The sequence below is a fragment of the Colias croceus genome, chromosome 28 (genome assembly GCF_905220415.1).
Source record: "Colias croceus chromosome 28, ilColCroc2.1".
In the NCBI taxonomy this organism is placed as follows: domain Eukaryota; kingdom Metazoa; phylum Arthropoda; class Insecta; order Lepidoptera; family Pieridae; genus Colias; species Colias croceus.
The window spans coordinates 5,220,526-5,337,105 of record NC_059564.1 but is presented as its reverse complement, the minus strand read 5'-3'; the positions used below and the strand labels follow the sequence as shown (position 1 = coordinate 5,337,105).

Sequence of the window (116,580 nt, the reverse complement as noted above, 5' to 3'; positions counted from 1 at the left end):
GTTTTGTGTGTATCGATATGTTCTAAAATTACTAAACCGATTTTAAATACTTTTTTACACAGCAGCTTTCTTTAAAGTTACATTCTGAGGAAGATTCACAAGTAATGCACTTTCATTTACGTTTTTTAATATTATTACTAAATAACTTTATACTTATATTATGTTTATTGTATGTCAACTGTATGTGATGAGTACCATATTATAATTAGGTACACTAAAATCGGTGAGTATTGAATTGAGAAAGAATTAAGGAAGTCAAGCTAAAGGGCGTCTTTGTCTCTAATCTGTAAACATAGTTTCAAAAAAAAATAAAAAGCACCTACGTATGTAAATTTGCATAATAAGGGAAAAAATAAAACCATTATCATTATTACAACATTTATTTCACAAATAACACAAACATAAACCAAAACTAGAACTCATTATTAAAATACAAAGGACTGGGGTGTGGACAATGCCTACCAAAACACTTGGAACACATTTTGAAGTCGTCTCCATGACGATAATTTGGTCTGGAAGCTCTACACTTTGTCATTACTCTGCCACCACATTTACAACACTTTTGTCCTAGATTTCTCATTTCATACCTATCATGTCTTCTATACATTCTACCAGGTACTTCCTGTTCTTCAATAAACGGCTCCCTATAGCCTCTGACATGTTCAAATTTATCTCCAAACTGACGCGTTCTTTCTAGTTGTTTCGCTTGTTCACTTGGAGTTAAGTATCCTGATAAAACTGGACGCTGGTTGCGACTAAAATTCTCGTAATTTGGCGTATTTATGAAGTAGCCTCTTTGCTGTTGTCTTTCTATATGAGTTTGAGATATTTTTTCATGTATTACAGGCGGTCGTTCACGTCTGTTAAATTCAGGATTATACGTGTATGTTCGTTTAGTAATATGCATAGATGGTCCTTGTTCTTGATGTTGACCAGAATTGTTTTGCGTGGAGACGTTTGTAGACTGAGCCATAACATTTCTTTGCCTATTGACAGGAGGAATTAAGGGTTGAAACGAAGGAGGTGGAGGATATTGGTTATGTGTGACTACATTTACTGGTGCACCTGTGTTAATCGGCGGTGCTGGTGGTGAAGAAATATTTATAGTATTATTACGTGGTGGGTAAATAGTAGAACCTTGTCGCGAATCAGTTGAATTCCACAAATACTCCTTGACTATAACATGTGGAGAAACATCTACATTGAAATTGGCTTCTCTAGTAGTCACATTTGGTTCATGTACCGTTTGTGTCACAGCACTATCGCGTGTTTGTTTTTCATTAACTGCTACATCTGTTTGTGTGCTTATGTTGATTGGCTGAGGATCATTTGACGCATCTTTGTGTATATGATAATGTGTTTCTCTTCTCACTGATGTAGGACTGCGCGCTCTTATCATATCTAAATGAGCCCTGTCTTCTGCACTTAACATACTGGGCGGTGGTATGTATGGAGTGTACTGTGTACCATTATTAACCCTTTTCATGGTAGAACTAGTAATTGGAGCGTTGTGTGCTGTAACATTTATATTAACTGAATCGTTTTCTTTATTTTGACCCGAGCTATAAAATATATTTTCTTGTGGCTGCTTTATATTTGGAGTCTTAGTAATGTTATTGTACAATATCTTTACACCATTCTTTATATCGACTTTGTGTCCGGATGTCATAGGAAACTGTTCTAACCAATCTAAAATAGCTTTTAACATTTCTTCTTTCATATTTACGTTTGGTTGAGATTTATGTTTCTCTTGTATGCTGTATAGATGATTAGCTAGAAGTGATATACTTCTTCTTGTGCTTTCTGTTTTTAGTGGTGATTTATCAGTTGAAATTTCTGTGAGCCAATTCCTTATTTCGTTTTGAATTTTTGTGATGTGAACGGACGGTTCTAATAATTCTTTTTGTGGCGCTGGCACTTTTATTAAAGCACTATAAAGGTCTCTATTTAGCTTCTGTGGGTCCAATTTGGATGCAGGGTATCGTTTCAAATATTCGTGACAATATTTATTGATTTCTTCATAAATTACTCTCTTGTATTTACTTCTCTCTCCTTCATCTTCCGAAACGTAGTGTAAACTTACAAATGCATCTGCCAAATTGTTTTTTAATTCTTCAAATGAATCATCATTTACAGTGGCTGGAACTGATTGAGATATAATTAGTTGTAACTGTTGTTTATATAATAGTGATTCTACAGTTTCGTAGTTTGAATCTTCACTTGGTTGTATAGCATTTAACCGTGTTTTTAAATGTCTAATTTTGGCCATACATTTTGATAAATCTTTATCACTCACAACTTTGTTCAATCGTTTGAAAATTTGGAACTTTAGATGTTCCAATTCAATGATACTTGATGTTTTAGTATTGGATAGCTTTAAGTATCTTTGCCTGTCTATAATATCTTCAGTCAGATCTTCTATTATTTTACTTTTCATATCTTCATCCAAATCTAAATCGTGAAGCCAATCCCTGAGAACATCTTTTATCTTTTCTTGCTGTGAAATACTTTCATCGACATCATCTTTATTTTTATATGTTTCATCTCGAATGGGAGGGACAGAAAGTGTTGAATCTAACGATGTATTTATTTCCCTTTCTGGGGTAGAAGTAACGAAACGCTTACGATCTCCTCTTAGTCCATAGGTCAATGGCCTGTCAGATTTTTCACTGATATTGTCATAGCCATCTTCTTCCAATTCTTCTTCTATAACTTCATCACTGATGGACCCACTTTTATAATATTCTTGGTCGCTCAATTTGGGGGATAATGCAGATCTTTTCTTTTGAAACCCTGCTTTTGGTATTTGTTTGACTTTATGCATTATATCATTAGCTATATTATCAATATCACTGGAAGGAAGCTTTGTATTTTTTTCTAAATATTTAACTATGTGCGCTTTAGTTTTCTTGGGATCCATTTTATCTGATTTAACATGCTTATGCAGTAAATCTGATATACCATTAGTGATAGTGTCTTTATTAAGAAGAGTTGACGGAAAACGGTCAAGTGTATTAGCGACAGCATCTTGTATTCCTTTCTTCAATGTTTTTGTTTTATGCCATTTCTTTCTACCTCTTGGCGTGGATTCCAATTTATTTAAAATTATTTTTATTAAATTCTGTTTATCATTTTCATATATTTCTAAACCTGTCTCGCTCAAAATATTGAGAGTTTTATTCACTTCATTGTTTACTATTTGCTCAAGTGACTGCGCATCGTATTTAGTGGTTTCGATATTTTCTAAATTGCTTGCGAGCTTAGCTACGTATTTTTTATATTTATCCACGTTTTGCAAATCAACATACGGTAATTGAGTGAGCCATGTCCAAATTTCTGTATAAAATTTGCTTTTACGTAATCGAGATTTAAACCGTTTAGGCTGTTCACTTTCTTGTAAGTTGTCAACTAATTTATTAACTAAATTGTCCACTGTTTCGGGGTGTAAATATGTATTATTCTTTTTCATCATCTCTTTCAACCAATTGCCTATTTCTTTTCGCGATTCTATTTGAACGTCATCTGCATTTGAATATCGTTGTTGAATATCTTTTAATTTACTAGCCAAATCCTCAACAGCTCTTTTGTTTTCTGGTGTATTTTTAAACGCTAATTCAGGGATATCTTGAAACCAAGACATAACGGTATCCACTGTATCTTTTGCTTGTGGAATCTTGTCATCATAACTATCGTGAGGGGATATTTCGATTTTATCACCTTCAGAAGGTAATAGTTTTGCCATAAGTTTTTTACTCAATTTGTTCATCGACTTTGCACTGAGCCGTTTATCGCCTTTATTCACAACGTCGTTTAACCAGTCTTTAATCACCGTTTTCATTTTCTCTGGTCTTTCTTCTTTAGCAAGAGAGGCCACTAGAGGCGCGATGAGCTTTTTCTTTTCAGCAAGAGGTAAATCTTCTAATTCTGGAAGTGATTTCATCCAATCGAGAATCATTTCTTCCTTATTTTTTAAATTTGGGGACAACTCTTGCTTCTGTTGAATACTATTTAGTTTTTCTCGAAACTCTTCACTAATTTCTGAAGGATCGAGAGGTAATTTTTGAACAACATCCAAAATCTCTTCCGTTAGAAACCCCTCTAAGTCTTTTTCAGGTAACGCTCGATTCATCAGCATAGGTTTTAATTTATGAACAACAGCCTTCTTGATCATATCTTTATTATGATCAGAAATATTAGATTTAGATAGCATTTTATCCACTAATTTGTCAACGTTATCTTGAACTTTATGTTCGTCTACCGCGAACCTTAGTTTCTTTAAAAGGTTATCACTCAGTTCATTAATAAGTGTATCTCGATGTTCATAATCTCGTAACGCGGGTAAACCGTTAAGACAATTCTTAATTCTATTAATCGCTTCTACAGAATCAGTTCTATCTATGTTATGTAAACCTCGGACCAAATTATCAATAAGTTGATTCTTTTCATTATCACTCATGAGTGTAACATTATAAAATGGTAGAATATTATTGACCCAACTTGTAACTTCATCTTCCACAACTGTTTCTAGATCTTTCTTTTTATTAAAAGGTACATGTGACGTGTGAACTAAGTCTGGAAACATTTTGAGTATTTCATCGTCTATTTGCTTGTGTGTTTCTAATTTATCTGTGTTTGTTTCACACACGCATTGCCGTGGACTGTGACAAAAACAGGCTTTGCTGTGTTTTTTTATGGCCTGGAAAAAAAACAAATTGCACATTTTAGATTATCAATAGGTTCACGTCTAAACGTAATAGGTTTACGTCTAAACGTAAACCTATTGATAAACTAAAATGTTTCAAAAATAAGATTTAGAAAAAGTATTTAGAAAAAACTATAACAAAAGTAACATGATAATAAAATCAAAAAATACAGGTTATCAATAGGTTTATAAGATTTTGTGAAACTAAACACATGCGATATTTTAGGGAATGTATTTAATTTATAATAACATACAGATGATGTTCTTCCTCCTAAATTAGTTTCTTTAGTCTCCGTTGGACGCGAACCTGCAAGGAAATAATAATGGAATTTAAAACACAAATACACAACTTTACAAATTGAAATAACTTTTAGACTGACGAATATTCGAACATATAATCCATACTAATATTATAAATGCGAAAGTAACTCTGTCTGTCTGTCTGTTACTCAATCACGCCCGAACGACTGAACCAATTTGCATGGAATTTGGTATAGAGATATTTTGATACCCGAGAAAGGACATAGGATAGATTTTATCCCGGAAATCCCACGGGAACGGGAACTATGCGGGTTTGTCTTTGACTGCGCGGGCGATGCCGCGGGTGGAAAGCTAGTAACATAAATTATTTAAATTTATTATACCTACCTTGTACTTCTGTATCACGCTTGACGCCTGATGACTGAAAAAAGATTATTAGTTTTCTTTTACAGTTTGAATTCTTATAGAATACGCAACTTAAAGTTCTAAAAAAATATTTAAGATTTAAGTACTTATATTATGATTTTTTTATGCACAATAAAACCGTTTCACACTAAAACTGAAACTAAGTATACAAAATATTATGTTTTAGTTACAACATTATTTTGTAAAATTTAATTTATAAGAATTTCACTTTTACCGGCGCAAATGCTACACCTTGGTTGCAGTGCTTTTTATGGTGATTGTATCGAGCTTGCATTCGTGGACATATCTGAAATAGAAAGAAAACACGTCACCAAGAGTGCAGAAACATAACTAAAAGTTATACAAAGGCAGAAACATAACTAAAAGTTATACAAAGAAAAGATTTAACAATAAGCTATCTCCACCAGGCAAAATGAATGCGTTCCAACTTAGAATGGGAAAGTATTTGTCATTTATTTTAAAAAATACCTTTATTTGGAAAACTATTAATTGTTTTGGAATAACAGTGTATGACGTCACAAGATGGCCCTAAATCGATCCTATTCTTATTTGGATCGTCTTATATTTTAATAACCTTTGGTGTATCATCGCATATGTCCCGTAGTTTCTCACAGAGGGCCCTCTTCACTCCCGTTAGGTACCTCACTTCAATTCCCGGTTTAGACATTGTTGCGTTTAGATAGTTGTACCTCAGATCGCAGTCGTCCTGTCTAAAATATATTTATTTAGATAATAGGCTGCTACGGTACCTATACTTATTCACTACTAAATACTATGTTGATCCAATACAATAACGATAACCATAGTTATCGGAAAAAAATTATAATAGATAATTACAGATTTTTCTTTTTTTCTTTAAAATAAGTACAGTAAATAATATACAGCTATTAAAAATATTTTGTCGCAAGCAAATTGTATCATTTCACACAAAACTGGTAGCGTTTGCAAATAGACGACGCCGTTTGAAAACGACTATTTATAGTCTATACTAATATTATAAAGCTGAAGAGTTTGTTTGTTTGTTTGAACGCTCTCATCTCGGGAACTACTGGTCCGATTTGAAAAATTCTTTCGCTGTTAGATAGCCCATTTATCGAGGAAGGTTATATGCCATGTGTCATCACGCTACGACCAACAGGAGTGGAGCCACGGGGGTGAAACCGCGCGGAACAGCAAGTAATACAATATGCCTATGACAAATAAATGCAATAGAGCACAGAACTTACAAAAATTCGTATTCAATAATTATATATCATTTGTTAGTTTATCAAATACCTATCATCCACATCCTGTCTACTCCCTGGCCACAGGTTACAAGATGAAATGTTGCCATATTTCCTTTTCCCCACATGACGGTGCGTTGAACAACGTCGTAAGAGCGAACGCATGCTTTTCGACTTTGATTTTTTACCGACTGTTTTAAAGTGAGAAAAAAATACATATTTATTAAAAGATTGATAATTTTTATTTTTGCATTTGCCTGGGAAGGAAACTAATAACATAAATAAAAGATATAGGTACAATAAAGATAATTTCTTAATCTCACATTAATTTAGATGAAAAAGACTTTTATTATGTACTTACTAAAGGCATTTATTCTATGCTACAAGCTACAATAAAATAAGGAAATAGCTGTAAGCTGTTACGCTAAAAATAGCGCCATCTATCATAATTAATAAAATTTTTATTCACAAAAGGAATACAAAAATTTTAACTAAGAATCATTCCATTGCGGCGTGAAAGACAAACAAACACACTTTCATATTTATAATATTACTTATAGAAAAATACTAACAATTTCGTCCTTGTGCATACGTTAGTATTCTCTGAACAATTTCAGCTGATTGCGATTTTTCCAAATTACTAGTTATCGGATATTTCCTGAGGGAACCAGCAAATGCATCTACACTGTGGAACACGCCTGAAAATTATGAAATATGCTAGCTATTTTTATTCTTTAAAATATTATGCAAGTAAATGCTGTATGTGTGTGTATAAGTTAGAAATTTGTGTGTGTGTGTGTGTGTTGGTGATGGATGGTGTACGTGTGTGTGTGTGTGTGTGTGGGCGTATTTGCATCCGCGTACGTGTGTGCCTCTGCGTGCGTCATGCGTGTGTTCGCGCATGTGCGTGTGAACCATAGAAATGTGTGAACGGTATAGACTATAATAGGCTTGTGTTCAGTATGTGAATGAATGAATTTTCTTACGGTGTGTGTGTGTGTGTGATTTAATGAGTATAACATAATAAATAACCAACGTGATAGAACGGGGGATCTTTGTGGATGCTCATTGCGAAATGTTCGCGACATGTAGTAGCCATCCTGAAAATGAAAATAATATTATTTAAACATTAGATTTAATAGATTGTCCTTTTATGTTTAAAATGTATTAAAACAATATTTTTAGGATATTTGTATTTTTTGGGAGCTTTAAAGCGTCTGGCGGATGTTATTGTCAACAGAAAGAGTCTGACAATATTCAATAATATTTTATAGTGACATTTTTATGCATTTTATAGAACGTATGTACCAATTAACCATTCTGTTCTTTAGAAAATAAGAAAGGTTTAGCGGCACTGCGGTCTATATATAATTTTTTTTATCTTTTAAATAAAAATATATTTAGCAACCTGATCAACAATCCTACAGCCATCAATCTGCACAGCACTGTCGTGATAAAATTGATCCGTGTTCGTTTCCACATTGGATACTATTCTTGTTGGAGATCTTGCAGGACCTATAATATTTAAATAACACAAAATTATTCAATTAAATGTTTATTGAGTAAGAGAGTACAAAGTAACTAACATACAACAAAATAACACACATACAGGTAGTGAATCCGGGTAATTGTGAACATGGATGATTGGAAACAACTCACAACAATTTTATGACTAAAACTAGCATCCGCCCGCGACTCCGTCCGCGCGGAAAAATTAAGATTTATTTTTTTTCTACGTATTTTTCCGGGATAAAAAGTATCCTATTTTATGCCCAGGATAATAAGATATAATTATACCAAGTTTCATCGAAATCGAACCGTTAGTTTTTACGTGATGCCTTCACATACAGACAGACAGACAGACAGAAAGACAAACAGACAGACAGACAGACAAAAATTGATTTAATCACATATTTGGGTTTGGTATCGATCCAGTAACACCCCCTGGTATTTATTTTTTCAATATTTTCAATGTACAGAATTGACCCTTCTACAGATTTATTATATGTACTAGCTTACCGCCAGCGGCTTCGCCCGCTTTCTCTAACGATTTGAGATTTAAACTATCCTATCTCTCAAGTTGGATCGAACTGCACATGGTGTGCGAATTTTATTATAATCGGTTGAGTGGTTTAGGATTCCATTGAGGACAAACATTGTGACACGAGATTTATATATATTAAAAGATAGATCAGGTATGTATTTCAAAACGTTTGAGCAACCGGATCTATCAAAATTATATGTTAAGTATTTTTAGAATAGGTTTTAGAATCGTTGGGTTTTTTTTTATAATCACCCCTGTTTAGAATTACCCAGATTGATCTTAATATTATTACATTAAAAGGAATCATTTGCATTCGAAAATAATCTTATATATAACAAACTTTTATTATAAAACAATCTAAAGCTATAAAATATACAAATTCAAATAACAAAAAAATTATAGAAAATTAAATAAATTATCATACCTAACATGCATATTGCATAATACTATAGCGAATATTTTCTTAGTTTAATCACATATTTACCGCCGAAACCACACCTCTCCTTGAACGGCACATCATTTATCAGTGTGATAGCAACCCCTGCATCACGCAGACCGCGCACCACTACCACCCTCTCTCCACCGCCCTCCATTTTTAATCTCCGAGTGGTACAAACTGTATTAAATATAATTTAAACTAGAATGTTGCTACAAGTTCCATAATTCAAGCGATAAATCGATGAATCGGTCCATAAATAATATAAGTTGATCGATGAATCAATCCATAAAGATTGAATCAACCGATAAATCGATCAATAAATACACTTTATATAAAATGCCTCAGCCTTGTGTTCTGCCAAAAAGCTCCTTTTTGTTAGTGACCATCGGGAATCGAACCCAGGATCTACGAAGCACATGCTATATCAACGAGGCGGTCTGTTACTGTGTAGGAGTAAAACCACAGATAATAATTATAATATAGTTAGTCTACTGTAACTTACAAGCATTTTTCCCTTCAGAAGTCGAAAAACGGTCTGACAGAAATCAGACCTATGACATTGGCGCCAGGTTTCACTTGGCCTGTAAACTCATATATATTTGTTTTATTTTGAATTCATAATTAAGATGAAGTCGTGGTAACTAAACATTTGTTTATTTTTAAATAGTTTTGATTCGAACAATTGTTCTATTAAGAATGTTCATAAACAATCTATTTTATTTATATTTAATTAATGAGCTGTAAAATTAAACAAATTATGTAAAATGTGACTGTTAGTTATAGATAATGGTGTTTATTTATAAACAAAAGTTCAACAATTTGCGATAATTCTAAGAATATTTTCAAATAAGTCACAGTATCAGCAGCTTTGAAGATTAGTGAGCGAATAGGTACCTATGTATATCATTAGATTTTTTTTCTAAACATTAAAAATATATTTAAATATTCTAAGTTAACGTTTATTTAAATATCTGTGTTAAAGTGTTATATACAACGTTATATATATTATACTTACCTTCAATGGGTTTTTATAATAGAGCATTTTCTAACATAATTATTGATACAAAGATAACTATAAAAAATTGTTAACACAAGGCATAAAAGTTCAACTTACATGGTAATACAACGAAACAATTTTGAATCAATTTATTATTTACCTATAACTTAAAATACTGTTAACAATTTAGCAATTTGGTTGAAATCTGTCATATTTCTGACATATTATTCGTGCTAGAATTCTTCTTTTAATTACTCTTTAAAAAGTATTTATTCCAATATTTTTATTAACCCATTGAGCCCCGAGCGGCCCGATCTGACCACGACACCATGAATTTTCTATTGTGGCTGTGATTCCGGGGGCTGAGTTATTAAGCTAGTCCCTTAGGCTAGTCCATGGTAGGTACATAGGTTAGGTTTGTGCTTAAGTAACTTTAAGCGCAGTCAGCTGTATGATGGGTAAAAGCTTAGTCATATTATGAATATCTCATAAATGCGATAATATAGTATACATTGATATTATTAAATATTACCTATGTTTTGAAATAGCAAGTATGTAGAAATTATAGTTTCTTGCTCGCTTACTTCTATAAAAACTGCTTTCCGGACCTGTGACAAATATTATTTTCTATTTTCCATCAAAAAGCGGTTTTAATAAATATACTTACTTAGTTAAAAGTTAAAGATTATTATTTTTGTTTTACAAGACTTAAATTACATTTTTTATTGAGCTGTTTGGGACTTGCTGCTGGCGGCCTGGAACGATCGACTTCTTATCTGGTTCTTGCATAGGAAAATATATTCAGTTTTTATTTGTATACAAAAGTTAAAGGCTACGTGCCTAAGCCTAGAAATTATACAAAAAAATCAACTTGAATGGTTTAAAAAAATAATTGGCGCGAAATCTGACATTTCGCAACATGGCCGCCAAAATTTTTCGCGCGTTTCTTAAGTTAACCATAAAATTGTTATTCATTCAATTGATTTATCGTAGCGATTAGGTAAAGCGTAAAATGTATTACGCCTTTTTGTAATAATTTATTAAATGATTAAATAGCTTGTTGAATAATAATGAAGTCATCATTCGAAATTAGGCTTTTGCTTCCGTTTCAGTTGAAGAAGAAAGATTGAAGAAGAAAGAAGTTCAGATTTTGTTTTCTTTGTCAATCATAGTACGTACTTGGTACGTACCTAGCATATTATTTTGAAAGTGCGCGCACGTAGCGACGCATCTCCCCATAGAGTTGATGGGAGAGACAAAATATTATGTAAGTAGTTGCGGAGACAAAAGTTAGGTACTCTTGCGCGCTAGCTCTAATCTATATAAGTATATAAAACTCAAAGGTGACTGATATAGTGATCTATCAACGCACAGCCCAAACCACGGGACGTATCGGGCTGAAATTTGGCATGCAGGTAGATGTTAGGACGTAGGCATCCGCTAAGAAAGGATTTCCCGAAATTCTTGCGGGAACGGGGAAAAACGGGGATGCACGGACAAAGTCGTGGGCGGAAGCTAGTTATATTATATTTGCTAGATATAATAAAAACTGAAACCCTGAAAAGCGCATGGAAAAAAATGATATAATTTTTTTAAAGACCGTTAATTTCATTTCTCAAATACAATAATATACCTAATATCATACAACATAAAGCTAAAGAGTGCGTTTGTTTGTTTGTTTGAACACGCTAATCTCAGGAATTACTAGTCTACTAGACCGATTTGAAAAATTATTTCAGTGTTAGATAGCCCAATTATCGAGGACTATATATCATCACGCTAAGATCAAAAGGAGCGCAGCAATGCGGGTGAAACCGCGGAGCACAGCTAGTGTTTTACCATACCATTTGCATACTACGCGGCCGGAGCCGCGGGCGGAAAGATAGTTTCGAAATAAATACTAAAAGCAGTATTATGACGTCATATTTCATTACATTCAATGCAACAAATTGCAACAAACAAACATATTATAAAACATATGTAAGTAAATTACATAAATGATATTATAATATAAAGTTTAAACAAGGTTATTCGACCACACGAGTTCTATCAAGGCAATCTTCTTTACAGTTTTATGTGAATACACTTACACGAATACTTAAATCAAATTGTATTGTATGTATTGTTATAATAAAGATTTAGACTGAATACCTGTGATTTAGGCAGTAATTATAAGTTTTTGTTTGTATGTTTGATACGTTAATCTATATTCTATACTAATCTATACTTATAATATTATAAAATTGAAGAGTTTGTTTGTTTGTTTTGACTCGCTAATCTCGGGAACTACTGGTCCGATTTGAAAAATTATTTCGGTGTTAGATAGCCCATTAATCGAGGAAGGCTATAGGTTATTATATATCATCTCGCTAAGAACAACAGCAGCGGAGCACTGCGAGTAAAACCGCGGAGCACAGCTAGTAATTTATTATAATTACACAAGTTGCTCAAGGATCTCTATAAAAATTGTCATATGAAGTCTAATTTATTTTCATTTGTTGTATATTCTATTTGGACCGAATTTGTGAATTTGATATAAAAAGTTTATAGGAGAGTCATTGGTTTTTTTTATTCCCTAAGTACCTATATACATAGTTATAATCTCATAAGATTGTATGCATTGCGTGTTGAAAAGATGTAGCAAAAACTACTGCAAAATTTTTTTTAGCTGATGTAGGTACCTACTGCCGACTGCAGATGCATTATGTTTATGTCATGAAAATACATAGTCCACGTAGGTATTTTACAGAAATAACAAAATTACAAAAATAAACATTAATAAGTAAGTAAGTACTTAGGTTCAGTATGAATGATTGCTCTAAAATATTTTTTATTGTTTAAATTTTATTAGGTAAGTGCATTACATTAGTAATTAGGTAAATACGCAACCACGGAAACTAACGTCATACCTTCAAAATAACACACAAACCTACTTACCTTCCTCCTAAATAATAAGCAAATAATAATTAAATTGTCACGACCGTTTCATACATTCGCCTATCAATTGAGATAAAGGAAACCGTTATATTGCTGAGGTCAAGCTTAAATCAACAATAAACGATCGGTTATTTTTAACGGTTTTTTTAAATGACACTTCCTTTTTCAAATAAAAAGAGCGTGGGCACATGCTTCAGAAGTGAAACTTGTTTGGCATTTGAAGATACCAAAATCGTCCCTGACGTGACGGTATGGTCATGACGCGACCTTGTAATTTTACTCTAAACGCGCCAAGAAGTTTCACTTCAATAATGTCAACAATTACATACCAAGATTTTAGTCTATTCGCGTAAAATTAAAAAAAAAACTGGGAAAATAAATAACAAATAACAATGCATATATGTAAACAACATTCACTACAAAGCATTTAATTTATGTTATATTTATTTTATGATTATGTAGGTATGCCATTTATAATTATTGCATCTAGCATCTATTAATTATTATGTGCATTTTTAAGTGTCCTTCAACTGATTTCAAAGTTCAAAGACTCAGAGCAAACATCTTGTGTTTTAAAAAGAAATGCATAAAATAATACTGTTTCCATTTGTGCAAAGAATAATAGATATTATGTACTGATGTACCTAGGTCAACTGAAAAATTACTATGTGTCTATGTAATTGTTTGTTTGAACGCGCTAATCTCAGGAACTACTGGTCCGATTTGAAAAATTCTTTCGATGTTAGATGGTCCATTGATCGAGGAAGGCTATAGGCTATAGGCTATACATATATACAGGCTATGTATATCATCACGCTAAGAAGTAAGACCAACAGGAGCGGAGCAATGCGGGTAAAGCGGCGGGGCACAGGTAGTTTTTTAAAGGAAAAATATACTAGTTACTTAAATCTAAAAAAAAATTTAAGATTTCATTTACTCAGATTTAACTACATTTTTTTTTTATAACTACATACTAATTAATATATATTACCTTTGTTTTCCTTATTTGAAAGCACTACATGGTTCTCAAACCTATAATTTCTTTGTAATTATCGCTATTTATAAAGTCTCCTATAGCCATGTAAGATTTCATTCATAAAACCTTATATGTTACTTTATTGCATACAAATATTCATAAATTAACACTTTTATAGATATACAAGAACAGATAATAAAAATGTTATTTAAAAAAAGCTTAACTAGCTTATGAAGAATATACCTAATTTCAATGCAAGTTCCAAGGTATAAGTAAGCATAGTTATAAGGTTAAATAATCTAAAAACATTATCGTACTTACTATGTACTAACTTTGGAAACAATATTCCATTCATTGCAAATGCTCAAACAAGACAACTAACAATTTTATTAACATTTGAAAACTTCACTTTAGTCAGTCTGTGGCATTCGTGCGCGCGAGTCGTGCCTGTGTTCGTAATTTTTTCATCGAATTCCGTTAAAAACTGTCAAACCACTTAACAGTGCGGATGTTTACATAACAAAATTCAACCTAACGGTTCCTGTTATAAACGATATGTGCGAGAGTTGAAAAAACGTGTAGTGTCGATTGTTTTGTGCATGTCGTAATTACAACATGGAGGACGTTTATACGATAAAAGTGAAAACAAAGCCAGATACAAGGAACTTGTATCCGTCCGAGAGGCGCTATTCGGCGTCCACTGTGTCCGGCCTGGCTTGGGTACACATTGCCTTAGCTGCTACTTCGTTTTTATTAGCCTGTCTAGCGCTGGTCAACCCAAACATTCAAGAAGATAACTCGCTTGACAAAAATGCCACAGAAACGCATAATTCAACGGATACATCGACAAACACGCACGAATATTCATATCTATTAGTTTTAGCACCAAGTTTGTTGACTATTTTCGCGCTAGCAGCAGGCTTGGCTGCGATATTAGCCTCTGTACGATGGTACATAGACAGGAATATAACTTGGTTATTCATAATGTCCGTACTCTCCACGATTGTATCTTTGACTTCGTTTATCATCATTGCGGTGTGGACGCTGTCTTCGGACGATACGTTAAAGGAATATAAAGATAAAATACTGTTGAGGGACGTGTTTATAATAGAACACACGCAGATTCTAGATAAAAACGAATCCCACTTCGTGATCGCGCGGAACGCGACGGAATTCAAGGAAGATAATTCAAACTTGTTTACGAAACGTGTGCTGTCGATTAATATAATGATTGCTGCGTTTCTAGAGCTACTCTGGTCGATTCTAAGTGTAAAAATATCGTATAAAGGCATGAGAAATAATTATAAAGACGGCGATGAGAGACGCGGCAATTGTATTCAGGTAGTAACAACTATCAAAGGAGACATGAAAAGGCTACCAAGAAATGGTAAGTTGGTACCGTTAAAATCCAATTTGATAGACCATTATCCGAGTAGGAAAATAAAGAGGATCTTTTTGGCGCAAAACGATAATGGATTCTATTTGAAAAATCAAAATAACAAAGCAAAGAATACAGAAACTAGTTCGGAATTTTATAAAGAGAGAATGATGAATTTTTTGAATCGATGCGCGTCGTTGGACGGTGTGTCGAACCCTGAACAAACGCCTAGTATACAATCTGAGGTTGTGTTAAATCCTATACCTGAAGTAGCACCTGAAAATGTAGAAAATCAACCAAAAGATACTAGAGTCACGCCAGTTAGTTGGGGCGACTCGTCTGATCACACGGTTTATAATCAAAACACGCTAAATTTGGAGAAGATATTTAATTTTCGTAAAAAAGAGGACAATGAAACTACGGATACAAAGGATTAGATGGACCGTGTATTTTTAGTTTTTTTTGTGATATTACGTAATACTTACTTAGAATTTATGAACTTAATTGTAATTAAGAAGTATTTATATTTTGTACCTAGGTATGTGTAGTTAATATGTTTAGATAAGCTAAAAACATCCTATAATTGAGTCGATACATATCAAACTCCGGTAAGTCCACTCCCCGCCAAAATTGAGATAACAATGGCGCCAATTTTGAATTGTAAAACTAAACCAGTCTGTACTTTTCAAAGTTAGGTAAGTCAATCGTATCTATATTAAAATAAGGTCTAAAGTAAATGTTTTTTTTCAAACGCCGGTATGTCCGTCGACAGTGGTTTATCAAACTCAGGTAAGTCCATTTCGACCAATCACAGCGCAGTATGGCACTAAAATGGCTGCCATTTCTCTCAATTTTGTTGAAGCTAACACGTGTGACCAATGCTTATAAATCGTTTTAATTGATAAATGATGGAAGAAAACAGTTTTACTATAGAGGTGGTGGTTCTAGACAAAGCAAGGAAAAAAACAATATCAAAAGCTAAAACAGACAAGGCTCCGAAAACAGCTAAAAGATAAATGAAACTAGACGCACAGCACACGCACAGTAGTTATTCCCAGCCATAAAGCCCAGGGCCGTACTGAGATTTTTCAACCGTTTTGATTTATTGAGCCTTCTCTTTGACCAGCAGTGGGATGATAAAGGTTAATAATAATAATAATTTGTATCTTTTAATTTACATATTTTATTTTAATGTCCAATACTTACAACGCGCCGAACTATCTACCTATTTCCACCACCTCAGTACGTCCCAAAACTAAGTTCTATCAAAGTCCTGTAAGTCCATTCGAGATTTTTCAAATTCCTGTAAGTCCAAGACGATGTTTTTCAAAACCCGGTAAGTCTTGCTGGTACATATCAAACGCCTGTATGTCCAGATTTAAATCTAATTTTGTGGCATAATCATCAAGTAATACGTTTCTTTTTCTTCGTAAAAATAATTCTAATGTATTATATTATATCCGTCATAAATTATAAAGGTCCAAACATATTGTTTTTTTAAGTTATTAAAAATACCTCGATTCCCACATTTCTGTTAGAATGGACTTACCGGAGTTTGATATGTATCGACTCAATTTTAATTCAAACTCATTCATATATTATAAAAGGTATATAATTGAAATACGCATTATATGATCATTTATAGATTAACTAGATTTCCGCCCGCGGCTTCGTCCGCGTTTTCAAAGGAAAACCCGCATAGTTCCCGTTCCCGTGGGATTTCCGGGATAAAACCTATCCTATGTGTTAATCCAAGTTACCCTCTATATGTGTTCTAAATTTCATTGTAATCGGATGAGTAGTATTTGCGTGAAAGAGTAACAAACACACACACATCCTCACTATAATTACTTCGCATTTATAATATTAGTAGGAAGTAGGATTCGGTTGTTTTATATATGTACATACATATGAACATTCCAAGGTGTGCCCTGCGGTTTTAACCGTAAAACCATAAGCAAAAACTAACTTCTACTCTAACAAAAAAACATTGCCTATTATTGACCCTGGGTCATCAAAGTATTTTCATTCAAAATTTCATCCAAATCGATGCAGTTGTTTAGCTATGAAAGCGTGACAAACCGACATGCAGACTTTCGTATTCATGATATCAGATATTGATATAAGTACGGTTATTCATTCGGTTTCTATGAACGAACATGAAAGCGGATAAATACATTTCCTGGTATTATAATTGACTTTGTCGCCATTTTACATTGTATTTATAAGGAAACTAGCTTACCACCCGCGGCTTCGCCCGCTTTGTCTAACTGTCTTGTAACCTAATAAATTTAATATACTAAAACCTTCCTCTTGAATCACTCTATCTATTAAAAAAAACCGCATCAAAATCCGTTGCGTAGTTTTAAAGATTTAAGCATACAAAGGGACATAGGGACAGAGAAAGCCACTTTGTTATAGTTATACTATGTAGTGATATTGATAAAAACACGCAATATTCCAGTAATATTATAAATGCGAAGTAATTAGTCAGTCTACGCTCGCAGACTTAAACCACTGAACCAATTTTGAAGAAATTTACAAAAAATATAGACAAGATCTTGGAAATGATAAAAAACAGAGACTAGATGTTAAATAGGGGATTGAAAATGTACTGCCCCTAATGATATTAAAAATAAAAATTGTAGATAGGTTATTAACGCTCCGGAAGTGGCACGTCGCAATGTGGCCAATTAGCCACATTATTTTAGTTGCATCTATTTCGTTCACGTTAGTTGAATCATGCCATCTCACTTTGACGTCTAATCGTGTGTGTGGTGTGCCATTTTTGAAGATCGAAAGTTGTGTTGGTAACCTATCTACATCTTTTATATATATAAAATCACTAGCTTTCCACCCGCAGCTTCGCCCGCGCAGACAAAGAAAAACCCGCATAGTTCCCGTTCCCATGCGATTTCCGGGATAAAACCTATCCTATTTCCCGGGGTAAAAAGTAGCCTATGTCCTTTCTCGGGTATCAAAATATCTCTATACCAAATTTCATGCAAATTGGTTCAGTAGTTAAGGCGTGATTGAGTAACATACAGACAGAGTTACTTTCGCATTTATAATATTAGTATGGACTATGGATTAGTATATTAGTATACATAGTATGGATTGGCTGTCACGCGATTATATAAACTGCACGAATACGCGGGCTGACATCAAGTAAATAAATACATATTCTTTCAAAAGACGTAGGTTTTTCCTTCCAAAATAATCATACACCGAACATATTTACCAAGAAAACCTCCATCGGCCATATTTATCAAGAAAATACGCAATTCGTTAATACCTTTTTGAGTTGCGGTCAATTATGCAGACAGAAATTATGGAAGAGACCATTTAAAATTAGTGGAGACCATTTAACATTAATGTAGTTAGCCCAAATGTTCCTTTGTTTGCACTGCCATAAAAAATAAAGCGGGAAATTTAAAACAGTTTTTTTTTCTTTTATTATAAACAAGCAAATGCTCATTCTAACCCTTTTCTAACCCCACTATGTCAAATCATTTTAGTGTAAACAGGCGTAGAGCATTTTTTCGTTGTTCTTAGTGCGTTCGAAAAGATTCTATGCAATGTTCTTATACTGAACAACACTGAATACGAGTTCTCGTTTAAAAACACTAAAAGATCACGAACGAATGCTCTAACTCACAGCTCTAGCTCTACGTTCTTTTGATGTAAAATGAACCGTAATTAACAGACAATCACAATAATAATATAATTATTAGTGTACGACATTTAATATTATAACTATGAAATACTGGTGCAAGTCACACAAAAATATGAAAAAAGAAATTTAAAATGACACAATTAACTATGTAAATAATACAAGATCCCAAATAAGGTTAATCTTCACTCCTATCCAACGAAGTAAATTCTGTTTGTATGTTTTGTAGGAAGATCATCGAAGTCGGCATTACATATTTTTAGATTTGATTAATAATTTATCGATATTTTTTTGGCAATTCTAACGACATTTGTTCCGAAAAATACCTAGTTAAAAACTTTAATTTGTGAAAGATGAGTCGAGTGTAGATTCGCATTATTTAGGATCTTAGATCACAAGATTTTTCATAGAAATCATCAATATAATAGTTTTCTGTATATATGGATCTCACTTTGAAAAATACTCAATGTGTTTGTATATTATGCACTTTAAAATATTTATAATCTACTATGATTTTGTATTTTTATAATTTTATAATAAACCATTTACAATATTTATGTTTTTTATTCCTTCACCTTATTTTAAGTATTTATAGTATTAGCGTTTAAACGTGTACGGACAAAACCGCGGGCAAAAGCAATCATTTCTATAAATTAAGAGTTATTCTAGTTCATAACCTGCCAAGTATCATCAAAATCGTTTCAATAGTTTTCGCGTGAAAGAGTAACAAACATCCATACATTTTTACAATAGATTTATCAATACTTTTATAAAAAGTTTTGTTTGAAACTCGATAACACCGAAACTACTGAACCATTTTGTAAAAAAATTGGAGACTAGGTTAAGTATACTATGTTATATATTACCAGAATATGAACTTTTTCCCATTGTTTTTCCGCTAATTTTCTTAAAAAATAATAATTTATTAAACTTAACATTTACTGTTTTAACGCCTTTAAATGAGTTAAATAAAACAATAACAAAATTATGTAAAAATAACTTTATTTGGCGAGGAACGACAGCTTATAAAAACATCGACGAACGACGTATTACGAAAACTTAACTAAATTATTTCTTAATTTTTAACATTATTTATATATAGATGTTAATGTAATACCGAGAAAAAATATAAGCCAATTTATAAATATTCCGGCTTACTATGACCTATTATACTAGTAGACGCGGCATACGCCAACATCATTGCACTAAAAAACAGCGTAATTAATACATACCTACTTACTAACGCATTATCACCAATACAGTTGTTCTCTCTTTCACTCTCACGCACGAGACATAATACATGTCTCACTCATGTACTTCGTAATAACAACTGCCGATTAAAATATAAAAAGAACGTCCAGCCACGACGCTGAATGGTGCGTGACTAAGTGAAACTCGGGCACTTACCTGAGTTTTTTCTTGCCAAAATAGAGAGCGGGTAACGTATCTAGCTTTTTTATATATCATAGCCGGCTTATTACAAAACTGGGTCTAAATTAAAACCATGGTTCAAGTAAAAGTCTAATTTATTTTACATGTGATCCCTCTTTCTTTCTTTCTTTATTAAATTATGATGAAAACATACGTGATAGTGTTGAATAGGCTATCAGTAACTTTATCAGCAAGTTTAGCACTTTCTCAAAATAATATTATAAAAAATACTATAGTTGTCTACACTAATATTATAAAGAGGAAAACTTTGTTTGTTTGTTTGTTTGTTTGTATGATTGTAACGAATAGGCTCATAAACTACTGGACCGATTTTGATGAAATTTGGCACAGACAATCTTTAGACCCTGAGAAAGAACATAGGCTACTTTTTATTGCGAAATATGTACCACGGGCGAAGCCGGGGCGTACCGCTAGTAATTTATATGTGTAAAGGCTTTCAAAAAATATTAATTATGATAGATTTTTTTTATTTAAAAAATTTGAAAAAAATATATTTTTACTTATTCACTTTTAAATCAATAAAAATATATGAATTGTACTTGAATAGTTTTTCAAGCCTATATTTGTTATTCCAGGCTATCTTTGTAACAAAATTTTACTCCATTCTGTTGAGCAGTTTTACCGTGAGATTTTGACAATCACAATTTTATTTTTATACTACGAGAAGTACAATAAGACCAAATAACATTACAATTATTAAAAAAAACGTTTAAAAGGAATCAATTTTCTTACGATTATAATCATTAATTAAATCTAAGATCTAGAACATAATCTAAATTATAAAAACTAGATTGTTAATACTAAAATGCGGAACAAAAAATGGTGGGTTTTGTTATTTTAGACTTAACACTTAACCACAACGAATATTTAATGGTATCGAGAAAGTAACTTAACAAAAAAATATACAAAAAATTTATAATTTTTCTTTAGGGACAAGTAGATGACCAGCCTTCTGTGTCCTACCAGACCGAGACATTTTTTTTTCTTCCTCTCCACCGGGAATCGAACCCGGGACCCCCCGGTTCTAAGCTCACACGTCAACCACTGTACCAAGGCGGCGGCCAATTTTTTCAATTTTCATGTAAAGTGCACAAATATTGTGGAAAAATCTCTCGTCTCATTTGTTTACCTTTTTTAATCAAGCAAAAGCTTTTCAATTTTCAAATAATTATCTTATACAAATGGTACTAACATCCTCTTAGGTTATTATTTCTAAAACAATAATTTTATTATAATGTGTAAATGTGTTTTAAAAAATATCATTTTGTAAACTCACCATGTTCTTTTAAACAATAAATCTTTTAAAAAATCTTGTAGTTTTTTTCAATACATTCCTTTCAAAAAGTCAAATTACTTACTTTAGTCTTTTTTCACGATAACACTAAAAAAATACACTTTTCAGTACATTTGCCACTAAATTACTTTCTCCATACCATTATTATTTCACATATTATTATGATAAAGGTTCATCCGTAAAATATGGGTGTTCGAGACAATCCAATGCTGTGAGTCGCTTCGCTGGGTCGAATACTAGCATACCCTGAAAATAAATAAAAATATATAGTACTAGCTTACCGCCCGCGGCTTCGCCCGCTTTCTCTAAAACGATTTGAGATTTAAACTATCCTATCTCTCAAGTTGGATCGAACTGCACATGGTGTGCGAATTTTATCATAATCGGTTAAGTGGTTTAGGAGTCCATTGAGGGCAAACATTGTGACACGAGATTTATATAGATTAAAGATATTTTATTGATCAGTTTAAAAATATCTTGTTGGAGAAAATACGAATAATATCTACACTAATATTATAAAGCTGAAGAATTTGTTTGCTTGAACGCGCTAATCTCAGGAACTACTGGTCCGATTTGAAAAATTATTTTGGTGTTAGATAGCCCATTTATCGAGGAAGGCTATAGGCCATATCATCACGCTAAGACCAACAGGAGCGGAGCAATGCGGGTGAAACCGCGGAGAACAACTAATTAATAAATCTATACTAATATTATAAAGAGGAAAGGTTTGTATGTATGTATGTATGGTTTTCACGCATAAACTACTGGACCGATTTTGATGAAATTTGGCACAGACAATATTTAGACCCTGAGAAAGAACATAGGCCATACCTTTTATTGCGAAATATGTACCACGGGCGAAGCCGGGGCGGACCGCTAATAAATAATAAATATTCTTACCTTAATAAGATCTAAAGCTTGCGGGTGTATCCTGGGCAATACATCGGCTAGATCTTGGGGAGGATAGTCCGGGAAGCTGTCCGCTACTATGGACACGTTGTCTGGCCACTCGTGTCGTGGCGGTCTGCCTATTAGTCTGAAAAAAATAAAAAAAATAAGGATATACTATAAAAAAACGAACACACAAACAATCAGTCAATCAATTCTTTGGCATATTATGATATATATGATATATACGTACAGTTCGTTACATATTTTGTAAAATTAAATTGTAATACTGAAATGATTTAAAAGAGCAACTATGGAGTTTCTTGCCGATTCTTCTCCATAGATACTGCTTTCCGAATCGGTGGTAAATGTTAAAAATATGTGTTGACGTTTCAAAAGTGCTTCTCGAAGAAGTCTAATTCAATAAATAAATGTTTAAGTTTGAGTTTGAAACGAGGAATTAGTCAATCAAATGATAGCAAATAAAAAAGGAGTAATGTTAACAGTTATGTATATTTGTGCTTATATGTACATAATATATTTATTTAATAAATGTTTATTTTCTTTCTTTTCTTTTCTAATAATTTAACAAAGTTTATTACTTGAAAGTTCAATAATTTACAGTCTACACTGATACACTACACAATCTCAAGACCCTAGTGAAACAAAACTTACATAAAAATATATAATAACATAAAAAGAAGTCAAACAAACACACAAATTAAAAATTAACATCAAAACAAACAAGTAAAAGTATGTATGTACACATGGCAGTCGCAATCTCTGGAACTACAATTTATTATATGAAAAAAATCCGAGCACACGTGTCAGAAGTGTAACTACTTTGGCAAAATTCGAAGATACCAAAATCGTGGCCTTACTCCATAACGTGACTATGAAATTTTACTCTCAACGCGCCCAAAGAAGTTTCACTTCAATACATATTTTAAAAGAGGAGTGTCAGCAATGAAACTCACCTAAATATACAATGCAGTTGTTCAGAATCACAGGAGCCGGGTAACAAAGGAGTCCTTGTATGCAACTGAGCGAGCACACAGCCACAGGACCATACATCCACTGCGGTGTTGTATGTGACACCGAGCAGGACCTCGGGGGGACGGTACCAGAGGGTCACCACCTTGAAGGGTTTTATAATGGAATAGTGTGATTTATTACTCAATACTTCAATAATTATGTATCTATACTTATATTTATTTCCGTCTTAATAACTCAGCCCCCGGAATCACAGACACAATAGAAAATCTATTGTGTGTAAATCTATGTGATAATATAATGTACCTAATTGAAACATAATATGACCCATTTTATTGCAAGAACTGCATAAGGTTGCTAATATGTATGTAAAAAAGTATTGGTATGCAATAATGGATTTGAATTTATAATATTACTAGCTTTCCGCCCGCGGCTTCGCCCGCGTTTTCAAAGAAAAACCCGCATAGTTCCCGTTCCCGAGGGATTTCTGGGATAAAACCTATCCTATCTCTCAAGTTGAATCGAATTGCACATGATGTGCGAATTTTATTATAATCGGTTAAGTGGTTTAGGAGTTCATTGAGGACAAACATTGTGACACGAGATTTATATATATTAAGATAAAGCTGAAGAGTTTGTCTGTTCGTTTGAACGCGCTAATCTTAGGAACTACTGGTCCGATCTGAAAAATTCTTTCCATGTTAGATAGCCCATTAAGCGAAGGCCATATGCTGTATATCATCTCGCTAAGTCCAACAGGAGCGTAGTAATGCGGGTAAAACCGCAGGGCACAGTTAGTATTACATAAATCTCTAAAAATTTACCACACTAGTCAACTTCATCTCTGTATCATATGTTTTAGCGAGCCCAAAGTCAGCCAACTTCACTCGTCCCGCAGAAGTCACCAATAGGTTATGTGGCTTCAGATCTCGGTGTACTATCCTGTGCGAGTGAAGGAAATCCACGCCGGAGAGGATGTCGTAGGACATGCTCTGGAAATTGGAAAGAATAACATAAATAGTTAAATACAATAACCTTTTTTTTTTATTGTGAGTTAAAATCATGAGTTTCGATACTGCGTGTTTCACCGTACTGTAGATTTTTATCAATATTTAAAAGTATTTGAAATTGAAAGCTAAGAATAAAAATTTAAAACCAGAAAAAAAATTGTAGTTTTAGTTCAGATAATTTATTTACATCTATACTTAATATTATAAAGCTGAAGAGTTTGTGTGTTTGTTTGTTTGAAAGTGCTAATCTCAGGAACTTAGTTACTGGTCTGATTTGAAAAATTATTTCGGTGTTAGATAGCCCATTAATCGAGGAAGGCTTTAGGTTATATAGTATATACCATCACGCTAAGACCAACAGGATCGAAGCCAAGCAGGTGAAACCGCGGGGCACAGCTAGTTTTTGTATATTTTTAAAATTTGTGTCTAGTTTTATCCTACTAATATTATAAAAGTTTGTGAAGATTGTGTAAGCGATCTTAATAATCAGGTTAGTTATAGAACGGCCAGTAAGCATTAGTTAAAATTGAGAGAAAACCATAAAATTGTTTGTAAATGACTATGACTTTCATAAAAAAAACTTATGACCTTCTTATAACTAATACATATTTTAATAACAAAAACTTACTCTAATCCGATTCTCGCTCAGCGGACCAGGTGCTCTCTTCAAATAGGACTCCAGATCCTGTTCCACATGCTCGAAGACCAGGAAAAGGACTAATTGGTGCTCCCGTTCAAGGGACTGACCTCCGTGGCAGACGTCTAGCAATCTGGAATGAAAGAACAGACTTTATAAATACTTTATAAGAGACTAGCTGTGCCCCGCGGTTTCACCCACACTGCTCCGTTCCTGTTGGTCTTAGCGAGATGATATATAGTCTATAGCCTTCCTCGATAAATGGGCTATCTAACACTGAAAGAATTTTTCAAATCGGATAAGTAGTTCCCGAGATTAGTGCGTTCAAACAAACAAACTCTTCAGCTTTATAATATTAGTATAGATTAGAAAATTGGAATATAATAAGATGTTTGATGAAAACACAGACACAATTTTTTTTTCCTTTTCCACATGTTGGTGAAACTATATCTAAGCTATACAGATGATGGCAATCTAGAATCTAAGCATTTTACCATGATTTACCAAGATACCTGAAGAATTTTAAATGTATGGCAGTTTATTTAAAAATTAACTATGTATATAATTTATGTACTCCTACCTCAACAAACTGTTATGAAATTTTGATAATTAGATATGAGAATAGGATACATAGTATTATTAGCATTTATTTATTATTTATTTAAGTTTATTATGCACCAAAACAAGTACATAAAGCATGCATTTACACACATATTATTTCATACTGTTACAAATAAGTGTTCTAACAAACATTTTCCAAGTTACAATCCAATGACGACGTGGTTGGCGCAGTGGTAAACTGCCTACTGAGCCGACGGTCCCGGGTTCGATCCCCGGTCAGGGCAAATATTTGTGTGATGAACTCAATTATTTGTTCTTGGGTCTGGGTGTTATTATCTATATAATATGTATTTATTAAATATTATATTTATCGTCGCCTAGTACCCACAACACAAGCCTTAATTGAGCTTACTGTGGGACTAGGTCGATTTGTGTAATAATGTCCTATAATATTTATTTATTTATTATTTATTTATTAATCATTAAGCTCATTGCTTCGCTCCTATTGGTCTCAGCATGATGATAAATAGTGTATAGCCTTCCTAAATAAATGAGTTATCTAACACCAAAATAATTTTTCAAACCAATAGTTCCTGGGATTAGCGCGTTCAAGCAAAAACACTCTTCAGCTTTATCATATTACTAGAATATAGGTAGTAGATCAAAGACATACCTGACGATATTAGGATGTCTATAAGCCTCCAGTTGCCGCAGGAGTGCTATTTCTCGTAACGTAGACAGCGGGATGCCATCCTCTGTGAGGGCCACTTTAACCTTCTTCATTGCGACTATTTGACCTCCGTTATGTAAGTCCCTAGCTTTGTATACTGTGCCATATGCTCCTGTATATGGTTATTGTATATGAGAAAGTAATTATAAGGATGAAAGCTTCAAAATAAAACATTATAATTGGACTAAATGAATAATTAAGTTTTTGTTTATAAAATATTATGTGAATTTATAATGTGACTAGCTGTAACTCGCGGTTTTACCCGCATTGCTCCGCTCCTGGTGGTCTTGGAGGGATATATAGCCTATAGCATGCCTCGATAAATCGGTTATCTAAAACCCAACAAATTATTCAAATCCGACCAGTAGTTTCTGAGATTAGCGCGTTCAAACAAACAAACAAACTCTTCAGCTTTATAATATTACTACACTATAAGAATGTTACACTTTCAAGAAAGTTTTTAAGTAAAATAAAGTTACCTACATTGTAGAAAAAAAAAAACATTTTTACGAGGTGGTAAGAATAAACTTGAAATTTGATTTCATATGTTATGTATTTATAAAAGCTGTTTTAAACTCAATTATAAACTTAACTTGAGTGAACTATTTAAAGTTTCAAATTATAAAAATAACAAATAACAAAATTGTATGTTTTAAACAGGGGAACCAGTTTCCTTAATAATGCAATGGATTCTAAGCCTTAAAATAAGTGGATATAGCAGAAATTTGAATAAAATATAATCATATAACACAACAAACACTCCCTTGAAAGAGTGGGACGGAGATATCAAGTAATGAGTGCATCTCTCTCTATAACTTGTCGGAATAATCAAAATCCGGGTTTTTTATTTTATAATTTTTACTGCTTATAACCTTACATAAGAACTATTTTCTATGTTTATATGCATGCCAAAATATAGATAATTTTTATGCAAACAATGTATAAATAAAAAAATGCATTGTACACTAAAAAATGCGCGAAATATTTGACCGGCACATGGCGTACATACTAGGTTATGATTAAATTTAAATACTGCACTTTTACAAATACCTGTTCCTATAACGTTCAATTCCTCATATTTCTTAGCTGTTTGGAATAATGCACTGACATCGTTAATCGATGCCATCGTCGGGGGTGTACTGCTACTACTTGCACTAGACATTTTTAAACACCTATAACTTTATCGCTGTATCTAAACTATATTTGAGAACAAAAACACTAACAAACACAACGTCTTCCCGTCTTTACATTGTTATTAAACAAGTTATCATGAACACATTACACATTACAAAAAGTTTTACAAGGACAAACTGTCGTTAAAACTTTTGCGGGGTGCGGGGAAACGGGTGGGTTCTCAAAGATATTCTAAAAACACCTGGCGTATAAACCGGATAAATGAAAAGTCACAGGAGCGATAGTAGTATAAAATATTTAATTGACCTGCTTCACAGACAGTGCTATATGACGATTTTTTTTAAATAGCGCCATCTAGTTCAAATTGAAGTACATATTTATATTTGAATTTGGGCCAGAAACAAGTTGTGTGTACTAAAATTTTGTATTTTTTTTAAGCTATTGCCACAGACTAATAATAATATACTACGTATACAACTATTGCATAGCTTCTATCGCGGGCCTTGAGCGCGGGGACCGAATCCAGAAATTCCGTAACGAAAAAGCCTCACGCTCCCCACTCTGACGGGCACGGAAGTGTGGCTTGAAGGCATGCAATCGGCAGTCCCCGAGTGCCACACGTCTTTTTTTAATTTAATTAACAATCGAGCAGTACCTAAATAAAATTAACGTTAGGTATTGCCCTACAAATGTATAAATTTTTATTCACTTTATTAAATGCACACTAGATGTCTTTCATATAAAAATTACACTTACAGCATATTCAGAATATATCTACAAGTCGTATAACTAGCTGCAGTAGCCAACTAGCCAGAAGTGCAGAGAAATAAAAAATATTTTTATTTTTTACTTCCTAGTTCCTAGTTCCTACCTATAACTAAAAATTTTAATTTTGAATAAACAATAACGTTATTACGGAATACATAATATTATTATTTATTACAAAGAAAATTCCAGAGTTGCGTATTTTATGAACAAAACAATTATTGTTTATTTAATACAATCGAGATTATTGGAGATTCAAATAAATAGAGATCCAAAAACACCAAAAATTATAAAATTAAAATGGCAAAAAGGAATTTTCACGGGCTCGTCCGGGATTTGAACCCGGGACCTCTCGCACCCGAAGCGAGAATCATACCCCTAGACCAACGAGCCACATGTGATGAAGTCGAAATTAAAGATCATTTGATAAAACATATGACGTATAGAATTATTTGAGCAAAATTTTTTTTAAATTATATATTTATTTATGTACTTCATTAATTTAATTCTTAATTTTATAGGAAGATATGGCTATTTTTATTACCATTACTAAAATGATTTTCTCTTAATTTTCACAAATGGTTAATATTTTTTGTTAGGTATTAAAAAAATCCCGCTTTGAATTTATTCCATAAATCGATAAAATGCATGAAATAAAAATCAATATTATCACAATTTTGTAGTAAATAAGAAAACACCTAGCTGTTTTTAGAAAGTTGTTCACGAAAGGAGAAAAAAATTACCGCTATATCACACCCTATATCTATCCTTGTCTTTCATTACTGAATCGCCATTGTTATCTCTGTCTCTCAGGCTTATACGGATTCATTGAATTGAGTCAGTTTACTTCGAGTTGTGTTGCGCGCGCAGGTATTCGTAATATGGCCGATTGTATACGACAGAAAACAGTTTGAAAACTTTTTTAATAAATGAAAATAAAATTTAATGTAATCTAAAAATATTTGTATTAAAATAAGTGAAATATTATTTAATAATTATCAGTTTGTGTAAGCGGAACTTTGTGATGGTGTGGTGAAAGTTACAATTGTGAGAAATAAGAAAATGTGTGACGTTTTTTGCTACATTTAACATACTTTTGATTTGTTTTTTAAAATCATTTATTTACCATTGCTAAAGTAAGTATTTTTACTGTATACCTATCTTATCCTTAAAACATAATTATTTTTTTAATAACAACAGAATCTAAGGTAATACTAGAATTTCCTTTTCCGGTAACGAAGAAATCTTTCAAATTTAAAAACCATCTTTTTTAAAAACAGAATTACATAAGTCATTAATTTTATAATTAGGTAGATTTGTTCTGAGTTAAATAGATTATAATTAATCATTAAATTAAGCTAGAATTTTTTTAACAATTGCCTACCTACATTACATTACTCCTCATTACTCTACTACAGTAGAAAAATATTTTGAAGAATTTATTTACATAAAACTTACCTACCTATTTGTTAATAATTGTTTAAAGTTTCATCATAAAGACAAATTAAATAAAAAGAATACGGATGTGAAACGCATTTGACATAGAATTACGAATGAATCATATTGTTACTTAATTCCATGGACGTATCTTATTTCATACCACCTACCTAATAACTAATTGCAATTTTCACCGGTTCGCTGCCAATCGAAGTACATACAAGGTACCTACATTACCGAATATTTACACAACACAGGTGTGACAGGTAGGTATTTAAGTTTTTCTATCTAGAAAAAAGCTCATTTTCAGATAATAATTATGTGAATATAGGTAAGTAACTAGGTAGGTATTTTTATGTTATGAGTGATGCCCTAAAATCTATACTAGTTTGTGAGTTTGTTTGTTTTTTTGAACGCGCTTATCTCAGGAACTACTGGTCCGATTTGAAAAATTATTTCGGTGTTAGATAGCCCATTCATCGTGGAAGGCTATTAGGCTATTTATCATCATACTAAGACCAACAGGAGCGGAGCAACGCGGGTGAAACCGCGGAGCGCAGCTAGTTAGTGTCCTATATTTACTACGGAAAATGTAACACAGGCTAGTTACTACCTATATGTAGGTACCTAATGTGTTATTTTTTTTTGTGATAAAGCACGGTATGTTCTGCATAGGTATAAAGTTTTATAATTTACTAGGTACATAGCTTTCCGGCTTCCGCCTGCGGCTGCAAGCCTCGCCCGCGTTTTCAAAGAAAACCCCGCATAGTTCCCGTTCCCGTGGGATTTCCGGGATAAAACCTAGCCTGTGTTGCTCAGTGAAGATGCAGCTTTCTAATGGTGAAAGAATTTTTGAAATCGGTCCAGTAGTTTATGCGTGAAAACCATACATACACACATAATTACAAACCTTTCCTCTTTAGGTACCTATTATATTAGTATAGAATCTATAGATATAATTAACAAAGCACGTTTGTATCACCATAATAATTAAACCCACTTATTAACCGTAATAGCTAATTACAACGAAATTAAAATAACACGCCAAAGTATAGATTGAAAAAGAAAATGGCGGCACGTTAGGATTTCTAATTACCATACCTACCTAGATAATCATTGGCGTGACCCGAGTTTCCACCTATGCGTGAAGATAACTTAGTTATCGGTTTACTTGCTATAGGGTAATTGCGCCTGTTCGCGTCCACTTAGTGCAGTTGGAAAGTTTGAAGGAGAAAATAAAAATGTTCCAGAACAAATTTCAACGCAAAATTTATGTAACGTGTTCATTACATAGTCTATTTTAAGATTTACTTTCGATTGTGTTGGAAATATCATGTGGTTTTTATTTATCTAGACAAATAGCAGAATTAGGCGTTTTACCCAGTTCGCGTCCAAAAATTCCAGTTTGCGTCCACCCGTGGACCAGTTCGCGTCCACCAGCTTAGAAAAGGAATTAAGAGTGTATTGGGTGATATTTTATCAGATAAATGCAAATAAAAAATAGATTTTAATGAATTATTTATTTACGAATATAGCTATTTAATAAAAACCGGCCAAATGCGAGTGGGACTTGCACATCGAGGCTTCCGTATTAACCTATTTTTTTCGTATGTTTTAACTGTAAATGATTATTTTTTCAATGTTTCCCTTATTTGTGATATAAGACGTTGCTTCGTACCAAACTTCAAGTGTCTGTATTCACGTAAAGTACCCTGTAGGTTTTGATTCCCTTGCGAATGACGAAATTTGCGAAAATTTGCAGCATAAACGGCTGTATTTTTTGCTTATAAGTTTGATTTTTTCACTGCTTCAAGGGACCGTAGGTTTGAGTATTCAATATATATTTCAGCTTTATACCTCCACGCGTTTCTGAGAAAAAGGGTCTTGACAGAAAGAAAGACCGGCAGACGGACATACTGACGGACGGATATCAAATTGATGATCAAGTCTCATTCACAGAATACACTTTTAAAATGAAAAAATAGCATCAAAATTTGCTAATTTGAATGAAAATTTAAATTATCAACTTGTGGTCTTAGTCAAAAATTTACAATCTATTTTAAATAACACATTTTAACAAAAAATTCATTGCTACGTAATGAAAAACAATGTGGACGCAATATGTTCTATTGTTATGCACTATAGGTATAGTTTGCGCCCACCGTGGACGCAAAATGGAAGTTGTACAAATTCGGTGTAGTAATTCGCGTCCACCTTATTTTAGCTATTAATTGTAAAAGAAATAAGCTGATTTATAATTCATACTATTCCATGTTTTGTTAGCAAAGTAAAGAAACAGTTACATATTCAAAAATTCACATTTAACAATAAGATACTTACCGTCAAACGCGACGCTGCGCACTATTTTTATTTCAAAATCCCGCGCGTTTTAAATAGGATAGGCGGAGCGCAGGCATATTTTGAATATGTGTGCATGTACCTTATACATTGAGGTATTATCGGAAATTTTTCTTATTACAATTTTACTTAAAGTATACTTATTTTCGTGAATTTTCTAAAAGATGTCCGCAAAATGGACGCGAATAGGCAGGTGGACGCGAACAGGCGCAATGACCCTAGTTAAGTTAAAACTTAGATGTGACTTCGATATCTATTGACTAGCTCGAACCCGCGGCGTCACTCGCGTGGTACCCACATGAAAATTAGCCCGAATCGAGACTATAATCTTTATAATATATCTCTATTCTCTGTAGGCCTAGTGTGAGTTTGAATTTTGATCGAGTACGAAACGTTACTATCGCGTCTGCGTCACAGGCCACAGCCGAATTAGTATGGGAAATCGAACAGCGCCCCTAGCGGACGTATGGGGAAGCTTTGATTCCCCATACGAATTTCGCTGTGACGCAGTACCAAATTTCATACAGACCCGATCAACAAACAGACATTCTTACAAACTTTCGCGTTTATAATATTAGTAGCTGTAGCCCGTGCACGACTTGGGCCTTAGCGGTAGAATTGATCAAAATAACAAAAGTACTTGAAATACTGTATAAAGCCATGGACGAATATTGTTTATTGGGTCCATGATAAAGCTAATTTTGCTAAAAGGAACATTGCTTTATTTTAATAAAGAAATAGAACTGCATTTAAAGATTTTCGAATTCACTTACCATCCCGGAGAATCGAACAAGCTAAAAAAAACAAAAACCCTAGGTAGTAGGTATTTCATTCTTCAATTCGATACAAGACTAATAATAATCGCGCACAAAGGGTTCCGTAGCAGCAAATATAATAAACTTATTATTTACAGTTAAATCAACCTATCTCAAAAACTATAAGAGATACTTTGATCAAACCAAAAATCGTTGAAAGAGTTAATTAGCATGCATCACCTCTATTTTTTTTAGAATTTTATACCCCGTAGTTATAAAAATAGAGGGGGGGGGACATACTTTTTACGACTTTGAGAGCTGATATCTCAAAAACCGTTCACTTTAAGAAAAATGTTTTTTAGAAAACTTTATATCATTTTAAAAGACCTTTCCATTGATACCCCACACGGGTATGTACATCGAAAAAAAAAATTTCATCCCTCAGTTACATGTATGGGGGGCCCCACCCCCAATTCTTTTTTTTACTATTTAGTGTCATATTTTTGTAGCGGTTCATACAACACATATTCCCATCAAATTTCATCACTGTAGTACTTATAGTTTCCGAGTAAATCGGCTGTGACAGACGGACAGACGGACAGACGGACATGACGAAACTATAAGGGTTCCGTTTTTGCCATTTTGGCTACGGAACCCTAAAAACCAGCTAAGTGCGAATCGTACTCGCTTACGTACGTACTATGCGGAAACCCCTTAATATTTTAATTTTTAGTATTTGTTGTTATAGCTATTTCTAGCTATTACGGTTTATGAGATACAGCCTGGAGATAGACAGACAGACAGCGGAGGCTTAGTAATATAGGGTCCCGTTTTACCCTATGGATAGGGAACACTAAAAACTGAAAGGAATCCAGTAGAGCTAGCGCGCAAGAGCAACTTTTGTCTCCGCAACTATTTTGTCTCTCCCATCAACTCTATGGGGAGTTGCGTCGCTACGTGAGCGCACTTTCTTACCTACTAGCCCATAGAGTTGATGGGAGAGACGAAATAGTTGCGGAGACAAAAGTTGCTCTTGCGCGCTAGCTCTAAAGCTCTACCTCCAGTTATCAAGAACTTTTCCTCCAGACTTCAGAGCCTATTTAATATTCCCACCCTATGTATTCTTCCAGTGCTAAAGGCTACAAGGGACCTATATATCATTTTTCTATATACATAGATATCCACAAGGGCGTGTGTCTGTAACCCAAATACCTGGGAACCGGTTTAACACCGGCAGTAGACGCATCACCGTTCGCGCGTAATTCCGTTTCAATTAATATGCCTTTATTTACAATATTATTAGTTGCAATATACGATAAATAGATTAAAAAATATTTTTAACTACTAGCTATCCGCCCGCGACTTTGTCCGCTTTCCACTCCATCTATTATAACTAAAAACCGAATTAAATTCCGTTATATAGGTATAAGTTTTTTAAAGATTTAGCATATTGAATACCTGGATAGTTAAAAATAATGTTATACATCATAATCAATAGGTGAAGAGTTTGTTTGTTTGTTTGGACACGCTAATATCAGGAACTGCAGGTTTTAAATGAAAGAAATGTTTTTGTTGAATATTTTATCAATCACATCAAGATGGCTGCACAAATACATGTTGTGGTTTAGCCCGAAAGTGTAACAAACAGATAGACTTTCGCATTTTTAATATTATATTAGAATACACTGCACTGATAACCTCCTTTTATAAAATCGAAATGACTGTGAAACACTATAAAGAACTTTCTATTGCAAATGCAAAACATACAGGCAGATAACGCAAACTTTTCAAACTCAAACCACAGTATTACAATATATAGAGTAATAGATACTATTATAAAGAGGAAAGGTTTGTAATTATGTATGTATGTATGTATGGTTCTCAGTTTTCACGCATAAACTACTGGACCGATTTCAAAAATTCTTTCACCATTAGAAAGCTGCATTTTCACTGAGCAACTTAGGCTAGGTTTTATCCAGGAAATCCCACGGGAACGGAAACTATGCGGATTTTTCTTTGAAAACGCGGGCGAAGCCGCAGTCGGAAAGCTTATGTTTATTATTAGTACTGTGCTCAAACTCAAACATTTATTTATTCAATTAGACTTCTTCTAGAAGCACTTTTGATTCGTCATTACATAATTTTAACATTTGCCACCGATTCGGAAAGCAGTTATAACTTATAGTAAAAGATAAGTGTAACAAGTGATAACTGCGTTAAAAACAACCGACTTCAAACTTGCACTTGCAAAATTTACAAATACCTACATACAAAAATGCTCATAAAATAAAAACTACTGGGCCTATCCGAATAAAATTTTTATGGGACCAATTCGACACCATCCCGCATCGAACAAAAAAAGAATCACGTAAATCGGTTCAGAAACCTCGGAGTAATCGGTGTACATACATAAAAAAAAAAAAATATACCGGCCGAATTGATAACCTCCTCCTTTTTTTTGAAGTCGGTTAAAAATACGGCCGATGCCGGAGATACTCTGAAAGAATTTTTCAAGTCGGACTAGAGTTTCTGAGATTAGCGCTTTCAAACAAACAAACTCTTCAGCTTTATCTAGACACGCGGCAGCGTGTCAAGCCGAGTTCAAGCGAAGAGAACTGGCGAGCAGCAGCCGTGTGTATATTTACACGAACCATTTCGAGCCACTTTTCACCCCCTTATAACTCGAAAACTATTTAAGTTAAATAAACCAAATTTGGTACATATCAAGAGGACCTCAAGATAAACAAGAACCTTAAATTTCATAAATACAGATTAAACAGTTGCGCAGATATTAATATCCAAAAATCGCAATTTTTAAGACTGACTGACTTATAGACATATACAAAACCTAACCCACTTCCAGATGACCTAGAAAGTTCAAATTTTGTAATCAGCTAGGTAATAGTGAGTGTACAAAGAAAAAAATCAGAAAATACTGAATTTATTTGTATTTAATTTTTTTTTCAATGACATTAATTTTGTTTGTATGGAAAAATGGAAAAGTTTAAAAAAATAGAAAATAGTATATTCACCTTACTAGTCTTAAAAAATAGATCAAAACTAGTCAGTGGCCGAAAAAAATTTTGAAATCCATCAATAAATGACTGAGATATAGATTATTGAAGTTTACATATTTTAGCGCGAAACATCTGTAGATTCGATGCGCCTCTGACATCACACTCACTCGCGCTAGTATCGCTAGGGCGGATTACTTCGATTGCATGATTTCTTTATTCAAAACTATTATTAAACGTAAAATAAAAGAAAATTGTAATAAAAATATTGCTCATACAGTTAAAAATAATATATAATTTTACAAATTCACATTTCTTTATTCTTTATTTATGAGTGTTTAGTTTATTTTTAATTTCAGTGTAATGGAAGAAGGCTTTGTCGAAGGTCGAAATGATTTAATTTGCGTAATATTAATATTAATATAAGTGAAACATCTTTAGGCGCGTTTAGAGTAAAATTTCAAAATCTCGTCATGGAGTAAAGCGACGATTCTTCTACAACGATCTTTGCATCTTTTTAATAGTGTGTGTACATATTCACGCTGGATGTTTAGAAAATCATGTAATCTTTTAAACAGAAAACGAGTTTAAAAAATTGCAGATAATGACGGGGCAATGTGCGCTGACATTCATAACATACAAGAAAATATAGAAAATAATACTAAACAAACCATACAAAGAATCCGCAAGAAAAAATATAAAAAAAATCGTATATAAAAAGTATTATATTCATAAAGTACCTAAATCAAATTTGCAGAGTAATTTTCTGTACAAAAAGTAATGATATCCCACCAAAAACATAAATGTAAAAATTGGAGCCGAGTTCAATCGTTGACTTAATTTGCCAAAAAAGAAATGAGATCTAATTAATGTGTGCCAAGTTCTGCAGACAGTCCAGAAATTTATTTATAAAGATGTATTAAGTTCTTAGGTTGACTGAAAACTCAATTGTTTTATTTTCCCTTAGAGAACAATGTTTATTCCAAAATATAACTTTTTTAATTTGAATAATATAATTATTTTCACAAAGCAAACAACTAATGACCTATTGAACCCAATAATTTGATGAGGCTAGTTTTTAGAACTTCACAAAATATAAGTAAAACTAGCCTCATCAAATTTTATAATATAGTACAGATGACGTCGGCGTCGGTCTTTTTTTATTGATAGCTAGTTAGTTACTAGCACAGGTATTAGTCTGTGCTATAAATAGTGAAATTCATTAACACTACAACACACATAACAAGTAAGTACATACCTACAAATTACAAAACATCCTCCCGCCCGTTTGCAAAACCGTAAAACCCGTGTGACGTCACAAAGTTTACGTAAACTCGAATGTAATGTCAAATGATTCACTGTATCCGTATTTTGTAACACCACCAGAGTGTGACAGCCTAGCTGACGATGGTAAAGGTTTTGAACGAAAAATTTCTTTGGTCGCTTCTCGATATTTTTTTTTTTCAATATGTATACCTAGTTCGATTCGGAAGTTAGGCGCAGGTGCGAGTGCGGGTGCGCACGGGTCCCTTGACATCCCGATTACCTCAAATTGTTTTCTGTGCAATCGGTGGGATCGTACGATGTTCCGAGCCGCCATTATGTAGTTTTGTTCATATGGGCCGTAGTTTTTAAATTATATTAAGACCTTTAACTGTAACTACATATTTTGTTGCCTGAAATAAAGAAATTAAGTTTGAATCGCACTGTACTAGGTCTACGGTATAAGTTATCATAATCAAAATTCTGATTTCATAGTTAACTTAAAAATATTCTGTCTAAAAACATGTAGGTATCTAGTTAGTGTTATCAACAGACGTTTCGTTTGCAGTTTGACAACATTTAATGAAAAGGGAAAACAAAGGGCACAATACGTACATACATATTCTTCTTTAAATTCAGTTTGATAAAATTAATGTCTTATATACAAATAGTGTATAGCCAATAACACAGAAATACGAAGATCACCTTGCTTTTAATGAAATTCACTTAAATATTCCCTAAAGCATACAAAATGTAGGTATTTTCTATTCTCCCTCACTGTAGAGTGTAGACTGCTTCCAAGCCAGAGGTCGTGGGTTCGATTCCCACCCATGGCAAATACCTTTTGTAGATGTTTGCTGTATGGGTGTTAATTATGTATATGAGTACATATTTATATTCAAAATTATATATTATGTATGTTCATTTGCCATTTGGTTTCCATAACATAAGCGATAGCTTAGTATGAGATATCCTACCGTGTGTGAAAATTGTCCTGAAATATTTATTTATTTATATTAATTATTCGACCTCCTAGCCTAGTCTAGCACAATCTAGCTACATTTCCAATCTAGACACATTTAGTACTAAATAAACATTTATAATCAACAGTTGGAAGGTACGTCTCGTAACGGTACGACAGGTGACGCGTGACCTACATAGTTTAGTTACGTGCGTAAAGTGGACTTATGAATAACTAGCTGGAACCCATGGCGTCACTCGTAAATAGTAGCCTATTTGGTAATTGAGATAATAATGTTATCTGCAAATCTTGGCTGAACTTAGCCCAAGACAGGGACAAGTGGCATTCTTTGGGGGAGGCTTTTACCCGTACGGGGTCCATATAGAAACCTACCTAGTACTTAAATTGTAACTGAAACTGTAACTATATCTTATGGATAAAATAAAGCTTTATTTATTTTATTTATTTAATCTTATCTGCAATGATAGAATAAGTAGAAAGTGTAAAAGTTAGCGCTCGAAATCGAAATGTGGCTAATTACTAATTAGTAATTACTAATAAAAATAGTGGCTAATTAGCCACTATTTTTGCTTAAGTTGTCTCTTTCGCTCATCTACACTAATATTATAAAGAGGAAAACTTTGTTTGTTTGTTTGATTAGACCCATGGAGGACGGACCCATGGAGGAGACCCATGGAGGGTTGTCGCGTAAAAACCACAGGACAGTCTGTTCTTTGGCATAACTATTATGATATATTATGTAGTTAGATATAAGTTACATATTATGTAATATTGACATGATTTTAAAAGAGCAACTAACTATGGAGTTTCTTGCCTATTCTTCTCCATAGATACTGCTTTCCGAATCGGTGGTAAATGTTAAAAATACTTGTGTAATGACGATTCGAAAGTGCTACTAAATAGTAGTCTAATTGAATAAATGAATGTTTGAGTTTGAGTTTGATTGTAATGAATAGGCTCATAAACTACTGGACCGATTTTAAAAATTCTTTCACATTCGAAAGCTACATTATCCACGTGTAATATAGGCTATATAGTTATCATCATGCTAAGACCAACAGGAGCGGAGTAATGCGGGTGAAACCGCGCGGCACAGCTAGTAATATACAAGACAGTAAGTACATAAGAAAACTTTATAAATATGTACTCTGTTTATACATTAGTCAATCGTGATAGGTACCTACAGTTAAACATAGCGGTTTCGATCAAATATTTGTGATGCGTATGTCCTGGTATGCTGACCTGAATAGCTAGGACATTATTTTTGTGTTGCCAAGTGTTGAATTTAATTAAATTTTTGTTCATTATAAACAATCGTATTTAACTAAGGACGTTGTAGTACTTACAGCGTATATTTCGTTTCATTAAATACCTAATTCATGCGAATAAGTAGGAATAAGTAGGTAAATGTTAAAAATATGTAAGTATTGAAGATTCAAAAGTGCTTCTAGAAGCGTTCCAACTTGCAGATCAACTCTCGTTTCAAACTCGCCAGTATTTCGCTTATTAAAAACCTACAATGAACTCCTCACTAAAGCTCCGAACCTAATGTCCAAAATAACAAGAAAAACTGGACTATTGTATCTAAGCTATTGTGTTTAATTCTCACTCATAATAGCTTGATGATAATATTATAAGGCTACCCTTTCTCGATTAAAGGACAATCTTAAACTGAAATGATTATTCAAATCTAGTAAATGGGATCAGTATGGTAACGGGTTCAAACAAAAAAACTTCAGTTTTAGTACATATAGATTGAGTTACTCAGTTTATGTCACAGTTATACAGTATTTAGTACGTGTAGTAGTTCGATAACCAAACATAATGATGGGTCAGACGGTGACCGAATAATAAATTTGATTCGCACATGCGGACAAACCCTGCATATTAAGTTGTAGTATAAATTAACTGTATTTGATAATATGTAAGTTATTATGTGAATTTTTATATGGGCTGTAAGTAATGGGTGTGATAATTTGTGAAAATATATATTTTGTATTTTTGTGTTCGCGTGTTGTCTGGTAGAGATAGCTTCATTAATAATACTTCTATACATTTTAACTGTACTATTTTCGTTTACGATTATGTTCATTTAGCATAATTGAATTCACGTGTATTTTTCTATATGAAATGAAAAATGAAAATGAAAAAATATTTAATTTATCAATATGAGAAGAATTTTCTATAGCTTATTTCACGTTGTGTTTGTGTTAACATAAAAAGAAATAAGTTGTATATAATTTATCACGATGATTATCGTAGAAATATTAAGATTAGTGATAAAGTACTTAAGTTCTTCTGATAAACATTGTAAAAAATCAAATTTGTTTACAAACACTCGCTACATAACAATTCTTATTGTAATTTTTGTTTACAGATAACACACACAAATGTAACAGCGAATGAACGTGGATGCACATGACAGATGTGTCAAACTCGCGTTTGACAGTTAAAGCAAGATGGCCGCTGGGAAATGGCGGGCGCGGGGCGGGATTGGCGCGGTTTTGTTCGCTATACTTATACAGGTTATAAATGGTGAGTGTTAATTAATTTTTAAATGATATAATTAGGTACTAAAAGTTGGAGTTTGTTAAATTTCTATCGTATTTGTTTTTTTTTTAACTCTCTCTCTATCCGCGACTTCACTCTCGAAGTACCTACCCGCGACTTCACTCTCGAAGTCTCGAAGTACCTACCCGCGAAGTAAATAATAGGTAGTGTCAATGACCTCTATTTGTCAAATATTTAAAACGTATTCGTAGACTGCATAAATGTATATTGATCTACCTTCATATATTTTAAAAAGGTAAAAAATAAATGATTTCGCAATTTTTTAGCATCCACATAGCAGAGTCAAAAAACCTATTAAAACATCTTACAGCGATTGAAATATGGTCGTTTAAAATGTTATTGGTACAAAAGATATCTTTTCACGTTTTAGGGTTCCGCATTTAAGCTTTTAGATTGAAGCGACTTAACACTTTCCACTTTCCAGTAATATACATACTTTGAATCAATTTTAATATGCAAAATGTTATGTAACGCTATTTAAATTCAAAATTTACAAAGTTCCTCTTCTTACAGGTCGATATAAAATATTTATTGGTCTTTCTTATTAAAACTACTGATAATATTCGCGTAGAAGGTATTCAGATAAATAACTGCCGTTTATACACTCATATAATATAGTCTATATCTGGCTACTAAACGAACTTAAGTTTGACCTTCCAATAAAAAAAAATATACAGAACCCGCACCTCATTACTCAAATTCGTGCTTGACCAAATGCTATACCGTATCAAATTTAGTTGTAATAGCCGCTGACACGTTCAAGGACTGTGCCAATGACCTGATCCGCCATTTTGTTTCTTTCATTTAGCTAGAATTTGAGACATTTTAAAGTTATAAACACAATGTATGCAAAATGGACGAAAGTCTGGTAATTGCCTGACTACAGGAGAGCGAGATGAATTTTTTTTATGCCGGTATGGCCCACATTACGATTGCTTATGTAGTCAATGTTAGCAAATAGGTGTAGATAGTTACAGTGAAACCTGGTTAAGTGAGACATCAAGGGACCTGCAATGTCGTTTCACTTATAGAGGTATTCCACTTACCCAGTGTCTCAGATATACAGGTATAAATAAATATCTGTCTTATTTACAGAGGGTTCCATTAATAGAGGTGAGAATACAGGTTATTTCAGTTATACAGGTGCGATCATTAAATAAAATACATGGTAGGGTAGAGAATAAGAATGAGTAAACAAACAATGTTATCTCAGTTACAGAGGTTTATGCATATAAAATTTAGTTAGTCTCAGTTATAGAGGTAACTATGATGATAAATCGAAAGAACAAATCCCAGATATAGAGGTTTACCTCGTCCCACTAACAGAGGTAATTCAGTGCCAAAGTGTCGGGACCTCAGCATGAGTTCCAGTTATGGAGGTTTCTCACTTATCCAGGTCCCACTTAACCATGTATTAGCGCTCCGGAAGTGGCACGTCCAAATGTGGCGAATAAGCTACTATTTACCTTACCTTTACCTTATTATCGTTTTATATTATTTTAGCATCTCAGTGAACCGAACAAAACACAACAAAAACTTTACCTAAGTGATTGAGCCGTTTTCGGCTTTTTGTGACTCAGTCACGATAGTTGATTTTATTATGTAAGAAGGTACTTATTTATTTTTATTTTGATACACGAAACTGTCGAAGACTCTCAAAAACAAAAAATAAATAAAATACGCTACAGATTGAGCTCCTGCAAAAATTTTGGTAACGTAATTTCGAAAAGATCCTTCCTGTTTTAAATTAGTTGATAAGCACACCATGAACAAAATTTTGTATGTTTGTATGCAATAAATGATTTGAATTTGAAAGTTGTCAAAGTGAGATGGCATGATTCAACTATCGTGAGCAAAAAAGAGACAAAATTAAATTGTGGCTAATGAGCTACTGATATTGTCACGTGCCAATCCCGGATCACTTATTTAACTATAACTTATTTACACTTCTTTACTTAATTATCATTATTTTATATTTTTAAATTTCGTTAGGAACAGTTAATAAATACATCGGATTACAATTAAATCCACAAGATATTAATCCACCATGCGCGTGCGCAGAGTATTTGGAAAACGAAAGCCGGTGAAAGTAAGATGGCGGCCGTCTAATTTCATTTGAGCTGTACGCGTGCTTGCGTAAGATTTTGAAGTATTTTATGTGTATGCAATTGTAATTATGTCGTTCGTTTTTGTTCACGTTATTTATATTTATGATAAATGGCATGACCGGATTGAAAAGAGCGTGTATGCCGAGCACACGTGTCAGAAGTGAAACTTCATTGGCAATATTAAAAAATACCGAAGTCGCCTTACTCAATGACGTGACGGTATTGCCATGCACGACCTTGAAATTTTACTCTCAACGCGCATACAGAAGTTTCACATCAAAAATTTTTTCTTCGTAAAGTTCCTGATTCATTGAACGCATAAAACAAAGATTAATCCAATTTGGTGCAGCCGTTTGGTCTTTTTAATAGGTAGATAGAGTGATTCTCGAGAAGGTTTTAGTATATAATTTATTACAGTTTTGACAAAGCGAAGCCGCGGACAGAAAACTAGTATACTATAGCTAGTGTCTAATCTGTGACTATAGTGATTTGTCCCGTCCGACTAGGGCCTTTCCGGCCTCCTCCACTCAAGCGACAGCCCAAGCCGAGAGACGCCCTTGCGCATGTCGATTGTCGCTACCAGGGTGAATCTTCAGTTCACCCACGCGTCCGCGTTAAGATGTAGGAGCCCTTCTGGCTAACATCGAGAGAAACCACTAAAAAAAAAGACGTGTGGCACTCGGGGACTGCCGCGGTAAAGCTATTGCATAGCATGCTTTCAAGCCACACCTCCGTGCCCGTCGGAGTGGGGAGCGTGAGGTTTTTCGTTACGCAATTTCTGGATTCGGTCCCCGCGCTCAAGGCCCGCGATAGAAGCTATGCAATAGCTTAAAAAGTGATTTGTGAAGTCTTCACAAATCACAGTGTGGTATTCCACACACCAACAAAAAAACAGTATTCTATATAAACAAGTGTATCCAATAAAGAATGCTTAAAGAAATGCGAAGACATCGTATAACATGGTATAACTGTTCAACAATGATGAAGTAACGGTATTTAGAGTATTTATGGCGTGGTCCTATAAGAATAGATTTTTTTCGAGATGTATGCTGTTTTAACGGGTTTAAAATTTAAATTTTAAATGCGATTTTTGCTAATTAGGTTTGCACGAAAAAAAAACAAAACTAAAACATAGGATATATTTTCTTGTGTTTAATTTTTACGCGAGTATTATACGTTTAGAAATTAAAAATTTTAACGGATTTAAAACGGGATTTATTCATTAAACTTTATATTCGCCGCGAAGTGTGCGAAACGTCAGGATAATAATATAAAGATAAATCGCGTTTAAAATCCATTAAAATCTAAAAATAAAACAGGATGACGGAGTAGTTAAATGCAATAATGTTAAATTAATACGTAACTAGTGATAAAATTGATTTATGAATAATATTGTTATCAAATCCGTTAATTTTCATGCGATACCTTCACGTTACTCACAATAAAACGATGCTCTGAAGTGGTATTCACAATTTTCCGAATTACCCGACATCCGGAATTCCTCGAATGCACTATATACCTATGCTTTCATATAGATAGCATAACTAGGGATGCAATACAAACGTAATATTCGTGAGAAGTTGTTGTAGCTTAGTTTGTAGCGAATAATAATCAAAACAAATAAATATTTATTTATACGTCCTATCAAACAAACATATTATTAATTCATTAAAATCAATACCACCACTTACCATACTGGTACAGTATAATCTGTGTCCAACAATGCCATATTAGCATAGAATAATCACACAACAGATGCGACACCAAGTGAAAGCGCAGTTATTGTTACAGTCATTATATCATAGTTCCGGGTTCGATTCCCGCCGTGGGTAAGTGTAGCGCGGATGTTATACGGGACTTTTCTTTGCTATAGTGTCCCGTTGGAATAATTGTTTAATTGGATGCTTGATTGTATGATCGTGTTACTAGTTTGGTAATGTGGCTTCGCGTGTGTATTTTGTTTTTATATGATATGTGTGTAAATTATTGTCTTTAATTTTTGTAATATAGCGGTCGTATTTCGGTTTTTGTACACGTATTTTGTTCACTCATTCAATTTTTCTTTACTGTAGGTATGAATTTAAATTTAAAGGTTACCCTCAAATAATAAATAACAATTTATTACTCTACAATCCAATCGATAGAATTAAAACATTTTTTTATTATTTATGAGTTAGTTGTGTTTAATTATTATTATTTATTCAGTCATATACATATTACGGTATAATACTTACAGTGCATTACATTGTCGTACTCTATTATTTATGTAAATCTATGTACAGTTTAATAAACGCGCCACTATTATGCTACAATCAATATTTAAATGACCTTGTTCGTACTTCCAGGTTACGAAGAGATCTACACCATATCGCAGTTGTCACCTAAATCAGCATCAGACGAGAGATCACACCAAGATGTCGTCCGAACACAAGTAGAGAACATTGCATTTAGAATAGAACCTAGTGCTAAGTACGATGACCAATTGGATTTCACGCCTGAAAACATCATCGATGATGAAGAGAAAGAAAACAATATTGTTCTAGAAAGATCGATCGAACCTAGTAGAGGTTCAAGGTCAATAAACGTTGAAGAGATACCATCAACGAACAACAACGAAATCGACAACGAAATACAATCGCACAATAAGAGAAAGTACTACGAAATATTACCAACGAAAACTATAGATTACTACAGGGATGATGGAGCCATGCTTCTATCATCCGGCTTCGGCGATAAATTAGACTTTAAGTTTCCGGGGGAAGGCAAGAGGGCTCCGAAGGGGCGTGCACTAGCACCGTCGGAGCCCAAAATTCGGGCGAGTGCAGTGCAACCTATCTTCGCGACAGCCACCCTTAAAGAACAGGGCAGACAAAACACGGAAATACAAAACATAATAACTGGTATAGTCAAGCTTTTGAACGGTAATGTGAACGTTCAAGCGAATTCACAGCTACTAAATGGACGGCCTCGACCAATGGCGTCTAGGATAAACAACCGTGGTCCGCCTCGCATATCTGACGTGCCTCCCATGCCAGATTTCGATAAACCCATCACGCCACCCTCCCATTCTTTCATCCCAACCAAAACACCTCCTCCCTATCCTTTCGATCGACCTCATGGTGTCAATTTACCAGATCAAATTGGTCCACCCATGAATCGACCCTTCCACAGACCAATACCACCTTGGCAGAGACGGCCACGACCTCCGAATAGACGTCCGAACCCTGGAGTTCCAATGTACAAGCCCACTCTACCTCCACTCCCTGATATACCAGATATAGATGAGAAAGAAGAAATAGCAAGCGAAAATGAGAGTAATTTAGAAAATAAAATACACCACGATGAATTTTTACCACATATACCCGTAGAAACAACAACAGAACTGAAAAATGTAACAGAAGTAAGTGAAAACGAGCCAACAACTGAAACAACAACCACTTCAACAACAACAACAACAGAATCGACGACAACAAGCACAGAAGCAACAACAAAAACAACAGAAAAAGTAACAGAGACAACTCAGAAAGCGACAACAGAAAAGCAAACGGAACCAACTACAAAAACAACAGAAAGAACAACGCCAACAACACCAAGAACAACAGAGAAAACTGAAACAACAGTTAAAACAACGGAGAAACCGAAGACAGAGAAGCCAAAAGATAAGAAAAAAGATACATTCGATAAGGAAAAGAAAGATAAATTCAAATTGAATGAGGTTACGGAGAAACCGATCAAAAATGAAACTATAATAGATTTAATAGAGCCTTCTATGAGTGAAGTTACGCCAGGCTTTATAGTCCCCACTCCGACTGAAACTTTGGGGGGTAGTACGGCCTCTGAGTCGTCAATTTCTGTAGCTATAGAGAAAACATCGATCAATACACAACCTATACCAAGTAAGTTTAACTATTTAACTGTAATTTCCTTAATTACGTGTTAGTAGTCTTATTTGATATCTCTATTAACGCCATCTGTTAGAAAACAAAAGAGTTTACATTACATCTAGCGTCATAAATCTTTGCATGACGCTAGATTGATTTGGATAAATAAGTTGATGCATTAAAAGGTATGCAGTATTCATTTTTTAATTATTTTTAATAATAATTATTGCCTACTATGTTGAAAATTTATACAAAATTAAGTAAGTTTGTCCGTCTACTTTTACTAAGCTACTAAGCTAAGCTACGAAATTACGCCACCGATTGTCCAACCAAAATAAATTTGTAATTTTTAAACATGATAATTTAAGCCTACATAATTTTTTTCACCATTTTTTTTAAATCCTAGCGTCCCCCTCCATACCGTACTCTCCATACCGCCCGCGACCAGGCATAGTACTAGACGATACCGACTTCAAACCGCACGGTACAAGGTTCAGACCGGAAGCGTCTGTGATCACTGCCGACACACGCTTGCCCGGGTATGGGGAGATATTCGATGTCACTGTGTCTGCTATACAAGGGCCGGGGGAGAAAGGGGGGGCAGGTGAGATTTTTTGGCAATTTTTTTTATTTTGATATTGTTTTTTTAAGTGTAAACAATTCAATATGAAATAGAGTCGAATAATATACAGGAATATTTAATAAAATGCCAATGATATTAAAAAATAGTTCTTCTCATTATTTAGATAAAAAAAATAATATTAATTACTAAACGTAATATAATAAAGAGAAAAAAATAAGCATTATAATATTATGTCATGAACAGAATGATTATTTAAAGTTGTTCTACTGGTCATGTTATGTCAAAAAAAAACCAAATAGGTACACTATTAATTGTTTTTTTTTATTCATACTGTTTAATGTCATATAATATCTTAACTACTCTATACTATAGAATAACATTTATAATTTCAGTGCACATAGAAAACATAAACATAAACGAACACCACGACGACATAATCGTATCACCGTCCGGGGAACAGGGATTCGTCTCAATAGATGGAAAACGGACTTATCTCAATTTATTCGATACTACGAGCAGTATAAGTCCTACCAGAGTGCAGACACCGGTACATACTAGTAAGTATTAAAATAATAAATAAATAAATAAATAATATTTCGGGACAATTTTCACACACGACACGATCTGATCCCATACTAAGCTTTCGCTTGTGTTATGGAGACCCGATGGCTGATAAACATACATATATAATTTTAAATAAATACTTATAGAGATAATTAACACCCAGACACAGAGCAAACATCTATGTTCATCACACAAATATTTGCCCAGGGTGGGAATCGAACCCACGACCTCTGGCTTGGAAGGCAGGGCCATTACCAACTAAGCCAATCGGCCAGTCAAAAGAAAGAACTTGTAATTTTACTCTCAACGTGCTTACAAAAAAAAAGAAGAAGAAGAAAGAAGAAAAGAAGAAAGTTCAAAGAAGTTACACTTCAAAATGTGATATTATAATATGTACGTACATAAAAACAGCACATTTTAGTACACACTATCGTATAACAAAAACATCGTTTTTCTTGTAGCGCCCGCACAACTACCCCCAAGCCCCTCTATAGGCACAGGGGTGGCTATACCAACAGATGACGTCCCAACCCCCCCTCGGCCCCTAGCTAGGCCCCATAGACCCCAGCAAGCGTATAGACGACCACAACCTACAGTACGGTAAGTTTTAAAACTGTTTTAACTGTACTTAAATGTATAAAATATGTATTTCCAGGTATTTATAGAAAACTAGCTAGCCGTTACAACGTGAAAGGAGGAAAAACGAACAAACTTATTATGTTTTAAATCTTGATTATATGTACACATTGAAATTTAATAGAACTCATTTGAAAAATTAATAAAAAATCATTCTAACATCGGTTAATGTCTTCAATTCTAAGTTATTTGAACTCAATAAATTTATATTTATAAATTTATATTTGAACTCAGTTATAATTTAAAAAATCACAATTCATTAAATGTATCATGTTCAGTTAAATAGAAATACACATTAATTTATTGAAATACTAAAATAAAAATAATTAAACAACACCAAAAATCGCAAAAAAGTAAAAAAAATATTGTATACCAAAGATATACTTTTTTATGAATATTTTTGCAGGATTGACACTTGCATAGTGGGAGATGATTCGACGTGCGATCAGGCACAAAATGAAAAATGTAGGACTGAAGCTGGTTAGTATTTTTTTAGTTTATTTTTTTAATAAATTGGATATGAAAGAAATAAAAAAAATGTGTGCGTGTACTAGTTGTACACACGTAAGTAGTGAAACTTCTTTATGACCTTATTTTTCAAAGAATAATTTGCTATATGCAACTTTACAGAAATACGTCGAATCACGCGTGGTAGGGATAATAGAAAGATAGCGCGTAACGGAAAAATGTCACGCGTAACGAAAAACTGTTACACAAATTTTTTTTCCAAACCCGATAAAGAAGTTTCACTTCAAAAAATGTTATATTTTTTGTAACGAACATAATACAATTTATTCACTGTAAAGTTGAAATAAGGTTGTAGATTTTGTTTTTTTTTTTTAACGAACATATACTTAAGTTTTGATGATTTTGACAACACGAATCGAATCAGTACTATTTAAGCTACATATTTTTTTATGTTTATTAATAGAAAAATAATTGCCTAATATTGATTTAAACGTCATATTTTATATTTTTTGTACTTTTTTCGTTATTTTTTCACTAAAAACAACAAAAAATCTCAATTTCCAGGTATATCAAGCTGTCAATGCAGACCAGGTTATGCAAGACGGACCCACCGCGATCCGTGCAGACGAGTCGTGTCGTTATTATTGAACCTGAGGGTGGACAGATTGTATGATAGGAAGGTATGTTAAATAAATAAAATATCTTGAAGTTGAAAATTGTAAAAAAATTCTGAAGTAGGATTTCGTATTGTAGGTACGAATATTCACAAAAAAAAGTCAGACTTTATGATAAGAAACTATAAAAGATGGTTAAAAAAAATTCTAACCTATAGTAGCGAAAAAAGTTTTTTTTTATTACACCATTACACCGATTACTCCGAGGTTTCTGAACCGATTTACGTGATTCTTTTTTCTTTTTTTGTTCGATGCGGGATGGTGTCGAATTGGTCCCATAAAAATTTTATTCGGATAGACCCAGTAGTTTTTATTTTATGAGCATTTTTGTCTGTATTTGTAAATGTTGCAAGTGCAAGTTTGAAGTCGGTTGTTTTTAACGCAGTATATGTTATTTTTATTTTTTGTATAACTACTAATAATAAATAAATTGTTTATTACTTGCAGGTTGCATGGGACGTCAAGTTGATGGATAAAGATTCAGATCCATATCACCAATTAAGTTATGAAGCTGTTAGAGCAGTAAGTGTCTACTCATACTTAAACATTTTGAAGTGAAACTTCTTTATCGGGGTTGGAAAAAAAATTTAGTTTTTTCGTTACGCGTGACATTTTTCCGTTACACGCCATCTTTGTCTTATCTCTACCACGCGTGACGTATTTCTGTAATGTTGCATGTAGTAAATTATTTTTTGAAAAATAAGGTCATAATGAAGGTTCACTTCTTACGTGTGTACACTAAGTACACGCACACATTTTTTTTATAATAAACAGTATGGTTAATTTATATATACTAGCTTACCCGCGGCTTCGCCCGCCTTGTCTAAAACCTAATAAATTATATACTAAAACCTTCCTCTTGAATCACTCTATCTATTTAAAAAAACCGCATCAAAATCCGTTCCGTAGTTTTAAAGATTTAAGCATACAAAGGGACATAGGGACAGAGAAAGCGACTTTGTTTTATACTATGTAGTGAAGTGCATTTTATAAAATTCAATTGTTTTTAATAAGAAAAAACCTTCATAAAAAAGAGCGTGTCAGAAGTGAAACTTCTTTGGCAAGATTCAAAGTTGCCAAAATCGTCTCGTAATTCCATGACATGACGGTATTGCCATGACGCGACCTTGAAATTTTACTCTCAACGCGCCTAAAGAAGTTTCACTTCAATAATAATATGAATTCCAGTTTTCTAATATATTTTTGTTTTAATTTCAGATAGACTCGGCGTTCTCAATGACGCCATTTTCCGATGATTTCGTGTCCGGTTCTGTCAACTCTATCCACCATGGGGATGAAAACAATAAGGGGGTGTTCGTCAACTATACTGTGTTGGTGAGTTGAGATAAATTATAAATTTTAAATAAATATTTCAGGACAATTTTCACACACGGCACGATCTGATCTCATACTAAGATTTCGCTTGTGTTATGGAAACCAGATGGCTGATAAACATACATGTATAATTTTAAACAAACGTATTTGTTAGATAATTAACACCCAGACACAGAGCAAACATCTATGTTCATCACACAAATATTTGCCCCCGTGGGAATCGAACCCACGACCTCTGGCTTGGAAGGGCCACTACCAACCAAGCCAACCGGTTAGTCAAGATTGAGATGAGAATAGAATTTATATAAGAGAAAATAATATAATAAAATTGTATTCAAGTGTGACGTAGACAAAATTAATTAATTTTTGACTAGTTTTAACTATAAAGTGCGTCAATTATACATTTAACAGAACTGAAATCAAAATCAAATTTTTCATCCAACTTTTATAAATAAATTGGAAATACTTTCCGTATTCTTTCTTCTCTATGCTTGTCTTACTAATATTATAAACTAGCTGACCTGACACACGTTATGGCCTGATTTCGCGCAAATTTTTCTTAATTTTTTCGCGCAAATTTTGACGTGACAACGTCTTAAATTAGGTTGCGGCTGGGAGTCACTTATGAAAAAGTGTAACGCTCGGTAACGTTACGATGAGTCACCGAACGAGAGAGAGACGTTGTCACGTAAAATCTTCGCCCGTAAAACCGACTTTACAGGCAACCATTTTTTAGTTAAGTATTCTTTCTTAATATCCTTCCCTTGACAATAACAAACACATCATAATAAAATTATCGAAGTCGGTCCACCACCTGCATGATGCCGTAACCAAATGAAACGGGGAATCATTTTTATATTTATTGCAGATGAAATGTTCAAATTCACATTTTTAATCCAAATAAAACACACCCTTCTTAGATTTTATACATACGAGGCAAGTTTTCTTTACTATCTTTATCATATATTTTCCAAACAGATGCAAGAAACTCCGGAAACGTTACGTAGCTCCGTAGCGACGGACATACAGAAACACTTGCTGGGCGTGATCAGACGTCGCTCCAACAACGTGGGCGCTTCTGCACTGTGGGTCGACTCGCCCGCGGGCAGTGTGCTGCCTTTGTCAGGTGAATGTGACACTAGAACACTACACTACACTACATTACAACACATTACATTACAATACACTACATTGCATTACATTACACTACATTACAATACATTACTTTATAAAACACTACTTTACATTACAATACACTGCATTGCATTACAATACACTACATTACAATAGTTTACATTACAATACAATACACTACAATACAATAAATTACATTACAATACACTACATTACAATTCATTACAATATACTACATTACAATACCTTACATTACAATACACTACATTACAATACAATACATTGCATACAATACATAACATTAATTTTACAATTTAATTATCCTTTTAATAAAGGATTTTAATTTTCAATTGATTTGATTTTGTATATTTTTGCACAATTATTTATATAAGATTGGAAAAACACATTCATTTTTAATTTTGATCCCATTCTAAATATTGCGTCGGGAATGCATGCAATAGGCCATAATTTTATTTAAAAACAATATGGGGCTGTCCATTAATCACGTGAGGCTCGAAAGGGGGGGGGGAGGGGTCCATCAAAACATCACGAAATATCACAAGGGGGAGGGGGGGGGTATAGTAATATATCACGTGAATTTATTTTTCGACAAGCGCGCGATACTCAACCGATTTTATAAATAAAAAATTGACTCTTTGCAGGTACGCAAAAAATACACGTGATATAGGGGGGAGGGGGGAGGGGTAGTCTTAAACCTCACCACGTATCACCAAGGGGGAGGGGGGGTCAAAAAATACCAAAAAAAACATCACGTGATTAATGGATGGCCCCTATTATCCACACTTAATAATATTATAAATGCGAAAGTAACTCTGTCTGTCTGTCTGTTACTCAATCACGCCTTAACTACTGAACCAATTTGCATGAAATTTGGTATAGAGATACTTTGATACCCGAGAAAGGACATAGGATAGGTTTTATCCCGGAAATCCCACGGGATCGGGAACTATGCTGGTTTTTCTTTGACTGCGCGGGTGAAGCCGCGGGTGGAAAGCTAGTATAATATTATAAATGCGAAAGTAACTCTGTCTGTCTGTTACGCTTTCCCGCTTTAAACCTCTCAACCGATTTTGATGAAATTTGGCACAGACAATCTTTAGACCCTGAGAAAGAAGATAGGCCTTTTATTGCGAAATATGTACCATGGGCGAAGCCGGGGCAGACCGCTAGTTCTAAATAAAGATAGCAGAAAAATTAAGACAAATATCAAAAATATTATTGAGTAATAAATGATTATGATGCCTCCTGTGAGGTTTGAACTCACGACCCCTGGTTTACGAGACCAGTGCTCTACCACTGAGCTAAAGAGGCGATACTTCTTGAATTGAAAATAAGCTACGTATATTTTATAGTATATATTGTTTTATGTATATACCTACAAACTATAAAAATTTATATAAAACTACTAGCTTTCCGCCCGCGGCTACGCCCGCGTTTTCAAAGAAAAACCCGCATAGTTCCCGTTTCCGAGGGATTTCCGGGATAAAACCTATCCTATCTCTCAAGTTGGATCAAACTGCACATGGTGTGCGAATTTTATTATAATCGGTTAAGTGGTTTAGGAGTCCATTGAGGACAAACATTGTGACACGAGATTTATATATATTAAAGATAAAGATTACTCGGCACCATACCAGGAGTATAAAATTGTTTTCATTATAGTTTCAGCCCTACTGAATAAATAAATATTATAAAAATTTATTACACTGTGACACGAATTTAAAAAAATAAGGAAAAAACGGAAGAAATAACTACATAATTGCATTATTTTGTTGCAATGAAAACAAAACTTTTATTTTTTTATATCTTTCTCAAAGATAATTCGCTTTCTTTCAGATGTCGATGAGTGTACTTCCCCAGATTTAAATGACTGTCACAAGCTAGCAACTTGCACTAATACTTGGGGAGCTTTTAAGTGAGTATATTTATATATTTTAATATATTTATAAGGAAAGCTTAAAATCGGAAAGAAAGCGGAGAAAAAATCCATTGAAAAGCTAGCTTTTTAACCGACTTCAAAAAAAGGAGGAGGTTATCAATTCGGCCGGTATGTTTTTTTTTTATGTATGTACACCGATTACTCCGAGGTTTCTGGACCGATTTACGTGATTCTTTTTTTGTTCGATGCGGGATGGTGTCGAATTGGTCCCATAAAAATTTTATTCGGATAGGCCCAGTAGTTTTTATTTTATGAGCATTTTTGTCTGTGGGTATTTGTAAATGTTGCAAGTGCATGTTTGAAGTCGGTTGTTTTTAACGCAGTTATTGATTTGTACTGAATCAGATGACATTTTTTATGATTCAGGCTGTTCACACATACAATCGACAAAAATTTTCACAAAAAACTACGACTATACAGGGTGTTTTACGCCACTAAAATACATAGTTTGAAACGATGACTATAGAAAGAAAGAAAGAAAGAAAGAAAATACATTTAATCCAACACACTTAGAAAAAAACAGTAAAAATATAAACAATACAGAAATACAGAAAAAAAAACAACAACAATGCAACATGTAACAAACAAAAAAAAAACAGACAATGAAAATTACAAAAAAATAAAACTAAAAGAAGTATGTTCGTCCGTACATATAAAGTAGGTATGAAACATATTATTGAGTGTGGTTGAATGGATCACGTGTGTTGGACAGGGATACCACTCAGGAAATCTGTGGCTTTAGAGCCGCAGCACTGATTTTCAGTGGTTCCCATATCGCAACTGACGTTTGCAGCGATAGAGGCTACAAAATTATAAGTTGCTTGATTTATAAATAATATTATAGTTACATACATTTTAATATTTACATCCACTACACAAATACTGAATAACAAATTATACTATATCTATGCAAATGTGCTATAAACATATATAATATGTGCATTGAGCGTACTATATTATACATAAGCTACTCATATACTATTTACTTATATATCCTATAATAAATAAACTGATAAATAAAAAAAAATAATAATAAAATAACAGGTAACTAAAATAAAATAAATAAAATAGTATTGCCTTCTTTTTATATATGTTACAGTCAAAACCCTGAACCAGTCAATAACGTTATTGACCGGTAAAATCAGTTAATAAGGATATTGACTAAGGGCGTCGGTTAATATCCTTATTAACTGATTTTATCTGATTAAACCAGTTAATAACGTTATTGACTAAGGGCATCGGTCAATATCCTTATTAACTGATTTTATGTCGAGACATCTAGTCAATATAGGTTTTAACCGACGTGCCCAGTCAAAACTCATAAAAAGTTAAGGACGTTAGTGAAATTATACTAGAAAATCATTTAAAAAGGTTCATAAAACTTTTTAAAGTGCAATATTTAAGAGTTTTATGTTTTATTAATTAATTCGGGGTATTGTTTGTAAACTGCAACCGCGCGAGAATAAGTGCCCCAAAATATTTTTGAAGATGGCAATTGTGTTTTAATAACAACTAGGTTTCCGCCCTCAGTTTCGCCCGCGCACTCAAAGAAAAACCGCATAGTTCCCGTTCCCGTGGGATTTCCGGGATTGCGTTAGTTTCTGATTTGATGGAGTGACCTGCAGGTGTACTTCGAAGACTGCTACTGGATCTAATAGACGAGTAGAGCTAGGAATGCCGAGTTTGGGCTCGTTTTGTTAGTTATGTCGAGACCTTACCTCCGGACTTGATGGAGTGACCTGCAGGTGTACTTCGAAGACTGCTACTGGAACTAATAGACGAGTAGAGCTAGGTGTGCCGAGTTTGGGCTCGTTTTGTTAGTTATGTCGAGACCTTACCTCCGGACTTGATGGAGTGACCTGCAGGTGTACTTCGAAGACTGCTACTGGAACTAATAGACGAGTAGAGCTAGGTGTGCCGAGTTTGGGCTCGTTTTGTTAGTTATGTCGAGACCTTACCTCCGGACTTGATGGAGTGACCTGCAGGTGTACTTCGAAGACTGCTACTGGAACTTATAGACGAGTAGAGCTAGGTGTGCCGAGTTTGGGCTCGTTTTGTTAGTTATGTCGAGACCTTACCTCCGGACTTGATGGAATGACCTGCAGGTGTACTTCGAAGACTGCTACTGGAACTATTATACGAGTAGAGCTAGGTTGGGCTCGTTTTGTTAGTACCTGCTGGTCACTCCATCAAGTCCGGAGGTAAGGTCTCAACATTACTAACAAAACGAGCCCAATCTCGGCACACCTAGCTCTACTCGTCTATTAGTTCCAGTAGCAGTCTTCGAAGTACACCTGCAGGTCACTCCATCAAGTCCGGAGGTATGGTCTCAACATAACTAACAAAACATGCCCAAACTCGGCACACCTAGCTCTACTCGTCTATTAGTTCCAGTAGCAGTCTTCGAAGTACACCTGCAGGTCACTCCATTAAGTCCGGAGGTAAGGTCTCAACATAACTAACAAAACGAGCCCAAACTCGGCACACCTAGCTTTACTCGTATAATAGTTCCAGTAGCAGTCTTCGAAGTACACCTGCAGGTCACTCCATCAATTCCGGAGGTAAGGTCTCGACATAACTAACAAAACGAGCCCAAACTCGGCATTCCTAGCTCTACTCGTCTATTAGATCCAGTAGCAGTCTTCGAAGTACACCTGCAGGTCACTCCTCAAATTAGAAACTAACGCAATCCCGGAAATCCCACGGGAACGGGAACAATGCGGTTTTTCTTTGACTGCGCGGGCGAAGCTGCGGGCGGAAACCTAGTTGTTATTAAAACACAATTGCCATCTTCAAAATATTTTGGGGCATGTATTCTCGCGCGGTTGCAGTTTACAAACAATACCCCGAATTAATTAATAAAACTTAAAACTCTTAAATATTGCACTTTAAAAAGTTTTATGAACCTTTTTAAATTATTTTCTAGTATAATTTCACTAACGTCCTTAACTTTTTATGAGTTTTGACTGGGCACGTCGGTTAAAACCTATATTGACTAGATGTCTCGACTTAAAATCAGTTAATAAGGATATTGACCGATGCCCTTAGTCAATAACGTTATTAACTGGTTTAATCAGATAAAATCAGTTAATAAGGATATTAACCGACGCCCTTAGTCAATATCCTTATTAACTGATTTTACCGGTCAATAACGTTATTGACTGGTTCAGGGTTTTGACTGTAACATATATATATTATTAAAGAGCAACTAAGGTTGGCTGATTTGTTGCTGTATTATAAATTTTTTGAATCCATTACGAAAGCTCGGCAAACTGCTTTTATTTCGTAATGGTGGAGGCAAATTGTTCCAACATTTAGTTGCTCGATATTTAAAGGCACCTCTGAATGCCATGGTGTTGTGTCGAGGCATAGCTAAACCAAATAAAGACGCCCTCGTTCTGTAAACCGTGTCCGAATTTCCCAACCAGGATAATTTTTCGAAGAGGTATGAAGGTACATTAGACCGTATGACTGCAAACAGCAGAACGGCAAAATGCAGCCTTCGACGATTTTGCATGTTTAAGATCCTGGCCTTGTTCAGGTATGGCGTTATATGGGATCGGGGGGGCACATCCCAGCAAAAGCGGGCGCACGCATTTTGTACTCGTTGTATAGCTTTTTTTGAGCGCGCGAGTATTCGATCTCCATATAACGCGTCCCCATAGTTAAATTTCGACAACACTAAGGCATCACATAGTCTAATTCTGAGCTTGGTCGACAGATGGCTTCTGATATGGTAGAGAACTTTGAGCCGGTAGTAACAGTTGGAAATTGTTTGATTAATGTGCTTTTCAAACCGCAGTGACTCGTCGAAGACGATGCCGAGATTGCGAGCCTCTTTCACCCGCTCTATCGCCTCTCCATTTACGTATATTGGAGGAATCGTTTGCTCAATAGTTTTGATTTGATGTTGAGACCCCAGAACCATGAATTTGGTTTTAGAAGGATTTAAAACCAAGGTATTTTCTTCAGACCATGTAGCTATGCGGGTGAGATCGGAATTTAGTTTTTCGGTTGCTGTAAGCTTTTCCTGAGGCGTAAATGAGATATATAGCTGAATATCATCTGCGTAAAGGTGGTATTTACAATGACCGGGGATTTATTATTACTATACAGGGGCCTTAGACAAAGTAACAATTACAAAACGATAACGAAGTTAGAAAAGGCAAAAATGTATGGGATTGACATACGCCGCGTTAGATCACGTGGTCTATCTAATGTCAATCCCATACATTTTTGCGATTTCTAACTTCGTTATCGTTTTGTAATTGTTACTTTGTCTAAGGCCCCAGCCCCCCTAGCCAAGTGGATTTCTGTTAGCGTAGCGTTCAATAGAATAGACTACGAATGTATGAGATTGACGTAAGCTGTAGACAAACGTATCTAGTCTACGTATGTTATCTAACGTATCTAGGTAGTCTATTCTATTGAACGCTACGCTAACAGAAATCCACTTGGCTAGGGGGGCTGGTGTTTTATGCCACTAAAATAGGTTCATACTATAACTATACAGTATGTTCTCCCCAGATGTTCCTGCCCAGACACAACACTAGACACGGGCACAACACTAGCTAGAGCGGGCCGAGACTGCAAACAGTGCAGCTCGGCGCACTGCAGTGAGCGCGGCGTGTGCAAGTATAACAACGGACAGCCCTACTGTAGGTGTGTATAATGTGTATAATATTATAAATGCAAATGTTTGTGAGGATGTGTGTGTGTTTGTTACTCTTTCCCGCGTAAACCTCTCAACCGATTTTGATGAAATTTGGCACAGACAATCTTTAGACCCTGAGAAAGAACATAGGCTACCTTTTATCAAAACACCACGCGGGCGAAGCCGCGGGTGGATGTTAGTATATAATGTTATAAATGCGAAAGTTTGTGAGGATGTGTGTGTGTGTTTGTAACTCTTTCACGCAAACACTACTGAACCGATTACAATAAAATTTAGCTCACATATAGAGGGTAACTTGGATTAACACATAGGATAGGTTTTATCTCGGTTTATTAGTAGGATTAATGTTATTTTTGTTTAGTTTGTGCAATAAAGTGTTATAAATAAATGAACTTCCAGCTGTACAATAAAGTGTTATAAATAAATGAACTTCCAGCTGTACAATAAAGTGTTATAAATAAATGAACTTCCAGCTGTACAATAAAATGTTATAAATAATTGAATCTTCCAGCTGTACAATAAAGTGTTATAAATAAATAAACCCTCCAGCTGTACAATAAAGTATTATAAATAAATAAACCTTCCAGCTGTACAATAAAATGTTATAAATAAATGAACCTTCCAGCTGTACAAGCGGATACTACGGGTCCACTTGCGAAGTTGACGGCGAGGTTGTGGGCGTGGCTGTGGGCGCTTCGCTCGCGGCTGCGCTCGTCATAGCGCTCACACTCGCAGCTCTAACCGCTTGGAGGTGAGGGACATACATACATATACACGTACAAAATACAAAATTCTTTATCTATATCTTAATATATATAAATCTCGTGTCACAATGTTTGTCCTCAATGGACTCCTAAACCACTTAACCGATTATAATAAAATTCGCACACCATGTGCAGTTCGATCCAACTTGAGAGATAGGATAGTTTAAACATGTAGGTACCACGGGCGAAGCCGGGGCGAACCACTAGTAATATATAAAACTCAAAGGTGACTGATATAGTGATCTATCAACGCACAGCCCAAACCACTGGACGTATCGGGCTGAAATTTGGCATGCAGGTAGATGTTAGAACGGAGGCGTCCCTTAAGAAAGGATTTTGATCAATTCTACCCCCAACGGGATGAAATAGGGGATGGAAATTTGTATCATGTTTATTTATCTTTTCCACGCAGGCGAAGCTGCGGGCAACAGCTATTTGTAACTAAAACGTTCCGAAAAAAGTACAATTCACTGATCTCCACACTAGGATTCCCTATACATACATGCAAAACAAGCATACATACATACAAACGACGATGTAATTCATGAAGGGCACATATAACTAACATACAGACAGTTAGACATGAAATACCAGAAGGATGAAATCCACACATAAATACACAAAACAACACATTTTTTTAATGTAATTCACATCATGATTGTATTTCGCTTGATTCATTCATTAATTGTTTGATTCACCTGTTAGTAACATGATGCATTTATGCATCAGTCTATCTTATTCAATCTGTATAATTCATAAATGTAGCAATAATTGATTATATAATCGATTGATTTTTTCTTGCTTTATCTTTTAGTAATAAGATTCATTTATGCATTAAATTGTATAATTACGGCCTTACTAATAAAAAGTTAAACAATGGATAAATTTCAACCATTTTCTCCCATAAATAAAACATAAGTATACTTAGAATGCGTATAAAATCAAAACTACTTGGTTTTTCTGACTACGACAAAAACTAGAGTATTTATACATACAGGCTTTACTGAGACACAATTTCAAGGGATTTGGCATACCTACCTAGTAACATTCTCCATTATCACTACATAGTATAAAACAAAGGTCGTTTTCTCTGTCCCTACGTCTCTATGTATGCGTAAACCTTTAAAACTACGCAACGGATTTTGATACAGTTTTTGAAGTGAAGACTTCTTCAGCGGCGTTGGGTATAAAATCTTAAACTCGCGTCAGGACACGTGGCCTGATCGAAAAAGCGTAAGACGGTTTTTTTAGCCCTTATATTCCATGCGTAAGACGGATACCATTCCAAAATATCAAACATGCTGAACGTTAATAATCAAGTTTTCACTTCTGCCGGCACTCCCAGAGTGCAACCCGTCTTTTTTTTTAATAGATAGATTTAAGTTAGTAAATATTATAAATAGAAGTAGGTAGTAAATAATGATTCGTAAAATAATAAATAATTTATTATATTTCAGTCGGAAATGGAACCGCGAACAAAAAGCAATGGGCATGGGTTCACCAGTGTTCAACTATATGGCAGCTAATACTGTGAAAACTCCACCCGTTGGACAACCGCCTTATCAGGTAAAAGATAGACAGATAGACATTACATTCAGATAGATAATATTACTACGTATGGAGGAGACACCACGAACAAAATCTGTGCGCCATTTTTTTGCTCTAAGTTTAAAAAATTATTATCTAGTTAGGTACTTACCGATGAAAGTTATTCCTTTGCACTTTTCCGTATTATTTGTGCAATATCGTAACACACACGAAGGCATATTTGATGCGTTTCACTTTAAAACAAATAAAAAATGAGCGTGCAGTTACGCCATATGGCGTATGTTGAGCGGAACATAAGTGATGTAGGCGGTGTCGTCTCCATATGTATATCTCAATGTAGATATATAGGAAAAAGATAGAATAGAAAGAATGCTTTGTAATAAAATATGGGTTAGTGGAATGATGAGTTATTGATAAATGGAGTAAAAATAAAACAATAATAATATTATTTATTTATTTATTTTCATTTATTTCATATAAATGTAATATCTATATAATTGTTAGCATGATGACCTTAAAACTATGAGCTTAACTATGTATTTAACAAAGAACTCAAATTTAGACAGGTCCACACGAAAGGCACCAGCTTTCAAATAAAAAAAACATCACCAAAATCGGTCTACTCAGTTGAAAGTTCATAAGTAACAAAAGCAAAGCAATATTTTCTGGAATTAAGAACCTCCTTTTTTAAGTCGGTTGAAAATAAACATCATACTTATTTACATCATTATATAAGTTATTTAGTAACTAGTGATCCGCCCCGGCTTCGCCCGTGTTACATATTTCGCATTAAAAGATAGCCTATGTCCTTTCTCGGGTATCAAAATATCTCCATACCAAATTTCATGCAAATTGGTTCAATAGTTTATTCGTGATTGAGTAACAGACAGACAGACAGAGTTAATTTCGCATTTATAATATTAGTATGGATTTAATTTGTAATGTTTTTAATCAGGTGACTTTAGAAGAAAGAATGCGTTGGGCGCAAATAGCTGAAGCAATGGCGCAGGCGAATCATTATGCTGTAAGTAATGACATTTAATAAACAAGTCTATTGGCTATGTGCAAAGTGGGTGGTGGGGAACGGCAAATCGATCGTAGCGCACGACGTGGCAGAAATGTGAATTAATTCTGGCCTTTCATGTATCAAATTGCTTTATTTTCATAACTTCCTTTATAATTTTAAGTAAAAACGTAAAAATTTGCGATATGGGTCATAGTACATGCTGTGTCGTATATTGTAAAAAAAAATGGGAAATACAGTTCGTGCAAGTTTTATTCGTTTCCAACATCAAAGTGGACATTACAGCAAAGACAAAAGTGGATAGCTGCTGTGAAGGGAAACAATCCCGTACGCATTATAATATCCATATTTTTCACGAGGAAGAAAATCGCTAGGTATAATATACACACTCACTTTTTACACTATTTTTTTTTCAATTTCGTTGAAAAACTAGTCGAAAATCAATATCACAAAAATATATTATCATCTAGTTGACATGATTTAACAGATGACAAGTCCTGAATAGTTGCGGCCACTAGGGGCGCTGTCATCGCGCACACAAAGAATATAATTGCGTTAAAAACAACCGACTTCAAACTTACACTTGCAACATTTACAAATACAGACAAAAATGCTCATAAAATAAAAACTACTGGGCCTATCCGAATGAAATTTTTATGGGACCAATTCGACACCATCCCGCATCGAACAAAAAAAGAATCACGTAAATCGGTTCTGAAACCTCGGAGTAATCGGTGTATATACATAAAAAAAAAACATACCGCGAATTGATAACCTCCTCCTTTTTTTGAAGTCGGTTAATTAATATTGATTGCTGAATAGTCTATACCATTTTTGATTTAACCACTAATTGATATCAATGTTTTATGGCTTCATAAATATAAAATTTTAATGAATTGCGTTGCTCCGGAATGGCAAAGACGCGGGTTCGAATCCCGATGAGTAATCAAATTTTTTCTATTCTTTAAAAAATATCTATACATATAATAAATCTGTAGAAGGGTCAATTCTGTACATTGAAAATATTGAAAAAATAAATAGCAGGGGTTGTTACTGGATCGATACCAAACCCAAATATGTAATTAAAAAAAATTTTGTCTGTCTGTCTGTCTGTCTGTCTGTATGTGAAGGCATCACGTGAAAACTAGCGGTTCGATTTCGATGAAACTTGGTATAGTTATACCTTATTATGCTGGGCGTAAAATAGGATACTTTTTATCCTGGAAAAATACGTAGAAAAAAATTAATCTTAATTTTTCAGTTTTATCCATAGACGTTGTTCTGTAGAACCGCGAACACACGTTGCGTATTATTATAGGCCTAGCCGTATTTGGGAATTGGGTCCAATAGATATTTATAAGATGTTATTGACAGAGGTACTCAAAATGGAGAAATAATCATCCACGCGAAGACCGACATCCGCGCGGACGGAGTTGCGGGCGGAAGCTAGTAGATAATATAATTGTCACACCTACAGTGAAAATAAAATTATGCTTAGTCAGTTTAAAACTCGTTTTCTGTAAACCTTACCAAAAAAACAAACATGATTATCATATTATCCTTACGCAGTTGGTTAGAAAGTTTGTTAAAACATTATTTTTCAACACTTTACGGTTAAAACGTTTTATAACAAAATCTAAATATTTGTTTGTATGTTTGTATTTCCAGCAACCGGAACCAGCTCAAATGGCGACAAGACCGTCTTCGGCTATGTTCGGATATCCCACACTACCTCCTGTACCGTTACCTAGGTAAGATAGTTGTGAATATTATGAGTTTATTTGTTTGGTTGACCGTGCAAATCTCGGGAACTGCGGAATTGCGGAATTGTGTAAAAATAGGCCCTTATTTGAGATCGAGTAACTAATCCGATTCGAAATTGATGATTTTTTTATTGGTGAGAAAAAAAATCCCCAAATACTTCAAAATAATGTACCTCTTGAAACAAACAGCAACACATTATTTTTAGCATATTCACCTTTTTGCTTACAATAATTTATTTATTCACTAGCGGTCCGCCCCGGCTTCGCCCGTGGTACCTACATGTTTAAACTATCCTATCTCTCAAGTTGGATCGAACTGCACATGGTGTACGAATTTTATTATAATCGGTTAAGTGGTTCAGGAGTCTATTGAGGACAAACATTGTGACACGAGATTTATATATATTACTAGCTTACCGTCCGCGGCTTCGCCCGCTTTCTCTAAAACGATTTGAGATTTAAACTATCCTATCTCTCAAGTTGGATCGAACTGCATATGGTGTGCGAATTTTATTATAATCGGTTAAGTGGTTCAGGAGTCTATTGAGGACAAACATTGTGACACGAGATTTATATATATTAAAGAATATTCAATGTAAGCTATGTCCATTCCCACAAGTACCAAATTATTGGATTAAAATTTGTTAAGACAGACAGAACTATTTTCGCTTTTAAGATGTTAATATTATATAGATTATAAATTATTGTATATTTTTGTAACAGGATGGGTCTGCACGGCCCACACACAGGAACACTGAACACGATGAACTCGAGAGCTAATTCTCATCATAATTTGTATGGTAAGTTGAATATTCTTATAGTTCATCAAACAGAAATATATATTTTGACTAAATTATATTAAATATGTATTCCTCACATAATAAAGTGTTGAGCCATTACTAATATCACACATCTAGACTTCTGGAAGCGATTTAATATCGTCAAAATACATAAAAAATAAAAAGTGTGTGCGTGTAGGTACTAGTGTACACACGTAAGAAGTGAAACTTCTTTATGACCTTATATTTCAAAAAATAATTTACTATATGCAACTTTACAGAAATACGTTGAATCACGCGTGGTAGGAATAAGAAAAAGATGGCGCGTAACGGAGAAATGTCACGCGTAACGAAAAAATGTTACACTAAATGTTTTTCCAACCCCGATAAAGAAGTTTCACTTCAATAATTTAACACCAATTTTCTAATATAAAACTTATCCTCAGTCGTTTTAATTGGATTTTAATTTTTATTAGGCGTTTGACTTTTTTATACTTATCGTTCATTGCTAATATTTAACCCCTTACCGCATACAGAGCCATATATGGACGACGAAGTTTATGAATTTTTTATAGGCTAACTATAAACAATATCTAAAAAAACTACCTTACATCTTAAACAGCATTTCATCGAGAATTGGAATGTAATTAATTTATACAGTGTAAATATTATCCATCAGATATATTATAGATTTAGTCTAGCGCGTGCGACGGTTTGGGTGCGCGGAAAAAACCGTGATTTTCAAATTAAGATTTCAATATCAAAAAGGTGAGTAAAGCCATGAAAAAAAATATTTCTTCATTCTTTAGTCTTTCTAAAATAAGGTAAAACATTTGGTTAGGTTGTTTTTTTGCTTTAATCATGTTTTTTTGTACTTTTCCAAATCTGTCATATTTGGCTTCGTATGCATTCCGTCCAAAATATATTATGTCATATGTGGCTGGGTATGCATTCAAGCACAGCATTCAAGGATACTTTCACTGATTGTTCCAGTATCAATCCTAGACACTTTTATCTCACTATGCTAAGCATGTAAATATTATATCATCATCAATAAATACAGACTCATGCTATATGCCACTGTATGATTTTTAATTAGCCGTTTCAGAGCAAATGCGAAAGTCAGGGAAAGCTCTTATTACCAAAAGACGTGGTCGTCTCTCAAAAACTTAGAAACATCGGCATCTCTGGAGTCTCCTCAGTATTTCTGACTCGCCAATTACCGCAAAAAAGCTACGAAAAACTCCTGCAGGACATCTAGATTTTCACTTTGATTCTGTACGGTCTGATGGGATTAGTCATTACCGAATTTGGAAGAAGAACGCCCGTCAGCTATGCCTATATTGTTCCAATTTCGTTCCTTCACGTTATGTGAAAAATATAACGTGTTTTTATGTTATAATGACAAACGTAATTGTTTTAAGCAATTTCACGAAGTATAAGTTGGCTGTGATTCTGGGTGTTATTTAGGTATCCATATAAAGTACTAACATTTCGCCCGCGGCCTCGCCCGCGTTTTCAAAGAAAACCCCGCATAGTTCCCGTTCCCGTGGGATTTTCGGGATAAAACCTATCCTATGTGTTAGTCCAAGTTACCCTCTATATTATGTGTGCTAAATTTCATAGAAGTCGGTTCAGTAGTATTTGCGTGAAACAGTAACAAACAAACACATACACATACATCCACCCTCACAAACTTTCGAATTTATAATATAAGTAGGATAGGATTTATGTAAAGTATATGTAGCATATCAGTTGACTAAGCATTCAGGATACAAGCTTAAGTTTAGTTTGGGGCTTAGCAACCGTGTGTGTGAAATTAATCCGGAATATGTTTTTATTTTATTAATTAGTTACTTTTTTCTAATTGCATACGAAGCCATATATGACAGAAAAAATACAACAAACACTGCATACGAGTCCATATATGGCGCCGTTATATATTTTCTATAATATAAGTAAATAATTTTTTTTCTCAATTTGATCTCATAATGTAAGGTCTAATAAACACTTTTTTGCAAAAAAATAATTTTTATTTCATCTCCTTAATAATTCATGCAATAAGGGGTTAAAATAAATCATTATTTATGTAAAAAAATATGTTATTTATAAATAATATGTTGTTGTAGGATATACAAGCCACTTAGCAGCAGATTCAACAAGTTCTGAAGCATCCAGCCATGTGCAAGACAGAGCTGATCTTTTGGTACCTAGACCTAAATCTAGGGCAAGGAGTATGCATGTGAGTATAATTATATATAAACTAGTGGTCCGCCCCGGCTTCGCCCGTGGTACACATTTACGTTTTCTCTACATAAGAACCATTCTCGTACTTAAGGTATATAATAAACTAGCGGTCCGCCCCGGCTTCGCCCGTGGTACATATTAACGTTTTCTCTACATAAGAACCATCCTCGTACTTCAAGGAATATAATAAAAAAAGAATTATCGAAATCGGTTCAGCCGTTCTCGAGTTATGGAATTACAACGAAAAGTGGCATTGATTTTTATATATAATAAATAATAATAGTTTAAAACAACTAAAAAACACGCTTTTTATAGAAAACCGAACTAAAAAAATAGAAAATTTTATCAAATTAGTGTATTGTCATCGGTCCTCAATAAATCTACAAAGTTTGAACGAAATCTGGCGGTTTAAAGTGGGTCAAAATCGCGCCCAAAGAAGTCGGTTACAAACATACAAACATACAGGTGAAGCTAATATAAAGAATAAAGAAGAATTATCGAAATCGGTCCACCCGTTCACGCGTGATGTCGTGACCAAGGAAAACGGGTTTCATTTTTATATATATACTAGCTGACCGCCCGCGGCTTCGCCCGCTTTCTCTAAAACGATTTGAGATTTAAACTATCCTATCTCTCAAGTTAGATCGAACTGCACATGGTGTGAGAATTTTATTATAATCGGTTAAGTGGTTAGGAGTCCATTGAGGACAAACATTGTGACACAAGATTTATATATATTAAGATAATACGTACATGAAAATAATTTAGAAAAAATATATATCTTACTTATATTATAGGCCACGGGCTGATCCTAGAATTATTTCTAACCATAATAATAAACAGTCTATCGAATAAAGTTTTTTTTTTTACTAAAATAACGCAAGTTAGATGAAAAAATAATCTATCCATTTTAATAAGATTTTCCCAATCCATACTAATATTACAAATGCGAAAGTAACTCTGTCTGTCTGTCTGTTACTCAATCACGCCTAAAGTACTGAACCAATTTGCATGAAATTTGGTATGGAGATATTTTGATACCCGGGAAAGGACATAGGCTACCTTTTATTGCGAAATATGTACCACGGACGAAGCCGGGGCGGACCACTAGTATGAGAATAAAAAACAATCATTCATTTTTGTCTTACAAAATTTACAATTACGAAAATATTTCATTTATAATTTTTTCGTTTATTTTCAGAATCAAACGGGTATTTACTACGACGTTGACTACGAAAATGCGCCAGAGCCGATCTATGGGTCAAAAGGAATACCTCTCTCCACTTACACTGTTAGCCGAGGACCTCCGTTTTATAGATCATGATCTATCAGAATGATCTATAGATCGCAATGATTTATATTTACAACAGAATTATAACACAGCCATTATAAAATAGACCATGAAATGCATCAAAATTATTTCATAAATCTTGATTTATGCATCAAAATTATTTAATTACTAGCGGTCCGCCCCGGCTTCGCCCGTGGTACATATTAACGTTTTCTCTACATAAGAACCATCCTCGTACTTCAAGGAATATAATAAAAAAAGAATTATCGAAATCGGTTCAGCCGTTCTCGAGTTATGGAATTACAACGAAAAGTGGCATTGATTTTTATATATTAGAAGATTACAGGCTTTATATTTTATGAATTTAAATTTAAACTTTTTAATAAACCTTTCTGGACCTCTCTTTTTAAATTGTTAACTTTTTTAAAGAGTGAATTTCTAAATATATTACTAACTAGCGGTCCGCCCTGGCGTCACTCGTGGTACGTGTTTACGTTTTCTCTCCATAAGAACCATCCTCGGACTTAAAGAAATATTATAAAAGAAGAATTAACGAAATCGGTTCAGCCGTTCTCCAGTTTTGCGCATACCAACATCTAGCGATTCATTTTTATTATATAGATATTATATTATTTAGGATATATGTACATAAGACTGTTTACAACGATTTTCTATTTTTGTGATTTTTTTTAAATTAAGGTTTATTTTTAATTATTTACCCTTTTTGTACATATTTATAAGAAAAATGTATCCATTGCCAAATAAAATCAATATTTTGTATACATTTTATAATTATAAAGTGTATTAAATATTTTTATACTTGAATTCCGTCCCTGAATTGCTTAAAAACTTCATCACATACGATATAGTCATTTTAGATATAGAAATATGCATTTATTTGTATAGTTTAAGTTAATATGTATATCAAATAAATATATTGTTGAGTATTTTGGTATTTTATTAAAAAAAAATGAACCATTTGTATTACCAACTAGCTTTCCACCCGCGGCATCGTCCGCACAGTCAAAGAAAAACTCGCATAGTTCCCGTTCCCGTGGGATATCCGGGATAAATATATCCTATGTCCCCAGGGTAAAAAGTAGTTTATGTCCTTTCTCGGGTATAAAAATATCTCTATACCAAATTTCATGCAAATCGGTCCAGTACTTAAGGCGTGATTGAGTAACAGACAGACAGACAGAGTTACTTTCGTATTTATAATATTAGTATGGATAAGTAAAAAAATGTACCTATAGGGTGCTTTTCCACCAATAATGTGTGAGGATGTGTAGCGAGGAATGTGTTTGTAAATAACCAATAGTATTGCTTCAAACTTCAATCTAAATGAAGCGATATGATTGGTCCTTTACAAACACATTCCTCGCTATAAATCCTCGCACATTATTGGTGGAAAAGCACACTTAATAAAGTAAACATGAGAATAGAAGCTAATATAATAATAGGTATGTATATTAAAATAAAACCCAAGATGTATGTTTAATCATTTATTTCTTATAATTTATATAAAAAATGCAAAACCCTTAAAATTATAAATGCACACCTGGGATCAGTCATTACTTAATATAACCCGTGTCAATATAAATGGCTTTTAAGCTAAGCTTATATGAGATAGATCGACCGCATATGTGTAAAAGAGACGGCATGATAACATCTTTAATATTTATTGAAACGGGTTATATTATTACAAAATCATAAAAAAAAAGTTATGGCAATACTGGCACATTGACATTTTGAGCAAAATTAACTAAAAACGCAATAAAAATGATCGCTAAAAAGCAATAAAAATATAAATTAATACGCACGCCATCTAGCGGCGGAGTATTTACTTAAAAAATTCATCTTTTTTTATTACAGCGCCATCTATTGACCGTTTTTTTAAACTTGTTATACAATATCAGCGCCATCTATTAGGGAAAAGTGTTAGTTCTAAGGTAGCAATTGTTCAGTACATTGTAATTAAATCTATAGCCTGATTCTGGTACATCATTGGTGACTAAATTGTCGCTGTGAAAATGTACGTACAGGGGGCCGGGTGGGGTTGCTGCAAAAAATAAATAATGATTATTAAATACAGTTTTTTTTAAATAATATGGTAAAACAAACAATCGCTTCATTTTCTAATATAAATAATTGACGACGTGTTGACGACTCAATCATTGAAAAACAGCGTTTTTTGAAAAATAAAATAATATGGTAAAATATGTGAAAACAACCACTTTACTGTCTAATATAAATTGTCGACTCATTTCTTTTTTGCATGCGGTATTAAATCTATCTCTCACAAAAAAGTCAGATTTCTGTAAGTGTTGAATGAGAGATGACCGATTTCATTTGTTCCTTCTTCAAAATATAAGATAAACAAATGCAATATTCATGGTACTTAATTAACGAATTCTGCATTATTAAATCCATGTTATCTCATAATGAAATTAAATTAAATTAAATGAAATGATTTATTTTGCAAAAAATGAGGAAGATTTACAAATGTTACATAATTCATTATTCAGCACAAATCGCCAATCGTAGAAAAACATATGGGTATAAAGACCCAACGATTTATTTGAGCTAAGTGAAATCTCATAAACAGAAAAAAAGCACAAAAAACTCAGTACAATTACATCTGAACCTTACACACCAAAACACAACTTCAAAATAATAAAAAAAATCTTTATTTCACTTTTTGATTTTACAATATTGAATATGAGGCTCTGACTCTCTTGCTAGGCATAGTCTCTTGATAGGCAGTCCCTTCCCTTAATTATTAATACATGTTGGTATTTATGAAGGTAAAAATGATAATACTCACAAGCAATAATCTGATTAGACGCGCTGACCCCACAATACTTGGACCCTCTCAGACCATCAGCGGTCTCAGCTTCAGGTATGAACAGATAATCCTCCGACTGGCTCGACCCTTGTGTCACTGGGTTCATTTGACAGTCTGTGTCTAAGTACATGTTGTCCTCTGTACGGTACGCCATTTCGAAGCTTGCTGCTGTTAGTCTGGGAGAAAATGTTTAAATTAGACGAATAATCGAGATAGAATGAAATTGAAAAAAAAGACACAGTAAATTGTTTAAATTAGACGAGTAATCGTGATAGACAGTAAGATGTAAGGATGGATGTTTGTTACTCTCTCACGAGATAACCACTGAACGGATTTTGATAATACTTGGCAGTGATTTTACTCATGTATCAAAATAACACACGAGATATATTATATTTATTATATATTATATTTTAGCTACAATATTGTGCATATTTTTGACGTGACAACGTCTTATAATTCGATAGAGCCGGCTGCAAGCACGAAAAAACATGACTCATGCGGCGTTACCTCGCTCTGAGGCGTTCCGTAAGGCTTGAAGTGCGAGCGAGAGCGCGGAACGAACGACAAAGAAGCACAATCGGATGTTGTCACGTTCAACTATCGTCAGTAAACCGACTTTACAGACAACCAATTTTTTTTTTAATTAATTAACTGTAAAATATTAAAATTATTAAGAATTACACTGCATTAGGCAGTACCTTGCTGATAACAAAAGCTTACATAAAGTGTAAAAGTGCATCTAGATTCTAGGTCAAATCTAATAACTAGAATAAATAAATGTTTGAGTGAAAAAAAGAACAATATATTTCTAACTATTTGTATATTCGCTTGAACTACTTACTTGATACCACAAACATCAGAAGTTCTTTTGAAGCAAGTAGCATAAGCCAAATTTGCTATATACGGGCCAGCTCCTCGATTATAATTAAACGATTCGAAGAAACCCGTGCGATCAGGGTAGTATTGCAGACAGCCTGGGGGTGCTAAAGATAAAAAAAAGTAAAAATGAATAATATTTTTGGATATTTTAGAACAGCGCCATCTCGTGTCCAAATAAGTAAAACTTGTAATGTTAAAATTAAACGACTGAACCAATTTTTTAACATATCATATCACATACAACCTAGTTCTTAATTATTAATAAACTGAAATTAGATGTACACTTAGTAAGAAACAAATTGTTTTTGTATAAGTGCTGGAAATGACGAAAAAGTTGACATGGCTAAATTTTTTGGCGCTAAATTAATTTATCTTTAAAATGTGTATAAATTTATTACAATAATAAAAATAAATTTATAATTTACCAATAAGATATTCATCTCTATCTGCTGAAGATGTCAGTGGTGTTGAAGGGAGCGACGACGTGATTGCTTCGAAGAATCCATCGCGGTATTTTCTATGAAAACAATAAATATAGTTATAGTTTATCTTCATTGATGTAAAGAATGTTGTGTGGTAATCATTAGTTTTAATATTGTGTTGTCCAATACTTGATGAAAATATGTATACTTAACATGATAATAAATCTGAATTTTTAAAAAAAGTTTTCAATATTATATTTTAATTAGTAGAGAACAATTTTCCTAACATACGAAGCCTAGGATATAGAATTGCGCTAAAAATCTACAAGAACGGTTTTTTTTTATATATTTTCAGATTTTTTGTTTATTTTGTCACATTTAACACTAATACTACTCACCCTAAAGTATTAAAACACTCCAATTGTGTGACTTTTATCTTCCAAGTAGCTTGCGGCAGGTTGGGCTGTGTGCTGCGGTCTGCGATCTTGAAGTTAAGACGGATAGAGCGACTGTTGGTAGATGCGTTAACTCTTACGTACACTGTAGGTGGAAAATAGTAAATATTTTGTATAAAAAATGTTAATTATTAAATCTAGTAACTAAATTAGTATCTATCTGATAACGAATTTTACATACAAGTAATCATAAATGTTCTTCAGTGACAGGTGCGTGGTAGGATTCTAATCTATTAAATGTGATTGAATTGAATGAAAAAGATTTATAATTAAAAAACAGCTGGACCGATTCTAAATTTGATTTTTTAGTTTTAACACAACGCTGATAGAAATAAGAAAACACTTTAAAAGCTCAAAAAACAACAATGTAGACAATTTTATTTTTATATATGAAGCCTGGTCCGCTGTGTTGCCTAGAAAGTAATAGATAAAACAACATAAAACATTAATATACTACAAAAAGTGATAATTTATTAACTCACTATGTTGTCCATTATTATCACCACAGAGTGGAGGGAGGATATCCGAATTTGCGTGAAGATTCGTTACTTGGAAGATATCGTTTCTGCAAGTGTAGCCCGGTCGGTGGGTCACATTTTCAACAGTTTCAACCTGAAAACAATTTAGATTAGTGCGCCATCTATGTAATATTAAAAGTAAATAACTATTACAATTACAATAATTAAATGAATTAAAATAGAATAACAATCTTCTTTGTTATTTTATTGAAATAAACATATTGTGCATATATTTGTTTAAATAAATGAATCGATTGAACGTTGTTTATATTTTGCTTTATTCCCACTTCATATGAAGGATAACTATTAAAAAATAGGTACATATTAAAAATGGTATGGTATAAGTTTTTGTCGTACGTAATGTAATAAAATATTTTCCTATAATAAGAGAACATTTACTTACTGTAGTTGGTGGTGCTAAATTGAACGTTTCAAAGTCAATACGAATTTGACAAACATTGTTGTTATTTATTTCAACGTTGTAGGAACACTCCAAACCAGACGATTCTCTATTCAATGGAGGATTGATGAAAACCGCGACTTTTGTATTTGTTCTGATATCGCAGGCGTTTACTGTAAAACGAAAATATATTACAGCGCCATCTAGTTTAATTAGCGAATAACACAATATAAAACTCAATAGATAATAATTACTTTACATGTAAAATGTTGCGTTTTTACACAAACATGTCGTTATTTCTAATTGTAATTTTAAACATTGTTTAATTGTGGTTTAATTCGTATTTATTTTAGAGGTAAAACTTTCTGAATCAATTAAATGAGATTATAATAATATATCCTAATGTTTATAGCAATAATTCGTATGCAAAGCGTGTTTAAAAATATTTGGTACTGTATATATTTTAAAATACTTAGTAGATAATACTAGCGTAAAACGAAACATAAATCAACCGCTATTTAATAAATGAAATAACAATATATTTAATAATATTATATAATAATAATCAACTTACATGAACAACACGTAGCGAAAACACCGCAAAAACCAATAGCTTTCCCGCCTTGAGTATTACATTGGTTTCTCGATAAACACACACCCCCTGTAGATCTATCTGAACCTAGACACTGTTCTCCATTTCCAACTGTAAATATGCTTCCAGGGCCTGCCTGTCTTGCCGCTAAAAAATAAAATAAAAAATTATGTGCATAAAATCTTTTTAATACAACGCCATCTAGCGGCAACTGGCAGTACTACTTACTTCTAATTAAACTCGTCGCAGTTCCGCTACTCGCCGCTGCAAATAGTAGCAGCACTGTGCATATATTTACCGCCATTTTTTAAAATTCTAAAAAAAAAGTAAATAAAATTTACTAAGAGAACATTTTTTGTATTATATTAAATGCAAGATGCATGTCTAGTATGGATCTATATACTAAGGGACATAATTTCAGTTTTATAAAACGATATGAAAAAATAAACAACCGAATTTAATTTCATCAATCGATGTTCAATTAATTTATTTTGTAGTTTCACGTTGTTCAAGCTAGTAAATACTAATTAGCTTCGATCTTCCATATACCTACTAAAAACTTATTTCGTTATTTAAACTTCACCATCTTATTTCTTCTTCAAAACCAACCTTTCGCATACCTATATTTAAAAAATTCCAATTGAGAAGCCAAAGTCATTAAAATATATCCGAAATAAACAATGTACTTTATCGCCTATTCATGCACCAATTTATTAGAATGTCTCAACACATAAGTGGCACTCATCTATACACTGTAAAATACCGTTATTTCTAAACGAAAACCTGTCAGTGTTTGTTTATCGAAGATAACGCATCGTTTTTGAGGTTAGGAAAAGCTATTTTAGTTACCGTTATGATCGTAAAGTTAACAATTATGTTGACGAAATGTTAAGCTTTATTGCAAGTTAATAATATATAATTAAATTGTTAGTGTGTCGAAATAGGAAAATGGTACTTATCTTTTAAATATCGTTATTATTATGATCGTTTGTATTATTGCAAAACTAGTAAATATATAATCATCACTAAATAGTATAAAACAAAGTCGCTTTCTCTATCCCTATGTCCCTTTGTATGCTTAAATCTTTAAAACTACGCAACGGAATTTGATGCGGTTTTTTTTAATAGATAGAGTGATTCAAGAGGAAGGTTTGAGTATATAATTTATTAGGTTTTAGACAAAGCGGGCGAAGCCGAGGGCGGTAAGCTAGTTATTGCAAAAATAATACCAAGTGGATGGTGTTCAAAAATTGATATTATAAACTGAACAGCTATGAGCTTTTACTAGTAAACTTTTCGAAATATGATTATTATGTATATATATGTACATGATTTCTATGATGTTTCTTTAGTATTTTTTTCTATAGAAATAAATCAAAAGACGTTATTATTTGCGTTAATATTTGTAACTTAGAACTTTTAACCAGATTTTGAATAATAAGATATTTATGTACTTACAATATTTTTATATTTTCTTTGTGGAGAATGTGCATTAGGAAAATTACGTAAAATCACAAAAAAACTGCATAAACAACAGAATAGTAACCAACTTTTTGAACTTTGAATAGTCTCTAATTATTTAAAACTAGCTTCCGCCCGCGACTCCGTCCGCGCGGATGTCGGTCTTCGCGTGGATGGTTTATTTATCCATTTTGAATACCTCTGACAATAAAATCTTATAAATATCTATTGGACCCAATTCCCAAATACGGCTAGGCCTATAATAATACGCAACGTGTGTTCGCGGTTCTACGGAACAACGTCTATGGATAAAACTGAAAAATGAAGATTATTTTTTTTCTACGTATTTTTCCAGGATAAAAAGTATCCTATTTTACGCCCAGGATAATAAGGTATAATTATACCAAGTTTCATCGAAATCGAACCGCTAGTTTTCACGTGATGCCTTCACATACAGACAGACAGACAGACAGACAGACAGACAAAAATTTTTTTAATCACATATTTGGGTTTGGTATCGATCCAGTAACACCCCCTGCTATTTATTTTTTCAATATTTTCAATGTACAGAATTGACCCTTCTACAGATTTATTATATGTATAGATTATAATTCAAGGTACAATGAAAAATATGCCTCTAAAGTACTTTTGAAAAAACTAAAACTCAAATACAAGTACATAATTGTTTTTTTAATTAGTGTTTCGTTAACTCATTTGTTATTTAGTTTGCCTTGTTATAAAAATCTGCTAATTAAATCCATACTTATAAATTGCGAAATGTGTCTGTCTGTATGTTTCCTTTAGTTTTTTTGTGCGTATGTATTTTTCTACTGGTTTTTATAAGAAATTTGTATGTATTTACTAAAATATAATACTGATGTTTACAAACGAAACTTCATATTTTTAATTGGTATTGAAATGACAATATTACCTAGACGATATGCGATTTTGTTTCGTTTATATAAAATGTTGTTGGTTCATTAAATTAACAATTTTCTTTTAAAATATGAAAAGAATTAATACGAGATTTGGATTTATATTTTCATTTTTCATTGCATTTGTTATTGCAACAATTTTTATCAGCTGAAATGGTTCAACGATTTAGGTTTACATTGTTAGTGTTTTTATTACTAATTTTTAAATTAATTAGATTTTATTCCATTAAAACAACAAAATAATGTTCCGTAAAATATAAACACAACATTTGACAAAATTAAATATGCTAATTTTTATATTAAGTAATTTTAATTATAACAAATTAGAAACCTTTTTTTTATTTACTATCAAGTACATGTAAGATTTTTTATATAAGATACAAAATATCGCTTGATTTTTGTTCACTTTTAAAATATAATATTTTGATATAGCTAATTATAAAAAATTATAAATGAAATACGTACGTTTGGCGTGGAGGTGTCGGCGTTTGTGTAGGTTATGTTAGTAGGAAGTTATTTTATACCTTGCCCTTACCGCTTTTTGTAGTCCGAGAGACAGCTGCGAGCTTTTTTGGTAAATCTTATCTGCAAAAAATTTACACTTTTTTTCGTATATTTTAATTAGTTATCAGAGAATATAAAAGTCTATTCTTAATATTTTGATTATATTTGTTATATTTATGATAATTTACAAAAGTACAATAAACAGTACTTACTTAACTTTGTTATTATTGTTTATATGATTGTTCTGAACCAGTTGGCCTTTTGAAAATAAATTTATTAATACTAATAAAATAGAAAAATATTAATATGACCGCATGATACGTGTGAAGCTAGACAACTTAATATAATACTGTCTGATTTTAGTAAAGGTTCATTCAACATGTTCTAAAACGGTATTTTCTGATTCGACGATTGTAAGAAACAAGTTATCCAAAAATAATAGTTGTTAATTGTACGATGTCGATGATTGATAATACTTTAATCACGTTCCTAAAAGCAGTAATAAAGATAACTGTTTATAACGAAACTTATGATGAAAAGTAAGTCTTGCGATAAAAAAGCTTAGAGCCTATATGAAGATACAGATTTTTTAATTTAGATATTTGTAGTAATTGTTCTTGAAATTATTATTGAAATGATTATCCAATTAAAACAACACTGCGTTTATAAACGCATTTATTAAAAATTTAGTGACGAACAGAAAATATTTATATATCTATAATTTAGACACATACAAATGAATGAAAGAATTGTTAAGGGATACTTGAGCCATGAAATTTATAACATTTTATACTATGTTGGTTAATTTAATTTAAATTTCAGGTCACTTTTTCAAGTTTTTCTTTACTTTTTGTTGAATATTTTTAATTTAATATCTTGATGTACAGTCGCTCGTGCTCTCCTACTATACGTGCAGTATAGTAGTTATTTTAACGTAGTGTTTGCATAGAAACCAATGAGCAGCTTGTTTTGTAGAGATTCTATCTCTAAGCCTCTCCTTACTTAAGCTTATGATTTTAATGAAATGTTTTCCTTGTCTATACTAATCTATACTAATATTATATAGAGGAAAGGTGTGTATGTATGTATGTATGGTTTTCACACATAAACTACGGAACTGATTATAATGAAATTTAACACACATATAAACTTGGATTAACACATAGGATAGGCTTTATCCCGGAAATCCCACGGGAACGGGAACTATGCGGGTTTTCCTTTGAAAACGCGGGCGAAGACGCGGGCGAAAAGCTATATGAATAAACTACTCATATAGATAATAAGTTGTTGTCAACGTGTTTGGATTAACATTTTCTGAAACGAATGCAAAACTGCAACGAATTTTTGATTTTTATGTAATTTTTTTGTGCATATTCTGTGACTTTATTTCAGAGCATATTATTTGATACCTAGGTAATTAATATGGGTGGCGGGAAGAATAACGTTTACCGATAGTGCCTACTATTTCAATTAATTATTGCTCAATACATTTTTCAGTTCGCGGCTTCGCCCGCTTTGTCTAAAACCTAATAATTTCCATACATACATTCGTTGCGAATCGCTCTATCTATTATAAAAAAGCGCATCAAAATCCGTTGCGTAATTTTAAAGATTTAAGCATACAAAGGGACATAGGGACAGAGCAAGCGATTTTGTTTTATACTATGTAGTGATACTACTTATCAATAAACAGTGGATCTTTAGTAACATAATTATATTATCAAGGTGTGGTGTCCCGCAGCAGAATGCCGGTGTCGAGTGTGTGTTCCATCAAGATACATGCAGTGGAACACTGGGAGATGGTAGAATTTAAACCCCAAATCAATCCTAAATGCGAAAGAAACGTGTTAACATTTAAATAAAGTAAATTAAAAAAGTAAGTAAATGAAATTGTCGAAATATAGAGAGTATATAGAGTAGTTGTAGCAGGCACCATTATCCCGGTATACAGAATATTATATTAGTTTACGACCTATTAATTCTCAGAGCTAGAATATACAAAAATATCATAAAAATCGGTTAATACCTACTCAAACCATGTCGAAGGAGTTGATTACAAAAGCTGTGACACGAATTCTATACTATAGGCGGCTTCATCCGCTTTGTCTAAAACATTCCTCGATAATCACGCTATCAATTAAACAAAACCGCATGAAAATCCGTTGCGTAGTTTTAAAGATCCAAGCATACATAGGGACAAACAGACAGCGGGAAGCGACTATTTTATACTATTTAGAGATCTTGATATTCTCAATAGATTATTATAATTAGTATAGGTATAATATCGATTACCGTTCAATTTTTTATAATAATACATAATTGGTATGCCAGTTTTTTCGCTCATCAATTATTTATATATAAAAAGAATGTGTGTATGTTTGTAAAGGCATTGGCCTATGGTTTATTTACTATCAACTTGTTAAGACATTGACTTATAGAAAATATTTAATAATTTCTTGAATGGGTCTTTGACCATATTTGAAGAAGATTTAAACTAGTTAACAACCGTGTCTTCGTCTGTGTTGTAACTTATTGATCTCGTTAACGAATTATTTATTACAATTATTACATGAATATAAATGACATGAGTCTATTGGACAGTTTTATATTTTTCCATGCATTTTAATGAATAATTTTAAGTTAATTGATTGTAATTTTGTGAACTAGGTAATGGATTAGGTTTGTCTTAGAATAAGTTATTTTATATTCAACTAGCTTTCCGCCTGCTGCTTCGCCCGCGTTTTCATAGAAAAACCTGCACAGGTCCCGTTCCCGTGGGATTTCCGGGATAAAACCTAGCCTATGTAGCCCAAAGAAGATGCAGCTTTCTAATGGTGAAAGAATTTTTGAAATCGGTCCAGTAGTTTATGCGTGAAAACCATACATACGTACATAATTACAAACCTTTCCTCTTTATAATATTAGTATAGATTAGTAAGTAGATATTAAAAATACGAACATTTATATTGTTGTATGATCAATACCCACTACTGCAGAACCTACTGAACCGATTTGGCTGAAATTTTCCATGCACCTACTATCAAAATTTATACACTTTTATAAATTCATGGACCAATAAATTATAATCTACATATTTTATCAAGTTACCTACCACAAGCTTGAACAAAATTTCATGAGAATCGGCTAAGCCGTTACGGAGGATTTGAACTACAAGCACTGCGACACGAGAATTTTATTTAATACATAGTGTATATTTTTATATGCACAAATACAAATGCACTGCCTACTCGATCACTGTAAAACATAAGATGAATGCAAGTATATACAGGTACATAATCATTTTAAATTAGAAACAGTATGTTTTCTCGATGATTCTAACGGTTAGGTTGCTTATACACGAACGACTGTGACGCGGCTTTTCTTTTATTGTGATAATTTCATGAATGTGCTATAAAATTAGGGACTACTATTATCATTTTTTGATTATAGAAGATAATGAAATATTCTTATAATTCTACTAAACATATGTCCACGATCACGCCTTTTATTAAAGCAGTCGAACGTAGAGCATGCCTGACCAGAAACTTCACTTTTGGCTTTTGCATTTCTTAAAGTTTTCATCTCTATTTTTAGAAAACGAATGACTGATCTATTCTGAACTTCTGTGAAGTGGTATTTAGGATTATCCGTTATCATTTAATTTTACAACAAACAAATATTTCTTTCAGTGTATGAAATAGATCTAATATACAAATAAAGCATTGAAATAAGCGAATTTATAACTGAGTTAAAAACTTTAGTTACGTTTTATGTAAGTTTGAGTTAAAACGCTCGTGTACAAACAGCCTAAACTCTTATCAAATGACGGTCATTGCAACGTGATCGAATCTATGACGAAACGAGGCAACGACCCAGCGGTCATCATCTCAATATTATGAATTACCTTTTGGCCATTACACTCGCGTTTTAATTATGTTTGAAAGATGGTTGATTGTATTGTAAAAATTTTGTATTCTTTTAAATATATAAAAGTATTTGTGTTAGGACTTAGGAAATTAATTTTTTTAGTACTTATTTTTATCTTCAAAGATGGTCTGGACGTAGATAGCGTATTAAGAAATACAAGAGAATACCTATAAGAACATATTATTTTAATCAAAATATTTTTCGGGTTTCTAAAATAACAAAACATATCAAAGTAGGTAGGTATACACGCTGAATAGATCCTGTACTTGAAGATACGTAAAAATAAAAAAAAAATAATAAAAATTTATTTTTCAAGAAACAGGTACAGCATTATGTTCAGACCCGCATTATGTAAGTATGTATGTATGTATGACCTAAACCTCAAGTTGTTTATTCTAGTGTTTTAACAAAATTGGATAAAATGATTTCCATAAATAATAAATATTTATTCTCTGTTTGGAATTATATGTATTGACTATTGTATCTATAGCACAGAATACATAATAGTAGCTAAACGCTATCTATAGTTTACTTCAAGCTTAGCCTGTAGTTGGATAGATGATTTTATATATCTTTCAGATTCTTTAATCCTTAATGTGAAAATTGATATATTAATTTTTACATTTGTTTCCTTGTTTAATTCTTTCCTTATAGCCTGTTAATTAAAATTTCACACAAACCGCTCTCGCTTCCGTTTCGCGTATTTTTCGCTATTTTAGTGTCCACACACACAAACAGGTCCCAACACATTCACAGTACAGTTAGACACACAATTTGTGATTGCGTAATAAGGCTTTGTGCAAAAAAACTAATTTTTAACACCTATAGTGCAGTGGTAGAGTAGTGTGCAGGTTCGATTTGTGGATAGAAAAATAATCTAAACTATTATTATAAAGCTGAAGAGTTTGTTTGTTTGTTTGAACGCGCTAATCTCAGGAGCTACTGGTCCGATTTTAAGAATCATTTCGGTTTTAGATAGCCCATTTATCAAGGAAGGCTGTAGGCCGCTATCATCAGGCTAAGGCCAACAGGAGCGGAGCCACGCGGGCGAAACCGCGGAGCGCAGTTACATATTAATTATTAATATTGATGTCCTTGAAAAGGGATTAAATTCCAATATATTTTGTAATACGCTTTTTTTATTAACTTCATCTGTATGTTTGTATGTAACCGACTCCTTTAACCTCGAAAACAAAGTTGCTGTCGATGTGTCTCATCCCTATGTACATATGCTTATTTTTAAAAGAGACAGTAGTTTCTGTGGAAGGTATATTATTTGTGAAGTTTTCGACTAAGCGCGGACAGCTACTTTTACATAATATAAAAACACATTTAACATGAACTCAAACTCAAACATTTATTTATTCAATTAGAGTTTAAAGTCATGTCAATATTACATTTTAATTTTACAAAATATGTTATTGCATACCTATATCATAATACTAGCTGTGCCCGCGACTTCGTCCGCGTGGAATAGCGACTGCATAGTAGTTACTACTTTACATACAATTATTTAGTAAACACGTACTACCATAAACAATTCATAGAATTTTTAATAGAATTTATTACTAATCTAAGCTAAAAAACTTACGTACTTTCCGGAAATCCGGGGCATTTTCCGGGGATATCCGGAAAATGCCTGTAAAATATCTGGGAAATCCCCCGGAAAATGTGTGAAAATGTCCGGGAAATACCCGGAAAATATCCGGCAAATGCGTGAAAATGTTCGGGAAAAGCGTGGAAAATGCCTGGAAAATCCCCGGAAAATGCCTGAGAGATGGCCAGAAAATGCCCGGAAAATATTCAAAAAATGCGTGAAAATGGCCGGAAAAGGCGTGGAAAATGTCTGGAAAATTCCCGGAAAATGTCAGGGAAATGTCTGGGAAATGCCTGAGAAATATATGGAAAATATCCGGAAAATGCATGAAAATGTCCGGAAAATATCCGGAAAATGCGTAAAAATGTCCGGGAAAAGCGTGGAAAGTGCCTGGAAAATCTTCGGAAAATGTCTGGGAAATGTCTGGAAAATATCCGGAAAAAGCGTGGAAAATGCCTGGAAAATGCCTGGAAAATCCCCGGAAAATGCGTGAAAATATCCGGAAAATGCGTGAACTGGTCCGGAAAATGCGTGAAAATGTCCGGAAAAAGCGTGGAAAATGCCACTTCAAATTTGCGAAGTAATTAAAGCAGACAACCAAAAAAATAAAAAGAAAGCTAAAATCTTTCATATTAAATGTATATGGGATATTCATATTTCATATGTACTTGAAGGGTTTAAAGATATTTTTTTTTATATTTCTCGATTTATTTAAAAAAAATGATTACGGCCATTATTACGTTAAGTACTTTCGATATCAGTTTAAAGCTGTAATACTTACAAAAAAAATCGCCTGTACACACTGAACGATTACACCTTGTACATGAATGCCTTAGCAAATGTTCGCCGTGATTATTTAAATGATCATAATTTTTTTTATTAATGAACCAATTGACATGAATTAAACACTAAATGACAAAAAAAATTAACTACAGTTTTGCGTTCGGGATCAATTTAAATTGATCCCGAGGTGTAATTATTAATAATTACACCTGCTAATATTTTTTTACATATTTTCATTGTATAAAATCGTTACATAACTTCCTTTATGTATTATTGTTCTATTAACACATAGATAATATCTTCCCAAGGTACTAAATTTTAATAAAAAGGTGTTTTTGTTATTTATATCTAAAAAAGAGTTATATTAGACAGAAATAAACATAAAATTTTTATAAGTTTTATGGAAGCTGAATGTAATGCAAATGGGCAAATATAAAAGTAAAATTAGGTATTTAAAATAAATAAATGAAACAACTACCAATTACAGAAAAACTTCTTTTTCGGTTGAAAATTGCTGGATCATGAGTATAATTCTTCGAGAGATAATTTTAAAGAGATCGCTAGTAAGCGATAAGACCGCCTTATGTATATACCGTGTTAATCCATTTGGTATGATTGTAAATATTTTACTTGGTGTGGTACGTATATTAAATCGATAAATAATATGTACTCTGATCCCAGTACTATCTGTACCGCGAAAGCCATAACGATAATAACACAATCAGATAAAAGTAAAGCACGAATAAAAATCATACTTGTACAGTAGTTGTGAGTGCAATATTTACGTTTCAAAATAACATTTTTTTTGGTACTAAAACGTAGGTAGATTCTCACGCACGCACGCTGATACGTGGTTGGCTGCCCCTTTTCTCATTCCCGAAAAATATCCTCTAAAATTACCCAAGATTCTTCCAATGATTGTACCATACGTTGGAAATTAACTTTAGTCAACAATTGACCACGCGCCAGGATACCTATTTCTACTACATCCTCACGCAAATCGTTAATTTTTTATGAACATTGAATCTGTAAATAAAAAAAATGAAAAGATTACTTTACCTTATTTTATTAAAAAGCTACTAACAAATAAAATTCTATCAAGAACTTAAGTGACCTTCTTTGGGCGTATAATATAGTCTTGTAAAAGTTATACATAAAAATAAAAATTCATCATTTTCTTATTTTGTCGTAACTTCAATTCTAATTAAAAACATGAGTCTAACTATATAATTAATTATGTATAAGGAATAAATATAAAAGCTACAACTTACCTTTTGTGGGAACGCAAGAAGGATTTTTTAAAATGTCACAATTAACTGTTAATGGTGTCTTGTTTGACATCAAATAATAAACATCTACCCTCACTTGTAAAATTTTATTTAGTATATTCACATAAAATATAAGCACCTGAAGTGGACTCTGGGAAGACATGGGTTAAAAAGTTAAATAAATAAGTACAATTAAAAACCCCACCAACATCATATTATTTAATTTTTAATTATAAATTTGCAAGAAGCGTTAAATATGTAAATTGATTTGATTTTAATGAAGTCTCATAGATGGCGCTGTTTCAAATTTGTCTTTATACTACTAAGATTCATTAAACTGTTTCTCTGCCAAAATTACGTAAATGACGTAGTTTTTATAGTGTAAAGCTAGATAATAGCGTGGCTTACCCAAAAACAACATTTAAACATGAGTCTTTAGATTGTACGCTGTGTAATACACGGAATACGTTAGAAAAATAAAGGTTCACAACTCCTCCCCCGGAGGTGATAGCATGATAATGTGTATATAAAAGCCTCACCCGACCTGTTAGTAATATTCATGCAAAATTTGAAGTCAATCTATGCGGTACTTTTCGAGATTAGCTCGGACAAATATACAGACAAACAGACAAACCGACAAACAGACAAACAGACAAAAATTCTAAAAACTATGTTTTTGGCTTCTATATCGATTATAGATCATGGATTATGTATTCTTTTAAAAAAATATTCAATGTACAGTTTTGACTTTCCTACGATTTTATTATATGTATATAGATGCCAAAGAACTGTCCTGTGGTTTTAACGTAACAACCCTCCATAGATTTTCATCTACATTCTACATAATGTAATAGGCTCATACAGGTATATACTAAAGGCCTGCTCAGGCATGATTTAGGTATGTACAATGTACATAATATATCCAACCTACCAAATAAACTAATAGGTAAGTCACAGCTTTTCAGTTATTTGTCTTATGTCTCAAGTAGGTATACTAAGAATCGAACCTAAGACTAGCAGGTACAATCAATGTTACATTTAATGAATATATTATAATATTCTGAAGGTTCAGTTCAAGTAGACATCGTGAAAGAAAACGCACAACCTACTGATGCAAATTTTAATCCTAAATTATTACTATTTCATATCTATATGGAGCTGTTAATACCGTGCTATAATATTAATATTACTTATTAATAATGTATTTAAGAACTAATTACTACATATTTCTAAACATAAAATTGTTATTCTTAATTAAAGGAAAATCTATGTCTTAATTCCCAATAAGGGATAATTGATCTGATTGAATCGCTCAAATAGTTTGACGTCCAAAACATTATTCAATTTCATCTATGTTTTACAATTAATTTAAATCGGTGTGTTTACTTCAACATAATCGGTATTTATTATACTATGTGTTGGTTTTGGTTAATCTCAAGTGTGAGTTACAAGAAATTCCATTATTTTGATATTGTCCGTAAGCACAACAATCACGTATTTAAAACAATATGTAAAACAGATTTTGCATACATTGTACTCTAAAAATGGTACTCTACCTATATTACGAAAAACCACAATAAAAAATGCGATAGGGGTGGTAATAACAGCTCTATATAAGTAAATGCAACCGCGGTTGATTCTCGCCACTTCAGTCAGCCCGCAATAAGTCTGGATTTGCGAGATCTATCCTCGCCACGGGCAAGTCTGGAAATCCGGCTTAACAACAACTATCCGGTTTTATGTTTTACCCACAATTTTTAAAATCTTCATTAATAAACTAATGTTTATATTTTTAAATATAGTTTTAGATATAATTTAACAAATAAATCTATATCTTATTTTATGGTGTTTGATTTTAGGTGAAAATTATATACTTATTTAAAAACTAAATACTTTTAAACGAATTTTGTTGGTTTGTCTCTCACACGAAAACTACTGAACGTTTTTTGATGATACTCCGCAGTGCTGTAGCTTATGAATTTATAAATGAACTAGAATAACACATAAGACATAGAAATATTTGCTTTCGCCCTTATATGATTTTAACTTCGTAAAATGTGCAATTTAGTGAGAAAATATGAAGAATATGTAGCAGTAATGTCTAATTGCTGTATCACAATTGACAATCTATCAGATAAATCAATGGCTGGTATGACTTTATAATAATTATTAATGTCTTGGAGTTAGAAAGAAGTCATCATGTTAAAACACAACGAATTGAGATCTCGGATTTTATTTTATACGTCGTTTTTTAATTTATCTACTAACGTTTCTCTCACGGCTTCCCTCGTCAGTTCCCATAGGAATAAGCACTGCGGTAAAAAGTAGCATAAATTACTATCTCCTGGCACTTAAAAATCATATGTTTAAGTACATGTTTTCGTTTTGTCTCCATAAGAAACATCCCCGTACTTTATGGAATATCATAAAAAATAATTAACAAAATCGGTTCAGCCCACGTTCAGCCGTTCACGAGTTTTGCGCTTAGTACACTAAATCGAATATTTTCCTACAATTACCGATGTATTTTTAATCTACTATGTAAAAATAAGTCGAGTTTTCCTTCCTGACGCTAAAACTCCAGAATGCACGAACCGATTTCCACGGTTTTGCATTCGTTGGAAAGGTATCGGGCTCCATGAGGTTTATAGCAAAGAAAAGGTGTCTCTGGTGGCGAAACGGAGTTCGACCGGTTTGCTAGTCCCTTATACTTCAGTAACTTTGCCTACAACATACGCTAATCCAAATCTAGGCATTATTGGAAACGTTCATTTCTACCGCGGCTCAGTAGCGTGGGGAACAAAAAATCTAGATTGTGAGATTGAGTATGTTACAATGGGGCTTTTAGGGAAAGCCTTAATGAAAATACTGGCTATTGTTACCGGCTTTGTTTGTAAATTGAAGTACTTTTTATGTTATAGATACTTTGTAAAGGTTTTTGTATGTAAATAAATATAATTGACGACGCGGTTGGCGCAGTGGTAAAGTAACTGCCTACTGAGCTGACGGTCCCGGGTTCGATCCCCGGTCAGGGCAAATATTTGTGTGATGAACTCAATTATTTGTTCTTGGGTCTGGGTGTTATTATCTATATATGTATTTATTAAATATTATATTTATCGTCGCCTAGTACCCACAACACAAGCCTTAATTGAGCTTACTGTGGGAATAGGTCGATTTGTGTAATAATGTCCTATAATATTTATTTATTTATTTATAGGAATGTATGAAGCTTCTCAATACATGTAAAAAATTTGATGTCGTTAGGATAGTTTGTATAATTTTTTAAACTAGACAAAATATATATGAGACCGTTCCGAAAACACTAGCTTTAAAATAAAAAAGAGATCATCAAATACCAAATCAACAAATACATCAGATACCTTTGCACAGCCGCTCACGCGAACGCACCGCGCTAGGAACGCGCCCACCGCGCGAGCACGAAAGTAGCTCGGAGACTTGCTTGCCCAGTACCAACATCTTGACTTCTTCACTGACAGTATGACTGTATTTATTCGGTACGCCATTTATTATCTGGATAGCAATTTTTAATTAAATTGAGTAACTTTCTAATCTGTCTGATTTCTTCTGTTTCTGTAAATTTCCATTGTATTGTGTCCTATTATATCTGTATATATTATTATTATTTGTATTGTCATAATGTTAAATTAATTGCAGTTAGATATAAGTATTTTTCTTTTGTATTTTGACTTGTATATTTTGACTTGAATTGTGTTAATAATGATTAAATTGTACTGTATAGCATAGTGGTGCTTTGGCGTGACTGTAAGCCACTATGTTCTTGAAATAAATAAATAAATTAAAATAAATTAAATTAAAATCGATTCACCCAGTGAAAAGTTCTAAGGTAACAAACCCAAAAAATACATTTGAATTGAGATCCCACCCCTTTTTGAAGTCAAGATAAGTGAAAGAGTAGCAAAAATACATACATCACAAACATTCTTATTTATAATATTAGTAGGATTGTTATTTACTTATGACTAAGTTTCCGCCCACGGCTTCGTCCGTGTGGCTTTACAAAAAGCCACAGATAATATAAAACTTCCTCTGAAATCACTATATTTAAAAAAGCCGCTTCTAAATCCTTTGCGTAGTTTTCAAGATTTAAGCGTACATAGAGACAGACAGTGACAGCGACTTCGTTTTATACTATGTAGAGATAAAAACATGAAACTGCCTAGGTATAATATGTAGCTATTTATTAATATTTTTCATTAATTTGATAGCATCTTACATGTTTAAAAAGAAGGCATGTTATGACAGCTCATTTGGCACGCGCGACATGCGTTAGCACGTACCACCTGGCCTAGGTCACGTTATATTTAGAAATACTAACTTTATACCGCGGATTCGCGTGGTATTTGGGTAAAAAATAGGCTACAATGTAGTGTAGATTATAATATATGTTTGTGTTAAAATTTATGTAGATAGGATCAGCCGTTTTTGCGGGAGGGAGAAACAAACCTATAAAGTAAGTACTAGATTTCCACCCGTATCTTCGCCCGCGTTTTCAAAGAAAAACCCTCGTTTTTCCCGTTCCTGTGAGATTTCCGGGATAAAAAGTTTTATTCGGGGTCTTCAGCTACCTCCATACCAAATTTCATTGTAATCGGTTCAGTAGTATGCACGTGAAAGAGTAACAAGCATCCATCCATTCTTCCAAACTTTCGCATTTATAATATTAGTACTTAGTAGGATTTGTAGCCTTTTTGATAGTAGTTTATGATAGAATAAATAGGTATGTCAGCTTTATCACAGATAATCTATAAAGCTGAAGAGTTTGTTTGTTTGTTTGAACGCGCTAATCTCAGGAACTACTGGTCCGATTTGAAAAATTCTTTCGGTGTTAGATAGCCCAGCATCGAGGAAGGTTATAATCATCACGCTAAGACCAACAGGATCGAAGCGCATCTAGTATTATAATATATTCTATGCTTCATATTTTAAGAGTTTTTGTTATGAATTAATTGAGAAATCGTTCATTATATAATACTTCAAATGAATTACAATTAATGTGATTTAAAAATACACTTTCCTATTTTTTATTTATTCTTAATTAATGACCTAAATAAATATTGCACGGGGAAGTTAGAAAACTTTTTCCATTTTAAGTGTGAACGACTTTTTGAGGGGCCGGTGTGGAGAAATGTTTGGAGCGAAGTTAAACTAAGGTTTAAATAAAATATTTGTTTGTTGATGGATATTAATTTTAGGTTATTTTATTGTATATTCAAAACTAAATGTGATTTTGAATAAAAAGTTCCATTATCTATTTTTGACTTTTTGCAAAGCGTAATCTATGTATATTGTTGACTATTTCACTTTCGAATTTCGATCTGTACAGATAAATATGATATACCTAATCGTATATGACTATATACGATTATAGTCATATACGACTGTCGTATGACTAATTTGAACGGCGACATAGGGAAACTTTTTAATTTAATTCATATCATTCGTATTATCAAAATAATTTAAAATTTGTCTTTTTTAACTTAAATTTTGTTATAATTGTCATCTTAATATCAGAAATAGAACAGGCATGTGAAATAAAATTGTCTGTTATGTTAACATTTATTAACCACAGTTTAAACACTCGTTTAACCGCCGTTTATACAATATGGTGTAACTCATCGGCTCAGGTGTTTGTCCCATGGCCTGAGTGACTCGTCCTTTTAGCTTGTTACTTATATTTTATATATACATACAATAATTAATATGTACTTACACAGTTTTTAGTAAGGAAAGAATATTTTTTGAAGGTGTGTGTGACTGTTAAAAGGAGGTTTATGTTATTTGTGTGTTTGTCCGTCACGGTATAGTAGAAACGGCTAGATGGATTCGACCCAAGTTACCAAATGTGTATACCAAATGTCATGAAAATCGGTTCAGCAGTTTTTGCGTGAAGGAGTAACAAATATGTGGTAAACGTAATAATGTGGTAATAACTCAGGGCCCGACCTACGTACGCTTTGAGAAATCGTAAGTATGACGTCAATTGAAATAAGGGTGGAGTTTATGTTTGTTTTGCGAAATTTTAAAATTACTCCATTGTTTTCGAATCTATTATAAGAAAAGAACATTATTGCCTCGTAACGCTTTCATATTTTAATTTTGTTTTTATACCAATTTGCTATGATTTCTTTACAAATAAATTATGTATATTATTTATTTTTTCTTTTATTTTTATGCATATTGACAGTTGACACATATATTAGTAATTAGCTGTGCCCCGCGGTTTTACCCGCATTGCCTCGCTCCTGTTGGCGTGATGATAATAATATGTAGCCTTCCTCGATAAAAGGACTATCAAATAGTGAAATAATACTTCAAATCTGACCCTTGGTTCCTGAGATTAGCATGTTCAAGCTAACAAACAAATAAATTCTTCAGCATTATAATATTACTAGCTTTCTCTTCAATCACTATTAAAAAAACCGCATCAAAATCCGTTGCGTAATTTTAAAGACAAAAGGATACCTACATAGGGATTAGGGACATAGAGACAGAGAAAGCAACTTTGTTTTATACCATGTAGTTAGGTATATTTTTAAACAAGTAAGTATATAAATGTAAATTTATCGAACCTACGACATATTTGAGGAGTATAACCACTAAACTACTGGTCACGCAACGAATTAAAAAATATTCTGTCCGAATTTATTTGATACGTTAATACTGAGCCAGGTCCAGTTTCAAATACTTTACTGAAAATATACAAATACAGAATTCACGTATTCACTTCATATTAGCGTAGTGATGTGCGTGCGGATATCGATAGTTCATTAAATTATCTGTCGATGATATTGGCATAACATTCTTAACATATTATACAATGGCTTAAACTTTTACATGTATATTAATTATTGAAAGTTAATAATATATAAATAGTTAAAGTAACTAATATATTCATATTATATGATTTGAAAAGTTATGTTTATAAATTAGACATTAAATAAAGTTAAACGAAACAAACGTGCTGTAAACACGTGCATTTCCAATATCTACGCAATTGAAAAATCTTAGTATTTAAATACCTACATCATAATTCATTGATGATCATTCAGAACAGTTATGTAAATCAATCAATATCTGCAGTACCTACATAATAAAAATCAATAGTGACTGAAATATATTTCTAATTTGTTTCTAGCTACAGTTAATTTTACATTATATACCATAATAATTTATTTTACAATGCTCCTCCATAAAATACTAATGTAAATATCAAAATCTAACAATCTGAAATCAATGTGCTCTACATATAATTATCGATATATAAATTATCGACACAGCGCATCACTAGTACTTTTTAAAGCACTCAAAGCCAGTCCATGGAATAGGCTGATTCACAAAAAATATATTTTTTAGCTCATATTTGCATCTGCATACTTGCATTCAACTCTTTAAAAATTCTCTAAGAGGGACTCATCTGTATTATTTTAGTTAATACGTCGATGGATAAAAATATCGACGTTTTCAATTAATATTATTTAGATGTATTATTTTAATATTATTATTTCTTTTATTAAAGCCAGAAGTTTCAAGATACATTTTAACCCTAAAGCATTGCTTTATAATTTTTAAACTTATTATACAGATGAAAGGTAATTAATTAATACATATTTGAGTTATAAAATTTATAGTTTGTCACCAGACTCTAACATCAACCCATCACTGCACATACATTTTACCAACATTTATTTAATTTAGTTCAGTAATAAACAAACACGAAAGAATATTACCCATTTTTTTTAACATCATGATTTCAAATAACATTTATAACAAACTGTGCCCCGCGGTTTTACCCGCATTGCTCCGCTCCTCTTGGTCTAAGCGTAACAATGAATTTTTTATTAAACTCTACAAAAAACAGTATATTGAAGATCACATCAAACTTGTATAATCACAATATTTCAGGTGCCATAAAAATGAATTTTACGTCTAAAATCGTGATATACGTATGTATAGCTATCGATGTCGCTAGGGTTGGCACAATGGATCGCGGGGCCGGATGACACTAATTGGTACAGCCCTAGGCGTTTCGAGTCAACGGATGTTCATTTTTTCTAGATTTCTTAACTTCGGAGACGGTCTTGGCGTATTTATTTGGAGTTTTCATTTAGTTTGTTAGGGTTAGGTTTTAGGTTCGGCAATAAAAGCGGGTTTTTATTGTGTAGGTATATATTTTATTTCGTGAATGGCTGTGGTTAATAATTTTTAAAATTTATAATCTAATACAAGTAATAAATTATGTATGATAAAACCGTGATTTTAAATCACAAGAATAAGATTAAGATATAGGTACGTCGCGATAATAATATTCGTTAAAATCTTTAAGTTCTATATTGTAATGATTTATTTTTTATATTTAGTAAGTAACTTTTAGCATTATTTTGTAAACAAGGGTAAATCTTAATAGGTATGAAAATTTTATTTTACCATACATTAAGACAAGCGTATAGGTAACAATTATTAGATCAGTTTAACTCACATTTATTTTATTACAAGTCAAGAAAGCTCCATGCCACGTCTGTTCTTTAAAATCTTACTAGTTATGTTTTCTTTTCAAAAAACAGAAATATACTCATCATTTCTACAGCCTGTGTGTTATTGTTGTCAAAAACTTATCTACGCGTAGTTGCTAGTAAAAAATCTGCAGGCGCTATGAAATGGGGCTAAGAAAGTTTAAACGAACACACTTATTGTAAGAAAGTTGAAAGTTATTAAATATTCTGCTAAATTTATTCAATTTTGTAGACCTCGTTAGTGTATCATAACAATAATTTTACTGTGCTATGTAAACTAATCTTTTACTCTTGGTTTTACCTTCCATTTCATAAAACATATTTTTCAATAATCAATAGACATTGCAAGAAAATAAAATTAAGGATTTTCAAAATCAGGTCCAAGGGACTATTATTGTGTAATTAATCATGTTATTCCATATTATATTTAATTTAGCGAGTCTTTACGTAAGTGAAAAAAAAAAAAATTATCTTCTTGCAGCAGGACTAACTGGAATTTCCACTCTAATCTCTTTATATAATATGCATATATCTATTCTTTCATACTTGCCTTTATTTTTACTTTTTAAGCAGCGAATTAAAACAAAAGTTCTATCTTATAGCTTATTACCTATCTAATTCTAATGCTCGTAGGTACTTAAAGTTGTGCGTTGATAGGTATTTTAGTTTATTAGTAAGTACTTATTTTTTTCATATTTAATACTTCATCATCATCACTACATAGTATAAAACCAAGTCGCTTTCTCTGTCCCTATGTCCCCTTGTATACTTAAATCTTTAAAACTACGCAACGGATTTTGATGCGGTTTTTTTTAATAGATAGAGTGATTCAAGAGGAAGGTTTCAGTAGGTTTATAATTTATTAGGTTTTAGACAAAGCGGGCGAAGCCGCGGGAGGAAAGCTAGTACTTAGTTAAAATAGCTAGGTAAATGATAAAGGTTGCCTGGAAGAGTTCCATAGGTACCTAGCGATAAAATCAGAAGACTGCTATTTGTATGTTTTTTTTATGTCTTAATGTATTTCTCTATCTTCTGTATGTCTAAGGTATGTGCAGAAAAGTATTAAATAAATAAATAACGATTTATAAATTTATAAGACACTACACACTGCTCAGCGCGGTTTCACCCCCGTGGCTCCACTCCTGTTGGTCGTAGCGTGCAGATATATAGCCTATAACCTTCCTCGATAAATGGGCTATCTAACACCGAAAGAATTTTTCAAATCGGACCAGTAGTTCCCGAGATTAGCGCGTTCAAACAAACAAACTCTTCAGCTTTATAATATTAGTAAGTATAGATTAAATACATATTTATCTATCTGTATTCATGTAAATGCACAAAGCAATTGTTTGAAACCAAACCTTTCATTGTTCAAATTACGTTATGCACTTTATATTTACCACTGTGGTTAAATGCAATATCACATTTTATTTAAGTAAGTACCTACCTAATTTATTGATGAAAAAAATTTAGAACACATTTTTGTCTGTTGAGTTTTCCATTGTCTTTTTTAACACTATAGACCGTATGAACTTCCAAAGAATTTGATTAAGTTATCTATATGCCTAAATACCTAAGTCTTTTTTTTAATAAAATATAATTATTATCTAATACAATCAGCAGATGACGGTTAGGTTCTAAACTGTGGTTGTATAATAATAATAATTTGTCATTATCAAAGTAAATACTATTTTAATTCGATACTAGATGGCGTTGTTTGCATTTTCAATTGTATGTAAGTATTGGGGATCGAACCCAAAATCCTTTGAACTTTTTAAGACAAAATGGTCACAAGCCATTATACCAAGTGAGTTTAATACCATTTATAATACGCTAGCTGTGCCTTGCGGTTTTACCCGCATTACTTCGCTCCTATTGGTCTTAGCTTAGCAATAGCATACATGGGCTTACACCGAAATAATTTTTCAAATCGGACTAGTAGTTCGTGAGATTAGCGCGTTCAAACTATTTGGCCAATATTTGTATATATGTATAGATAGGTATAAATATTTTCAGTTTTAGCTTAGCTTCACTGTCTAGATATTTATTGAATATCCAACTTTGTTAAACCGAGTAGAGTAATAATTTTAGGAAGTATGTAGGTATCTAATATATGAAATTCTCGTGTTTGAAGTTGAACTCCTCCAAAATGGCTTGACCGATTCTCAAGAAATTTTGCGCATATGTAGGTCTGAGTTTTGAACAACACATATTTATTATCAACATGATCTTATAGGTAATTCTTATTTTTTTTTTACTAAACTCAATAAGGAGTCTTAATTTTAGGCGTATAACTGGTTATAATAAAAAAAACAGGATGTAGTGTGTAATTATTTATTTCAATAAAACATAATTACATGTTTAAAATAAGGTACTTTTTAATTCTACATTCAATATAGCAGCTGTCACAATATCACTACCTAGTATACAAGTGATAACTGCGTTAAAAACAACCGACTTCAAACTTACACTTACAAAATTTACAAATACCTACAGGCAAAAATGCTTATAAAATAAAAACTACTGGGCCTATCCGAATAAAATTTTTATGGGACCAATTCGACACCATCCCGCATCGAACTAAAAAAGAATCACGTAAATCGGTTCAGAAACCTCGGAGTAATCGGTGTACATACATAAAAAAAAAAACATACCGGCCGAATTGATAACCTCCTCCTTTTTTTTGAAGTCGGTTAAAAACAAAGTCGCTTTCTGTCCCTTTGTATGCTTAAATCTTTAAAACTACGCAACGGATTTTGATGCGATTTTTAATAGATAGAGTGACTCAAGAGGAAGGTTTTAGTATATAATTTATTAGGTTTCAGACAAAGCGGGCGAAGCCGCGGGCGGTAAGCTAGTACATAATAAAGACGGAACTTTTAAAAGCTTATGTTTAAAATAAATAGATAAATCTATATGGTATGGTATTCGAATTTATTTCTATACAAAAAAAAATGACCAAAACATATTTACAATTATTTCCAACTCTTATAATAAAAAATGTGTGATAACATATACATATGCTTCTATGTTTAACGAAATTTTATCTTTAACTAGCGGTCCGCCCCGGCTTCGCCCGTGGTACATGTTCACGTTTTCTCTCCATTAGAACCATCCTCGTACTTCAAGGAATATAATAAAAAAAGAATTATCGAAATCGGTTCAGCCGTTCTCGAGTTATGCGCTTACCAACACATTTTGCGATTCATTTTTATATATAAGACTAGCGGTCCGCCCCGGCTTCACCCGTGGTACATGTTTACGTTTTCTCTCCATAAGAACCATCCTCGTACTTCAAGGAATATAATAAAAAAGAATTATCGAAATCGGTTCAGCCGTTCCCGAGTTATGCGCTTACCAACACATTTTGCGATTCATTTTTATATTATAGATTGTTCATTTAGTGTTGAAAATTGAAATAAACATTATTTCGCATATTATACAGGACGTTTCTTTATCAATTCAACCATCTCATTTAACCAATGTCATTTTTACCTTTAAAATATTACATTAATTTTAACAACACAAATAAAAAACATACATTTCTACTGTCTTTACATTGTTTTTTTAATATATTCTTCTTTTCTCTCTTCTCTTCTTTTCTATCTTCTATTCTCTTCTCTACCGACGCTCATATACAGGACGTGCCCTTATCAGTTCTCCGTCCAGTTGTATAACACACAGGGCAGGAAGAATGACAAGGGCACGACGCTATATTATATCTCTTGTTCACTCTTCTTATCTCTTCTTTATGTGATTTTTCGGTGTTTTATAGTGAAATAATAATTATGTATATTGGTATAATGAAATTGGGGTTATTGCGAATGGCAGGATAATTTTTAATACAGTAGATAAAAAAATGTGATTCTTTTTATTTATTAAAAACACATTAATTTACTACATATTATGTTTTATGATTCTAAAAATTAAATGATAAATGGAACTAAATTATTCGCAATAACTCTAATTAACAATGTTACAATTATTATTTAAAAATTGATTCATATTTACAATTTCTACAACGAAAATATATTACAATAATTTTTAGATAAACATAAATCATTTAGTCTTCTGTCTTCTTGTAGAAACTCAATCCCCTGCGTTCTAAATGTTATGAGAAAACATTCAAAACGCAAGAAACTATATATTTTCGACGGCAACGATCTGAAATTGAGAAAAATATATGTATTTATTATGAAATTATCACAGAAGAATGAGAATGTACCATTTTATGAATATTTAGCTACCAATGTTAATATCGTTAAGTACTTGAGGTTACCAGAAAATTGTTAATTTTTAATATTTCAACACGACATCTCGCTGAAAGCAATATTTTTTACAAGCTATCATCTAAGAAAGCAAGCAAATTGAAATAGATTGCCAATAACCGCCACCACTAAAGAAACCTCGTTAATAACAATTATTATATCAACCCCCCGCGTTCCTCCCCCACCCCTCCGTCCCCAGGGGAGACGAATCTCTTACCCCTGGTCAAGTTTAATCGAAACTATAATAATGTAATAAATATATAATGTGTATACGATACGGAATCTTTTGCTTGCTTCTCTGTTGTTGCGTCTGCAAACGTCAGTCCCCTGCTGATTGATTGGAATCTGAAAAAAATAGAGAAATACACTATTAAACGTTTGAATACGATAAAATTAGGGTTAGTTACGCTATTTTGCAACTCAGGAACGGCTGTACCGATTTTTATGCCATTAATTTTTTATGGTCGTAATTTTTTCACACCCTGTATAGCAAAATCTATCCATATAATCTCACACAAATAAGTAATTGAAAAAATACTGCTCTAGTTTTCATTATGAGACAGGTCATTATTAAAATATACTTTAAACATTATTAAAAGCACAAAGTTAAGCATGCCTATATGCAAATTAGGTCACGCCATCCCCACGCTACCACACCCACAAAAATATTTCAAGAAGAACGGGAACGGGAACATCTCCGGGAGATGATATCCCTAGAATCCCATATATTATGCTAATCCCATTTCGACACAATAAGACTTATGCATTAAAGCCAGTTTTACTTTATTTTTAGTATTCTAGAATGAATAAGGAATGTAAACTATATGGAATATGGACATTTTTTATTTTAAAACATCGATCGATTTGGCGCCCCAGCTTGAGAGTAAAAACGCAACAAGTAAGCCTACTTAGTTAGATTTAGACTTGGAGATATTTCCTTGTATATCCACTTAATATTTCGCAATTTTTATTAATGTTTAGTACACAATATCACCTTGAACCTTATTGCAATAGAAACATATATAAAATTCATATAGTATCAATTTTAATTTAGTCTTTTATATTTGAAATACCGCACGAAAATATGTTAAAGGAATGAGAAAAACTATGTATAATAACTACATCGTTTAAAATGAAATGTACTATGAGGGAGCATTAGCAAAATCATAAAACACTTAACGAGGGAGGCGGGGTACCATTTAGACATTCGCGAGGCCCGAGCCAAGTTCATTATATTAAAACAAAATGCTTCAAATCCGCCGACAGATACGGAACACCCCATTGAAACGTCAGAAAAAGGTATCGTTCAAAGCAGCGAGCGAAATCTGTATAAAAATCAAGATTTCATCCCTTTCCGAGAGGGATGCACGCGACGAAATCGTACACGAGTCGAACACAGCTACGCGAAAATGCCTTGCAAATGGATGGGATATTAAACGCTTAGTCGTAATGAAAATCAAACAGCCCATGCAACGGTGGGCACCAAATTTGCAACGCGACCAACGCATAACTCGGGACACGCCCGCCTGCGCCGCTGTCCCGACGGCGACTGGCGTTCTGCGCACTCACGCCAATAAGTTCCGCTCGGGCGGCGCGCAACTAGATGGCGCTGTGCTCAATTACGACTAATTGCATTAGGTACAACGCGAAATTGTTTGCTCGCGCTGTTATCGGCGGGGCGCAGTGGTGGGGGCGCTGAATAAGTTATGTGGATGCTGGGGGGGGGGGGGGGGCGGTTTTTGATTGTGTGTGGATGAATTTGTTACGGAATTCTGCGGACGGATGTACGTAGTGTAATGACGTATCGTGACGTTTGACAGTCGGCTCACCTTCGTAATATTACGAGCGCCTTATTAACGGATACGCCGATACGTAGTGGTGGAAAGCCATTATCGCAGATGATATCACGGAGGCGTGTTACTCATTTTTATATTAAACTGCCCCAGCATACGTTTTTCTGCCCCATTGCCCTTTTTTCGTGCCCCACCGTAAGAACGTTCCTTATGCATTAAGAAAAATGTAAAATAAAAGACGAATTGGTCGAGTTTTACGCTTAACAACACATTTGACGATACATTTTGTGTAGCTAGCAATAACAATGTATGCATGATTATTCAAGTTAACTTTTGTTGATAAATATCGCTATCACCCAGCATCAATTCGAACACCTATTAATGAAATTAAAACGGGTTTTTTTAATCTTCCAACACAATCGCTTCACAACAAAGGAAACGTCACAATAAAGGCAGTATTACAATCGACAAGTATGGAAATAAACGAAGCTCTTCAAAAGCAAACAATAATGGATGATGCAGATAATAAAAATTTCGTCAATGGTTTATATTTTTGGAAAGTATCTCTCTTGGTGGGGTGTCTCACAGCTGACCACAGGGATGATAAGATTAAACTTATTGCAAACAATTATAGCTCTAATTTAGCTTTTCAAATCATCGATTAAAAACATTTTGTTTCTTCCTTCCTCTTAGTATATATCTTGAAAATGATAGAGACAAATAAGTGTTGCACTCTACTAAATTATAAGGCTGTAGTATATTTGGTTGAATGTGCTTTTGTCAGTAATTACTGGTTCGAATTGAAAAATTCGTTGCGCGTAAGACAGTCCATTTATTGAGGAAAACTATAGGCTTTAAAGCATAATGTTACAAGCAATAGGAGTAGAACAGATATGCAACATATTGCGAAAATATTCCTTTAAAAAGCATATGCGTCAGCTTCTCCATACCAATATTATTCTTAGTAAAGTGTGTTTGTCAGTCTTTCACGTAGCAACAGAGCGATGTTATGGTATGATTTCTATGTCTAGAGATAGTTAGGAGTCTAGAGAGTGACAAAGGTTACTTTTTACTGGGTTAAAACTTAAAACATCATTCCGATGTGCATTTTTGATTCCGCGTCATTTCTCTGGCCATTTCTGACAACTTATAGACCGATCTGAAACTGCAGTACATCACTTCGTTACCACACATTTGACCCCTTTTGGACCAAACTAAAACTGCAGTACATTCCTCACAGCTTATGGACCAAACTGAAACACGACTAGGTACATTACATCCACGGTCCGAGCCGAAAGAATCAATCAAACGCAATCACACACACGGGCCTGGGAGCGCAAGCCGGGGGGCGCAGGCCGTGTACCGTGGCCCGTGAACCGTCGTCAGCTGGGCCAAATGAGCCGATCTTGATTTACGAGCCGGCCAGCGGACGGCGAAAATAATTGAATTCCATTTTAAACGGCTTTCTTTGCTCCGTTTCAGCGGTTGTTGCTGCGTTTAGTAAGTTTAGTTAAGGCTGGATGTACAATAGGTAGAGACGCCTAATTTTGTTTTTTAATGTTGATTTATATAACTTTTATTTATTTATTTATTTATAGGTTACGAGGATAAGACTCCATTTCCCTAGAAGAGGATTACTGAATAAATATCTACTACAGATTTAAAATCTATCAATTACGATGTGTGTTTTCTGGCTAACCAAATTTCAAGAAGTGTAGTAAGTGATGATATTTATCTACATTCTATAATATACAATACAATAACAAGTTTGATGTTTTACATCAACTGGAAAACAACTGAACCTATGAGGTACAATACATTAATTATTTATCTATGTAATACATAGAGATATCTTAATGTATATAAATCTCGTGTCACAATGTTTTGTCCCGGAAATCCATCGGGAACGGGAACTATGCGGGTTTTTCTTTGAAAACGCGGGCGAAGCCGCGGGCGGAAAGCTAGTTGTTATTTATATCTTTAAATTCACCATTTAAAACTTGCTAAACACGCGCAGCAAACAGCACGAACAATTAATTTACCCATGACTCAACAAAAACAGAAGATAAACAAATCTATCTCACAGTTTGAATACCTACAATTGCACGTGTAACTTGAGCTTGATTATGCACTTTTAAAAAGAGCCAAGTTTTTAATTGCTTTGAGCAAACTTCACTATGATACGGCTCTAGTTCGAAACTTTCCCATGTGGGACACGCTGGAAACGTATTTAGTAGCTTTTTTAACTTCTTGGGTAGTTTTTATTAAAAATATTACATCCAATGAGATTTAAAATTATAAACGTGCCTCCGTTAAAATTGAAGTTTCCTTTTAAATGAAGAAAATAGTGAAAATGCTTATAATCGTTAATATATCAAATACTTGTTGTCCGCCCCGGCTTCACCCGTGGTACATGTTTACGTTTTCTCTCCATAAGAACCATCCTCGTACTTCAAGGAATATTGTTAGGACATTTTAATGTTAAAAGAATGTAATGAAGTCACGTTAATGATAAAATAATACAATTTGTCTCGTCTACTCGATACGTTATCACACGTAACCGATGTATGGATTTCGATAAATACCGATATATACCTATATGTAGACAGATAAGACTCTTTGAAAGCCACGAGTTAGGTCAGTTATGTTTTTACGTATGCCTATCTCCAATTACATACTTTACATTTGCGACATTTTCAATAGCTCTTATTTCCCTACCTAAAATTATTTTCTACATTTTTTAATCCCCTTGCTAAAACCCGGTGTACCACCACCCTATCCGATATAATACCTAAATTAGCGTCCGCATCGTTAAGCCGATTTCGTATGTTTGGCCATTGCTAAACTATTAAAAAGTTGTACCCACACATTGTTGACGGACAAAATTTTTTAATTAACGTTAGTCCTTTATGGCAAATAGTTTTTCGTTCGCTAATTTTTCATCTTTATTACAATACCCTGGTTTTGTTTGAGTTTGGTCTTTCGTGAGTTTTTCACTGTTGCGTATTGAAGCAATTTAACAATAGAATTATTGTAGTTAGGAAGTTTTATCGTTGTGTGCTTTATTTACTTGTTTGTGGGTATTAGTGGTTGTTACAGTTTTTACATGTGCGTGTCAGGGATGCTACGCCATAGGGTACATTTTTTTTTATAGTGATTTCATATATTTGCCTGTTAATTCAGGAGACACATCCTACGATAAGGTGCCTTATGGACGAAAACTAAAAATCTTTATAATCGTAATAGGTGCTAGCGAATAAAATATTTATTATTTTGTTTTATTTAATAAAATATTTTTTAATTGTTTTGTATTCTGCAAGTGAAATAAATGTTTAGTAAGTTAATTTACCATTTCTACATATATTTTTTCACGTTCGTCTCAGGGTCAGGACTCGAAATTTCTTAGTTATAGCATTAATCCAAACTAATATTATAAATGCGAAAGTAACTCTGTCTGTCTGTCTGTTACTCAATCACGCCTTAACTACTGAACCAATTTGCATGAAATTTGGACATAGGATATGTTGTATCCCGGAAATCCCACGGGAACGGGAACTATGCGGGTTTTTCTTTGACTGCGCGGGCGATGCCGCGGGTGGAAAGCTAGTTATTTTATATTTGAATAATTCTAAATATCACTATACATTCAGGTGACCCATCTGTTGACTCCTACATAGGTACAATAAAATAAAAACTGTATAATTGAGAATGTCCCCAATAATGTCCCAATTATGACCCGTGTGGGCCATTCCCAGTTATATATTGCTACTTGTACCCTCTTTGCTGTCAAGTTAAGCGCCTTATGTAATTAATAGGTATAATGAGCGGCAATTATTGTTTTTTATTATGATTTTTTTAATCAATTTGTTGAGTTAAATTCTATGATATTTTTTCTACTACGTTAAATGCGAGATAACACAACCGACAGTTTATATGTAATGTTGAATTGTAAATGGTTTTCTGAATTAATATGTGCGGTAAATAAAGTGTTTTGTAAAGTATGTTAATAAAGATTATTATTAACTAGCTGTGCCCTGCGGTTTTACCCGCATTGCTCCGATCCTGCTGGTCTTAGCGTGATGATAAATGGGCTAGCTAACACCGAAAGAATTTTTCAAATCGGACCAATAGTTCCCGAGATTAGCGCGTTCAAACAAACTCTTCAGCTTTATAATATTAGTATAGATACCTAGACAGACATAAGCCTAGTGCACACTACATTTAGTCAATGTACACTCTATACAAACTATAGTGGGTTATAAATACACTTAGACCACTATACATTATCCCATACTAGCGGAAGCAATTAGAGTACCATCGACACTGTTTTTAAACATTTATTTTTAGACATAGGCTTCAAAATCAAAGCATAGTACACACTACAAGGCTTCAAAATCAAAGCCTAGTACACACTACACTCAATCCATACACATTGTACTATACACTTAGACCACTATACCATAAATCCGACGTTGTGAACACGGCTCGGTCTGTCGGTAGCGACCGGCATAGCGTGCCACCGACACTATTGTTTATTGCTTACCGATACAGCCGTTTGCGCTGTTGTGTCGGTGGATTTTTAACGATCAATTTAGTGGACGATTTAAAACTATTTACTGTTCTTACGTGAAACATACATTTTTGTATTGTGAGATGTTAGATAAATATATAAACAATACTAGCGGTCCGCCCCAGCTTCGCCCGTGGTACATATTTCGCAATAAAAGATAGCCTATGTTCTTTCTTAGGGTCTAAAGATTGTCTGTGCGAAATTTCATCGAAATCGGTTGAGAGGTTTAAGCGGGAAAGCGTAACAGACAGACAGACAGAGTTACTTTCGCATTTATCTAATATATAAAAATCAATGCCACTTTTCGTTGTAATTCCATAACTCGAGAACGGCTGAACCGATTTCGATAATTCTTTTTTTATTATATTCCTTGAAGTACGAGGATGGTTCTTATGTAGAGAAAACGTTAATATGTACCACGGGCGAAGCCGGGGCGGACCGCTAGTAATATTATATTATTAGGGATTTATTTAGCAGCAAATAACAAAGATTGGAAGTATTGAACACAAATCTATAAATGAATGAAATATAATTTGATGTATTAGGCTTCGCGGTGTAAAGTTAACATCGAGGTCAAGATCCATACTAATATTATAAATGCGAAAGTAACTCTATCTGTCTGTTACTCAATCACGCCTTAACTACTGAACCAATTTGCATTAAATTTGGTATTGATACCCGAGAAAAGACATAGGCTACTTTTTACCCCGGGATAGGATAGGTTTTATCCCGGAAATCCCACGGGAACGGGAACTATGCGGGTTTTTCTTTGACTGCGCGGGCGATGCCGCGGGTGGAAAGCTAGTAATATTATAATGATGAAATCGCGTTTAAAATCCTTTAAAAAGCTATTTAATATCTTCACGAATAAATTGTTAAAACACATACTACGTATAATTAATGTAGATATATTATCAACACGATAACTCTTTGGAACGGAGCAATGCGGGTAAAACCGCGGGGCACAGCTAGTAACCAAATAACGAGCGTATCATAAAATCACCATTTTTATCAATTTAAATGATTATTTAACGGCGAATAGATTGTTATCGCGAGATGATTTCGCAAATGGCTTTTCGGTGGTGTTACAATTTTTACGATTATATTTTTATGATGATAAATTATGATTTACTAAAGATAAATATTTTCGTATAAAAATATAGACTATTAGGAAAACATTCTGATGCTTTTATTAAATGTGAAAATGACTGTTTGGGAACTGCATTTTACCACAATTTTAGTACCAAATCATATTTAGATGATTTTACGACTCTATTTAACACATGTCATTATCAAGATATTTATAATTTTAAGAGGTTCTCTAGTTAGTAGTTACCCGATCGATTTCTACAATAGGTACTGTTACCATTAGAAAGAAACCTACCTACTTACACATACATCTTTGAAATATTTTATTTAACTAGGTTCTGTAGTTCTCGAGATCAGCGCGTTCAAACACACAAACTTCATCTTTACTCGCGTATAGACACGCTTAACCTATAACATTCATAACTCCACCGCCCGCCCTACATCATAAACACAACACACATGTATGTCAGTCCGTCCTTCATTACCCCCGAAACTGGTTAACTCGTGCCTTTAAATTATTAACACACAATTCCGTCTAGCAATTTGTCCGTACATCCCACTATGGGACCGTTATGAAGCTGCGGGGATCAAAAATGCATGGTTGTGTACCGTGTATCGACTGTTGTGGTATGCGTTTTAGTTTCAGCGCCATCTAGCGGCGGGCGGTGGTAGTTTTTAGAAGCTTGTAGTGTTGATTTTGTTTGAAGCGCCTTGAAGTTTTGTAAAATCGTGAGTAGCTCAATGATAAGGTATTGTAAAAATTGCTTTACATACTTCATTTATTTATTTCAGTAAAATTTATGATTTGTGGGATTGAGTTATTCATCTTTTTTAGTTACCTACTTCGTATTCACGGGTTTGTAATACAATCTCAACGATGATGATTGACATTATTAAATTTGTAAATAACCTAACCTTTAATGGTCTATTTTCTCTTTTATAAATAACGAGCTGCGCTCCTGTTGGTCTTAGCGTCTTATATAGTCTATACTCTATAAGCCTTCCTCGATGAATGGGCTATCTAACACCGAAATAATTTTTTCAAAACGGACCAGTAGTTCCTGAAAAATTTGACTTACAAAATCTTTACACAACAGCATTAAAATCCCAAAGTACAACTGTAAGCTTAACATTACATATAAACTTATTCGAATTAACAACTATGATGTCACAACATGGCGCTACATCCTAATCTTATTTGAATCGCAATTTTATGCAAAATAAAGATAATTGAAAACCCTACGCTAACATTAGAAATCTAGGTCGAACAAAGTACCAAAACGTAGTGAAAACGTTAATTAAATTACGGCAACCCTAAAATGCCTAAGGGATCATTGAAATGTGCCAACTGCCAAAGTACCTAGAAGGGTTAAAAAGCTTGGCGCGAAGTTGATTAAGCGTTGCACATTTTCGGGTTAGAAAATATTGTATACTAGCTTTTGTAGCGCGGTTTCGCTTGAAAGATATATAATCTAAAAGATATTTTTTAATGAAATAATTAGCTTAGTAAATACAAATGCTTTATAAATGGGATTTTTTTAAAGAAAAAAATGATCTTAAATATTATAGTAGGTAAGTTTAAATTTGATATTTTTGTACTACTCAACCGCGACCAAACACAGGTGACATTTTAAATTTTTTGCGTAAAACTATTGGTCGTACAAACAAGATTTGCAAAATATTCGTACGAAAATTTAGAACCTATCCCATAGTATGCACTAGTCTAAAACCAAAGCCATCAGCGTAATGTATCTATCCCACCCGAATCCCACCGATGCGATCCCATCGCTTTGATCTGTGAAATCATCCGCTAATAGCTTGCGGGATGTGTCGGATTGTAGTTTTTGCGTTTTGTGTCGCAATTTCGAGGTTGTTTTGTTTAATCGTGTACGAATGATGTGGAGTGATGGGATAGACGTTTATTTTAATTTATTATATTATATGTTCGGTCTATAGTTAGTAAGTATTTAGTAATATGTAGTCTAGTTAAAAATAATTAAATGTTTGTGTTTTATGTTTGACACTAACAAATAACATTAGAGACAAGTTGATGTATTAATTGATTTGATTAAATTCGTAGTGTCCAAATCTTTGGGGGGAATTTGTCGTGCAGTGGACGTCTTGAAAGGCTGGAATGGAAATTCCTATAGTGTGTACTACTAGGAAATTTACTACACTATTTCTCAACATGTAAAAAAATTCGCCAAAACCTGTCAGAACTTATTCATTAAAAAACACGCAAATAACTCGAAAACCTGCACAAACAGTACCAACAGCATGATCCTTTGATCACAACTACCCGCAAACAGTCTAATTATCCCACTGTGTCCCGTCCCAAGCAAATACTTATTTAACTGTGCTTTTGTTTGTACTGTGTTCATATAAGGCAAAATGGCGACGAGCGGGGCGATAGCGGAAGCGGAATCGTTATCATTATTATTTGCTGTTACATTATTATTGCTTAATTTCTTCTATTCCATATACTTACATGTCTGATTAAAAATAGGTACAGTTATACTTTTATACTGTGCGTTTGAATGAGGTAGGCCTAGTAGCAAATATTATACCTATTCGATTATAATTTAGCTTACTAATCTATAATATAAAAATGCATCCCAAAATGTGTCGGTAAGCGCATAACTTGAGAACGGCTTAACCGATTTCGTTAATTCTTTTTTTATTATATTCCTTGAAGCACGAGGATGGTTCTTATGTAGAGAAAACGTGAATATGTACCACGGGCGAAGCCGGGGCGGACCGCTAGTGAACTATATAATCTACGAATATTTTCATTCTGCAGCTTTTAATCTACGAATACTTTCAGTCAGTCTTCCTTTGACGTCACGTGTTGTTAAGCGTTCGAAACCTCAGGATAAATAGGTAATATAATTAATAAGTCGTAAATACTATCAAACAAAAAAATACTCTGTAGTCTGTACAAATAAACCAATCCTACTCACTTAAAGCTATTTGCTAGCGAATTTGTACCAGGTCACCCAATAAAAAGATTTCTCGCGAATCGCTGCTACCGTGAACACACCCTGCACCCCGTTTCACACGTTACGTTGGCCATTTCTATTTAAGACACCTCTGGCTATTTACTTTTCATACATACTGATACTGTTTTAAGCATTTACCATTTTGCTGGATCAAGAATGGAATATTCAAGTTTTCATAGAGTTTTTAAAGTACCTATTAATGAAGATTTTCTATTTCACCAATGACTTAGAATGTCTTTTATCGAGCAAAACCAGCATCATCATGTTACTATCCTTCAAATAAGTTATCCTAGCTTTTACTTCATTCAAAGTAACTGTGCCCAGAATCAATATGTACCTAAACTTAAATTAAGTAACTAACAGTTGTGAGAAAATAAACTATATTTTTAATATTTTAGACGTTCTTTACTAAACCAGCTTTTAATGTACGTTTCTGACCAATAAAACCAGTTCAAATCCGTCAACTCATTGGCCTATACTATCCCGTATACAACGAAGGGGGTCAAATAATAATACCACAGCCGGGAATCGACCCCAAAACCGAACCCGCATGCCCATATCGTCAGCGTATGCCAATCGATGCGAGGGGAGATGGCAGATACAATCTGTACTAATAATGTAGATTGAAGAGTATGTTTGAAAGTGATATCTCGGGAACTAGTGGACCGATTTCAAAAATACTCTCATTATACAAGTTACATTAAAACCTCACCACCTACAAAACCTCCAGACCTACATATCCGCAAACCGTCAATCTTTTCGCGATAAACTCCAAAACTACTGCACCTATTTTAATTATTTTATCATCAATGGATATCATAGTTGTCGAGAAAGATGGCACGTAATTTATAGTTTTAAACAACGCGGGCGGGAAGCTGATAATATAGATAGATGTAACATATTATAATAGTAAAATCATAGGAAAGTCAGCTCTTTACATTGAATATTTTTAAAGAATACTTGGGGCGTGATCTACCTTCGGTATCGAAACCAAATATATAATTTTGCATTATTGTCTGTTTGTCGGTATACGTATGTCCGGGCTAAACTGAAAAAGTAACACATGAATTTACTTTAAATTTTGCATGAATATTCCAACATGACGGGTCAACATATAGGCTATATATCATCACGCCAAGACCAATAGGAGCGGAGCCATGCGGGTAAAACCGCGGGGCACATCTAGTACGTCTATACAAGTGAAGCCAAGTACATCTAGCGCCAAACAGCCCTTCATTGCCGTCACTTAGCATTGTAATAATTACAAATTTTGCTCACCCGTCACTCAACGCATATAGATATTAGTTTCTGTTTAAATAATGACCCGCCGACGTTGACTAATGAACATACTGATAGACAAATTATACAACAGTTATTAGTTTACAGTGAGATAATTTATATATAGTTAGTGATATGCGAGTTTTCAAGTTTGCACTGAGTTTAGGCATCAGTTTAAAAATTTTTGGAGATAAAGCTTAGAAATAATTAGGAAATTGAATTCAATGCAATTTATGTATGCTGCCACAGTACAAATTTACTTCAAATTCTGTCAAAATAATTTTACATATTAATGCAAAAGATCATAAAGATATAGAAGATTAGATCGCTTCTTCGACCCTAGCAATCTCTGTTGACAAAAAATGATAAGTAATTTTTGATTTTTCTGCGTAAATAATTTTTTCAGCTAAAATATAGGTAGGTAGTTACAGTTTACAGTAGTTGTAGGTAATTTGAATTGCAGTACCTACCAAACCACACCATACTATATAATAACATTAATGTAATTCCAATGTCATATTATATCAATATTTAAAAAGACTCACCATCACAGAGATCGTAGCGCCGCATGCACCACCATCGACCCATCCACCTCCCGACCGCTCACAGCACCGCTTGCCCCGCATTACCGTCTGCCTACAAACAAAGGACACTTGTTGACACATATACACCGATGACCGGAGGTCAACACCCTCACCCTCCGACCTGGGGTTGTGAAGTTCATTATTGGATGAGTTTATATTTTTTATTTTTTTTTCTATATGGAAATGCGAGCTATTTATTTGCCCGCGGATGAAACAGCGTGGCACAGCTAGTATTATATATTATTACTAGCTGTGCTCCGCGGTTTTACCCGCAGTGCTCCGCTCCTGTTGGTCTTAGCGAGGATGATGATATATAGCTTATAGCCTTCCTCGATGAATGGGCTATCTAACACCGAAAGATTTTTTCAAATCGGACCAGTAGTTCCCGAGATTAGCGCGTTCAAACAACAAACAAACTCATCAGCTTTATAATATAGTAGTATAGATACGTGACACATCCACACATACACACACATACTATAGCAAACAGGAAACATCAAGTTAGCAGTTAGCGGGACGATAAACCAAATTGGTCACCCCCCCGACATTTTGTCGCGCGATTACGTTGCGCGGCGATTCGGGAGGGCAAGCGTTGGCACGCGCGGTCAGTGAACGGATGGCCAACCGAAATTTTTGCATGAAAATAACAGTTTTGCTAAATTACTTTGTTGCTAAAAATTATATGATTTTTTAATGGCTCTACAAACTCTAGCAAATTAAATTTTGAAGCTACGGAGCTTTCAAGTTTTGCTACAAGCTGCTAAATCAATTTTGGTGAATTCGCTACCTATACCTATAACTCGATAACGAGTGAAATAATTAATATGCAGTGTAAACTATAAACTGTGTAGCGAGCAACGTATTTCATGGAATTATTTGCAGTAGTTAAACAGAGACAAATATAACATTGTCAATTTTTTGTTAAATTCTTACTGAAAATCCATGTTTTCCTCTCTAGCTTCGAGCAGCCGGCATATACCGCTTCTCTAATGTGAGCATTTTGTCTATGAAAACATTATCTCACGTGCTGGTGGCAAAGTTGGGCGGGTTGCTTCACAGAACATATAAAGAGATTATATTATTATGTTCTATAGGTTGCTTGTTATGGGTGTACAGTGTACACTGTACAACCTAAATAATCAAAGTGTACAACATAGAGTTTTAAGAATTCATCAATTTGAAAAAAATGCGTCTGGAATTTTATAATTATACGTATTTGAATCAACATTTTCACCCAGAAACAAGAAGGTACCTAAATTATAAAAACAATCCCATCGTATTTAGCAAGACCCTCTACCACTACCGTTCTAATCCCACTTCCCGATCCCACCGGAGCAACCGCGGAACCGCAAGTTAATATTGTCACTAGAATTAACGAATTTATCTACATTAACTAATAACTATATCTAAATTAAAATAATTTACATTGCTTTTCAAAGGAAAACCTGCATATTTCCTGTTTATGGGATTGCCGGGATAAAACCTATCCCACTCGTATGCAATGTGACCTGAGACCTGGGAACAGGGTCTCAACTCTTAAGTCTCAACTCTCAGGTGAAAAATGAAACGTAAGTAAATCAATAAATAATTACAAAAATATATATAAAACCTATTTAGTTCTTAGCAAATTACTGGCCACATAGAAAAAAAAATGCAAACACAATTTATAAAAAAAAAATCAAAATCCGAACACCAACTGCGAATACGGCATACCTACGCGCACATCTGCGAGTTGCGACCGAACAAAAGCGTATTCAAAAACAAATTCTATTTTCAAATCTGCAGATGTAGCTATGAATGGAACGATTTTTTTAAGAATTCGACCGCGACACGTCATTATGGACTTAATAAATAAAGAAATAAGTGCGTATATCGATTACCACTTTATTACAGGATACGAATTTCAACCGCGATACGTGATTACAAGCTTAATAAAAATAGCAATAAGTACGAATTTTGTTTGTAATTATTTTTATGAGATTCGACCACAACAAGTAATTATGAGTTTTATTCTTATGTGAATAAGAACGCATTTCGTTTACTACGTGAGTAATTTTGGCATTAGGACCTTTGTACATAGCACGACGCTAAGAGCAATTAACCTATAGAGTTCTTATATTAAGACAGAACAAAATACATATTTTCTAATCTACTTACTCTTAGTCAATAACAGCATAAGCCAGATTGAGATAGCGATAGAGTATCTGCACTGTCTTCAAACGTAGCGCGCCGGCAGTCAGTTTGTTTTCCAACCAGCTGGTGGGCTCAGTGCGTCAAGTGTTTTTAACGAAATATTTAGAAAATATAAAGTGTACAGTGTTTCTTTTTATTTGTCAGTGTGCTAAAATAACTATTGTATGTTTAGCAACCGGCTATCACTAGTCGAATGGGAGTTTTGGATAAAAACAATGTAAAAATATCTTTCCATCGGTAAGTGATTTTCAGCAAATTGATAAATATTTATGTTTTAAACCTATTTGAAGGTTTTATCAAGCGCTTTTTTGTAATTTTATGTTGTAACTGTAACATTTACCCACTTTATGGGGTTGTGGAATATAAAATAATGAAATAATTTTTAAAAAACGTCACAATAATATCACGTTTGGCATTTTGTTTACCACCGTAGTGTTGTAACACATCTAGCGTATATTATCGATTTATGACAAAAAATCTATTTCATATTAACGTTGATTTATTTATTTTGTTTCATAAATCAGATTTATATGTAGTTGTTGTTGCAAATAATAGATGTAAATTTTTTACCGCAGGAAAATAAAACATACCACGTGGTTGTTTTATTTGCACTATGTGTTTTAGCTGTTTTCGTTTGTTGTTTATTAATTTCTCTTTCAGATTATTAATAAATTCATTTTGTTTTAGATTTCCAGAGCTAAATAAAAAATGGGTATAAAACGTGAGACATGAGTTGATTGGACGCCGCCACAATTTGCAATATTGTGTTCACTGCATTTCGAGCCTACTTGTTATCAAGATGGATACTCTAGAAGAATTGTGCAATCTTACGCTTACGTTTTTTTTTGTTCCTGTAGATAATAAATACATTTGATTAAAGAGAGTGAATTTTTATTTTGAAATTTTTTACACATAAGTTACCTACTTTAAATGTGTAACTATGTGAAAATTAAATGGTTGATTAAATGACAGTTCTCATATATGAGAAACTACTATTGAAATACATACTTAATATACATGCGTTTTCAAAGAAAAACCCGCATAGTTCCCATTCCTGTTGGATTTACGGGATCAAAAGTAATTTTTCCAAATTTCATTGTAATCGGTTTAGTAGTATTCGCGTGAAAGAGTAACAAACATCCATCCTCACAAACTTTCGATTTATTAGTAGGATGTTAGGAAAATGTTTTCATTAAGACTGTCCTTTTATTAACTTGTTAAAATGCTGCATGATTCCTTCATGCTGACTGTGCCTTTCTCCTCACTCCTTTAACTTTATCATCATTTCCTTCTTTATTTTAAATTACATTTCAAGTTTTAAAATTTCTTTTATAATGTACTAACTTTCCGCCCGCGTTTTTAAAGAAAATCCTGCACAGTTCCCGTTCACGTGGGATTTCCGGGATAAAACCTAACCTATGTGTGTATGTACAAAATTTCATTGTAATCGGTTCCGCAGTGAAAGAGTAACATCCCTTCTCACATAATTTCGCATTTATTATATACGTAGGATTAAACAAATAATGTATTCAACTGAAATTAATTATAAGTTTTGTTTTTTTATTATTTATTATTTCACGAAACCGTAAATGCAAAATACATTCACGATTTTATCGATTGAAGCACATCCCATCACTATCACCTTCTATCTATCTAAATACGTACCTATAGTAAAAATGGTGCCATGACTATGTTGAAACGTAGCTTGTTGTCTATAGCTGTCTCATTCTTTCATACGACGTTTTCTTTAGATAGAGAGAAACAAATATATGTAAATTGTATACGCTCGATACAAGTACTCTATAGGTTAATTGCTCTTAGGCACGACGTGTTTGAAATTTGTACGTTTGACATGTGCAACCGAATACAGAGTAAAAACTAAAAAAAAACCCTTTTATTCTTAGCAAGTATTTAAGGAAATGTACGCTTTCTTACCAACTGTGCCGAAACAGATTCTCGTATTGTGTTTATGTGAAAAAATATATAAATAGCTAACGGAACGCATTGTTTTCTTACATCGGATTTGTGTAAAGGGATATTCGAGCAAAAAATACAAATTGGGAAGTTGGAACTAGTGCAACTTGAATCTCATGAAGTAGCTCTCAATCTCAATCAATCTTCAGATTCTTTCTTTGCATAACGTGATATTAATTTATTTGAACTGATAAGTGTGATGATAATTTGAATATAATTCTGCTTAGGTCCTAATTAACTTATTTATTTATGTAATGAAAGAATACTATTTAAAAAGACTAGCTACAAACATTTCCGCTATCCTGATTTGCTGCTTAGTGCTTTTCTCATTAATTTAAGAGAAAAAAAGATTAATAGAAACACATTGCGGTACCTACTCTATCTAACAGTAATTTCTAAACGCAAAACGCGCGAGCGAATTCAAAAAAAGAAAAAACAGCACTATCCCGCGCATCTACTATCTAACATCAGCCAGGTGACTGAAAGAGAAAAATCAGACGACTACGTCTGTTGCTGATGTTGATTAAAAATAAAATATATAATAATAATGGAGTATAATAGCCCACTCGCGGAGATACGGCGGCCATTTTGAATGCGGCACAACGGACAATTTTCGTACCTATTCCTTTAAAAAGCATAATTACGGGCGCCAAAAGGAATGCAAATAAACAGTCGAGTTTCTTTTTAATTTTTATTTTTAATTAAAGCTAAGAGGTCCCACTGCGGCGGCGGTTCTATCAATCTGAAAAGTGAAATAATTTTAGCTTGAAGTGTATTTGTCGCGTTGAACGATTCTCGATGGATTCAAAATTTAGTGCTATCTACACCCTATTGTGTTATATTATATTAGCCTGGTTTACGAGTAGGAAGTATATAATGAGTTAAACATATGGACAATAGATATGGACCCTTACAATGGTAGTCATACACATTCGCGTGAATACGAAAACCCACAAGTGTAGGACAAACGTTTGCAAATGTTTTATGTGCCCTCTACACAATGGGCAGTGTTGGGAGAGTATAGGCAATCACGATAATGTAGAGCCTAAATGTCTATGATCGGCCGTCATTGTAGATGTTTTTTCATAATGTAAATGTTAAAAATATGTTATGAAAAGTGCTTCTAGAAGAAGTCTAATTGAATAAATGAATCTTTGAGTTAGTGTTTAATCGCCGTAATGGCGGCAAACGTTGACGATCATTTGTTGGGCCAACGCCGCCCATTATGTAGAGAACACACATACATGAAGGCCAACATTCGTACATTCGTTCGAATGTTTGCTTGCAAGTAAGTTACCCGGGCAGGAACTAGGAACCGAGTCAAAAAAGCGTCTATATTGAATAAATGTTTGAGAGAGTTTGAACCCAAGTTGCTAAGCGTAGAAAATGATTATGATGAAAATTATTCCCTTATCACAATGAAAATATATTGAACTAGTGGTCCGCCCCGGCTTCGCTCGTGGTACATATTTCGCAATAAAAGGTAGCCTTTCTCGGGTATCAAAATATCTAAATATCTCCATACCAAATTTCATGCAAATTGGTTCAGTAGTTTAGGCGTGATTGAGTAACAGACAGACAGACAGAGTTACTTTCGCATTTATAATATTATTATGGATATTTAAGGATGTGTGTTTCATCACAATACAGTCTTCTCTACGTAGTATTAAATAAAGTTCTCCGCTTCGTCTGTTGTCCGAGTTTCGACTGTTCGCAATTTGTTACGGTTACGTTTTATAAACGTGACCGGAAAGCTACTTAAAATATAATTTCTGTAGATACTTATTATACTCTATCATCAACACGGAAAGTTTAATCAACCACTGCACATCCCTAACATCACATCCAGATCACATAAACACAGAACATTCAACCACGTGGTTACCCATCCACACACTGACCGCGCCAAACGTCGCTTAAGGCGACTACATTACCGAAACTAGCGCCCCCCCAACATTTTATTTTTTTACTCCTAAACCAGATCAAATTTAAAAAATCTAGCTCGGTACTTTGCTAGTATATTACTTGTAGTATTTTTGGTATTACTTTTCATTATTTTGCATTCGGTAAATTAGGAGAACTTTTGATTACCGCCAAAAGTGGCCACTTTTGGCAGTAATCAAAAGTTCTCTAGAATAATGAACAGTTAGAATAGTGAAAAGTAATACCAAAAATACTACAAGTAATATACTAGCAAAGTACCGAGCTAGATTTTTTAAATTTGATCTGGTTAAGGAGTAAAAAAATAAAATGTTCGGTGGCGCTAGTTTCGGTGGTGTAGGCCTCTTAACCGTCATCTCCCTCAACTAGCAACGAGTGCATCAAATATACACTCACCGGCACGGAATCTT

At 33.5% G+C, this 116,580-nt stretch overlaps 4 protein-coding genes and 2 non-coding genes across 6 annotated transcripts; 2 read left to right on the top strand and 4 right to left on the bottom strand.

The window, feature by feature from the left end:
• Window positions 1-14,432: 14,432 nt before the first annotated feature.
• On the top strand, window positions 14,433-15,962 carry LOC123704181. Its single transcript, XM_045652492.1, has one exon. It carries the CDS (start codon window positions 14,621-14,623, stop codon window positions 15,818-15,820), a length of 1,200 nt encoding a protein of 399 aa, XP_045508448.1. The 5' UTR covers window positions 14,433-14,620; the 3' UTR covers window positions 15,821-15,962.
• A 5,545-nt stretch (window positions 15,963-21,507) lies between these two features.
• Window positions 21,508-27,985, bottom strand: LOC123704180 (cyclin-dependent kinase 4). Its single transcript, XM_045652491.1, has 7 exons — window positions 27,672-27,985; window positions 26,565-26,733; window positions 25,322-25,463; window positions 24,508-24,675; window positions 23,668-23,828; window positions 22,703-22,838; window positions 21,508-22,048 (listed from the first exon to the last, which is right to left on the bottom strand). The coding sequence occupies exons 1-7, from the start codon at window positions 27,781-27,783 to the stop codon at window positions 21,962-21,964; spliced, it is 975 nt and encodes a 324-aa protein (XP_045508447.1). The 5' UTR covers window positions 27,784-27,985; the 3' UTR covers window positions 21,508-21,961.
• Window positions 27,986-28,841: 856 nt separating this feature from the next.
• Window positions 28,842-28,913, bottom strand: Trnap-cgg. Its single transcript has one exon. It is a non-coding gene; the product is annotated as a tRNA-Pro (tRNA).
• Window positions 28,914-29,378: 465 nt separating this feature from the next.
• On the top strand, window positions 29,379-68,553 carry LOC123704179. Its single transcript, XM_045652489.1, has 20 exons — window positions 29,379-29,656; window positions 40,707-40,864; window positions 45,354-46,904; window positions 47,296-47,493; window positions 47,865-48,029; window positions 48,498-48,636; window positions 49,079-49,152; window positions 49,705-49,820; window positions 50,262-50,336; window positions 51,033-51,149; window positions 52,128-52,275; window positions 54,141-54,219; window positions 58,771-58,905; window positions 59,544-59,669; window positions 61,140-61,248; window positions 62,186-62,254; window positions 63,923-64,005; window positions 64,741-64,817; window positions 66,926-67,038; window positions 68,245-68,553. The coding sequence occupies exons 2-20, from the start codon at window positions 40,789-40,791 to the stop codon at window positions 68,365-68,367; spliced, it is 3,573 nt and encodes a 1,190-aa protein (XP_045508445.1). The 5' UTR covers window positions 29,379-29,656; window positions 40,707-40,788; the 3' UTR covers window positions 68,368-68,553.
• Trnat-cgu lies at window positions 53,544-53,615 on the bottom strand. The gene has a single exon. It is a non-coding gene; the product is annotated as a tRNA-Thr (tRNA).
• A 1,283-nt stretch (window positions 68,554-69,836) lies between the features above and the next one.
• Window positions 69,837-77,325, bottom strand: LOC123704078. The gene is made up of 10 exons (XM_045652340.1): window positions 77,313-77,325; window positions 74,680-74,766; window positions 74,434-74,598; window positions 73,863-74,032; window positions 73,424-73,553; window positions 72,885-73,026; window positions 72,490-72,581; window positions 72,027-72,168; window positions 71,162-71,358; window positions 69,837-70,396 (listed from the first exon to the last, which is right to left on the bottom strand). The coding sequence occupies exons 2-10, from the start codon at window positions 74,753-74,755 to the stop codon at window positions 70,263-70,265; spliced, it is 1,248 nt and encodes a 415-aa protein (XP_045508296.1). The 5' UTR covers window positions 74,756-74,766; window positions 77,313-77,325; the 3' UTR covers window positions 69,837-70,262.
• Window positions 77,326-116,580: the final 39,255 nt, after the last annotated feature.

Coding starts and splice junctions, on each gene's coding strand:
- LOC123704181 (XM_045652492.1), top strand. CDS start 14,621: ATGGAGGACGTTTATACGATAAAAGTGAAAACAAAGCCAGATACAAGG.
- LOC123704179 (XM_045652489.1), top strand. CDS start 40,789: ATGGCCGCTGGGAAATGGCGGGCGCGGGGCGGGATTGGCGCGGTTTTG. Junction 49,153..49,704: donor AAAATGTAGGACTGAAGCTG/GTTAGTATTTTT, acceptor CTCAATTTCCAG/GTATATCAAGCTGTCAATGC. Junction 67,039..68,244: donor CTAGGGCAAGGAGTATGCAT/GTGAGTATAATT, acceptor GTTTATTTTCAG/AATCAAACGGGTATTTACTA.
- LOC123704180 (XM_045652491.1), bottom strand. CDS start 27,783: ATGTCTAGTGCAAGTAGTAGCAGTACACCCCCGACGATGGCATCGATT. Junction 23,829..24,507: donor AGATGAAGTTGACTAGTGTG/GTAAATTTTTAG, acceptor AAACCCTTCAAG/GTGGTGACCCTCTGGTACCG. Junction 22,839..23,667: donor CAACTGCATTGTATATTTAG/GTGAGTTTCATT, acceptor TATTTTTTTCAG/ACTAATAGGCAGACCGCCAC.
- LOC123704078 (XM_045652340.1), bottom strand. CDS start 74,755: ATGGCGGTAAATATATGCACAGTGCTGCTACTATTTGCAGCGGCGAGT. Junction 73,554..73,862: donor ATTTAGCACCACCAACTACA/GTAAGTAAATGT, acceptor AATTGTTTTCAG/GTTGAAACTGTTGAAAATGT. Junction 71,359..72,026: donor TCTGATGTTTGTGGTATCAA/GTAAGTAGTTCA, acceptor ATTTTCTCCCAG/ACTAACAGCAGCAAGCTTCG.